Here is a 117841-nt window from a genome sequence, read left to right on the forward strand (position 1 = left end):
TGTGGCAGGGAGAAGACGATAGATCTCAATGCAAATTCTGTGTCTCCTGACAGAATGAGAAGACTATTCTTTAGGTGCGGGGTGTGGGAGGGGGCTGCTGCTGCTGTGGCTTCACTGGGGCGAAAGAGGAAGACTGGTAAACAAGAATTAAATGATGCCGAGCGCTCGCCGAGGCTGCCGGCGTGACATTTCTGCTCCGTGAGATTAATAATGAAGGAGATTACAGGCACCTCGATGGGGACGCACAAATGAGACAAAACCCAGGAAGATTATTAGAAGGCTTACAGCCCACGTTCAAATAACCCAGAGCCCCAGACAGCTGTTGTGAAATTAATATTTTATGGCCTTCCATCAAAGACCACAAGGAGAGATCTCCACTTTATATCAGCAAAATCAGGGTGCCGGTGTTTTGAGAGGGTGTGCAACTCAACTCAAACAACTTTATTAATCCCACCAGGGGCAATTGATTTCAGCAGCTTGCACAGTACAAAAACACAGTACATACAACAAATACATATAAATAATAAGGTAAATAAATAGAATAAAATGCCAAGGAATAGTGTCGTCAAGGATCAGTTGAAGTTGCACATGTTTGACCAATAGAATGTGCATGGTAAGAGGAATAAAATCATTATAAAGAATTTAAGAGGCGAATAGCAGAGGGGATAAAAGATTTGAAAATGGCAGGAAATCATGCTTATGATTTGGAAGTTTGTGACTAAGTGAAAGAGAATTAAATAATTTATGTGAATCACAAAATATCATAGTTTTTGAAAAGCTCACTGCTTAAAGCTATTGTTAGGCAACATCTGAAGTAAAGAGACAGGAAGATGTGGGAGGGGGCAATCAGAGGTCAGGAATGACTTTTATGCTAATAAAGATATTTGACTGAAATTTAAAATAACATAGCATACAATTCAAAAAAAGGGTTGGAGGCCATCTGAAATTTGGTTGCATCTTTTTGAGAAAAGTATAAAGCTCTTTGCTATTTACAGCTGACTGAAGGCAGACTAACATGAACACAGTTGGCATGCCACATTTGAAGGTCTTCAAACATGTTCTGGGGAGGAATGTTAAAGGAGGCTGTCAGTGTGACGGGATCAAACAGATGTGGATTGACGGGTGAATTTAATTTGCAAGTTTTAGCTCAATGTTGATTTTGATTTCTGACAGACACATCAGCATCAGTCATTGCCGGTCCCAACCCCCACCCACCCACCCACCCACCCTCCAAAAAAAGAAAGGAATTGGGAGGACGCTGTCGATAGACATCTCACAGACCTGTTTTATCTCCTCTCTAAAACAGACAATGCGTGTCTTTAAGCAATGCCCAGAGGGTTTCACGGCAGAGCAGGATAACATGTTTGTTTTCCCCCACCTTATGGGACAGGATGTGTATTTCACACACTGACACACACACACACACTGTTCCTTCATAACCAGCCGAGCAGTCACCACAGACAAATAATTGCCTCTTTTACAGATGTGGCAATTCCCTATGATAGGGCTTGGGCGAAATGTAAACCATTACGGTCGCACAGCATCCCTGGCATTTGAGCGCGAGGCCAAATGTAAATAAGCAGTGATGGGTGGTGATGCACGGTGATGTCAGGCTGCATCTGCGTGTAGCCGAAGGTCATTCTGCTTGGCAAGAATTGTTCATCACCCCCAGCCCGTGTTCACGTTGTTGCAGTGGCAACACAGAATTCATTGCTTTCTATTTGTCAAGTGCATTTCATTTCACCACAGTATGAACCCAATAATGCATATACAGCAATGCAGCATACTGTAGATGTGGCGGAGCAGAGTTTGAATCATTACTGCACCACAGAAGATGCTCCAAGAAGTGACAGGACATTTGCCGTTGGAAAGCGTCTGTCAAATTATGTTTACCAACAGAATGGAGGTTAACCATCCTGTATGAGATTAAAGCCCCAGTATGGAACTTATTTGGCTTTTTATTAGCAAAAATCAAATATGTCTTTCATAAATACGTATTTCACTGAAGTCGAATCACAGCCGCATACAAATGAAAGCTTTCTGGTACCTTAGAATGAGTTGTTACAAGTCGTAATACATAAGGGGCGACGCACCGAACCGAGGCGGCCATGTTGCATCGCCATTTTTTACGTTCAGTGGCAGCGTGACCGTAGGTAACCATAGAAACTCAGCGGAGCTGTCGGCTCGGGGAGAAAGTTTTCCAGGTAGCGCCTGTTAAAACTGTCACCACTGTGTAGTGTGAGGAAGGACCAGTGGTGTAGTGTGGATTTTTTTACTGGGTGGACGCCATCGAAATACCGAATCTGTGACGTCATTGAAATAAATACAATCCACTGCCACACAAGAGTTTAGTGTCACTGAACAAGACCCTAATGTTTAATTGTTATCTAGCCTAATGCCACTGTCACAATCATTCACTCCAAAGTGTTGAAAGTCCAAGCCAAAGTGTTATAATCTCTAATCAAACTACTTTTAGACCAGACCTAATAGGCTACCAAATCATAACACACGATGCATGAAACTGACACAGAATTGAAACAAATTCGCCCATTACTTTGCTACCCTCCGCCTGGCCATGTGCATTTGATCAAAAAATCAATAGATGGAGCGGTGGATAACATACTATAGCCTATATGATGTTACGACGTGTATATAATTTGTGTAGTTATAAACAAAAGAATGCAGATTACGGAGCGCGTTTGTGTCGCAGTGCTGCAGAGAGGAGAACTGGGACACCGGGGCGGTTACAAGTCATCACAATTACACCAGAGGTTATTAATTAAGGTAAAAATGTAGCATAGCCACGGGAAAATCCTGCTTAGTTCCTCTCAAAAAAAAAAAAAAAAGACTGGGGGGACGCCGCACCCTCGCGTCCAACGACCACTACACCACTGGCAAGGACAGAGGCACTGATGTTGCATTCAGGTGCAGTCAGGCAGACGGCCGTCGGCAAACCAACCGGATGTCATTTTACTCGACGAGAGAAAGACGGTAAAACGTGGGTCAGGTAAACAATACCACATCACCATGACAACATATTGTCACGTGTATTGTTTTGCCTCGTGCTGGTGGACCACTTGTTTACATAGACGCTTGTCTGCTGTTACATGCAGCGTCTGTTGTCTGTCTGACGTCTGCCCCATTTCACGTGAATGCAACATCAAGAATACGTTCCGATATGCAACCGCACCGCTAGATGGGGGGAATTCCTACATATTATACCTTTAAGAATCTCTGAATTTGTGTAAATCAAAGTAAAAGTAAGTGCACACCTGAGCTATTCCACTACTTTTGATCAAATCTCAGCTAAGTTGACAATGAAAGTAATGGTTGCAGCCCTACAATACTTCTATGATGAACTAATATAATATCATCTGAGAATTTCTCTGTGTTATTTGTTGCAGGAAAAATGGAAGTAGCTAGTGCTTTAACACAACTTTACAGCAGAGTTCAGTTAAGGTCTTTTTCTCTACAGGAATATTCTATTTCAGTGCAAAATTTAAAGTTAATCAAATTGTGAGGACTCAGACGATATGGAGTAAACTGGGCCTTGTGGGGCCTCTGCAGAGTCTGGTACAGACAACCTGTTGGGCGATATCCCCTTACATATATTAAAAAGGAATCATCATTTCTGATTGGCTAGCAGGTGTTTGTGAAAATCGTTTAACACTGCTAACAGCTAACACAGCATGGGAAGTGTATTAAAACTGCTGCATGGAAAATATATGAAACTGGAGGCACAGACACACATCACAGCCAAAGCACTTTAATTTCTCTTAGTTATTGTACATTTAGAAATTACACTTCCAGGCAACCTTGATGTGGATCCTGCCTCACTGTGACTGTACTGGAACCAAGCCATCACTAGAAAACACCTGTGTTTCTTGCTTTGAAAGGTTAATATGCCCTCTATTAGAAAAGTCTACATGTACCCAAACTACTTAATTAAGCATATCAGAGAATATGCTTCTGCTCCCACGACAGCCCACTGTTAACTTTAATTCCATATTCATATATTATATTGAAAAAAACTTAAGTAAATACATAATAAAAATCTCTAAACCTGTATTGATGTCATCTATAGACTTTGAATTTTAGATCTATAAACTGCAAACATTTGCAAATTTCTTCTATTTACATTTCATCTCTGTCATATTTTCTATTAACTTCAAAATGTTATCTGACCAAATCCATTACCGGTATCTTTATGTGCTGACATCCTTTGTGTGCACTGTTCTGCATACAAAAGTGCCAAAGAAGTAAGGTTAAACAGGATGTTCGTATTTGAAGGAAATATTAGCCCTTTGGATCATTGGTAGAATTAATGCAGTGCATTAGTCCGACAATATGACCACACATGAATGGCTATCAGGTCCCTCCGTGTTTCTGATCATCAAAAGAAATATTAGCCAAGCTATTCAGCTCTCACTGTTGAATGGAATCTAATTTACAATATGCCTACAAGACCTTTTTTATAGTAATGTGGGGTTACATGGGCATGTGTGAGGAAGAGATAGAGGACTATGCAATAGAATAGGAGAGAATATTAGAGAGGACCGCACCATTCATATGCACACTACTATACTGTGTGCGTTATTTTATCAAATAATATTATCAGGTCGACCAGTGAACAATGCCAGACTCTGCTGCACAGCCTGCAGCGCTACACCCACTTGTCTTTTGTCTTTGAGTAGCTGCATGAGTGGGGATAAATAAAGCAACTAACTTTTTTTCATGTTAAAGCAACAAAGTGTAGTATCCAGTGCAGTAGTAGATTAGGCTTTATAGTAAGTACAGTACAGCACAGGGAACTCTGGAGAGGATGATTCATCTTCATAAAAAGGAACAAAACAGGAACAAATGAAATCAGCCACAGTTCAAGTTGTTGTGAAGTTAGAAACCTGTTCTAAAATCCTAAACACTGAACACCAAAAAGGCAAACTGAAGGCAATTTTTTTTTAAATCAACCAACGATGGATGATAAAAGCTGGCAAGAAAAAGTAAGAAAATTGGTTCAATGGACAGATATAAAGGAAATCCAGATAGTGTCAAGGTGGTGAAGAACTGCATTTAAATGTGACTGATGTTGGCATTGAGCACAGCCAATTTTTTGAATTAAAGTGTTGAAAATACTACAATGAAGCCACCTGGTTCCTGATTAATTTAATTTACCACTGTGGATACTGCATACAAAAGACCAGCATGATGCTGCTGATAGTCCACTCCTGATACTTTGGGGGTTGTGTTCGTTTTGTGATAACAGCAGAGGTTAAAATCGATCAATTGTAGCACAGTTTGACATTTACAGGTCTATGAGTATAAAATGTTTGTATCTAAGACATATGCTGGCAGTATGCAATACAGCCTGTACATGCATATCCACAGAACAGAATACAAAGTCTATAGTACATCCTAGGCTCTGTTTTCTTAGTGTGGTGAGGGAGTGTCATTTAAATTGAATAATTAACCAAAAATAAACAGCACCACAGGAAAGTACGTAGGGAAAAGGAACAGAAAGATGTAAGAAAATTAAATTACTCTTTCAACTTAATACTCTGGAATCAAAAGGTACACAGGTGGTCTGCTATACTAGAGGCAGAGAAGATATGGTTCCATTCAATGACTAAACTATTTATTTGACAGATTTTAAGACAGTGAATTTTCAATTTTATTCTATCTGCCGAAATCAAAAATGGAATAATAATCATTTAAAAAAAGAACAGAGCTAACAGATCCACACTTAGCACTGCTCCAGAGCTGGGGCCTACCAGGTTATGGTCAATTGGGAATAAATAAACTCAAATAAAGAAAAAACTATTTTTCAGTACAGAAACCTAAATATTAAAAATGAAATGAAATAATTCCCCACTCACACAGTAGGCTACACTTGCACCAGTATGGAAAACGGCATACAGGCCGGCCTTATCAGCGCCACAGCAAGCCCAGAGTCCAGCAGTGGTACATCATGCAGGGCAAAATAAAGAAAACACATCAGTGAGTAAATCAGGAGCTTAACAAACCCCCGAAAATACAAAACAAGCTGCAATCAAAACAAAATTAGGTTCAGCAAAAGGAACAAACAAATCAAAACTATGCGATAAAGCATACAGAAATAAAGTCACCAGACAAAAGCATGGATGTGCCATGGGTCCTAGTGTCTCCTATTGTAGCCAGTCTTTACATGGAGAGGGACTACAAGAGGAACACCCTCTAACCAACGGTTTCAGTATGTGGATGACACATGGGTCAAAATCAAAACCCATGAAGTATGCTTTCACAGAACACATCAACTCTGGACTGCAACATCCAGTAGACCAGGGTCAGCAGGCTACCATCTCCAGACTGTGTCATACTTATTGAGGAGGACAGCAGCTTCAAAACTGAAGTACACAGAAAAACCCAGAAATGACTCCCATCATCCACTGGAACACAAACTGGGAGTCACCGGGCGGAGAGCATCCCCTTCAAAGCAGAAGGAAGGGAGAAGGAACATACGCACATGGAATCAGTCCAGCATCCAACGATTCAGCGTAGTATAAATACTCAATCAGCCTCAGATTTCTATTTTATTTTACCTACTGTTTTTAAATGTTCTTCCTCTCTGTCTTTTTCTCTCTTTTTATATTCTTTTGTCATCGTTGTTCTTGTTTTGCACAAGATTGTAAAGCACTTTGGTCACATTTGTTGCTTTTAAATGTGCTCTAGACTATAAATAAAGCTGACTTAACTTGACACATCAAGAAATCACTTGAATCATGTAGCTATCCCAACTGGGCCTTCATCAAGTCAACCAAGCAGCATAAGGAAAAACCTCAAACATCTACCAGTGGGGAACAGAACACACAGAAAACACAATGTCGTCCCATATCTGACAGGACCATCAGAAAAACTTTTTCCACTCTCACACTCTCCGGGAAAAGTGAGTTCATCCCAAGGACAAAACAGCAAAAGGTCCAAAGCAGCGAGGAGTGCTGTGTGACCTATAGGAGAAACCAAACAGCCACTCCACAAGCGCATGGCCCAGCACGGGAGAACAAGCTCTTATAAGGACAGGACTCAGCAGTGCACCTGCATTTAAAGGAGAAAGGTCACTCCTTTGAAGTTTCCAGTGTTCAAATCTTGGTCAGGGAGAGATGGACAGATGGTGAGAGAGGGTTAACGCAGTGCAACGTCAAGTCCAGCAAAGCAGCTCAAGAAAATGACATTTTCAGTAAATAAAAGCAGTAAATAAATCAAGGGCCGCAAAGCAAAATCAGGTCCACCAAAGCAAAGCACATTCACACACACAAGTAGGCTCCAGCACAGCAGAAACTAAGCAAATCAACGCAGCAGAAACAGCAGCAGCACCATGGTTACTGTACAGCCTATAGATAAGACATATAGAACCAATATAGCTAAAACAAGAGGATAAAACAGCATCCATGCTAGAGCTGGAACTCCCTGAAGCTACTGACTGACCCTCTTTATGTTGTTTTGTTTGCCGTTTTATTTTATTTTATCTGTGTATTTTATTTTTTATTCCTTGTCCCTTTTGTACCCATCTTTGGCTTATTTATTTACCTTTCCTTTAACCTGACCTATATTTTTGTAATGATCTGTTATTATAGGCCTACAATGCTTTGTTTTTTTATCTGCTTCAATGTATAGACTACCTTGTTGGTTCTGTATAACTTGTTAAATAAAATAAATAAATAAAAAAGTGTAGTGTGTACAGTATGTGTGTGCTAGCTTACCTGTGGTGGCGTGGAGACAGGTTAGCCGGGACAGGGGCGTGCCATGTGCACCGACTGCTGCAAAGGTGTAAGGCTGATGCTGCGTTCAAGGCGACTCGGAACTCGGAAGCTCGCAGTTGAAAACTCCGATTTCGGATGTTTTTTTTTGTTTGTTTTTTTCCCTTTATTGACAAGCAAGTAGAGTACAATAATGTTTTTAGACAAAAAAAATAGATATGAAACAAGGTAATAATCAGGTGAGATGGTAAAAAAAAAACAATAACAATTAGAAGAGGAGAGAAAAAAAAGAAAAAGGATACATACATTGGTCACGCATAGAATACAGAGTACACAAATAATCATTGATTTAACAAAAATCCATAATGTAAAACCAAAACAGACAGCTCCGACCTGAAGTGGCGTCCGATTTCAATAGGTCACACGGAAAAATCTGGGTTCTGAGTTGTCTTGAACGCAGCATGAGAGCTCCAAGCTGCCTCTCAGCTTTTTATATTGCGCCTCAAATGATTGGCTGTGTCAGCGAAAAGGAAACTCACAGCAACAGGGGTAAAACATGGATGTATAAGATTAGAAGGACCTATAGGCTAGTTCATAGGCTATAGCCAATACATCCTGGGGTAAACAGAGAAAAGAAAATACTCCTTCAGCTACAACGGTCAGTTTCAGCCTACATCCCTGCCCATAAGTCAAATTGTGTCAAGTGATATTCTAGTGTTGTTCTTGTGCAAATCTGTTTGTGTGGTTGGAGAGACAGTTGAGCCAGTCATCGTGGGCGGAAGCTGGTGACATGACCATCTGTAGAAGTCAGATTGTATCAAAGTGTCTCATATAGCTAGTGCCTTCAGTTTTATGTATTCTAAATCACTTCCTGTGATGTATTAAACTTTATCTATCTATTGAATACATACAATGACCTTTAGCAGGTCATGCAGTAATTGCAGATAGGCTACTGTTGTAGAGAGCCCAGCTGCTTCATAATGCGTACGTGCTCGTGTTCACCTGTTTTTCATGCATTAGTTAAATTTCTGTTTAGTATGTTTAAATAAAACACACATTTGAGAAGATTACCTATAGCAGGACTAATGACAGCAAAAGATTTCCTTGTAACACAACAAATTTAATTTAATTGAACACAGCCTTCATTTCTCTTGAAGTGTCCTTGTAGCGACTCTGCATTGTAGGCAAGTCTACTCCATCACTCTCCTTGCCTCCAGGAATTGAGCATAATCAAAGTAACCAATTTAATAAGCAAACTGTCTTTGCAAAAAAGAAAAGCCAACTGCACATCGTCTACTGCAGACTCTGTCATTTATATAAAAAAACAAACTAAAAAACCAATTCATTAGGACAAAATTAAATCTTCATCTCACAGACAGCAGCAAACCAAACACAGCGTCAGGCTGAAGAATGGAGTCGTAATGAAACCAACTCTCAGTCTAAATATGAGACTTACAAGGACAACAGATTGTTATCTGTGACTGTGTTCTTATTTGGTGAGGAAATTAGGCTATTAGTCACAGTTACAGACCAAATTACCAGTCAAAGATGGCCGAGCAGTGCCCGACTTATCCTCTCAGATGCTCATATTGGCAAATAATACATGTTTCCAGTTTCCTGAAACTGCTGTCCTAAACAAATTCACATGCACTTAAGGTAATGAAAATACCCCACTTTGTAATGGCTGTGTACACCACTCTCTTCAAAACATGACTAATACTGCTCTCCGTAAGCAATTTTAATTGATTACTCCGCAGCACAGCAGTGGCTGCTCATAACTTTACATAGTTTATGAGATGTCTTTGTTCTCTGTATGCTCATATAGCCCGGTGCCTAAAGAGGAGAGGGCACACCTGAGGAGTTATGAGCTCAAGGGTATCCTAGATAATTATTCTCTGAGAAAAGAAAAGAAAAAAAAAAACAGAACCACTGCAAAATTCACCAACAGCTATGATTCACAGATTTACATACTTAATCCAAAACTTTAAATCTCTTCACAAGGCTAACTCATTTTCATAACAACACTGTAGAATGATTACACAAAATGACAACTCAACCAAGTCCAACTTAAAAAGAAAAAAAAAACTAATCCATATAGGAGACAAAACTTTATAAAGATATTCAACAGAAAAGCACCAGGATGACAGTGATGTATAGTCTATTTGAAATTGGGAGCATCATGTTTCTTCCGATGAGTACTCCACTCTATTGCTCCACTTTTGGATTTGTACTTTGGGTACAGGGTTTGATATTAAACCCACTAACAGGCAAGGCAAGGCAAGGCAATTTTATTTGTATAGCCCGTTTTTACAAACAGTTTGTCTCAAAGGGCTTTACATGGCATCGTAACAACATCCTCTGTCCTTAGACCCTCACATCGACTGAGGAAAAACTCCATGGAAACCCTTTTAACAGGGAAAAACAGGAGAAACCTCAGGGTGAGCAACAGAGGAGGGATCCCTCACCCAGGACGGACAGACGTGCAATAGATGTTGTTACAGAACAGCAGCCTATCTGTGATGTATGTCGAGCTCTAAATGTGACCTTTGCTTAAATATAGCAGGGAATATCTTGATAGCCAGATTTTTTTTTTTTTAAAGCGGGCCAGGAGAGGACAGGGGTATAATTACAGCATGCTGTGATATGGCAGTCTGGCCCATTCTATGTGCCACTGCAAGCGAGTGGTGCTAACTAGCACAAGTCATGTCTAACTTTACTTTTTGATACCAAAGGCAATTTGAAACAAAAGCAGTCAACCTCAGTGACTATAGCCACTCCTCCGTCATAGTCTTCCTTTTTCATTAGAAAACTCAGCACTGTCAAATGGGCTGCAAAGCACTATGAAATCAGGAGCCATGAATCATAAATCCTGCACAGACTTCCGTAACCTACTGTAATAAAGTATAATGGTGCACTCCAGTCTCAAGGTCAGTGACTGTGAGAAAGTCTCCGCTGTGCAGTCAACTGCATCAGCCTCCCTTTTTTTTGCGTTCACTTAATCCCTCCGTTGTTCACCAACTTCTCTCGGACAGCAGCAGCAGCACACCTGGCCCGGCTCACTTCAAAGGCAGTGCAGCTTATCATCAACAGGGGCCGAGGCCATCCTTTCCCCTGTGTGTGCTCACCCATGATACTTCAAAGGATTGGAAATAAAAAATGATAAAATTGTAAATGCATAATGTAATGCAGGAGAAAGGTTTGTGCACTGACGGACGCTTGAAGTTGCACAACAACATTTCAGTTGTTAAAGGGAAACGCCAACATTTTTTTTCGTGTCTTGCCTCACTCCCGAGTCCATGACAAGCAGATGGACACCATCCTTTAGACTGTGTGTGCTGTAACAAGGGAGATACCACCCGTAATTAGCTTAGCTCAAACGCTGGAAGTGTAGGTAGTGTTAGCCTGCCTCCTAACCCGAGCCGAAATCAGCAGTCAGAAGCTGATTTCATTTTAGCTCTAAACTCTGTAAATATATCACTTTATCAACATTTCAAACATGTTTAGGTGAGAAAGTAGCCGTTTAGATCAGCAGTGTGTTGTTAATTTGTCTAAATACCAGCTGTTTACAATTTTGTTAGGACGAATTTGGCGCTACTCAAGCTAGCCGTTGTGACCACCGTACTTCCGGTTACTTTCACAAAATAAAACACCCGTTGCCCTTTACATACAGAAAACCATGATGATAGAATTTGTGCTTTTACTTTGAAATAGGAAGCTAACCTACCCTCCATGTAGCTAGCTTGAACCAAAATAAACCGTCTTTGCTTGAACCCTCCGTTTTGACCGATCTCGTCCCGTTACCGGCATTTGACTGCTCAAGATGCCTTACCGGAGAGTTTTGTCAGCTATGAGACGAAGATCGGCCCACCGGTTTCTGTTTAGAGTTGCTGAAGAGTGTCTCTGATGACTTTAGGTGGAGGCAGGCTAACACTACCTATACACTTCCAGCGTTTGAGCTAAGCTAATTACGGGCGATACGGGCTCTATCTCCCTTGTTACTGCACACACAGTTGAAAGGATGGTGTCTATATCTGCTTGTCATGGACTCGGGTGTGAGGTAAGACACGAAAAAAAAAGTTGGCATATCCCTTTAATTGTGAAAAGGCACCATTCAGCTATGATATGCACCATTTTCCCCAGTTCATCTCTAAAGACAGTGCCAGATGAGATGAGGCCATTATACCATTTCCACATTAGAAAATCATACAAAGGCTATCACTGACAGATTAGTGCAGGTATCTAGGAAGTAATGTTGGGCTGTAATGGCCTCCTCTGAAGACAATGTATTCTTAATCACAAAAACATTCAAATCAAGCTGCACTGGGTGTGATGTCTATTCTCTGTAGAAATTAACTCATGATCACAAATTAGGGCGACAGCAGATAAGAGCTCAACACTTCCCGTAAATGTGACAGTGAAATGATCGTAAACAAATGATCACACACTTGTTATGTTTGTAAGAATCAATGCTCTGTGTGCAATTCATCACCATCACGTTATGAGCCTGAAGGATACAAGGTTTTTTTTTCTTCCTCTTGCTGTCATTTGGGGGAGCTGTGCAACTTTAAATTAACTCATTTGCGGTGTGTCAGTGATCCAGAAGAAGCGACGTACTACATTCCACTCACTGAGGTCATTACTCACTGGCTCTCTCCCTGCAGATGCTCCGTGGATCGTTCCCCAACCCGGCTCACCTGTGGCAAGAGCTGGAAGCAGCGAGGATGCTGAGCTCTGAGCAGCCAGGCCTCCTGGCAAGATTCTCATTACTCACAGTGCAGGGGCCTCATTTATCATTGTGGATACACCTTTTTTTACGCCATTTTCCCCTCGTTTTGTGCGTACGCACTTTTCTCCGCCAAATTTGGGATCTATCAAGCCAAAACCTGCCGGGAAAAGTGCGGACATTTACACCCATTTTGACCCTGGCGTACGCCTTTTTTGAGGAACAGGAGGAATTGGCGACACCGTTGCTGAGTCAGAGAACTGCAGTGTGAGAGGGAGAGAGGAGCGGAGTACATTTAGAAGAGCACAGAGGATTTTTTAAAGTAATTGTGGTAGTGGTGGACCGTTGATGCTGGCAATCCAACCCGCTCTATAATAACACTAGGCTTTATGTTAATTGATAAACAGAGCGCATTGTGGATTTTGCTTTTTTGATTAGGCTGTGTGACGTCCGACAAGGATCAAACCATCCAAGTTTAAAAACACACCGGCAGCAGCGCACACTGATCTGCAGCCTAGACTGTTATTAATCTGTCACCTGAGTTAACGAGGTGCACGTGTGTTTGGAGCTGACGAGAGGAGAGAAAGAGTGAGACAACGCGGCCTGAGGAGGAACTGTGAAGGACTCAGCTCAGCTGACCTAAACCGAGTCCAGTAGAGCTGTAACTGTGTAGTAGAAAGGCGTGCAAAGTAATGGTAACTATCGTCCTGCTTCCTACATTGTTTTAACATCTAGGTAAAAAGAAAAAAAAATAGATTTTCTGGGATAAACGGGCAGATTACATAAGATTCTTCTTCTTTCTGCTCCCTTTTGTTGAGATTTGGGAGGTTTTTGTTTTTATTGTAGCTTATTAAAATGCAAGATCATTTTCTGACTGATTTATTGCCTGTGTATCTGCTTTCGTCTTTCCCCCGTCCTCCGCCGGTTGTCTCCGTTGTCACTTTGTTGTCACAAAAGTTGCTGCGCCACAGAGAGCACATGGCTAATTAAATATGCACGTGCTGACCATAAATAGTTGTATATAGGCGTTCCGGGGGCGGAGTAAGAGGTGTGTTCACGTGTGCACCATTCTTGAGTCCTGTGTGATTTATTGCGTAGAGTTGTGCATACGCACAGTTTGATTGATCTGAAAAAGGTGTAAATATTTAGGGTGTACGCCATTTTCGTCTTTTCGCCGTACGCAAATATTTAGTAGCAGTTTTACACCCTCTTTGATAAATGAGGCCCCAGGTGTCCCACTACCCAGAATGCAACAGAGAAGGTAAAAAAAATCTCTTGCTGCAGTGTGTCAGCCCTTCCAGTGGCAGAAGTGCAGCGATACGATACTCTACATGCTACATTTTCATTAGGATGCACACCGGGAGCCAATTAAATCAACATGACAAGACAACTGTGGGTATGAAATGACTTCATGACAGGACTGTGCTTTAAGTTTCTGCCACTTGATCAACATTTCTTCCTCCTACAGGATTTTTTCTTGCCAATGAAGTGCCTTCTCACGTTGGGAATTGTCGTGTCTCAGTGATTAATATTACATAGAGAGCTGACCTGCTCTATATGAACAGGGCTCTGAGATAACTTCTGTCGTGATTAGACACCATACAAATAAAGACTGACTAGTGTAATACATATGAATGTGAAACACCATGACTAATGGAAGAGCCCTCTCCTCAGCAGCTATGCTGACGCTGAAGCGACATGGAACAAGAGGGGGGGGAGGGGATCAATGTTTACATTGTGTAATAAATGTGAAACAGACCCTGCGCATAGACTGCCACACATTATTTATTAATTCTCCAGCCCGGCGAGGTAATCACAGACAGAATCGTACGAGTAATTTCTGTTGGATACGGACTCTGACCCACAGCTCATGAATAAGAAACAAGACCAGAAACTTTACAGGAATGATAATGGAATTCATAGAGATGATGAATGTGCAAAGGGGCAAGTTTCACATTTGTATACAACGTAGAGTTGTGCATGGTCGGCCACACATGTCAATCATATTCCTCCTTCAAAGGTTAGTGAAGGCACCAGGGTGGGTTACGTCAGACCGGGGAGGAATTGCTTGGGCAGAAGTTTTAAAAATATATATTTTGAAGCAAATATGTGCATCTAAGAACTGCTGGGTATGAGTTTTTTTTTAAAGCTATATAAGTAAAAGCAGCTTGAAGCCCGGCATCATCTCTGCTTCTAAACACTGGGGTAAACCAGTTGTATAATTTGAGTAATGATGTGAGCTGAATGTTATACCAGCCAATATTACCCGTCTAATAAAATCTGCAATATGTGTCTATGAATAATATACTAGCATATCCCCGATTAGGGCTAATGACATTACAGTATGTTTTAGGGAGTATTATACATTTTCTAATTGCAATGCAAATAGTAGATGTTTGAGACCTGTGCAGTATGCATTGCAGTTTGGTTTTATGAATAATGAATTGTAATTAGAGCTCTAATTATGCTCTGAAATATTCACAGGTTTTTTCTTAATAGGTCCCCTAATGTATTTGGTTGGGGTGAAAATGAAACAACTAATGACACATAAAACAAGGGTGTGAAAAAAAAGCAATAAAAGATCTCTGCCAATAATGACATGCACACATATCCAGCAGAGAGTTTGAATACACAGAGCTAAAATGAAGTAAATAGAACAGCAGATTAGACTTATCATCTAATCCCTAAAACTATTAACTTGTGTAACTTTGGTAATTTATTCACAGTTGGCTGCAAACATTTGGCTATAAACAAGGTTTTATGCACGCTGTTGTGATGCTGGAAATGAACTCCATGTGCAACAACTGCCTTGTTTATTTATTCAGAACGGAACATGCAGTTTGTATGAGAGTTTTTTCTGCTGTGTGCATTAGTGAATGTTTTCTACGAAGCATCCCTCTGCAGTCTGAAGTGATCAGCATGCGCCGCCACTGTCTGCTGCTCTGTCGCCCGGCGTCAGTCTCCAAAGTTCATAGTTCACGTGAAGAATATCTGCGCACAAATATCACCGCTGAGCATTTACTGTATTTAACATTTTAGTTTAAATGTCACGCCCAAGAAAAACACACCAGCAGTTTGGATTTTTATCCTTGTCCTTTCTCCCAGGTGAATAGATGGCACTGTCAGACTGCTGGTTGGTCGGTTGGCCCTCCACTGTTGTGTAGACTGATATTTCAAAAACTTAAACAACTTTTTTTTTTTATTCCCTTGGAGATAATACCTTTGTGTTTTTCACCATTTAGTGAACATGTCTGGTTTGGTGACTCACATATACAATCAAACAAAAAAGCCACATTTTTCATGACATATGGAATTCATATTCAATTCCAAGTAAGCCTGTAGGCCTACCCTTTTAATTACATTTTATTTATGTTGGTTATGCATTATTATTTGCTTCTGTTTTCTTTTTAATGTTACATATAAATATTCTCTTTTTCTTATTTTTACATACAGTATGCATAATGTATATTTTGAGTTTCTCTCTTTTTCTTTTTTTTCTTTTTTTCGCTTTTTTTCTCTCATTCTTGCCTATTTATTTCAGCTGATTATGTATCCACTTTTACTAGATGGCATGCTGTACATATTGTTTTTTGGGTTTTTGTTTTTCATTTTCCAAAGGATCAAAGTATCATTGTTTTCTTCAAGTTCAGGGTTGGGGGGAGGGAGGGAAGTTGTTTAAAGACTTGAAATATCTAACAAAATATCAATGAAGCTCAATAATCAATGAAGATATGCATAAAATAAAAAAAACTGTCTGGTTTAGTTTTATCTGGTTTGGTTGACATTCATGTGCCCCACTCAGGCTGAATGGAAATCTTTGACACTGATCTTGGCGTTCTGACATATGTCATGCCATTTCCACAGACTACATTAAAAACACCTCAGTGTGTATGTTAAGAATTTCACAGGAGGTGTTAAGTGATTTCATGCGCCATTATCCCCCATCAGCACATTCACTATTGTCCTCTGCTTGATTAAGGCATATCAATTCAGAACAGCTGGCTCAGCAGTATAGCGGTCTGTCCGTATAGCACCGGCATACACACCGCTACATCTGGCATGATAGGGCCAATTACAACAACACAGCGGTTACCATATCAAAGATCAAAGCTGCCATCGGTTTCTAGAGTGACATCGAGAGACTCGTGATCCGACGCAATTACCGGTTTGTTACACGCCTCTGAGATTAGCAGGGAGAGAGGGCACTGAAGTAGATTGCACTATCACGTGTCAAGTGGATCTGTATGTCAATAAATACCGGCCTCCTTGGATGAATAATGAGAGAGAATTTGTAGTTTTTGGTGTTGGAGGAATCCTAAAGGTTATCAGCAAACATTCATAACAGAGGTGATGGTTGTGGGAGTGAGAGAGAAAGAGAGAAATGGAGAGAGAGAGAGAGAGAGAGAGAGAAAGAGTGTAGCAGTGAGGAGATGAGCCATTGCTATCTGTTTGACATTTCTGTCAGTACTGGTATTTGAACTGCTGGGTAGCTCTGACAAATGCCATGGCTATCACAGCCTCGATTTTAATTACACCTGACTAGGTCTTTCAGGGGCTCAGGGATGAAGTTAATTAGCCGGCAAGCACTCGGGCTAGTTCTGGCATCGGTTGGTACAACCCTCACAGCTTCTTCTTCGGTGGCTTTTCATTGGCATTTTAATGGTCTTTGTCTATACAAACTGAAAAGAATGAACAAATGAGGTGAGAGCAAAATGAGCTTGAGGGGCGACAGGAGTCCTATTTTCCAATCCTAACTTTGAAGTTAATGCTTAGTTGTTATATGAGAGGACGATGACCACGGAGTACGACCTCAAGGTCCCACAGCATGGACCGCTGTGGCTTTAGAAAACACTGGGTTTAAGACGTGCATTCAGAGTGAACAATGGCCGTTTTGTTTTGTAAGGACTTGGACGCTGTTCACCACAGGCCAGTTTGCACACATCAAGTGTTTGGGAATATAGGAAACAAAAGAAAACCAGGCAGCGGAAATACAAGAAAGCGCTTGGCAACGAAAACATAGACATAATGCAGATGAACAACCACGAACCATCTCAGCTTAAAAAGAAAAAACATTTGACAAGTGATACTGCCGGGAAGAGTTTATCCTTCTTATAATTTACCAGATTCCTTTTTGAGTAAAATGGAAACACAGAAGTACAGAACAGTCTCCAGGCAGCACTGTATCTGTGACAGTCCAATTTCAGCTACAGGCGATCACACCGACTTAAGATAACACAGAGACCAGAGGATCTCAGTAGCTCTCCCCCTGCATGTGACAAGGCCAAAGAAATGATTAAGTGGTTGGTACATTTTAATGAACACAAAGCCATTCATGTGGAAGTTGATTTTAATTGAAATCTCCTTGTGTTTAATAACTTATCACTTTCACTGAGGGGAGAGAAAAGTGAGTCTCTTGAGGCATCTGAGGTTACTGGTCTTTACCTTGCTATATAGAACTGTTCCTGTTTTATTTCCACATTGTTTACTTGTCCAATATGAAATGTTTCTTCACAACACTCTCTCTGTTCTTTATCCATTGTCCCTCAGCACCAGCCTGACCAGACTGAAAGAACAGCACGCACTGTAGTTGCCCACTTTCACACAGTTCACACCAAAGCACTTCATAGGAAAGTGAAACTTAAAAATAAATGTGTAAAAAAATCACTAGCAAAAAGTAGAAAGTGCACAGGAGCCACGCTGAGTTTAGTATCACGTTGGTCCATCTGTATTCAACAGCCAAATTTCCACACTACACACTTGAAGTGCCTGGCACGATCTGCAAAGTAACAGCAGGTTTTCAATCTTACACCAGTGTTTGAGTAATAATAATAATAATTTAAAAAGAAAACATGATTCAGTGCCATATTATACCAAAAACCAATAATTTATTTTCATTTCTTTTGCAAAGTTCACCATTATCACACATTTTACCTGGCTACAAATGTGCCAACTACGCATTACTCGAAATTAGACCATCAGACATTTACTCCAAACAAATACAGGGGTCGGTTTAAAATTTAAATTTACAATATTTCAGTTAAAAATGAGGCATTTGGAATTAGTATACTGTACATGTAACTGAACTATAACGTCTGTTGATAAATGGCAACCCATTCATTTCACCAGTTTAGTTTCTCCATGACCTAGTGTGCTGTGTTCTGAGTCCTGCTCAGTGGCAATCATCCTAACACCAGTTTGTGACTGCAAACTTAATTCAGTAACAATTTTACAATATGTATAAATGCTTCCAGTTACAAAAAACAAAAAACACAATGAATGAATAAGGCTGGATAATACCTCTCTGCTGAACAGAGATATACAGAGACAGAGTGTACTGTAGAGTTTGTGTATGAATCAGGTTGACACATCAATGTGTCACTGATTCAGTTTCTGCTGTTAAGGCTGTGCTGAGTAAAGGTGGATGTAAAAACTGTGTAAAAAATACTGGTATGTAAAAGCTATTAGCAGGTCCATCTGTTGTTGAATAATAGAAAAAGTAATAATAAAAGAAAGCTGCAAACCAGACACACAAGGACACAACACTAGCAATGAGTCAGGACCTAAGGATTCTGGGATTTTGTAAAAAAAAAAAGAAAAAAAAAGAAAAAAAAGAATAGTGAATAAAATGAGAGTTGACATTTTTCCATTGACCTGTTGGTGTAGCAGCTTGATCCGTTGTTTGGGGAGGAAGCTGAGGTTCACAAACACCAGAGAGAACATATGACATATCACTGTAAAATTAGGTATCTGCTGATGTCAGAACTAATATTGGCAAAAAGATTTGGATGACAAAAACATGTTCATGGTCAGTAATGTAAAACCTCTTAGAGCTGGAATACATTTGTTGTTGCAGTATTTTGTATTTAATAGCAGTAACAGTAAGACAAATCTGTAGTTGTTGAAATACATGAACATTATCATAATTGCATGACAAGTTTGAGCATAAAACTATTTCACCAATGTAAGAGCGTTCCGAATTACACTTTATTTCAAATTCAGTATAGGATCTGGGGATTGACCATACTTGCAGTTGAGTTGCAAGTGAAACAGTTGTGTTGCTGGAATGTGTGATATTTATTCAACTCAATTAAAACACAAACAAACATTGATGCGATCATAATTGTGTGACATTTGCGTGGTTTGACTCGGGCCATGTTTGTGCACTGAGACTTATTGATTTCAGTTTTAAAAGGATCAATTGATCTGATCCATGGACTCACTGCGTCTTTCCACCTGCCAAGTGTACATAATACACAAACCCAAATACGTTTTCTTAAGATGTTCATACAACTATCTTGAGTTATATGGTTACAACATAAATATGAAAATAGACTTGAAAAGCTTGAAAAGATAAACATGTTTAGTGTGAAGTAATAAAATAATTATATAGTCATAATTTCATAGAAAAAGGTTTTTCCCGCAGAGTGATGTGAAAAAAAAAAACAATCCTGGAAAAAACGAGAAGAAAATGCCATGACACCACTGATAAATTCTTTACAAAATGCTTTTTGGGTTACAAAGTGTGAAAAATATTCCTATTGTCCTCATAAAAACGCCACATTGAACGAGGCAAGTATATTAATACCGCATGGGGTAGAATGTGTGTGGGGTTTTTGTTTTATACAGTAGTGACTGATAGGAAGGCATTGTTCACCTTGGCTCCCTCGGGGGCCTTGGTACCATGAGTCATCAGCTCCTGGATGGTCATCCAGTTGTCCAGGATCTTCTTGTTGCGCTTCTTCATCATCTTCTTGTGGCTGAGCTCTATGATGCTGACTTCCTTGCGACCCTCGCTGCTGCTCTGAGGATTCTCCTTCAGGCTCTCCAGCCGGCTCCGCTGCATGAACTCTCGTCTTTTCCTCTGTTCTTTTGCCCTGACCAGGTGCTGCTTCCTCTCCTCTTTGCTCCAGTACCTCCCCATCTTCATTTCGCTCATCGCGTCGTCATCCGTGGTCATCCCCCCGCTGCGCTCTTCCTTAATCTTCAGGGCTCGCTCCCTCAGGATCTTGTCTCTCACGGGCCTCTTAGTGATGTAGCGCGTGCCGTCGCTGCGGATCTTGACCTTCCACTCCATCTTGGGCTCGTTAATGGGGCTCTGAGGCTCTTTGCAAACACTGAGCAGGCTGAGCTGGCTCTGCGCGTACTCCACGGCCGAGCGCTGCTGGATCAGCTGCATGTAGCTCTGGTAGTGGCGGGCGTGAGCTGGGATGTTGGCCTGCCTCTGCTGGGAACTGTGGGACGGAGAGAAGTAGGGAATCTGGCAGGCGTGCGTCTTTAGCGTCCCTCTGCCCTCCTCCTCCTCGGCGTGAGGCGTCTGGTCCGACTCGGAGGGATTGCTGTGGTCGGGGCTGCTGCTTTTCCCCGGGACCGGAACGCGGCACGATGGGATGGGGCTGAGGCTGAGAGAGTGACCGTTGGCGAGGCTGCTGCAGAGGTTCCTCTGGTTGGTCAGACTCACCATCCTCTGGAGCGAGTGCTCCGGTGAGCGGTCCATCGCCAGAGGCGTGCTGCGTGAGCTCTCTGCCGTGTTATAGGCGCTGGAGCTGTCTTTGTCTGATTTCTCCAGCCTCTCGTTAATGTCCGCCAGCTTCCCCCTCATGTGCTCGCCGCCGCGCTGGAGGCTTTGGTTTTTGGTGAAGGGCGCCGAGCCGCCCGTGGACGGAGACTGCTGGCCCTTGCGGAGCTTGTGGGCCTGCATGATGTTCTGGCACTCCAGCTCGATGCTGCGCAGCTCCTCGTTGAGCATCCGCAGCTCGTGTTGCATGCCGCCCTGCTCCCCCACGCTGCACTCGATGGTGCTGCGGCGGCTGTAGAACAGGTCGTACTCGCCGCTGTTGCGGATTTGACACTTGAGCTCCAAGAGCTGCTGGAAACGATCGCCCTCCGCCTCCTCCTCGTCCTCGTGGTCTCTGTCCTCCAGCCGCGTGGAGCCGGCGGGACAGCGTGGGTCCCGACTGTCTCTCAGGCACTGGGACAGACGTCTCTGGATGTGTGCCAGGACGTTATGCTCGGAGCTTTCCATCCTGTCTTTTATAGTCAGTACCCCGTCTTTATGATGAGGGAGCGTGGAGCAGGTGGGCTTATCATCTTCTAGTCTCTGAAATGAGTCAGGCAAACAAAACCAACTTGAAACACTGGTATGTAAATACATGGCACAATTGTAAATTTAAATTTTTTATCAGCATATGAATGCGTGGCACTTACCGGGAGACTGTTCTTGATTCCTCTTTTATTATTATTCCTCATTATTAACATGAATTATGTATATGTATTTTAACTTATCTGCAGTTTGCAGCCGTGCTTGTAAATATGTTTTAGCTAGTTAATCATACAGCATTTGCAAACAGGATAATAAACAAAACTGTAGAACTGTGTGTAACGTAATGATGTGATGTATTTTTACTGTCCTCGTTATGGAATGAGGACAAAGAGGCAACAAAAAGGTTACCGCAACTATCTAAGGAAGTTCATGAAGTGCAGCCTCCTGAAGGACTACATATGCTGCTGCTCTGTTACACAGCTCTGTTACTTCAGGGATTGTTTCCTCTCCGCGGCGTCTTTGAAGTCCCATTTATATGGATTTTTGTTGTATGCTTCCTTCCAACAAAACAGAATTTTAAATTATGATTACTAATGTTTGGAATTTAAATGGTTCAACGGTCCCCCGCCATAAATATTCATAATCATCATTTTGTATTCACATTTCAAAGGGCAAAGCTTGTTTTCACTCAGTTTTCGTGAGGAAAGTCAATGAAGAGTTTGATTTCATCTCTGCCACCGGCTAGATGTGTAGTGATTTCAAGGAAAAGGCTAATATTGACTGTGAGTAATGGCCTAATACTGTCAAAGCAATTATTGGTCAGTGTGATGGTACGATGTTCACAACACAGCGGTTGGATGGATTCCTTTTGCTTTTTGACTCAGTTTTGTTTATTCTTATTAAACAGAGCATATAAAAAACTATATAAACTCACTAATTCTTTTTTGTTGTTGTTGAGTATATGTTATATTGCCGTCTGACCTGTTCGTTCTCCTGCTCCTCCTGTAAGGCAGCTAATTCCATCTCCTCCCTCTGCTGCTCCTCCAGCATTTCCATCTTCAGCTGCTCCAGGAACTCGCTGTGCTCATCATCCAGCCAGGCCTCCTCCAGCTAAGGGTGAATGAAGGAGGAGAGAGCATATAGAGGGAAAGAGGTGAGTGTTATTTGTCAGGGCCTACAGGCTTGTGGCGACACAGTGTCTGAAAATAAACAGTTGGATGTCCCTAATGGGATTTTCTGGGGGGAAAAAAATAAAAAATAAAATAAAACACCCAGCATGGTTTGGAAAACAAAAAGCAACTGCCAGCTAGCTCTTAACAAAACACCACCCCTCATCTTTAAAACATGCAGTCTAATCTCAAAATCAAGCCAATACAATTTAATGGACATAAGACTGCCACCTTTGACCTATTTACTGCACACCATCCATCATCTGTTTGTCTGCTTGATGTAAGCCAAATGGGATCCATATCTGAAGACTTCAGATTTACTACGTAGAGACACATTTAATTACAAAGAGTCCACTATCGCTCCTGGCTCATCTGCACTGCGGCAGAGTAGCTTCCGCTTATTCGCCATCGGCCCCGGGTCTGAACTCACTCCACATTAGCATGCCATTAGCTTTTATGGCTTAGTGTTGGAAGTCAATTACAGTGGAGCTACATAAAAATAAAACATGATGAGGTGTCTCTGTGGTGTCTTCCACTAGGAGTGGTTGTGGTGATAGGGAGGGGAGAGCATTGGCTACCCCTGACTTTTACTCTGAGCAAACACACTGTAAATGGTCAAACATCAAGGCTGTAATTTTGTTTTAAAGGGATACGCCAACATTTTTTTCGTGTCTTGCCTCACTCCCGAGTCCATGACAAGCAGATAGACACCATCCTTTCGACTGTGCGTGCAGTAACAAGGGAGATAGAGCCGTATCGCCCGTAATTAGCTTAGCTCAAATGCTGGAAGTGTATAGGTAGTGTTAGCCTGCCTCCTACCCCAGCCAAAATCAGCAGTCAGAAGCTGACTTCATTTTAGCTCTAAACTTTGTAAATATATCACTTTATCGACATTTCAAACATGTTTAGGTGAGAAAGTAGCCGTTTGAATCAGCAGTGTGTCGTTAAGTTGTCCATTGCCCATACCAGCTGTTGTAACCATGCTCCATTATGTAATTACTATGTATCTATGCTTTTCCTTAGTATCATGTCTATTTACTTTCTGTTTCTTTATTTATAACTTGTGCCTTGCACATGTATGTCGTGAGTGTGAATGGATTGAATGTGTGTAGTTCAGGGTATGGGTGGTTGGGTGGTTGGGTGGCTACACCTGGCCGATATGGGTAAATAAGAACTGGATCTTTAACCTGTTCTGGAACCATTGTCATTTGTAAGAACTGAGATCCTGACTGTTCTGTGAAAAAACCAATAAAGTTTGGATAAATACCAGCTGTTTACAATTTTGTTCAGATTCGGCGCTACTCAAGCTAGCCGTTGTGACCAACGGTTACTTTCACAAAATAAAACACCCGTTGCCCTTTACATACAGAAAACCATGACGATAGAATTTGTGCTTTTACTTTGAAATGGGAAGCCAACCTACCCTCGATGTAGCTAGCTTGAACCAAAATAAACCGTCTTTGTTTAAATCCTCTGTTTTGACCGACGAGTTTCTCTGATGACTTTAGGTGGAGGCAGGCTAACCCTACCTATACACTTCCAGCGTTTGAGCTAAGCTAATTACGGGCGATACAGGCTCTCCCTCGTTACTGCATGCACAGTCGAAAGGATGGTGTCTATCTGCTTGTCATGGACTCGGGAGTGAGGCAAGACACAAAAATTTTTTTTTGGCGTACCCCTTTAAACTTGTGTGCTTCCTTTAACCAAGTTAGGCCCACAGAAGATTGTTTTTAATAAGTGGTTGAAAGATATTACGTGAGTGTGAGTTAAGTGTGTGGTAGTTTCTAACCTGCAGCTCAGGTCTGGCAACCAGCAGGACAATGCTCCTACACTTGTCATTGGAGAGTGCAGCCATGGCTTCTTCTCGGTCTTGTACATCTTGGCCATTAATCTGTTGATGACAGACAAACACGATTACCAAAAACACAAACACATGCAAACATTCTCAACACATGCAAACACATAAGAGTTGGGTCAGCTTTATCTTCCTCAGTGCAAAAGCCCTTGAGAAAAACAAAGCGCTACAATAAAAGTGGAACTGCACAATAATGCTGTTTTTCAGTGGACATTGTAAACACTCTGAGCTGCTCCCTAATATGAAGCAGGACCCAGCGGTGAATATGAATGGGACAGTGGCCGTGGGCCGACCGAGCTGTTGTGTTCACCAAAGTATCCGGCAGCGTACATACATCTAGCTGTACAATTAACCGGCCACTGACAGGGGGCGTCCATCTTTTTGCGGGCAGACTAATGGCCCTGTCACTGGTGGATAATGGTGCCAGAGTACTGGTTTTCCTCACACACACACACACACACACACACACACACACACACACACACACACACACACACACACACACACACACACACACACACACACACACACACACACACACACCCTCTGCCGCTGTAAATCAGTCACACAACACATGGTCTAATTGTCTGCCGGTGTCTACCAACAGTGCTTATACATCTGCCCCCCACATCTAATAACTGTTTGCAGAGTATTTACTTGAGTTTATTCCTGGTTCCTCTCCCCCACAGTGCACTGATGTTCACACCAAACCTTGTTTTCTGCATAGAAAACAACTCTGTTTACTTTTATCTGCTATTCATGCTGTTGTGGGTAATTCATTATCAGCATTCTGTTGTTATCACAACCAATACTGTATGTGGCATCACAGTGAGCTCTTGCAGTCTCCCTGTGTCAGCTTTAAAGGGACAGTTCAACATTTTTGGCAAATTGGTCCATTACCATAATCCCTATAGTCATAGCAGTAGGTTTGTTACATTTAATTGTCGGTGCAAGCTGTTTTTAGAACGGCGGAGCAGAGCCGCGAGCTGCTGAGAGCTATGCTACGGAGGCTAATGGGATTTCTTGGTTTTCCTCATCAAATACACAATCCAACAACTCCAAAACGCTCTGGTGGACAAGTTGTGACCTGCACATTCACCACGCTATAAAATAATAACGGAACGTTACCAGACAGAGTTGTTTTCGAGGCAAATACAGAGACTGCCCCCGGGGCGGTGCGTGGCGCAGTGGTTAAGGCGGCCGCCCCATGTAGAGGCTACAGTCCTCAACGCAGTCGTCCCCGGTTCGAATCCCGCGTCGGGCAGACCTTTCCTGCATGTCATTCCCCCTCTCTCTGCCCCTCTCTCTCTCTAAACTGTGTGCTATCAAATAAAGGCAAAAAAATATACTTAAAAAAAACAAAAAAAAACTGCCCCCGACGGGAACACACATCAGCGGTTTTGCATGAATTTACCTCGAAAACAACTCTGTCTAGTAACGTTCCATTATTATCTCATAGCATGATGACAAGGTCACAACTTGTCCACCAGAGCGTTTTGGAGTTGTTGGATTGTGTATTTGATGAGTTTGATGAAATCCCATTAGCCTCCGTAGCGTAGCTCTGAGCAGCTTGTGGCTCTGCTCCCCCGTTCTAAAAACATCTTACACCGACAATTAAAGGTAACGAACCTACTCCTAAGACTATAGGGATTATGGCAATGGGCCAATTTGCCAAAATGTTGAACTATCCCTTTAAAGCTCCATTAAAAATACATTTCATATTATCAATACATTAAATGGGTGCCAACATGCCATCTGAAAGATGTTAGACCAACAAACCCCACTGTCAATACCGACGGTTTATCATGACAGTATAACAACGAGACAATGTCATTTGTCATTTTCGTTATTTTCAATGTGTTTCACTGCCTCTGTGTGGTTGAAACAAACCCATTTGTGCAGCTTTAACATTGAAAGTGGGGGCTCTAACTAACTCAATCCCACAAAAACAATAATCACCCATGTAACCCATAGGAGCAACACTGTCCAGCCCCGGGGCCTAACCAACACTGCTCCTTGTTGGGTGCAGAACTCCTCCAGAGCTCAGGGCTGGAGATGAAGCCAGGGGCCAATAACAGTCAGAGCCTTTCAGCTATGCCACAGGAGGTGCGGCACCATCCTCAACCAGAACTCTTAAAAAACCCCTATCGGTGCTGAGTCGGTAACTAAAACAGCCAGGGGGTGCACTTCTCCCCCTCTAACAGTCACAGCGGGGGCGAGTTCCCCCTTTAATGTGCTGCCATTAAAAATGAATGGGCTCTCCTGCTGGGAGACAGTGGTTGTGCGCGACAAAACAAAAGGAGACTTTTTTTTATATTGAATCAAACGAGAGAGAGAGACGGGGAAAGAGAGAGAGGGAGAGGTTGGCCCACTGTACCTGCAGAATGCGATCCCCCTCCCGGATGCGTCCGTCTCTGGCAGCGATGCTGTTCGGACAGATCTGTGAAGGTAGAGGGAGCAAAAAATAATGCCTCTATAAAACCTGACTGTAATTACAGAGAATCAAGAAGAGCCTGAAAAATGCTGTAACTCATTGTGACATCAGCCAGCAAAACATGTCTAGACTTTTATAAACAGTGTATGCAGCATACGCTAGGTGTGCAGCCATGGAACGACCATAGATGATGATTTTTTCCTTGGTTGCCCAGTCAGTTTTCAAAACCATTTGTCCTGAGAAAAAGCCAAAACAAACTGAGTTTTCACCTTTATCATTTAAGTGTCTATTGTACACACCTCAGTTGTGATATCCTGGCAGCTTGATGGAGCACAAGCCTCTGTATATAGCAACTGCAGCCTATCACTCATCCCCAACACATGATGCACCTGCTCCTCCCATAACTAATGTTTGTGAACAAGGGGGCTGAACACTCTTTCATTGGCCAATCAATCGGTGTCTTGGGCCATTCGTTTCGCTCTCTCCTATCAGGTGGGACCTCTGGAGATACTGAGATGCTGCGGCACTCCATCTTCATGATAGTCCACTCCCACACAGAGGACCGCTCATTAAACTGGGAGGGAGGTCACTAGACAGGAATGTGGGGCAGCAGGACCGGAGGGGAAACTGAGGGTAATACCTCTGCAATTATGTGGGGGTAGTGGGGGAGCACGCACACCATAAACACAAATCTACAACTGAAATTTGATATAAAGCGAACTATAGGGATCGGTTAAAGGGATAGTTCACCCAAAATTGAAATTTCACTCATTATCTACTCCCCCTCATGTGGACTAAGGGCTGGGAGAAGTTTCAGAGTCCTCCGTGGCTTCTCTGAGTTACAGGGGGTCTCGGCGTAGCAGTGCATGTCCATATAACGGTTGCAAATGGATACCAACTGTCTTCGTAACAAAAAGACACACCAAAAAACATCCAAATACCTCCATGCTGCTCGTATGTAATGTCCGTCTTGTATTGAAGCCCCAAAATGCGAAATTGTCCCCAAAAAAATTAAAGTCTATATTTCAAGCTTGTTTTGTAGCTGAAGCTTCTCGAAGCTCCTCTTCCCGGTTCGTCAAATTTGGACGAACTGGGAGGAGGACGGACCCTGGTTCGTCCAAATTTGACGAACCGGGAAGAGGAGCTTCCGCTACAAACATGCTTGAAAAATAGACTTATAGACTTAACTTAAAAGGATTTTTTGGGACAATTTCGCATTTCGGGGCTTCAATGCAAGACGGACATTACATACGAGCAGCATGGAGGTATTTGGATGTTTTTTGGTGTGTCTTTTTGTTACGAAGATAGTTGGTATCCATTTGCAACCGTTATATGGACATGCACTGCTACGCCGAGACCCCCTGTAACTCAGAGAAGCCACGGAGGACTCTGAAACTTCTCCCAGCCCTTAGTCCACATGAGGGTGAGTAGATAATGAGTGAAATTTCAATTTGGGTGAACTACCCCTTTAATTGACAAAGGCATCATTGTTAGGGGCGAAGCTGCAGTTTTGCCACAGAACACGAGGGTTTGAGTCTCACTTTCAGAATGGAGTTTGCTCCATTAATCTGTCAGGAGAAAATGGATCTGAATAAAACAAAGAGGTGGTGTGCAAACTGTAAATGAGTAGTTCTGCTACAGACTGGCAACCTGAGGTAGACCCTGCCCTATGAATAATAGGATCTGCTTCTGCCCCTGTCCACCCGAACAGAAATAACTATGCACTACTAGAAGATGAACGAGCGTAGATTTTATTCCGTTATTCATCTGAATTAGTCACACTGTACTGTGAGAGGCAATTAAAACAAAGGGAAATCAATCTATACAACACAGAATGGAAACAATGTCACTAATCAACAGGAGCTGCAAATTTCAGAAATATAGCTCATTTCAAAATGACCTTGAGTTGTTGCAAACTTCCCATTAATTTGTTCTCACTTCTTATGCAACACAGTAGAATGTTATTTGGGCACATAACAACCTGTATACAGTGACATTCAGCCCCCTCATCTACATGCAGCGTGCTCCTCTTAGCCCGACACCAGCGCCAACACTTAAGGATGCTGCCAGGAGCCACAGACCTCAGTGATTTATATTCCACTCAGCTCTCAAAGCGAGCACCTTGCAGGGTCCTAGTCAACTTCAAACGAATTGGAGAGAAAGTTGAGCAGAATGGAGAGCGATACTTTCTATGCTGCACCAACAAGTGGGTTAACATGCTTGTTGATGTCTGCTGTACTGGAAGTAGCAGGTGAACAACAAGATCTGAAATCACTCTTGTCTTTTGTTTTTTTTGTTTTTTTTCTGTCTTGGAAGTCATTCCAGGTTGGCAGCTGAAAGTGTAATCATGCAGTTAGAACATTGCCAAACTGTTCAATAATGTCATTTGTTGTTGATAAAAGAGTTTAATATTAAAATTACTACACCCAGTAGAGAAGCCTGCCTTGCTCAGATGAATACTAAAGCAAATCATGGAAAATGGAAAATTAATATTAAATGTCACAATTGATTTAGTCACAAAAATATAGTTTTCATTTTGGGGGGTATTTAACTCAGGCAAACTGATCTAGCCATGTTTCTATGGGAATGTATGATATGTAAATGGAAGACATCAAAGACTCTATAGAATATGTATTTAATGTACCTTTTGCCCCAAGAGCATTAATATTTTCCATTTCTAGCTAGTATCTGGTGGTTGGTAAAAAAAAAAATAAAAAAAGGGAACTAGCAAGAGAGGATGATAGAGCAGGATACATGTATGATGCATATTTCTTTCTGTGTCTCCAGGAGCAAGGCAGAGTGGGAAAAGATAAAAGAGAGATGATTCAATGTTTACCGAGTTCTCGACTGCAAAACTTAAGTTTCCTTAAGTTTAGAAGAAGAGGAAAGAGGAGTTAGAGGAGCAGGTTATCTTCTCACCTCACTGATGTAGATGGACACATCGTCCTCTTCATCCGTCCTGTAGCACAGAGTTAACCCCAACTTCTCTTGGCTGTTGATTCGACACAATTCCACTTCCTGTGTGGATAAAGGAGGAAAAACAGGACTAAGATTAAGAGTCCACAGTCATGCATGGTAAACACAATGCTGCTTTGAGCCTTATGCCAATATGTTGATGTGTAGCAAGTCTAACGTTAGCCAGGTTTAACATCTTAGTTTAGCATTAGGATACTAAGATTTGCTAATGTGCACCAAACATAGTGTGGCTAATGGGCATATGATTATCTGCAGGCACTGAGGGAGCAAATATGAATGAAGGAACCAATTGTTTATGATTCTAGTCCTGTACTTGTCGTTTTTACCCTTTTCTAGTTTTTGTGTTAATTGATGTTTATTGAAGCTTACTGTAGATAGTACTGTACATGCATGTTACACAGGCACTTAAAATACATACACATAGGGTGGTGTATATTATGTGATGAGTTTGGGATTGTACAAAACATTGTGTGTATTTTATGTTTTATGGACTACAGATGGAAATTAGCTTTGCGCTAAATCTAGTGCACCCATCTTTTTGTATTTTGCTTTTATTAAATGATTAATGTAAATGCACATTGTCCCTAAATAAAAATAATAATAAAATAATAATAATGTCCAACTGGATGACTTTGATCCACAAATGTCAACCTCTTGGTGGCAACCAAAATTATTGGTGTTCTAAGAACTAGGAATTTCTGCAAAAGTGTCGGCAGTTCATCCTATAGCTGGTGACGTATTTCAGTCTGGAGCGACAGACAGACATCGTCATTACTGGGATTATGGGAGGTTCAGAACATATTAATTTAATTTATTAACACTGACAAGGGTTGATGCCACAGAGCTGGGGTCTTAAGGAGATGGAGGCTGATCAGTGGATTAGTAAAAGGTCAGTTTTCCATTTTTCAGAACAAGTACAGTAAATCCGACCTGGAGGAGAAGTCCTAGACAGTGTCTAGCCTAAATGAAGTCACGGTGATAGTGTTTTGCCCACAATACGGTTTTCTGTGCCTTTGTTGACTTTGATTCAGAAACACTGTAACCTTTAAAGAAGAAAACAGACACTGATCTGAGACGCCAAATAAATTCTATAGATTTCCATAAAACTAAAGTGTTGATACATGACAATGGCTGCACAAACACAGGGATCTCCCTCATTGAAGATCAAAAAAACAAATGTTTTTTAAAGTTCCCTCACAAAAACCCAACTTGTTTTGGAGTTTGAATTGCCAGCTCTTGTGAGGTTTTTGAGTCTCAAAGTGTTTGATCATGAAAGGCATTCTCAGCCTGCACAGCCTGATCGGTGGAGCTTTGATGACTGTCAGAGGACCTCAAGTGTTTTTTCTTTCAAGTTGTTGCCAAGTTATAGAACGTTAGACTATAAATAAACTGTAATTATGCCAGTGCTACCAGATATACATGTTTGCTGCAGCACTAAAGTATTCCTCATCTTCCCGTGGGGAGAGATAAACAAACTATTGACTTACAAATCAGTGGTCGCCAAATTTCCCACGAGCCTCTCGGAATGCCGCTTAATACCCCGGTGTCTTCGCGAACTTGTCATTTAAGTTCATATTTATAAAAAACACGAGAAGTAAGATTTGATTGAGTGTCACATTCCCCCTCTCATTTAAAATCAAAATCGACCAAACACACCTTCTAATTTCCACATTTTCACATAAAACGCTCCAGCCTCCCACCACGGAGACGCAGCCAAACACCAAACAGCACAGCACAGGGCCTCCGAACGCTGAAACATATCAAGGGTGTTGGAGGGAATCAAGTGTGAAATGGCCTCTCCTCCCAAGGTCTTCATTAGAGCAGAAACACACAACTCTCAGCAGCAGGAGTGAGGTGGTTGAGTGGAGGGAAGAAATGAGGCAGCGGCGAGGGCTCTGGTGGGGCTCAGAGGGGTCTTGCACAGAAACAGATTCATTTCCTATGTGACAAGTGTGGGTTGGCTGGTTACACGTGTCAGATGTGGCGGGGCCGGGGGGAGAGGAAGGAGGAGGTGGGGTGAGGGGGGTGGGGGGATGAGGTCTGACCGCGGTGGTGGTGGGATGAGAGGAGGGGAAGAGTGGGAGGAGGAGGAGGAGGGCAATACCACCGCTGCCAGAGAGCCGCCACCTGCTGCCTCTGGCTACAGCTTCTAAACTGTTTATGACAGCACCCTCCATCCAATTTACACATACACACACCTTTAGGCTCAATTCCCTTTTTTTCCCCCTCATTCTCCTCATCCCTTCATTTCCTCTTACACTTCTCTAACTTTGCTTTTAAAAGAGAATTCCGGTCATTTTTGACCCCTAAATCGTTTTCCTGATGGTCACCCAGTGTTGGTGGGAGCAAAGTCCAAAAAAGTCCCAAAAATAAACGATCGAGCAGTGCAGTGGTAATGTCCAAAATATCTCCGACCGTTTATTTTTGTAAAGAAATCATCACAACAAGGAAAACGTGTTTGCTTCTGTGGCGGGGAGAGCAGGCGCTCTGTGATCGGATAGTAACGTCTTTCCAGGACGTTTCAGAGTTAAAGCTATAGTGCGTAACTTCTACGTGTCTGTATATATATCCGTTTCACCCAAGCCACTACAAGAGTAGATAACACAACGCTGATTAAGCCGTTCGGCTCCTCTAACTCCGGTATTTTTCAGTATTTGTTCTTTTTGTATTTGGTGACGTTGGCGACATTCCCACGCTGACACACAGGAAATAATGGCGCCTTACAGGCAACCAGTAACTTGTGTTTTTCCGGGGGCGGTGCGTGGCACAGTGGTTAAAGCGGCCGCCCCATGTAGAGGCTACAGTCCTCAACGCAGGCGTCCCCGGTTCGAATCCCGCGTTGGGCAGACCTTTCCTGTATGTCATTCCCCCTCTCTCTGCCTCCCCCTTTCCTGTCTATCTCTACTATGTGCTATAATAAAGGCAAAAAGCCCCCCCCCCCCAAAAAAAACTTGTGTTTTTCACGGATCGGAAGTTACGAGTTTGACGGCCGTTATAGTGCACTTTCACGGGTAACAGGTCGGAAAAACACGAGTTACGGGTTGCCTGGAACGCTTGTCGTGACTTGAAGTCGTAACTTATGGTTTCAAAAGCCTGGAACGCAGCAAACGCGTTCTACTCGGTTTTACCTGACAGCGAGAAGGGAGGGGGGAGGAGAGTGCTGCTAGAAGCAACATGGTGGAGAACCCGAAGAAGCGACCAAGAGGTTCAGTGGATCCTACTGAAAAGAAAAAGCCTTCCCGTTCGGCAGAAGAAAGAGAGTGACAAACAGTAGCGGTGGGGATGGGAGGGGCAGGTTGCACCAGGCCATACGCCATATTGAGGTGCCGGCCGTATCGTTGTAATAACTCTAGGGGGCCATAGAAGTTACGCACTATAGCTTTAAGCTGTCTGAGGTGAGTGGCTACATGCAAAAACACAAAGTTTATACTGTTTATACTGTACACTATATGAGTTCAGTGGTGTGTCATAAGGATTCCAGTCATGACCATAGATATTTGATTGTTTTTTGAGTGTTTGTTGTGGTTGAAAAAATTGCCCCCATAGGTTAGCATTGTCGCTAGCGCTAGCGCCGTCTAGCCATGGTGTAACTCCGGTTTACCTGCATCAAGTTCAGTCGAGTTTTCTGCTCCCCCCAACACTGGGTGACCATCAGGACAACGATTTAGGGGTCAAAAATGACCGGAATTCTCCTTTAACTCACATTGACAGACACTTTTTGGAAGTGCATCCCTGCATCCCTGCACAAACCCCATACTTAAACTCACAAGTACATCGAACAGAGCACATGTTGGCACAGATTTTCTTTTTAAACAGAGCCGAAGAGAAACGACGCCATCTGAGCTTTGTCGTTTTATCTTTCTCGACAGCCTCCACCTGACGGGGAGCTCAGATCTTTAATTGTCTGTCTCAGAAGCGATGACAACTTCAAACCCTCGACTGATATGCGAGGATGCGACGAGGAAAAAGCAGGAAGACGCTTTGGTGCCGACTACCTGAACGGAGTCGGATGCATAAATCCATCATTAACTATGTTAAAAATGTTACTAATGAGCTACTTCTGTTATTGTTGCCGGCGATGTTATTATAGCGGCACGTCTCCTGATTCAACAGAGCACTCATGGAGGTAATGGGAGCTAGGAAGACGGTGCAACATCTTGCATGCTAATATGATATGAGAAGTTGTGGGATATAAGTCACAAACAAGTGTCTTGCAGACATTTGTCTAAAAATACACCACACAAATTAATCGCTAGTGCTGAAGCAGAGCAGAGGTGTGAGCAGGTTCTACATCATCCCTATTTAGCTCTGAGAAACAAGCCTGAAGTTACTCCTGACTAATTAATAGCTAGGTATAAAGTGCAGGACACCCATGGCTAAATGATCAGAGAGAATAGATTGCTGCAATTACTGCATGTTGGATGAAATGTCAAAAACTGCATACGTGTGCGTTTGATGTGCAGTGTGTGACCCTTTTGTCCTCACTGTGTAGCTATATACTGTATCTTGGTTTCTTGTGGTGAGACACTACAGGCATAAACACTGTTTTTGGGATGGACTGATCAATTTTGAGATTTTGAGCTATTTTTCTTCCTTAACATGTATTCTCTCAGAAAAGTCAAAAGAAATGGTAGAAAATCCACATTAAGGAGGTTATTTTACTTCATTTTGTCTCTTTCGTCAGTAGATTTCTCCTAAATTCACCAAAAGTTAATATGCTACTGTGACAGACTGTGCTGACCCATGTCATGTCAGGTATCATTGTAAAGCTCTCTCTTTCCTGAACAATGATATAGGATCCAAAAACATTTCCTTTGTATCCGCAACCAATCGTAAAAGTACGATTTACATTAACAATCTATGGAATTTTACAGTACAAGTCTTTTTTTAAATTTAATTTAATTTAATTTTTTATATATTTTTTTGGGCTTTTCTTGCCTTAGTGCAGTCGAGAGAGAGACAGGAAATGGGAAGGCAGAGAGTGGGGGAATGACACGCAGGAAAGGGCTGTCCGACGCGGGACTCAAACCGGGGCCGCCTGCACCGAGGACTGAGCCTCAACATGGGGCGGCAGCTCTACCCAGTGAGCTAAACGCTGCCCCAGTACAGTACAAGGCCGTTTTCTCAAAATTAGTTTTTCCTCATACTCTGGGCCCGAAATCTCCACTTCAGCAGCACTTACAGACACCAAACCTTCCAGTCTTATTCTTGTCTATATTCTGAAGGTTTTTACAGAGGGGTTTGTTGATACATCATTCAAAGCCTGATTTATATTCCTAAAAACATGGCAAAATTTGATTTTTTAGGGCTGGTGACAGTATTTTCTCATTTACAAAGTGATAAAAAGAGATATCCAAAATCCCCTCTGTAAAAACTTCTGACTCTAATATGTCAACAAAATAAAACAAGAATTTTGAAAGGGGCTTTATCCATTTTTCAGATTTCGGTTCTGGAAATGTATGCAAAGTAGCGCATATTTCATCAGCTATTGCCTCATTTACATATTTAAACATAAAATTTGACAAAAATTGTAATACAAAAAATATTTGTCTTAATGTAAGTGATAAACTTGGGAAGTTTCATGGTGATATCTGTCATTTAAAATGTTTTACCCTATTCACCTGTAGTGTCTCCCCTTAAGACGACTGTGTCCTCTCATGGTCAGATGCCTCTGTAAAAGGACGGTGTCTCCTGATGCATCAGACACACACTCTCTGATGTCTGTCCCTCCTCTCGCCTTTTTTTGATCGTTTTTTTTCTCGATTTTCCTGGCGAGCTCTCTGCCTCTCGGGCAGGACAGTGCAGCGCGATACGAGGGACGAGATGGGCTGACAGTGAATTAATGGCGGTGATTGCGTGATTAGGAGGAAGATTGGCTCCCACCATCAAAGCGCATCGGATGCTGTCATAATTATAACACCTTTGATTACGAGTAATTGAAAAGGCAGTCACAACTGCATGGGTGGCTTCATGTCATCAGAACTCATCCCTAAACTTGTCAAAGGAATGGTTACCAACATGGTGCTGGAGACATATACACATCAAGGAATCATGGGAAATGTATGTCTTTAAGTGTGAAATTGTAGCTTTGAGGCACGGCCTGTTTGTTTCATTCATCCAAACCAGGCAGACATCAGAGGAGACGGAGACAGAGATGCTTGTGCCGAATCCAGGATTGATTAGACTCAATATTAGGAGTTGCAGAGATGTTTTCCCTCAGAATGAAACATCACAATTAATCAATCAATTCGCTGCAATAGGCCTATAACCCCCTTCCCTTCTTTGTGATGCAGTTAACTGAAAGATTTTGTGAAACTGTAGCTGAACAGAGAAGGAGATGCGATGGAAAATGTTGATTGGAATAGGTACAAACCAGAATTTATAGTTAGTGGGGGAAAAATCACAAACTGGAGAACAGGTTTTCATCAGCCGCAGTAACTCGGCCACTGTAAAACTGGCCACCAATCCCATTTCTCCACCCTCACCCCCTGAACGTATTCTCAATCAAAGCTGGTGTAAGTGTGTGAGATACTGCAGTGAGAGCCTTAAACTGAGAATGCGACTGACTTTCACAGATAGTCGAGCGTTCATCTGTGGAAATCGACCTTTACAGAAGTGTAGAAGCTACTATTCTTTATTTCAGGGTGAGTTTTCGTTTTAGTCAGACTGACTCGGCTTTAATTACTTTGGATGCAAATGTGGTGCTTTCTTTCATCCTGCTACAGATAGATAGGACTCCCTGTCTGCAGTCTTTCATGAGCATGTGCGCTTGTAAAAACCAAGATAAGTTTATACATTATATGCACACATCACAAAAATAGTGGTTTCTCCAGTATGAATCTACTGTAGCTGCATTAAGTGGGTTTCTTTAATAGGCTATTTTACTTCTAGTTACAGAAATCCTTTCTCAGTGACATTTGCTTTCAACAACCTGGTTACTCAAACATTGATCATTTTTTAGGCCAACCGGGAGAGAAAAACATATAAACCTTTACATATCTTGTTCTTTAGCTATTAAATTCCTCATTACACTCACCAAGCTACTCACTAACTTAGTCTGACATTTGGTGCTGGCCATGTAGTGAGGAGTGCGCTTTATCAGACCTGTCTCACTGAGAGCTGCTTTGGCTGGAAACAGGGTTTAATAACAGCAGCGAGACTGAATTAAAACAGACAGGCTGCATTCACACCGACTTCAGCCTCGCATGAAACATTTTCATTTGAATAAGATCAGTCCAGTGTCACAGTGGGGCTGCAGGTACCACAAAAACAACAACAAACTAACAAACAAACTGAAAAAAAAACCCCACACGTTTATCTTTTGCAACACATGTGTAACCCCCGGTTACTAGACCGATTAAATAAATAGATAAAAATTAGGCTACTAGACGTATTAAATAAATAATAATTTTATTTAGGTGACTACTATTGATATTTAGGCTACATTATTTAAATTAATAAATAATTAAATAATTAATAAATAATAATTCATTTAGGCATGTGCAGTAACCATAACAACTGTCCCTGTATAAAAAGCCTGGGCTAGCCCGGAATTCTCACTCTAGCTGCACTTGAGGGACAACTAGAGACACAGAGACAGACGAGATCAACAAAATAATAATCGATAGAGAGAAAGAATAAAAAGAGAAGAACACCAATCCTGGAGCAGTATCCATCCTGCTGCTAAAATTCAAAGAAGTACTTGGTGAGTGGAAATGTTTATTTTGTCAAAAGTAGACCAACTGTTAAAACTTTTTAGCTAACTGAAAAAACCCAGTAGCAGCAGTACCTGCCGCCATAGCAACAGAGGTTGAACATTCCAAAGCAACAGTTAGGATGGTGGCAGTTACTGGCCTTTTTGTATGGTGTGTTGTGGTGTTCATGAATGTAATAGCCTACTGTATATATATATATTTCTGTTTGTTTGAAATATTAATAATATAAATAATATTATAATCGCAAGGTAACATAATTTAGAGTTAGCGTTTTAATAATTATTTGTACTGGCTGTGTATTTTCAAGGCCAGGAGCTTGTGTGTGTGTGTGAGCCCGATCATCACCCCCCCTCATCATCATCCCATCATCATCATCATCCACCTCATCATCATCCCCCCTCATCGTCATCCCCCTCATCATCAACCCCCTCATCGTTACCCTCATCCTCCTCATCACCCCCTTCTTTATCGACAACTTCCACTACCTGATTCTTCAGTTCAGATGGTCGGACAATACAGTCTGAACTGAAGTGGCGAGCCAAACCCCACTGAACCTGGACTGTCAGAGAAGTTGATTTTTTATTTTATTTGTGATATTATTATTTTTTGTGTGCTATTCATTAGCCTACTGTTACTGTTGTAACTATTTTTATTTATCTTTGTTTATTGTTTTGATTGAGAGAGGGATAAGTTAAGGAAACCACCTGTCAGTAAGATCCGCAATAAAATAGGATTTAAAAATACAGAATTAGAAATAAATTAGACAATTAAAATAATAACTAAATTAGCACTAAACTAAGAATTAGACATCAAATTATACTTACCTGACAGGTGGATTTGTAAGGGAAAAGAGGGAATAATTTGTGTATTTCAATTTTGTCTTATGTGTTATTGTGGTTGTTATATGTGATTCTGAAAGAAAGAGATAAGAGAAAGAAAAAGAAAGAAAAGACGAAGAGAATCGATTCACATTGGAATAAATTTGATTATTTACTTTTTTTAAACATATGACAGTGACCTCTTGTTGTTTTCTTTTCTACTCACACCCATTTCTCCAGAGCGAATCTAATCTTCTGAGTACTGGTCCACATCTAAGTTTTCATTTTATTTACTTTACATTAATAACTGGTTCTTCCTTTTACCAGGTGTTACAACTTGGCGAGCCAGCCAGGAGAAATTGGGTTTTTGTCGAGTAGCTTTAGTGAGGTCACTGTATAACAAAAACAACAACAATGGAGGTTATTAAATCTGCTGAAATTAAAGTGCAGAATTCTGTTATAATTAGTGGACCCCTTGATGCAGAATCTGACAAAGAATTACTTCAACACTTGAGTCAACATGGCTCTATCTTTAGATTTGTCAGCATAGATGCTCCAAGCAGTAAATTTCATGGACATGTAGTAGTTGAATACACTGACTACACTGCAATACAGTCATTCAAGTCGCTGCTACCAGCCACTTTTCCACGCCAAGGTGAAGAAGACTACTACCATCTGAGACTGCTAGCAGATGTGTACACACATGAAGTGAGTAGCACCACCACCGAGAACTACCTTGAACAGTTGCAGGCAGTTGCACGAACGACTGGCAAGACACTAGAAGAAGTCCTTGCAACAGAACTCTCGAAGCTCAGTCCAGCCACCTCTGCTCTTTCTACCAATCAGTCAGCTGGTGATGCTCCCATGATGACCAGGCAAGTACAGACGACCGCCAACCATGAAATCTTTCGCTCTGAGCCCCAGCTTACATGTCATAACATGGACCACAATGCAGCTAGCCATGTAACTCCACCCATCTCATCTGGATCAAAGAAACACCCCACCTTCAGAGATGATGACATTAATCCACCTGAAGTGCAGAGAGTAGTGGTTGAGCACGTTGTAAGAAATGCAGACATTTCTTCCCCAGCCTACACCTCCGTCAGGCTGCGATCCTTCTCTGGAAAGTGTCCACACCCCAACAACGAGGCAGACTACGACACCTGGCGAACTAACGTCGAGCTCATGCTTAAAGACCCAGCCATATCTGATCTACACAGAGTGAGAAAGATACTCGAGAGTCTCCTGTCCCCCGCAGCTGACATAGTCAAACAGTTAGGCCCTCAAGCTTCCCCCAATGACTATGTGCAGCTACTGGATTCAGCTTTTGGCACTGTTGATGATGGTGAAGAACTCTTTGCTAAGTTCATGAACACGTTGCAAGATGCTGGAGAGAAACCCTCCCAGTACTTGAACAGACTGCAGGTGATTCTCAGCCAGGCTGTGAAAAGAGGGGGTGCAGCTTTCATCGAACAAGATGAACACCTACTGAGACAGTTTTGTAGAGGTTGCTGGGACAACACTATGCTCAGCAGCCTCCAGCTAGAGAAGAGAAAATATAATCCCCCATCCTTCCCAGTACTCCTGTTGCTCCTGCGCACAGAAGAGGACAGACAGGCTGTAAAAGCTGCCCGCATGAGACAACACCTTGGAGCCCCTAAGCAAAGAGCTACATCACATCTTCAGTGTAACTGCACCCATGAAGAATCAATGACCTGGCAACAGAATAATTCCACAGTAGATGTTCTATGTGAAAACCAGAACTTGAAGAAACAAGTGGCTGAGCTTCAAAGTCAAACGGCCAGACAAAAGACACAGAACCGCCAGACCTCCAGACCCCAGTCCCAATCCCCCCAGTTTGATCCCCATGTGCAAGACCTGAAGAGACAAATAGCAGAGCTGCAAAGTCAATTGGCAGCGTTCAGAGCCCAGATTCCCCTTTCCCCTACTCCAGCTGAAACAAATGTACGTGGTGGGGCAAGTCGTTCAGCAGTCAGAGCACAGAATGAGAGGCCAAGACCCTGGTACTGCTTCAGGTGTGGTGAAGATGGACACATTGCACCAAACTGCAATGAAGCGTCCAATCCAGCCTTGGTTGCAGTGAAGAGGAGACAGCTACAAGAAAGGCAGCTACTGTGGGAAGCCCAAGGCAGCTCTTCCAGCCCACAGCCTTTAAACTAGAATCAGCTCCGGTCGAGGGACTGATAGGAGCTGGAGAACATTGGAAACGTCCCAAAGGCAAGCAAAGAGCTAGCCTGAAGCAAGCCTCTCCTCATGGTCGGGGACACCTACCAAAGGGATTAATAGGGACCAAGTGTACTGGAAAAGTGATCATTGCTGGAGAAGAATGTAGCTGTCTATTAGACACAGGGTCACAAGTAACCACTGTCTCCCAGTCATTCTATGAAGAGAAGCTGACCTCACAGACCATTCACCCCATAGATGACCTGCTAGAGGTAGAAGGAGCTAATGGCCAGATAGTCCCCTACACTGGTTACATCCAGCTCAATGTAACATTCCCCAAGAGTTTCCTGGGTGTAGACATTGAAGTACCCACCTTAGCCCTTGTAGTTCCAGACTGTCGTGCTATGGCCCTGTCACCTGTGTTAATAGGCACCAACATCTTGGATGTAATGTACACCCTCTACAGTGAGACAGACATCGGCCCTAATCAGTCTACCCCATATGGCTACCGAGCAGTGTTGAAAACCCTCGCACTGAGACACAAACAAACATCCAACAACTACATTGGATCAGTGAGGCTGCAGGGAAACTCACCTGAAATGATTCCAGCTGGACAGAGAGTGGTGATGGAAGGAGTAGCCAATGTGCGTAGTGCATCTACAGAGAAGTGGGCAGTAGTTGAGCCTCCATCGTCCTACTCCCTTCCTGGGGGCATACTGGTCACCTGTGGTCTGCTCACCCTACCAACCAGAGCACCCTACAGAGTGCCAGTAGTGCTGACCAATGAGACACAGCATGACATACTCCTACAACCAAGAAGTGTCTTAGCTGAACTCAACGCCATACAGCGAGTGCTTCCTGGGGCAGGCGAGAACAAGACCAAAGATCCCTCAACTGATCAGCTACAACCTCCACAAGTTTCCCCACCTGTATTCAACTTTGCAGACTCCCCCATACCTGCTGAATGGAGAGAGAGAATAGAGCAGACTCTAAGAGCAATGTCAGATGTGTTCTCACAGCATGACTTGGACTTTGGAAGAACCGACAAAGTGAAACATCACATCAACCTCCACGATGAGACGGCCTTCAAGCAGCGAGCTCGCCCCATACACCCTCAAGATATCCAAGCTGTCCGAAAACATCTCCAAGAGCTGCTAGATGCAGGTATAATCCGAGAATCCGAGTCTTCCTTCTCCTCTCCCATCGTGGTGGTCAGAAAGAAAAATGGTGACGTACGACTCTGCATCGATTACCGGAAATTAAATGCCCAGACAGTGAAAGATGCCTATGCCCTGCCCAACCTAGAAGAGACCTTCACAGCGCTGCATGGATCCAAGTGGTTCTCTGTCTTGGATCTCAAGTCTGGATACTACCAGATAGAAATGGAGGAAGAGGACAAAGCCAAGACTGCTTTCGTGTGTCCATTGGGATTTTGGGAATTCCAGCGTATGCCCCAAGGGATTACCAACGCCCCCAGTACATTCCAGAGGCTCATGGAAAAGTGTATGGGTGACATGAACCTGAAAGAGGCCATTGTCTTCTTAGATGACATCATCATATTCTCAGAGACTCTAGAAGAACATGAAAGAAGATTGGTGCGAGTCCTCAACCGCCTCAGAGAGTACGGACTGAAGCTGTCAGTGGACAAGTGCAAGTTCTTTCAGAAGTCTGTGAAATACCTGGGGCACATCGTATCCGAGAATGGTGTCGAAACAGATCCCGACAAGATCAGCGCTCTAAAGACTTGGCCTAGCCCGAAGAACTTAAAAGAACTGAGATCCTTCCTAGGGTTCTCAGGATACTACCGTCGGTTTATCCAGGGGTACTCTGGGATTGTCAAACCGTTAACTGACCTAACAGTTGGCTACCCACCTCTGAGAAAGACCAAAAGACCAAGAGAGAAGAATGGGCAGTATCACAATCCAAGAGAGCCCTTTAATGACCGTTGGACTCCAGCATGCCAGCATGCTTTCGACACAATCATCGACAAGCTGACCACTGCCCCAGTGCTGGGTTTCGCTAACCCTACACTCCCCTACATCCTGCACACTGATGCAAGCACCACTGGCTTGGGAGCTGCCCTATACCAAGAGCAAGAAGGACAAATGAGACCCATCGCATTCGCCAGCAGAGGCCTGTCCCATAGTGAAGCTCGCTATCCTGCACATAAGCTGGAGTTTCTAGCCCTGAAGTGGAGTGTGACGGAAAAGTTCAGTGATTACCTGTATGGGAATCAGTTCACTGCCATCACAGACAGCAACCCACTGACCTATATACTCACCTCAGCAAAGTTGGATGCTACAAGTTACCGATGGCTGTCAGCTCTGTCCACCTTCTCATTCACACTCCAGTACCGTGCAGGGAAACAGAACTTGGATGCTGATGGTCTGTCAAGACGTCCCCATGGAAAGCTAACAAACGATCCTGCGTCACAGAAAGAACGTGAACGAGTCCAGCAGTTCATCACACGTCATTCTCTGGATGAGAACCTCATCGAAATGGAACCTGAAGTGATCCAGGCAGTCTGTGGACGTCACCTATTCCGGCATGACCCAGAGAATGAGTCACCTGAGCCCTGCATCACACTAGTTGAGTCCCTTGCTATTCATGCAGACGCCATCCCTGCCATCTACGAGCAAGAGGAAAGTGCAGAAGGAACATCCACCATCCAGCACCTGTCAAGAGAAGACCTGAAAGAAAAGCAAAGAGCTGACCCCAGCATCAGAGAAGTGATACTGCAATTAGAGACTGGGCAGAATCCTCCATCAGCGGTACGACAAGAGCTCCCTGAACTCCCATTGCTGCTAAGAGAATGGCCTCGGTTGGAGATGAGAGGAGGTGTTCTCTACAGGAAAAGGAAAGAAGGAGATAATACCAACTTCCAACTAGTGCTGCCTAAAGAGCTCAGAGTAACGGCGATGAAGAGTTTGCATGATGACATGGGTCACTTGGGGATAGAGAGAACAACAGACCTCCTGAGATCCAGATTCTACTGGCCCAAGATGGCAGCTGAAGTGGAAGCAAAGATCAAGACATGTGACCGCTGCATACGGAGAAAAACACCACCTCAAAAGGCTGCACAACTTGTAAACATTCAAGTTTCCCGTCCATTAGAACTGGTCTGCATGGACTTCCTCTCCATCGAACCCGACAGAAGCAACACGAGCAACGTCCTGGTGATAACAGATCACTACACCAAATATGCAGTCGCCGTCCCCACACCCAACCAGAAAGCTCGTACTGTGGCCAAGTGTCTCTGGGAGAACTTCATCATCCACTACGGGTTCCCAGAGCGCTTACACAGTGACCAAGGGCCCGACTTCGAATCCAAGACCATCAAAGAGCTGTGTGAATTGGCCGGAATCAAGAAAGTAAGAACAACTCCATACCACCCAAGAGGAAACCCCGTTGAGAGATTCAACCGAACACTTCTGAGCATGCTGGGAACCTTGCAAGACCAAGACAAAGTGCATTGGCGTGACTTTGTACGACCATTAGTGCACGCCTACAACTGCACTAAAAATGAAGTCACCGGATTCAGCCCATATGAGTTGATGTTCGGGAGGCAACCAAGGCTGCCTATTGACCTGGCATTTGGAGTCCCACTCAAAGAGCGTCCTCAAACATCCCACTCAGAGTATGTACGCAATTTGAGATCTCATTTGGAGGAGAGCTACAAAATAGCAACCAGCAATGCTGCCAAAAATGCTGCTAGAAACAAGGCCAGATTTGATCGACACATCACAGAATCTGCACTTGAAGTTGGAGACCGTGTGCTAGTAAGAAGCGTCCGCCTTCGTGGGAAACACAAATTGGCAGATAAGTGGGAACCGGCAATTCATGTGGTGACAAAACGTGCCGGTGAGCTTCCAGTGTACACCGTAAAGCCAGAGAACCAGAGCGGACCCCTGAGAACTTTACACAGAGACCTCCTATTGCCCTGTGGATTTCTCCCTGCAACAGAGAACCAGTCAGCCCCACCTGAAACAGCCACATGCCCCAGGACACGTCAAAGAGTTCGCTTGAATCCTGCTGAACAAGATGTAGAAGAGGATGGATATGAGTCAGACGAGGATGTGGCAGTGCACTGGAATGCAGAGTCAACACCTGTGGAAAGTAATTGGCATCCCTGCGGAGTAGAACAAATTCCTGAAAGAGAACCTGGAAGAGAAACAGAACTTGAAGAGGAGACCTTACCTGAGAGAGAACCTGGAAGAGGAATCTTACCTGAAAGCGAACCTGGAAGAGGAACCTTACCTGAAGGAAGAGGAGCCTTACCTGAAACAGAGCCTGAAGAGGAAATCTTACCTGAAGGAGAACCTGAAAGAGAAACCTTACCTGGAAGAGGACTTGAAGGAGAAACAGAATCTGAAAGAGGAAACTTACCTGAAGAGGAAACTGGAACTGGACAAGAAAGTGGTGCTGAAGCAGACGAGCCAGAAGTAACTGGAGTGCCAGCAGACGAAGATGTGCAAGATGCTCCTCAGAGACATTCCAGTAGACACAGAGCTCCACCAGACAGACTGCACTACACTCAATTGGGGAGTCCCCTTGTATCTATTGTACAGTCACTTTTTCAAGGCTTAAGTACAGCATTCACAGAGACACTACAAAGTACGTATGTCCCTCAGTCAGTTGTGGTTAAGCAGCCAAGTAGGTGTAACGGGACGTACACACCTTTGAGAGGGGAGAGTGTAACCCCCGGTTACTAGACCGATTAAATAAATAGATAAAAATTAGGCTACTAGACGTATTAAATAAATAATAATTTTATTTAGGTGACTACTATTGATATTTAGGCTACATTATTTAAATTAATAAATAATTAAATAATTAATAAATAATAATTCATTTAGGCATGTGCAGTAACCATAACAACTGTCCCTGTATAAAAAGCCTGGGCTAGCCCGGAATTCTCACTCTAGCTGCACTTGAGGGACAACTAGAGACACAGAGACAGACGAGATCAACAAAATAATAATCGATAGAGAGAAAGAATAAAAAGAGAAGAACACCAATCCTGGAGCAGTATCCATCCTGCTGCTAAAATTCAAAGAAGTACTTGGTGAGTGGAAATGTTTATTTTGTCAAAAGTAGACCAACTGTTAAAACTTTTTAGCTAACTGAAAAAACCCAGTAGCAGCAGTACCTGCCGCCATAGCAACAGAGGTTGAACATTCCAAAGCAACAGTTAGGATGGTGGCAGTTACTGGCCTTTTTGTATGGTGTGTTGTGGTGTTCATGAATGTAATAGCCTACTGTATATATATATATTTCTGTTTGTTTGAAATATTAATAATATAAATAATATTATAATCGCAAGGTAACATAATTTAGAGTTAGCGTTTTAATAATTATTTGCACTGGCTGTGTATTTTCAAGGCCAGGAGCTTGTGTGTGTGTGTGAGCCCGATCATCACCCCCCCTCATCATCATCCCATCATCATCATCATCCACCTCATCATCATCCCCCCTCATCGTCATCCCCCTCATCATCAACCCCCTCATCGTTACCCTCATCCTCCTCATCACCCCCTTCTTTATCGACAACTTCCACTACCTGATTCTTCAGTTCAGATGGTCGGACAATACAGTCTGAACTGAAGTGGCGAGCCAAACCCCACTGAACCTGGACTGTCAGAGAAGTTGATTTTTTATTTTATTTGTGATATTATTATTTTTTGTGTGCTATTCATTAGCCTACTGTTACTGTTGTAACTATTTTTATTTATCTTTGTTTATTGTTTTGATTGAGAGAGGGATAAGTTAAGGAAACCACCTGTCAGTAAGATCCGCAATAAAATAGGATTTAAAAATACAGAATTAGAAATAAATTAGACAATTAAAATAATAACTAAATTAGCACTAAACTAAGAATTAGACATCAAATTATACTTACCTGACAGGTGGATTTGTAAGGGAAAAGAGGGAATAATTTGTGTATTTCAATTTTGTCTTATGTGTTATTGTGGTTGTTATATGTGATTCTGAAAGAAAGAGATAAGAGAAAGAAAAAGAAAGAAAAGACGAAGAGAATCGATTCACATTGGAATAAATTTGATTATTTACTTTTTTTAAACATATGACAGTGACCTCTTGTTGTTTTCTTTTCTACTCACACCCATTTCTCCAGAGCGAATCTAATCTTCTGAGTACTGGTCCACATCTAAGTTTTCATTTTATTTACTTTACATTAATAACTGGTTCTTCCTTTTACCAGGTGTTACACATGCATCATCAATCAATATGCACATGTTTATATTCCATTCCTACTACTACTGCACTGTTGTGGTGGATGTGTCTTGTGCTTTCTCTGTTCACCCTGCATCTGTCTGAATGAAAAATTAAGTAATTACATCTGTCTGTGAGTCTCATAAACAGCTTTGCAGTGTTTTGGCATCAAATAGCTACGCTGCTTACTCAACCAGCCTGCTTCAGGTCTATTTCATGGCTCACATGGAGGCTAGGTGAAGTAACACACACATGCCACTGCAGGCACTTGACTTGTTTCAACACCAGGCAAAATAATGAGCAAAATTCTGCCAAAACAACAGTTGTGGGTTCATCAATACCACTGATACATTTGACAACATACTCATTTAATCCATTTTTAAAATGATGATGGCAGCTTTCTGGATGTAAATGAGCTATCAGTGATGTAAAGTGGAAGTAAATGAATGTGCAAACTCTGGAAAGAGTCTTTTGATGTTCGACTGAAAACAGGGGTGAGTCCACACAAGCTGATAACTGTGAGGCTCGGCTTGATTGGATGGAGATGAGCAGTGTGTGCTGCTGTGTGTCCTGTGGCTGTTTATCTACCAAGTCCAAAAACATGAAACTCTAAATTCAGACCGACTTCTCACATTCACCCAAACACACTCTAACAAACACAACAACATACAGTGTGAATATATCTGTATCTCAGTAGTATGCATCCTTCCTCCTCGCTGTACTCCAGGACTCTCACATGTTAAAGGGATAGTTCAACATTTTGGCAAATTGTCCCATTGCTATAATCCCTATAGTCATAGCAGTAGGTTAAGGTGCGTTCACACCAGACCTTTTATTTTTGTCGCTGTTGCTCCAAAAAAATTGCTCTGTCACTCAGCTGCAGTCGCTCGTAAGTTCAACAGATTGCTCTGATGACGTCATTCAAGCGATTCCAGTGAATTTCACCTCGCTCAGAGTGGCTCTTTTCCTCCTGTTTGTATTGGTCCAGCATGGCTGACATCTGCTGCCGCTGTTTACCTGTTGTGGAAGTCCGACAAGCGCCGTACAACGTCAAGCCGGCTTTGCTCTTCCGGACGGTGGAGTTGTATTATGTTTCCATGATTTCAGTACTTGTCATAGTTACGCATATTACGGCAGCCAATCAGAGCTGAGCGACAAGTGACTGACGGCCAGAGAGTTGGAGTCAGTACAATATGTCCCCACTAATGGAGTTAACAGGATTGCTACAAGATTTTACTACAACTACTTCAAAGACTATGTTACCACTTATTACAAGGAGAATACCAATCACAGTAAATTTCCACCACAATCTCATAGCGTGGTGAATGTGCAGGTCACAACTTGTCCACGAGAGCATTTTGGAGTTGTTGGATTGTGTATTTGATGAGTTTGATGAGGGAAACCAAAAAATGCCATTAGCCTCCGTAGCGTAGCTCTGAGCAGCTAGCGGCTCTGCTCCGCGGTTCTAAAAACAGCTTGCACCGACAGTTAAAGGTAACAAACCTACTGCTAAAACTATAGGGATTATGGCAATGGGCCAATTTGCCAAAATGTTGAACTAGCCCTTTAATTATATCAACAGAAACATCAATGTCCCGGCGTATCGGAAAGGTGAATTAGATTTAGATGGTTTCTCTGAGAGGTGATGGCGTACTGCTCCCCACTGTGCTTTTTAATCTAACAAAGGCAATTTAAAGAAACGTCTTTCCTTCTAGTTTCTATTTTTCAGCAGGGAGTGAGGGATCAGGTCGAGCCTGAAAGTGGCTTTTCAGCTTTTACCTACAACCGCCCCCCCTCACCCCCCCACATGGTTTTCAGTTGACATACAGTAAGTGGGGCTGCATTAGTGAGTATCTAACCCCCTGAGCATGAAATAAAAAAAATGCGCAGGCTACAAAGCATACAGAGTATAATAGGATTTGTTAATAGCAATGAGGCATAAAGAGAGGCTTTCATACATTATATTTATTCCGATTTGACACCGCAGCCTCCGTGATCCAAGTGGGTGCACAAATCTCTTTAGGACGTGAAGAAACGGCTAAAGCTCAGTGGGTGGAAGCAGTCAGAGCAAATTCAAATGAAACAAATAAGACAAGAGGGGAGGGGGGGGGGGGGGGGGGGGGGTTGTGAGCCATCATCGTACATCAGACCTCTCTCACAGCGCTCGCCGGCAATATGCTCGCACTTCATTGACTCAGAAATATAGAATATCGAACCAAAGCCGAGATCGGAGACAGAATCTGTTTATCTCTCCTCCTCGTCACAGTTGAATCAGTGTGTCTGTACGTATATCTGTATGTGTCAGAGATCAACAGCCTCAGAAACACCACCTCTCCAGCTGCTTACTAACACCCCAGGAGAGAAACAAAGAAATGGGTTTTTACCCTTTTTTTTTTCCTTCTTTTAACTCCACCAGAACCTGCCACACACACACACACACACACACGAACACACCTCTCTTTAATTGGGTTAGATCGAGCTTAGACTGGAGCAATTTGCTAGCGTTTTCTTCCAGAGTTGTGAAAACAATTAGCGAATATCAGGTTAACAGTGTCTGGAGCTTTTCTCTACTTTTCTCTTTTTGTCAGGAAAAACATGGAGGTGTGTCGTTGTCGTCGTCAGGGGAAGTAAAAGGGTTTTTTGTGCAATGTGGCTGATCATCTGTCAGCGCTGTCCCCCTGGGATCTGCATGTAGAGTCAATTAGTGTTTGTGCCCTTCCACCAATTGGTAAGCGTCATTAAATACAGAGTGCTGAGTGTTCAGAGTGCATCTACAGTGTTTGTTGCAGGGGTTAGGTGTGTGTTTGTGTTTGTACAGATGGGTGTCACTGTACTGCATTTTTTTTTTTTCGCAACGGAGTGTGCTGCATGCTGTATGCCCTCATTCATGCAGCAGAGGCCTTTTCATCATGATGGAGGACAATTATTTAAGCATTTAGCAGAACTACTGAGTGGCAATAATGCAGCACGGTGCCTTTCAAAAGAAGGAGTAAACCTTCTGCAGCTCCTTAGAGAAGACCACTCGTCTCTACAGCTTCATACTAACAGGTTCTGTCACAAAGAACCACCGACATCATCACCTCTGACTCACAGACCAGCAACAGTCTGAATTCACTGTCACATACAGACCAATTAGTGTTGAATTCAGCTCCATGGCGCATTGTTTGTTTTTATACAAGATAGAAAATATATAGGACTGAGAATGATTAGAGTGACCTTCCTCTTCCCAAACCCAAATAGAAAGAAACTCACGGTTGCTAATCAATATGAACCCAAGAAACGGCCTATTGTCATGGCCTAAAAGAGGTTTTACCTGAAAAAAAATACACTGTTCCATTGTTCGCTATAATATCATTATTTCCAGCCCTTCAAAGTGCAGGAAAAACGCAGTTTTTATTTGGACCTAACCAACTGCTGATCGGCGGGCGCTAACCCTGGGCGGAGGGATACATGAGTTGGTTAGGTCCAAATAAAAACTTTTTCCTGCACTTTGAGGGGCTGGAAAAAATTATATTATAGCGAACAATGGAACAGTGTATTTTTTTTTCAGGTAAAACCTCTTTTAGGCCGCGAAAATAGGCCGTTTCTTTGGGTCCATTCACAACACTGTATGTTGTAAATCTCTGGGCAGGGCTATGGGCTGCCGTTGCTAACGGGAGGAGTGCAGAGAGTCTTCTACTGCAATTAAAGTACTTAGGGGCTATTTGTAAATCATACAACCCCACTTTAAAAAAAATGCTACTATCCCTTTAAACTAAACTAAATTCAAATTCTTAGCAAAACAACGTCTAACTTGGTAAGGCACGACATGGCACGACAGGGTCAAAAAATTGTGTGCCTCATTCAGCAACACCTGTTCTTGCTCATCCCTTTGTTTAAATAACCTCCAAAATTACAACAAAACAAACACAAGTAAAGATAAATGCAATATTGGCTCTTACAAACATATTTATATATATATTTTTGGAGGGCATTTTTCTTTTATACTGATAGGACAGAGACAGGAAAGTCAGGGTGATGACACACAGCAATGGGCCGCAGGTTGGATTCAAACCCATGCCCACTACACTTGGATCTAAGCCGTCATGGTGCATGTTCTACTAGATGAGCCATCGCAGCGCCCTCAGATTCCAATTGTTTAACTTTGGTGAAAAAAAGTTAGATAGTAAATGTTTAAAACAGGGGCATTTTAGTATTTTATGGATTTTTTCTGGACTTGGGAAACCAAACTTGAAACCAGGACAATCGTCGCTGCTTCCTTACTGCAGTAAAGACTTAAAGCAGAAGTAAGCGATCCGGTGGTTTTGGCTAACTTCTTGTCAGCAGATGCAGTTAGCAGTCCCTGCCCTCGTCCCTATCACATTCACGCGCATCCCTTGGCTGCACACACAACCCTTCATGCCGTTCTGTCTCCTCATTGGATAAAGATTGTAGGATACAAGGAAAGTTTTCTCCTCGGCTTACAGCAGAGCAGAGCAGAGAGACCAAACACTCTATAGAAGTGATTGCTGTCGGATGATATAACTATTCAAGACTTATATTAACACAAACATTCCGCTTACTTCTGCTTTAAAGGTCCAGTGTGTAAAATGGGGGTAAAACCGTGATATCTAGCGTTCAGATTCTAGATTGCAGTGCTTAAGGTGCGTTCACACCGGACCTTTTATTTTTGTCGCTGTCGCTCGTATCGCTCCAAAAGAAACGCTCCGTCACACAGCTGCATTCGCTCGTCAATTTGGCACAGAGCCACAGACTCGCATTTTTGCTTTGGGCGATTAAACGCTCAATCGTTTGCATTGACTTAACATGTAAACTCGTCGCTCGTTCGAAAAACAAAAGGTCCGGTGTGAACGCAGCTTTACTCGCTCACACTCACCCCTCCCGTCGGCAAAGTGACGGTGGCCCCCGAGGACAAAAAAACTTGTTTACCACGACTGGGACGACTGGGAGTCTGTCAGGAGCATGGAGCGATGAGGTGAAGATTGAAACCATTTTACGATACGTCTGCTGTTTCCTACTGCTTCTTTCCTTCCGCCTTCTTCTTTGTTGGTTTATTTGTGCACGCAAAACTCACAAAACGTGCTACAGTATCTTTGCTGGTTGGATTTTCTGTCCGGGCTGCCGTACAAACATGGCAGTACTATAGATGGCGACACTCTCTAAAGCAAGACCCTTGCTTTTTCTTCACCTTTATTGTGTTTCTGTTGTTTATTGTTGTTGTTGTTAATGTTGTTATTGCTACTGTGTTTGTGGTTGATGTTGCTGCTTTTTTTTCTTATTTTTTGTCCTTCTTTATGGTTTGGTTTATATCGTGTTGTGTTTATTTGTTTGCAGTTGTGGATTTGTAGCAATGATTTTGATTTTGTGAAAATAAAAAAAATATTGAAAAAAAAAAAAGACCCTTGCTATATATATATATACTGTATAAAAGAAGAATTATAAGGCTACGAAAACCAGCGATTATATACTTATACAAATATAGTCATGGGTAGTATATTCAGATTTTGCCCTTGCCAATTATTACACACTGGACCTTTAAACATTGAGAGTTTTCTGCTGACATCTTTCATTCTCATAGTGACATCAGAACTCCCAGAAGTCACTGCTTGGTCCAAAGTTACATCTGTACCTCCTCATATGAACAAACGTGACTCAGCATTCAAGCCTTTAACCTAAACAGAGCTCATTATCTCTCACTTGATGCTTAATGGACAGATGTCAATTTACTCCACTAACTCTCTGCATGCCATCACTTTTCTCTGGCAGCTACACACTTGATTGCTGCTATGGCGACACTAAATATTTTCTATCGTTAGTGCTTGTGTACTGCAATTTCTCCTCACATGTCTGCCAACATACGCACTAATACAATATGTCAGCAATTAACTAAAATGTGTCAATAATAATACATCTGTCAGGCTGAGAAGTCATCACTGATGTCATGTGACTCTTACCTCGTACTCAAACTCCTCCGTCCTTTCTCCCTCGGCGGGAAGAGGGGAGGGGTAGTCTGTCCCCTCGTAGTAATCCTGCTCCATTGTATGGAGAGAATGACAGCTGTCAGGAGAGACAGAGAGAGAGGAGGAGGACAGACAGGGAGGGAGAGGAGGAGGACAGACAGGGAGGGAGGCAGAGAAGCAGGGAGAGGTGGAGAACTGGGCGTGAGCAAGATCCTTCTCCTTCATTTTCTTCTAAACGTGTTCAATACTTCGAAGTGACAGGATTCCCTCGCCTTTGTCTTTGTGGGAATCTGAAGAATAAAGGATTTGTCAAGGGCTTCCGCTCCCTGCTGGAGTGTGTGTGATAAAAGTACAGCCCCCTTTTTAAAAAACAGCATATCCACATAATTTGCTTCCTGCTCTTGACAGACAAAACCCCCCACACTGTACAGTGTAATTCTACTATGCTTCCCTCAGTCACTGAACAAAACGGCATTGTGAGGGTCTAACAAGATGAGCAGCTTTGGTGCCACACAAGATAATCACTGTGGACAAAAACTTCAAAAAGATGCTCTGTTAAACATGTTGAGTGATGTGTTCAGGGGCTGTCTGACTCTTAAGATTACCCAGCACTGTAAAAACTGTCTCCAAACAATATTCCAGTCACAAAACCAGACAAGTAAATGTCACAATGCTTTATACGTTGATGCCTTAATGTTACACATAAAGCAACATTTGGCAGTGGGTGCAAAGAACACAATTACAGATTTTTACAGTCTAGCAGTCAAAAGTATGAGCGACAAACTTGTGTTATATCTATAAAATCGGTTGTATATTGGATTGTGCACCTGATCTCAGATGAAGAGGAGAAAATGGGAGTTTTATTGGACACATTGATCACATTTGGCTTGGGCCTGGGGTTGTAAGTAGCCTGAAAACACACGTTGTACTGTGTTGCCGAGTTTTTTTTATGGGCCTATTTGCTTTAATCACCTTGTAAACCTTCCATGAGCCAAAATGGATAAACCAAGCAGCTCCAATTATGGCAAGAAGGCCCCGTGGGGAATCGTACGGTGATACTGTGAGATATATATACATGCGGTAATGATTTAGATCAGGTTATGTACAGCATTTTACACCACTGACAATAATCCACATTTTCAATGATGTTTGTAATGATGAGCAATTCGAGGGAAATTCCATCCCTGAATGACTAAAGAAGTCTCCAGTGACACATGACAACAGATAATCAAACAACACAGGATGTTTATCATTGTTTGAATGAATTATCTACACTTAGTTCACCAACATAGTCCTGACTTCCCAGCTCCGCTCTCTGCTATTGTTTCATTCCCTAGAGGAGAAATCCTGATCTTCCTTTATGATAAACTTTTCTTCTTCACAGTTTACTTCTCCTTTGAGATCAACGGAATAGAAATGAAAACGGCAGAGGAGAAAATAATGAATCCCGTTTCTTTTGTTGTTTTCCAGAAAAAAAACCTCTTGTTGATACTTGAAGCTCTCAATATTTTGTTGTATATATTAGTTTTTTTACCATGTCTCTGAGATGCTTTTTCTACCCACCATCGATTCGAGATGGGATTAGAGTAGCGGTTGTACCACATGTGTTGTTTTGCGCTATTTTGCATATAAGTAATCTCTTCCAAATTTATAGACCTGTGAACTCAACAAACACATTTTATCTTGCATCTGAGTTATGTTTCTGTGCATGTCTATCTCAGCATATAGGAGGCATGTGAGAGATACACTCAATCGTTCATATTGATTTATTTGTACAGTATTTTTTTTTTTTTTTTTTACATCTGCCACTCAGCCATAAACTCTCTCCCATGTGGCTCCGTCTGTGCTGCGTTCAAGTGATGGAGGAATAACAATTGCTGTGACCCGACACATCTGAATGTTTGTGTATTCAAAGTCACTTGAGAGTGTGACTTTTATTAATTGCATAAATGCATCCTCTGATTCTTCATAATTAGTGATAAATTAAAACGAATGCTCAGTGCTGCATATTAAGATGCAAAGTGCAGTCGCTCTGTATTAATGGTCGGCGTCCTTTCCATTCTTCGATCGTTCATTTCTATTTTACAGGCGTCTTGCATACTTGTAATGCTAATGCTAATTCTGCAAACACTGATATTTCTGCTTCATAGCTCAATAACACCTCCCACTCATTTTTTTTCTCCCTCTCTCCTTCGTAATTACCATCAGTCGCAGCCAAAGTCAAAACAAAGACACAACAACAAACTCTGCGACACGCTTTGTGGCAGCGAACTGAAATAATTTGTAATGATTTCAAATGAAATGAAAATTGATTAAATTACAATCAGTCCTGTTTAAAAAGATCTTTCCTAGTCTTACACACTGTTTGTGGCACTGTAGAAAAGTACAGCAGTTTTGGTGGGTCATTGGGCAGGAAATTAATAAGATTTTACTCATTAACAGAAATATCAACCCCTTACATCTACTACTTGGTATATCTGACCTGTCCATCGCTGACAAATTTAAAAGAAAACTTTATCAGACACTTGCCTTTTGTGCTAGAAAATGTATTCTTTTAAACTGGATAATTGATAAAGCTCCATCTAAGGTTCAATGGCAAAGGGTGGTACTGGAATATGTTGCTTTAGACTATCTGACATATAAACTGCATAGCAAAGATGATGTTTTTCGTAAAACATGGGAACCCTTTTTGTCATACCTTGGTTTGAATATCTCTACCATTTTTGCAAGAGGGTTTGTATCGTAACTGAAAATGCTCTGCGTGGCAGAGAGAGGACATACCATTTAAATTTTTTGGTTTGTTTGTTTATTTCTGTGTACCTCTCTGAACATGAACATGTGAATGTATTATGCACGCACGGCAGTGTATACCTTATCTTTCGTCCGTAACTTATTTTATGGGATGACTACAGAATCTCTCGCCTGTACAAATTTGAATCTGAGTTGGTATGTGAGCCAAATGTATGTTATGTTTGTTTTTGTTATGTATGTTCTGTCTTATTTCTTGAAAATTTGAATAAACATATTCAAACAAACATATCCTGTAGTGAGTGGTGTTTACTGGAGCCTTACAGGTAGAGTTTCTGTCCCTCTGTACTCACCTGTCAGAGAGCAGGAAGGGACAGACGTCAGGCACGGGAGGGGTCGAAGGCCGCAGCTTTGCCAGCGCCATGATGTGTTCAAAGGTGATGTCGGTCTGAGTGCACACATCCACCACATGGATTTCCTGAGGGGGGCCATGGGGGCGGCCGCTGGGGGTCCGCCTGATGACCTGCACCACGACGGGGTCCCTGGCAGCGCGAAAGGCCTCCACAGTCTCCTCATGGCTGGACTTGGACAACTCCTTTCCATTCACCTGAGGAGGAACAGGGAAACATAGTTTGTATGAGGAAATCTACTTGTTTTAGTAATGATTCATGTAGGCAGAGCTGCTGTGGGGACCGACATAACCTGAGCGAATCAGATAAACCAGAGTTAAATATGATTACTCTTTAAATAACAGACTAAAAGCCAACAAAAAAGCCGCAGGGAAACCGAGATACAGCCAATATTACATTTACTCTTACTAAATACCAGAAGATGTTCTGGGTCTGTGATATGCATGTGAATCTCTGCAACCTAAATACTTTAAACTTAAGTGAAATTAATTCCATCTCTTAGTGCTGCAGAAAACATTTAAATCCTCATAGACTCCAAGGCCATTTCCCACAACATTACAGCTCTGCAGTCGTGCTTAGGGTAGATGCATTCAGATAGAAATTTAAATTGTACATTATCATCCCATGAATTTCTTCTGATGATCAAAAAGAATATTTTATGAATACAACACTGGAAAACATAAACACAAAATTAGAGAGAGAGAGTTTGATGCAACATTATCAGAATGTTACATCAAAGCCCAGGCGGCCCCTCTTCACTCAGTCCATCTTCAATTTCATCTCCACAAAATGAACTGGGTTTTCAGGCAGATTGAAAACCACTTACACTACAGCTGGCACATATGAAGAAAATCATTGCTTCATTTAGCACCATTACTCTCTCTGGAAGTGAAACCATGGCTGAGGAATACCTCAGAATGTGCTTCAGTATAGAGGCTGAAACTGCAGATTATAATTTAGATAACTGTAGAAAGAAAGAAAGAGAGAAAGGAAGAAAGAAGAGACATACGCAGCATAATTACACTTGCAGTTTTATTTAAAAAATGGCTTTTCTCACATGGCAAACTGAAACGAGTTAAAATGATAACTGGAAGAGCAAAAGGGAGCATTTATAATCACATGTCTCTCAGCTGTGGAAAAATAAGGCAAATGAAACTGGGAAACAGCAGTGTCTCAGGGCTTGAATCATAACCTTTTTAAAATGCAACAGAGGTAGAAATAAAAAATAAATAAAACATAGCCTGCTTCTGACTAACAAAATGACCTAAATTCATGAGCAGTTGACAGTCTCAAGTAACTCTGTGTCTGCAGAGCCTCTAAATGAACATTAAAGACAGAACTTATATCCACCCCAGATGTTTCATCACTGATTCTTCATTGCTGCATGTTCCCTCTCACATAACAGACAGTGTGACACTGTGTATTTGGAGAAAATGACTCATGACTCATGACATATCTTGAGCTGCAGTAAACTACAGAGAGGCCCCAATGGCATAAAGTAGGCTCAGCATGAATGTAAACATGTCTATGTAACACTCCTAACTGCCAAACTGTACACAACTGGTGTGTGATGTCTGCCCATGCTGACATAAAGCTCTCATAAAGACTTATTTTGTCACTGATTCAATGTCCCGTCATCACAGGATCCCTGGAAGTTGTGAGCGCTTTGGTTATTTCACACACTCCTTCTACGAGTTTCCACGAGTTGCCGCACGAGTTTACCCGAGTAAGGAAAACAAATTTAATTGGTCGTTATCGAACGGGCGGGATATTCAATGTTTGGGGCGAGACCAAGCTCGGTGTGTGTGTCTCAGACGTTTGATTGACGGATGACGGATCCAATATCAGTGGCTGATGAATCGTGAGCAATGTGACGTATAATTTGTGCGCCTGCATTATCCAATGCGGAAAAACCTACCCGAAAGTAGAATTTTGCACAAAGTTTAGGCTACATCGTCTGATAGATGAGTTATTACACTAATTTTATGACCCAGAGTTTTCTGTACAGCTGTATTTGATGTCTATCTCTATAATGCATTATAACCATACTTATGAGTTATAATGCAGTTATAGCACTGTATAACTATAGTTATAAACACTCATAAATGATCATAATGCTTTATAACAATATATTGTTATAAAGTCTTATGATCATTTATGAGTGTTTATAATGGTAGTTATACAAGTTTATAAGCCAATTATAACACATTATAACTACTGTTTATTTATGTTGCATTATTGATGTGGGCATTGCCAGTGAGTTGCTAACAATTATAATATATGACCTTATAAGTCATAATAAAGTGCCATATAGTGTGTTATGATTACTGTTATAACGCATTATGATAATTTATGAGTGTTAATAACTATAGTTATACAGTGCTATAACGGCATTATTACTCATTATAGTGTGTTATAGGCGTCAAATAAAGTGTTACCAAAAAAAGTCAGAAAATTATAATTTCTTATAGTTTATTTTCCTTTCAATTGACCTTGTAACACAGCCTGACCTTCAGGTTGGGACCTTCTGCATCATGTAGAGAAATGAAAGATGAAGACAAGAACATGAATGGGCCTGCATATTGGTTTAACAGCAGGTGCTCACTTCTGTACTACTGTACTATGTTTGCTTTCTCACAAGGAGCAGAGGCAGAGAATAGATTCCAAATTCCAAAAATACTGGAGCTTAGACTTTCCTGTAATAGCCTCTTAGATACCCCCTACCCATCCTGATGACATCATCAGAGAGGGTTATTTTCTATCTGTGTAAAGCTCCCCCAAGAAGTGCCACAGAAGACACTGAACGACTATTAAGTAAATTGATTTGACATCTGTGGATGGCCCTTTTAATTTATTCTTCTAATATAAGAAATTTCCACCTAGATAACATCATTAGCCGCTACAGGAAAATATTACAAATTTATAATCTAATCATGTTATTGCCCAGTAATAGTGTGTTATTCTCATTTATGCTTCATTCCTCTGTGTGTGTGTGTATATGTGTGTCTCCAGAGACTGAGTGATGCCCTACAAAACAACAAACTACTTATTTTCTCAGCCATAACAGTAGCCATATATAACTCCCTGAGCTCCTGTTGTTCTCTGGCCCTGCTCCCCTGCCTCCTGATGTGACCTTTGTTTGTAGTGATGGTGCATTAATCACCTGAGTGGGAGATAAACTGGGTCAACACCACTCCTGTGGAACTGCGGGGCAATTTGCAGCTTCCCTCATCCCTCCTTCCCTCACACCTGCTTTCATTGTTTTTTTTTGGCCAGTCAGCAGTTATTCTACACCGCAGCGTGTATATTAGACTTTAAGCAGTGAATTAAAGAAACATGGAGCAGTGTAATAATTAGCGCATATAGGACCTTTAACTCTTTCTTTGTATCCCCCAATACAACCTCTTTCTCTGTTATTTCCCTGCCTGTCTAATCCTGGAGCAGGGAGCCTGGTGGAGACAAAGGAGTTGCAGCAGACAAATGAGGCAGCCTATGGTGTATGACAGTCCTGGAGAAAAATGATCAAATTTCCCAGCTCTCCCTCTGGTACAGCCTTGTCCAGCACCAGCTCCTCCTCCTCCTCCTCTGAGCCTCAGCGCTTTGCGGTAGCAATGCTCCACCATGACCATAATGAAACAAGAGGAGAGACGTCAGGAAAAGAGGAGGGAGTGTTGTTTTTTCCATTCTCATCACCAGTTTTCATGAGAGCCAGATGGAACAATTAATTCCCAATCAACACAGGAATATTAAGTAGCCTTAGCTCCCACATGGGGGACTTTGCCATCCCTTTTGTGTCCCTTTGGCTGATGCCTATCCAGCTAAACACACTGCTTCAGCTACTTGTGTGGTCTGACAGATGGGAAGGGTTTCCGTAAGCCTGGCTGAAGCTTCCTCTGAAGATCTGCCTTCAGCCCAGTCCTTGAGATGTCTTGCAACAGCTTTACACTCAGCAAAGTGCATTATAAACTGGCGTGATGGCGACTTTACAGTGAAATTTTAATGAGTTTTTATTTTTTAATTGGCGAGCTTCCTAAGTAGCCTTAAACCTGACAAAATTAAACATAATTTCCCTGCCTCGACTCAGAACAAGCTGTGGCCTCTCAAAGTTTGATCGCACATATTTCAGTGTAGTTCTCCTAGCATAAACTATCCTCTTCAAGTGTGCATGCAAAGTATGCAAATACATATTCACTCATAAACACATGCTGGTAAACAAAATCTGTTTGCAACAAATTATTTAGCAGCTGTAGTGTTTGCCGAGTCCAAGGCAGCTCGGCACACACTTCATGGCCAAAACGGCTCCATATGCACTGAGTCAACATGAATTATCTTATTGGTCTGGAACTAAACAATGCTGATTATTCATGAGAGATCATTTGTTAGACAATTGGGCCAGGAGACGATCAGGTAAATGTGAAGTTGGAAGGAAATTGGGCGCTGGTATGGAGTAGCTGGACCAAGACGCATCTGCTGACTGTTTGCACATGGATATGCTGCAGCTGTAGCCAGAGGAGAAATGTGTTTTCATTCAAAGCCCCTGTGACAACCACCAGCTTTCTCACAACAAACGCAGTAAACCTGCTTAGTGGAGTGTAACGAAAGGATGAAACCTCCTCCTTTTTTCCCCCCTTCATTTTCTCTGTGGCAGAATCCCGTATTGACAAAGACATTCAGAAATTGTGTTCTTGTGATGCAGCTGAGTGCATTAACTCTCCACTTCGGTAAATATCTCACGTCACTTTAAGCTGTTGTGAGCCATTTCCAGCAAACAAACAGACTTAACTTGAAAACTTGTGCGAGAAGTCGCTGCTTTTTACAACTCGCGAGCCTACGGCAAAAAAAAGCACAATCTCAAAAGTTCTCTCATCTGTGTCCCATCTTATCGTTTATCCTCCAGGTATATGAGGACAAGCAAAGAAAGTGCGAACATGCGGCGGCTTAGCCGGACTCCTCAGGCGTCTCCTCTGTCACTGCTTTTGTCTCATCGACTGCTGCCTCCCATCAATATCTCCACGGACCGAGGGCAGAGTGTAGTGACAGTGGTAGTAAAGTGGGGCCAGTTTATCTGTTAAGATGTCAGCTACAGCCACATGTGATGCTGCGTCCGCTGAGGGAGCGCGTCTGTGGCAGGAGGCAAAGACACTGCTGGCAGCTTGCAGGGGGATTACTGATAGTGATTGATGCACCTCTTCTGCAAAGAGAAAAGACAGCCTCAGGCAAGTAGACTCTAATAGTCCATTAGATTCTTTTTATGCTTTTTAACTGCACACATTGCTTTATGACTTGCATGCAGCAGTTTGAATCTTAATGAAATGTTGTTGTTTTTGATTTCATTCAGTTTATGCTGCTGCACAAGGATAGAGCACTGGGTGTTTACTCACATCCTAAGTGAGCTGGGATGCGAATGAAGCGAGGTCATCGTTTCTACTTCAGCTACGGTGACAAGTAAACAAGGCTTTCAGCAGAGGGAGCAGCAGAAAGAGCATCAGTGATGATATTTAACCAGTGTGTGCCTAACCTTGGGTTGTTGTGCTTAACATCTGCACCTCTGTACCAGTCAAGCCTTCTGTGGCACACCGTCTACGTCTCCTGTGTGTCGTCACCTGCTGCTTTGAGTGGCAGCCTGTGGGGTGTAAAGTGTATGCAGGCAGATGGAGAAGGTGCAACATGTAGGTCACCTAGCCTCAGGAGTGGAGCGCTCACAGCCGTCCATTACACGCCTGCTCCATCCTCTCATCTTTTTTTGGGGAAAAAAAAAGCAGCGATAGGATCCAGTCAGCTCAAACAGAGACTGGAGGAGACTGAAGATGATGACAGGGCTGGACTAGGTGGAGGAATCATGGCTACAAGAGCTGTGAGCTGTCTGTTAGATAGAGAAGGGATCATTGCTACTGAACTGTCACTGAGTGCACACAGAACTGAAAATATTTTTCTAACACGATGAGACATAATCAGGCTTTGCGTGAAGAGGAAAGTAGTATTTTACCATTCTAAAGTTTCTCTCTCCAATAAATCATCAATGTTTCATCATAAAGAAGTTGCACTGTAAAGCTACAATTTATACACTGATTCAACAAGGTTTGAGAGAGTCTGGATTTTGCTTCAAAATCTTTCCAAGAATATTTGTCTTATTTCTTGGCAAAATGTCTCATTTCTAGTCAAAACTAAACTCTTTTCACTTAAAATAAGACTCATCACCTAAAAATGAACTTGTTTTGAGATAATTTTCATTTGTTTCAAACACATTTTCACTTGAAATAATTAGAAAAATCTGCCAGTGAAAGCAAGATTTTTGTACTTGTAATAAGAAAGAAAAACTTGCCCCACTATCAGATTTTTCTACTTATTCAAAGTGAAAGTATGCTTGAAAGAAGTAAAACGTGTCAAAAACAAGCTACTTTTTAAACGTGACGAGTCTTATTTTAAGGATATTGAGATTTGTTTTGACTGGAAATTACATTTTGACTAGAAATAAGACAAATATTCTTGGTAAGATGTTGAGTTTTTGCGGTGTACCCTTAAAGAGGCACCAGTTTCTAATCTTTATTCTGAGCCATAGTGCTGTCATTGACAGCCTGCTGTACCTTCAAGTTTAGTGTATAGTGAGGATAGTGGTGCCAAAACTGTCATCTAATTCCTGACAATGAAGAAAATGATTCTAAAATGTCTCAATTTTTCCAATGATTTCGCTGCAGATGATGTTTCAGACCAAAAAATGCTTCTGGGAAGTTTTAGGTTTTGGCAGAAATGTCTGTTTTTATCAGTATGACAGAGATACAGCACAGAGATAAGAGGATGATTTGGTCCCTGACTGGCTACACTGCATTTCATGTTCCATAGGCCACCAAAGCACCATTGGGAATCGTATGCTTCATTCCTTAAGCCTTAATCCGGACTGTTGTTCACACAAAGAATGAACTTGACTTTGACATCCAGGACCCAGAGACAGTAGCAACAGCAGAGCGACTGACAGTGAGACAGGAGCGCTGCTGCACTCTGCCTGCTCTACAGCTCCACGGGAATGATCGGCAGCCGCCACGCTGCAGCTCCAACATCATCTACGCGCTGCGATTCCGTCTTTCAACATGTGAAATTCAATTTGCATTTTCATAAATAAAAAACCATATACAAGTGAGAAGGCAAACATTCAGTGGAGAAGTGGAATTAAACACTCCCTGAGGTAATTCCAAACGCTGGTAGGATATGGGTTCCTTTTAACGCCCCAAATGTCTCATTTCAATAATAAGTGACAGGATAAAATACGGGCCAAGGTCCGCTACACTACAGCCCTTATGACTGCATAAATCACTCCCAGACAGTCAGCGCTACTGTCTGAGCGACTCAAGCAATACTCCGGTGACAGGATACCGAGAGAGAGAGCAGGAGGGTGAGAGAGAGAGAGCGGATGCCACTGGGGAAATCTGACAATCCCTTCAACATCTCTACATGAACCCATGTATAGGCCTCCTTTAACCCCTCCAACCACATAAAACACACCGCGCAAGGCCCCTGGGCTATTTTTCACATTAAAGGCCCTACACACCGCTGCAGAGGTTTTATGCCTGCGGAACATTTGATGAATTCTGCCTATTTTCCTCTCTGAGCACCAATCTTGTGTGGAGTACTCCCTTTATTGCGCAACTCCTTCAAAGTGTATCACCTCTTTTTCAGTCCGCCCCTAAAATTCATCGTCTGCCTTGTTACATGCATTTATTATCCAATCTCTCGGCATAATCGCTCAGCGCAAGGACAACTGTTATAAAAAGGGACACGGGGAGAGAAGAGCTTCACCCAGAGCTCAATGTCAAACCTGTGAAGTAGCAGTAGTAGGTGGAGGGGCATCCAGCTCATGCAGGGCTTTTGTAGTGTCACCATTTATATCCATTGTCCCTGCCACTTCCCCCTTTACTGTCCCTTCCTGCTGTGGTGTGGGCACTAAATAAGACTTACACTTATATAATAACCGCTGTCAGATACATGTAGCTATACGGTGTACAGTAACAGCATTGAATGACAGAACCACGTTCAGAACTCTCTACAACTTTCTGGTCTCATTTTCTTGGGTGAATTCAAGGCTCTTATAAAACATAGATTAAGAGAAATGGGTAACACTTTATAATAAGTACACACTATTAAGCATTAGTTAAGCCTTAAATACTAAACTCATCATTTATAACACATTAATACTCATTAGTATGTAGTTTATAAACACAGTTACAAATGTTTTACTCATTGATAAGCACTAACTGTAATTATAAAATACATACTATTGAGTATTCATACGTTATTTAAGAATTCAGTATTTATTACGGCTTAAAGGGACAATGAGGAGTTTGTATTTGGTTATAAAAAAGTCTCACGTTAATGTGGATGAATCTACGTTACCACTTGTTAATGGGCCCATTTTCGATAAATATATCGTTTTGTCTCTATGGTTATTTTGTTATTATTAGTGGCGGTGGAAATGCTGGACGAGCCGACCAGCGTTTCTTTACTTTCGGTTTCGTGGCGATTCATGAGAATAACGCCGCCGAATCTCCGTTTATGGTTGGAACTACGACGGTATGTGATCGTCTTCCAACCTCTGACTTTAATTCTTGATGAATGAAAACATGAGTCTGTCTTGCGCCGGTCAAAGAATTTCACGGTGCGCTGAGGCTCATAAATGTAGTGTGAAAACACTTTGCTTTTCCAAAACTCCTCGTTGTCCCTTTAACTAATGCTTAATAGTGTGTACTTATTATAAAGTGTTACTGAGAAATGTGCACCTGCTATTCTTGAATGATGTAATGTTTGTATAGATATGTTCAATTGCTTTTATAATTGTCATCGCACCAGTTCAGCCTCTTGGCCAGATCTCCCTCGCAAAAGAGATCCAATCTCAAGGGACAACCTGCTAAGATAAAGGTGAAACAAAAACAAAATAAAAATGTTAGCTCAACAGTTTGGACAGACTTTGCTGTTTGGTTTCAGTGTGTTTACTGAAGAGAGCTGTTTGGAACATGCAGACCCAAGAGCAGAAATGCAACTCCCGGTAACCCCACAGCTGTTGCATTTACATGTTTTCCTCATTAACTGGTTTGTTAAGTTAGCCTGCACTCAGGATAGGAACAACCTGGTTCAGTGTTGGATGGTGTGCTGAGCAGCTCTGCGCTGTGACTGGAATTCTACATGAAGCTGTCACCAGTCAGTAGATACGTCCAAAACGTAGGTGGCTGCCTGTTAAATTATGATGCGTCATTTTCTATTTCTACACATGTGAAATGCAGAACCTGTGACAGGCAGGAGATGTGTGTGTGTGTGTGTGTGTGTGTGTGTGTGTGTATGTGTGTAGGGTGGGGGTGGGGTGCAGCCCTTTAATGTTTGCTGAGTTGAGTAATGAAAGGGAGGTAACGAGCAATGTTACTAATTACTTTTACCGTTCAGTTGTTACTAATGTGATGTAATTAGTTTTTCAATGAGTAATTGATCGCGTTTTATCAAGTAACTTTCCCCAACACCCATTGTGGGTCACTGTTGTTGTATTAATGAAATGCTGCTGCTGCTGCTGCTGCAGCTGCTGCTGCTGCAACCTGAAACAGCTTTCCCAAGTTCAGCGATAAATGGGCAATCAACCACTACACAGATAAGGTGGGTATAGAAACACACATGCATGCACAGTTCTTACAGTGCTGCATATGAATGATTGTTGAGTAAACGTTTCATGTGATTTCTCACTGGGCTCGTCCCTGTTTGTCAGATGTGGGGGTAATAATATCCACGCCATCCTCTTGTTCTGCTTATGATCACTTTCCCATGAAATTAGATCAATATGGCATTCCATCTTCATCACTAACACATTACAGCTGAACACCAGATAATTGTACTATTCTATTTTGGCTGGATTATGAAATTCTGCGGTGGATTCTAAATACAATTTGGGACTGGTGAGAGAAGCGCAGAGCAAAGTTAATCAGCTTGTTCAAGGTTAATGGTACATGCAGGGTATATTTGTTAAAGAGATTTAGAGATGCTCAGTTAATCTCTGTGCTTAACTTTAAGATCTTTCCATCTTGGAGTGAGTTTTAATGTAAAATGGTGGCAGAAATCGAATTAGAGTAAAAGCGGCACTTGGGTGGATGAATAACTAATGGATGAACGGCCTCCTCCTTGGTGATAACTGGTAATTGGTTTGGGGGGAGACGGCAGAGGAGCGGGAGAAGGGGGGAGAGGTAGCTGGATGATGCTACGTGCTGCGCAGATCAGCAAAATGGCCTGGCTGGCGTGAAAAGAGGTTGTAAGGAGTAATGGTGCCATCCATATGCTGACTGAAGAAAATAAAGTGGGTGCTGTCATGGAACACCTCTTTATGTGCTGACAGTGAGCCAGAAAGGAGGGATGACACATGAAGGTGTCTAGAAGGAGGAATTTTGACATTAAAAATGCACAAAATACCCAGCAAAACACAGAAAATATACAACCACGGCCCTTCCCTCACTTTGTCTGCTTGTCTGCTGCCCATGTCTTTTGTCTTCTTGTGTGACAATAAAAAATACTCAGGCCGGTTGTAAACAAGCTATTTTGAGAAAACATGGCGATTGCCTTTGAGAATATTGATATTATCATTTCTCATATGAAGCTATTTATGGCAAGTGCCTGGTAGTTCAGCCACCTGCATACTATTGTTTTTACACTGCTTTCTGCACAGACATGTTAATAGGTGAGCTATAGAGAAGCTAGTAGGGCTATTACAGTACATTTGCTTCAGTAGAGCCAGACAGTTTCCTTCTGTATCAAGTCTTAATGCTAAGCTAAGCTACTTGCTTGCTACTGCTGTTAGCTGTAGTTGACTGTTTACTTTTACTGTAGACATAAATATTTCTATTACTATCATTATTTTCTTACTCATCTTGCTGCTATGAACATTCTGCACTTTACGTAGGCTACCTCAAATAAGAAAACCAGCACATTATCCAAGAAAACTAGCACTTTAATCATGTAGGCTACATCGATGAGCACTCTGCACTTTATCTACTAGAAAACCAGCACAAGAAAACTAGCACTTTAATCATATTCTTGTCTCGCACTTTATGCCAAAAGCCGCTACTGGCCCACCTTCTAGTGTTTTGTGTATTCTTCCATTTTAAATGAAGAAATGTATGTCTGTATTATCAGTATTGTCTCCATGTGACCACCTGCGCTACTCATTGTGTACTGCCTCTATGCTGTCCATGTGTTCACCTACGTCGTCTTATGTTCAAAGCTCCTCCTGTATTTTATTGTGATCTGTATTTGTGAATTTTATGTTGGGACTACAGATGGAAATTAACTGTTGAAGCTAAACCATCTTGTCGGTGCTCTATCAATGTACACTGTCCTGTACAACTAAATAAACTAAACTAAGCAAGGAAGCCTGTGCTTTTTCCAAAATGTGTGACTTGATTGTCCTTTGACCATGTAATTCTGAGATGAAACAGAACGTGGTAGGACCTGACATCATGCCAGTAATGATCCCTTAGTACACAGACACAGACTGTGTGTGCTTACAACTATCGACACATTCCCAGATCCCGGCAGTAAACTTGAAAGTACAATATTCTCATTATAGAGACAAATAACAGAAAGACTAGAAAAATAACACCCAAGCTGTGATGAACCACATGTATCCTTTATTATCTGCTATTTCCCATAAAGTTTTAGAGTTGCAGATGAGATGACACAGGAAGCAGATGGCACCAGTGATGCCACTGAAAACCAGGCTCGGTCTTATTCACGGTGGCCTGGGGAGACTTTGAAAGTGGCAAATTGTTTCCTTCACATTAATATGCTCATCCTGGCTGCAGAGGCAATTAACACCGGATAAGCACTATTTACATAATTCTAGACACACTCGTGATCACAACAAAGGCGTCATGCCCGACTCTCCGACTGGCTCTTTGTCTGCGAGTCTGTTGCATGGTCAGTGGTTTGGGGAATGAGAGTGGAGGTCACACAGTGGCACGTGGAGGTTTGACAGTCCAAATAATGAACTAGGAGGGTTTGAAAGGTCGGTGAGGACCCCTGCGGTTGGCCACTGATCTGCCTGTTAGGCCATTAACTCTGAGCCAGTTCAGGTGGGGTGTCAAGGAGAGAAGGGAGGGACGAAAAGGGCAAGGAAAGAAAGTGAGACGAGAATGGAGGGCAAATAAAAAGCTACAGTTTTGCACGTAATGTGCCTGCTTGCAGGTATCTTGCGCCTGAGGCGGCTGTTTTTAACACTTTCCTCCGAGGCAGAGTCATTAGTGTTCCATCACAAACGGCAACCATCACAAAGGGACATGACAAGAGAGCAGACGGGTGAAATCAAGGCTGCCTCAGCGAGCAGGTTTGGTCAATTCTGCAGACGTCAAAGCGAACAAAAGGCCCAGTGTTACTGATGATAGCCCGAGGCTGAGAGGGCTGGGCTCTTATTAAAGCTTCTATGCAGCATACTCATCTTCAAATCCTAACTCAAACATGCAAAACGTTTCAGAGGAATCATTGCTGAGTGGCGATGTGGGATGTGGAAGGTAAACTTTTTTTCTTTTGTGTGTGTGTGTAGGCCTATGTGATGAAATGTCAGCTTTATGAAGTCACAGGATTACAAGGTCTCTCCCTCTCCAGTGAACAATGAGTAAATATTGAGGTTATTGACTCCAGAGCACTCTGCAAAGCTCAACACCGCAGGGATCAGGCTAACATACTGCAAATACTGACAACTCTGTGATTTTACAAAGAGCACTTTTAGAAGTGGAGGAGGCTAATTATATTCATGTGGCTGCTGAATCTACATTCCAACTGTATAAAAAAAAACAAAAGAAGCAAAAAGCACAGTGACACAGTGAAGACGACACATTTGACTTCTCTGTGTGAAAGGGATGACAGCTCTCCAGACCAGACGACAGATAAAAAGAAAAAAAAAAAGGCAGAGGATCCCTGAAGTGCCAGCAGCTGAAGGACATGCAGCAGTAAATAAGATCAAAACTTCCAATGAAAGGCAGAGCTGTCCAATTAGGGCAGCATTTACGATGAGACAGTGATGAAGTTGCTGATGATAATCTTATCCTTGTAAAGAGCAGAGGCACAATGCATGATTAAAAGGAAGGACATTATCTTCGAAGAGTGATCACAAGTGTAATCAATCTCCTCCAAGGCTCCCCACGGTGCCGTTCATGGCACAGCAAAAGTGCCAGCGAGAGGCTAGGAGAGTGGATCTATGTGGTTTTTTTCTCTCATCCCACTCGAGTCTCACTCCTCGTCAGGTCCCCGAGTCAATAAACAAAGGGAAGTGAGAGGAAATTGGATGAGATCCGGTGCTTCACACTGTGTCCTGATTACACAGTTGGAACAGAAATGACACTCAGAAGAGCTACTGTATGCTTAATGAAAAATACAGTGCATGTACTGTATACATCAACAGGATGGGAAGGAAGGACCTGAAACCCTGAGACTGGCCTAGTTAATACTTTGCAGAAGATTAAGATTCAAATTTATGGCTCACTGGAGAAAAGTTGCATAAGATGTTGCAGTTTGTTTATGGTTATTTTCAAAAATTTATACATGTTTGGATGAGGACACTTCAGGATTTAATTTTCAGCTTCCATCATCACATAAAAAAATTATGAGCTCCAACCCGGCTCTAGCCTGATGGGACCCCCTCAGGCTCACATTCACATATACTGTTCATTCTAGTTAGGTGCATGTAAATGTAATGTATTATAATGCATAATTATTATAATGCTTTTTTTTCCTTTTGCACGACATGACTTTCTGCAAAATCAGTGTTCACCCTCCTGCTATACAAGCGCAACAGGTCATGGCAAGCAAGTCAGATCGTTGTGTTAGCTAAAAGCCATGGTTACAATACATACTTTTTTTTTGTCATTCACCATAGTCAGATTAGATGATCCTAGTGCTGTGAATTCTTGCTGTGTCTTGGTTCGGAGAGTGACCACACTACAAGTTCCATCCCGACCAGTCATCGTGTGTGGTCATCATGACACACATGAGTTTAGAGGTCGTCGGGGAGGCGGAAGAAGCGGTTGTCAATCCTTTTTCACACCGGTTCTCAACGGCAATAGTTAAATTGAAATGAATAGGCTACTCGGCATCCTGGAAACCTGCCTGATAAGTTTTGGAGACATGCAGTGTTTGTTTGCCATACATTCATTATGCCCCTCCCCCGGCCGTCGAAGATTCGATTTTGATCGATTTTATGTCTGCAAATATTCGATTATCTAAGTATGGTAGTCGGGACAGCCTTAGTGGGCATAGAGGCATGTGATCTTCGCCGTTGCACGGTGTAGGATATGTCACACTGGGCGTAAAATGTAGAAAAAATTCTAACATGCCAGATTTTCAGTTTTATCACCTGACCGCCGATCTTTGATTATGTCACACTACAGTACACGAGGTAAAGACACACGTTCGTTGGTCCCGGCCCTCAACGACAGTGAATGTTTGTCCGACGTGACGTGTCTGTCGGGCGAAAATCTGGCTGAATTCGTGTAGTGTAACAAACTACAACATTTGGCAGTGGAAGAGGTGTCAAATTGCAGAAATCTGACTAGTAGAGATTTGGAGAACATTTGATTTTGGTTACTTTGGTGGGAAGAAAAGCTGTAGCTCTGTTTTGTTTTATCAATCAATTCTAGACTTGCTGATTGGGTGCATAGTTCCTCATCACCACGGTTACTCCATCATGATACCAACCTTATCATTTTATAGCTTTCCTAAGGTTTGATATAAAGCTTACAGAGTCTCTACCTCTCTATTTTTTGGAATCAATTTTTTGGAGCTGGGTCGGCCAAGTTCACTACATTTCAGCTGCCGTTAGGAAACAGCGCATGTAAACACACAGAAAGCTTCAGCTCCAAGAGACAAGTGCTAATCAGTATTTATAATCAATTAAACGGCGCTGCGGGACAACTGCTGTCCACACCTTTTTCAGTGCCACAGGAGAAAGCAAAAGACGGCCCAGCGAGACCCTGCGCTGTGTATCAGCGGGGATTAGGTAACCCCTGATAGAAATACCAACAGTGTCAGCCAGTCTGTTGTGAGAGTAATGAAACACCTGTCAAAACATGTTTATATGACCTGAAGCTTTGCACAGTAAATGAGCTGTAACATTACGTTGCACTTGATGGAGAATACATTAATGGAAAAGTAGCCCACCTGGCAATTGTAATGTATGCAAAAAACAAGCAAACAAACCAATCTTGATTAAGGACACCTGGTGCTGCTGTTGTTCAAAGAGCGCATCCAGGAATGAGCGGAATGATTTACAGGCGATACACAGCAAACTTCCTGATTAATTAATCTTTTTCTTCTATTGAGTTTCTCCGGAAAAAGAAGAAAAAAAAATGTGTTGATGAACATATTGAGCTGGTGGAGGCACTCCAGAGCCACGCTTATTAGCTGGCACTTCAGAAATATTTTGACATTACAAGGAGTTTGCAGATGCCTGTTGCATCCACTGATTGTGTAAAAAAAAAAAAAAGGAGACCGAGGGGAGGCCGGTAATGTGGTAATGGTATGCGTGCGAGGTGGTGGTGATGGTGGGGGCCGGAGGAGAGGCGGGGGGCCCTCGCGGTGTCACGGGAACCATAAGTAGGCCACGTATGTGACGACCGCGTGGCGTGTTTGGTGTCCCCGGTTTCATAAGGCTGGCGCTCCTCTGGCTAATGGCTGTAATAAAGGATTGTTCATGCCAGCGTCCGCTCATTTATTCTCATTCCTTAGAGTGCGAGGGGACCGCTACAGCAATCAGCCTCTGCTCACTGGTTAATTCCGAGGCAGATTTATAGCCTGACAGTGTAACCGATGCTCTGTGCTCTCACACACACAAAGCAGCAACCAACGCATCCTACCTTCCATTTTTTACGAGGCTTTATCGCCACAACTGTGAGGCTAAGATTAAAATTTAATTGGCTATTAAGTGCAATCACAGCCATGGTTTGGATCCCAGTGAAGATTAGACCCAGAGCCCACACCTGGACCAAACAGGCTGCAGCGGAGCTGTCATCTGTCCTGGCTTGGAAGCAGGAACAGGTCACTTGTGGCTGTGGTGGAGAGGACAGACACTCCTGCCAGACAGAAATGACAGCTGCTCTGCCTCCCCAGCACAGAGTATACGTGGTATGAGGGGTAATGAAGCCAGGGGAAGCATGTGAACACTGGACAGTGTGGTGTCCAAAAATCACACTTTTCCACCACAGGAACTTGGTGAATGGCATCATGGAGCCATCTTTGTGGGTTCTGCTTTTATTTCTATTGTTCTATTGTTCTCTGCAAAACCTCAATGGACCTGGAAGCCAATTCTGGCTCCACTTTAAAGTTCATACTTGTCGATGGTCCAGGTACATGGAGGCAGTGCTATAGCGCCGCTGCTCATCATGAATGTTTGAACAAATGTGCAAACTACAACAGATGACAACCGTGTCAAATTAATTTGGCAGGAGAGGCGAGATGGAATCAGTTCTAAATAAAATGGTCAATTCTTGAATACACTCAAATATCACTTAAAGCAGAAGTAAGCAGAATATTTGTGTTAATATAAGTCTTAAATAGTTATATCATCCGACAGCAATCACTTATATAAAGTGTTTGGTCTGTCAGTCACTCTGCTCTGCTGTAAGCCGAGGAGAAAACTTTCCTTGTATCCTACAACCTTTATCCAATGAGGAGAGAGAACGGCATAAAGGGGCGGTCCTCTCTGTGTGTGCAGCCAAGGGATGCGCGTGAATGTGGTGACGTAGGGACGAGGGCGGGGACTGCTGACAGGAAGTTAGCCAAAACCACCGGATCGCTTACTTCTGCTTTAAGCCACATAACAAAACAATGCAGGCAAAAGATTATTCAAATTAAATGTGATCATAGGAAATTCAATAACCATATCAAAGGACGAGGCCACTTGAAGCACTGGAGGCTGTTTCTGGCAAGGTTTACTTCAACATCCAGGTCACAGGTTTCTACATTAACGGGTAAATGCCTCTCCCCCCCCTCCTCTCCTCCCCATTGTCTATGCTCCTTATCTTTCTCCCTCCTCTAACAGATGCCTAATTGTGGCGAAGCCCTGCCAAGTGTAAGGTGCAAGGACACTGAAGCTATTAGTCATGAGAAGGTGATGGCACATCCTCCGACACCATCGCCACTAATCGCAGACTCAGACTCTGAAGCCGCGCGACCGGAGCGGAGGAAAGGCAGGCAGAGACGCCAGGCTCACACAGCGGGGTGCGGCACTCCGCTTTAGCTGAAGTGGAAGTTCTTCTTTTGTTCTCATCCACCGGACGGTGTGTGGAGTTGGCGAGCGATTAGGTTCATTTATACCATGGCAGCCGTTTGGCAAGGATCGTCACTCCATGTGGAGCCAATGTAACACTAGAATGAGACCAAATGGCTCTCTCAATTGGAAGGCAGCAAGAGGGAAGGGGCGGGTGGAGGGGGGGGGGAGTATTGGCGGAGGGCATCTGCTCAACATTTACCTAGTGTTTTATAATTAGATGAGTGCAACTGCTTGGGAGCAAAGCGTCTGTTCCGCTGTGATTTTCTGATAACAATTCTATGACTTGGAAACAGGCGGAGGAAGCCTGTGGATGGAGACAATTAGTGGAGCTAATAAAATATGAACCATATTGCAGATGAAAGCAAAATCTGTGTTCAAAACATAGGAACTGGTGGCGATGAGAAAGTTGGTCCTGACAAATGCTAATTGGTCCCAAGCAGCAGTAGGGCAACCTGTTAAAGCCTGCGCACATCTGGCACTTTGGGGTTTCCCATCTCACTGGCTCACGCATTTAATTTTCTGCTAAGCAGCAACATTTAGCGCAGGAGGGGAGCAGCTCAGCGGGTGCTGAAATAGGGTCCATGCCCCCCCACCCCCGCCTCCTACCCCTGCTCCTACTGTTTAAAACACTTTAAATCACACAAAATGTTGGGGATAAGCAGGTCATTTGACTTGCAGGAAAACATAGACATTAAAGGGACAACCAGGAGTTTGTATTTGGTTATAAGAGAGTCTAATATTAATGTGGATGAATCTATGTTACCCACACATGTTAATGTGTCCATTTTTGATAAATACATCGTTTTATCTTTATTGTTATTTTGTTATTATTATTTAGTGGTGGGCTCACCAGGCATTTCCTACTTTCGGTTTCGTGGCGAGTCATGGGAATAACGCCGCCGAATCGCCGTTTATGGTCGGAACTACAACGGTATCTGATCGTCTTCGAACCTCTGACTTTCATTCTTGATCAATGAAAACATTCTTGGCAAATGTTTTTGAGGCTCATGGGAAATGTAGTGTGAAAACACTTTGCTTTCCGAAACTCCTCGTTGTCCCTTTAAACATTAACATGCATTTATTATGTTCTGTTTATTTCTAGAGTCAGTAAACTCTAAACCAGGACCACAACACCTAAATTGAGTATGGCCATGTTTTGTGTGTTATGGATCTGTTTTTCATTAATCCGTCTGTTGTAAATGTGGTCAACTGCACTGACTTGCACACACAGTGGATTAGGTTTGTACTTGAAAACAAGTACACATTGTATCTATAAAGATAGTAACAATTTTACAAGCAACACCAACTCCCCGCAGAGAGTTGACCCATATGAGAGTTGTGTAAACCTGCTGCCTCCATAGTTGAGCTGTGGCTGAAATTATGCTCTCTACTCACATAAAGTAGCTACCTCAAAGATTGTTGTCACAGTTTAAACAATCCTTGATATCAGTCAAAATGTGAAGCCCAGCTTGAGACAGATACCAACCCAACTTTTGTTTGCTGTACAAACATCAAATAGCTTTTTTTTCAACAATTTATTTTTGGCTTATCTACAGTATCATGTGTAAACTCATGATCTGTGGCTCTTATTTAATAGTAGAGACCGGTATTGTAGCTCTAATCTAACATATTTTGGCAAAAAAGGAACTGTCCTGGATTAACATGCAGCTTGCTAACTAATGGAAAACAGCAAAGAGCCACTTACGGTCTGTCTTTCAGATAATGTTTTTTAGAACATACGAGTTAATATATTAAACAGAGGAAGTGACTGTAATTGACTTGCAAATGAACCCACCTGTTTAAGCAGCAGATACAGTATTCATTAGCAAATATGCTGCTTTAGCAAGTTTGCTAAGACATGCTACATCCAGGATTTGCAGAGCTCCCCAGTCCTCATCCTCTCCCTCTCTAAAGTCACCTCGAGTACGAGCAACGTGTTACAGTTATACAGATGGTTGGCCATCACAATTCATCCCAGGCTTGTTCAGTTAAACATGAACACAGGCCCCACCGCCGGCTTTTATTTACAGCCAGAGTGACCTGCATGTTGAGCATAAATTCCAGCTTTATCCCAGACACCGCACTGTGTATTAATATTAAAGCCTGTGTTCAGTATAAATATATTTTTGTTGCTTTGATCGCTCTCGGTAAATCACATCTGTATTCAGTGAGGTTTTATGTACAAAACAAAAGGACTTGGCTGCAGGCTTCAGCTTTGAGTGGCCATTTTCAGGCATGAGAAGAACCTATATATTTTAGATTCACCTGGGGCTGTCACTGAGGTGTGGGCTGCAGACTTGTCAGACAAAGACAGAGAGGAAAATGGAACTCCCTCAGTTGTGTGACTGCCAAATTCATTCCTGCACAAAGAACAAGTAAGTGTGATAGATTTTCCCCAAGCAACTGGGATATTTCCAGACTCTGTGTTTCCTGAAATACAACTCCCTCCCGAGAGCAGGGAAATCTAGTGGAGAGCGGAAAAAAGAATGATATGATGTTTTGCTGTGCAAAGACGCACACACACACACTTGCATAAGACTATACAACACACAAACACACACAAATGTCAAGTGGGAGCTGTCTCTTTGCTCCTTGTCCTGTTTTTTAAACAGCAGTCTGTCAGTTCCCTGATGAACAGAAGCCCTCAGGTGGAGGAGGTTACCCATCTCAAAACAGATTCTGCTATTGATTAATTCACAAACAGTCTAAAAAGCACTCAGTGTCTAAAAACAGACATTCCTGTATTGATTACTTGTGCGCTATTCCCTCAGGCTGCCTCAGTTCTGGGGCACGCCTCTGAGGAAAACACCGTTTTCAAATCAAATTCGCTTTGTTTAACTGTTACTACGAATAAAGTGGAAGTCAATATCGAGACCTTTTGTGGAACTGCGTTTACACTGTATATAATTGCATACTATCGCCAACCTTGTTTATGGTTACAGTAAATAAAGCATCATCTGCTGCTGAGCTTGAAGCTTTGAGAATTCAGAGCGCTCTCTGAACAGTCGCTGTCTGTTATATATTCATTTAGTTTTTAGGGAGCGCATCTCAGCCCGTCTGTGTGATGACAGCAGCCACTCCCACTTCACATTTGACAAGTGACGGGGAGAAACTGACATGGACCGATGACACTCACGAGCTGGTGATGAGCCACTGACACTAATGGACAACCACTCTGCTCTCCCCTGACATTATACTGTCTCTCTCTCACTCTCTCTCTCTCACACACACACACACACACACACACACAAGTCTACACTGTATAGTAAAGTAAAGTACTATGTCATCTCAGTGTTGGGCACGTTACTTTTAAAAAGTAATTAGTAATAGTTACTAGTTACTTTCTCCCAAAAAGTAACTGAAAAAGTAACTATTGCATTACTTTAGAAATATATCAAATTACTTGGACTTGCCCCCCTAATTTCCCGTTTATCTGGAACTGACCAACTCAGTATTCCTGTGCGGAGGAATACTGAGTGAGTTGGTTAGTTCCAAATAGTTGATTAACTGAAAAAAATGTGTATATATAACATAGACTTTATCCCAGTGTTTTTCAACCTTGGGGTCGGGACCCCACGTGGGGTCGCCTGGAATTCATAAGGGGTCGCCTGAAATGTCTAATTGAAAAAAAAAAGTTACTGTTAAAAATATTTTTAACTAATTATTATTCTTTTTAAAATTATGATTAAAAACACCACACACGAGGCGGTGCGTGGCGCAGTGGTTAAGGCGGCCGCCCCATGTAGAGGCTACAGTCCTCAACGCAGGCGTCCCCGGTTCGAATCCCGTGTCGGGCAGACCTTTCCTGCATGTCATTCCCCCTCTCTCTGCCTCCCCCTTTCCTGTCTATCTCGCTATGAGCTATCAAATAAAGGCAAAAAAACCTAAAAATATACTTTAGAAAAAAAAAATATATATATATATTTTTTTTAACTAACAATTATTCTTTTTAAAATTATGATTAAAAACAAAACACCACACACAATCTTAGATAACTGTGTTCTATACTAATAAAAATTGAGTTCAAATAAAATGCAGCATATAAAAATATCTGAGCTCGTGCATCTTGATTGACGGCCGTGATCGTGGGGTCGCCAGAAATTTGTGATGTCAAAATGGGGTCACGAGCCAAAAAAGGTTGGGAACCGCTGCTTTAACCAGTGTATTTTATTTTGTGACGGGACTTCTTGAGTCAAGTAACGGCAGATTTTATTGTCAGTAACAGTAACAGTGTTATAACGGGGGAAACAGTTACTTTTTTGATTAATCGTTTCTGAAAAAAGTAGTGCCGTTGTTTTGTAACTCTGTTATTCCCATCACTGGTCAGCATGTAGGCCTACATGCATCCAGTCTCCACTGCTCCCCGGTCTGCGTCACGGTGAGGGGACATCTGTCTGGTCCTGTAGCTCCAGAGCTCAAAGTGTTACACAGGATATAAACAACTTGTAACATGTTCCAAGCGCGGCCGCTGTCCCCCACCCAGATGGACGTGCCTGGAATACTTCCACAGAAACAGCTTTCAGGGGGCGTCCGGGTCACATGCCTAAACCACCGTAACCAGTTCCTAGTTCCATGCAAGTGAGCTGGGGGGCCTTTTGAAGCCCAGTTTGGAAATCCAAATTCCTTATCCAGTCACTATGGTGGAGCCAGACCACCCTCAGAGGAATTCAGCCAAATTGAATTTCACTTTTCAGTTTTCTCTTCACTTCAACAGTCCAGTGCAGTCGACCTCATCCTAGACTCACTTCTAAACAGACCCAACATCACTCCTCACTTGAGACAGGATGTGCACTATGAACTTCGTCCTATGGGTACACTGCAAGGCCAAATGAACAACAAATCAATTATTTGGTTGCCTTAGATTGGAGTGTCTAGGAGGAGTTGGATCCGTCAGCAGCTCATCCCTCAGTTTTGCCCAAAGACAAAAACAGTATCACCACAGTGTGGGGTCTGTAAAACTGCTACCGAGTCAAACCCATCTGGTTCGAGAGTAAGAAATATTCTCCAAGTATTAACCTTGAGACTTCAGCCCAAATTGTAAATTTGGATTTACACACAAGCGCAGAACAAGACTTCATGGTGAAAGTAAAAAATCCCTCATAATGAGTCAAGTGCAACACAAGCTTTTACCCACTAAATCTCAGAATGTAACTGTGTGTTTGTGCAGAGCAGGGAGCTGAATAAGGCAGGTGGCCCCCTCCTCAGTGTGTCAATCTGCCTGCGAGTGTTGCGGCTGCGAGGAAGGAGGCCTGACTGTGAGGATCTGGGTTGTGTAGGAGGTGCCGGGTTGACTGCAGTGCTGCGGGGGAGAAAGCACGGTCGCCGTTCCAACCTCGCCAAGATCGCATCTACTTCCTACTGTGAACTTCTGCTGCTTGCTGCTGTTTCACAACAATGTGTTGTGTTGCAAAATATTTTTTTTCCCATTCTCTCACGTACTCGTACTGATACGTACAAAAAAAAAGAGAGAGATGTGGTTGAATTTTTTTCTGCTGCAACAAACACAACTGGTACACACTGGCTCCTCCGAGAAATGAAAAAAAAAACATTCCTTGCAAATCAATTAACCCATCGCCCGTTTACTTGGATTTCTAAATGCGACCAGACTTTTAAATAGACTTTATAATCCAATTAAATTACATTTACACTCATGTGTCAAATGGATCCCGCCGTACATTGATGAGGCATTGATTTCATGCACAGAGTTTTTTTTTAAAGCCATTGTGAGGCTCTCATTGCGGATGCAGCTCATTAAAAGCAAGGCCTTTGAAACTGTGTCAGTGTGTCAGTGTGACAGCGGCAGCAACAACAAAGCCACAGGCTCCGCTAGCCAGAAGTGGACTTAAACACTTAGCTGAATATCTGAAATAATAATAATAATCTGAAAACACACACCCAAACTTTATTTAAAGGGACATTGTGTAACTTCTCCTGTTATCTATTCACGAAAATCGATTATTTTTCATTCATCAGTAATCCCCCCCATCAACAAACTGAAGTGTTCCGGTTAACTGAAGTGTTCCTTTCAGCTCTGAATTAGCCGTTCATATCATTCATATCTCCATGGAGCGGGTAAGCTCGGTGCTGCTGCCATGTGGTGTCTCCATGTTTTTACGTTCAGTGGCAGCGTGACGGTAGGAAACCACGGAAACTCAGCGGAGACACCGGAGCTGTCGGCTCAGGTCGAGGTGGCGTCTGTGAAAAAGTCACCGTGGTAACGCAGTGAGGAGGAATGGAGCGTTACACTGATGCTGCATTCACCTGCAGTCGGGCAGACGGCCGTCGCTAACAAACCAGATGTCATTTTAGTCACAGAAGTCCAGAGAAAGCCGGTAAAACGTGGGTCAGGTAAACAATACCACATCGCCATGACAACATATTGTCAGGTGTATTGTTTTGCCTGGTGCTGACGGACCACTTGTTTACATAGAGGCTTGTTTATGCCGTTACCTGCAGCGGCTGTCGTCCGTCTGCCTTCTGCCCAATTTCACATGAATGCAGCATGAAAAATACGATTGAGTTGCTTGCGATATACAACCGCAACGCTAGATGGGAGTAATTCCTACACAATGTACCTTTAAAGGTGTTCAGAAATGGCCGTTTGTCCTGTTCGTCACGTCGAGTTGTCACGAGTTGCCGCACGAGTTTACCAGAGTAAGGAAAACAAATTTGATTGGTCGCTATCGAGCGGGCGGGATATTCAATTAGGGCTGAAACGATTCCTCGAGTAATTCGAGTACCTCGATTACAAAAAATGGTCCGAGGATTTTTTTTTGCCTCGAGGAATCGTTAATTTAATTGTAGTTCAAGCGGCCGCATGGACTACTTTCAATGTGGCACAACGTGCGCCGTAACGTAACCGTGCGGGGCCCCCCCGCGGCCGTCCGCCGCGGATGGCGGCGGAGATGGGGAGGGGGGGGGGGGGGGGGCATCTCCGCACAAAACATTTTTGATATCTTGAAAGTTATTTCATTTCATTTATTTTTGATATCTTGAAAGTAATTTCATTTCATTTATTTTTATTTGTGTTTTATTTATTCTTATTTATGTTAGCAGTCCCCTCTTTGGTAATGTTTCAAGACCAGAAAATACTTGCTTGTGAATTTAAGAAATAAAAACAGTTGATTCTACAAAAGGAAACCAATTGGTCATTCATTATTAAGTGAAATATGTTATTTTATCTTGTGTATTCATAATTGCTCTTTAACCAAGCAAAAATACGTTTTATCCGATTACTCGATTAATCGATGTAATTTTCAGTAGAGTACTCGATTACTAAAATATTCGATAGCTGCAGCCCTATATTCAATGTTTGGGGCGAGACCGAGCTCCGTGCGTGTCTCAGACGTTTGACGGATCCAATATCAGTGGCTGGTGAATCGTGAGCAGGCTGACATATAATTTGTGTGCCTGCATTATCCAATGCGATAAAAAAATACCACACTTTCATCCAGGATTTACTTGAAAATAGAATTTTGCACAAACTTTGGGCTACATAGTCTGATAGGTGAGTTATTACACTAATGTTAGGACCCACAGTGGGCTCAAATTCAATTTTCTTTTCTGTACAGCTTTAAAGGAAAAACTAACCCACAGCTATTAGGCTGAACTATGGCTACCGATAAATGTTTCCTTGTGTTTTGAGTTTGGATCCGAGCCCTCAGATAGTGACTGTAACTGCAGCGGGGCATTCATGGAGCCTCTTATGGCTTCCCTCCCCAGGGCCCGGCCATGTGGGCTACGGAGCAGGGAGGTGTGAGCGCGTGTCGCCCTCCCCATCAAACGGCTGTCAGGCTCGGCTTATTATGGGAGCTGCAGGGGGTCGGCCGCTGACCTGTGGAGTGACGCCCAGCGTGGTGGCTTCACCCGGGGGGGGCTTTGTGTCACCCTCACACCCACCCTCCCTCTCTCCTCCCCCCTCCCAAAAGACACACACACACACACTGATCTCCTGACCTATTGCCAGCATCATTCATCCTCTCACACAAGTCGTGCATTACATCCATGCACACACACACCTGTCAAAGACTATCCACACCTTCCGAGGGGCCCAGGCAGAGGTTAAAGTATAAAAGTGAGAGCGACATAAGAGGAAGGAGAGCGGGAGAGTAACAGACAGACAAAGAGTAAGGGGGGGGGGGGTCAGTGAAAGCATCTTCCAGCAGACCTCCAGGCTTTGTCACCTGTTTTTATCAGCTATGGATCACGCAGGCAGCCCCTGCCCTGACACCATCCTATTTCTCCAAATGTCAGCGGCGATGTCAGAGCTGATATCTCACGGCTGAGGGAGGGGTGGTGGTGTGTGTGTGTGGGGGGGACTGGACGGTGAACACATTGTGTGGTACTGATAAGAAGGAGCTTGTGTATTCTGTCAGGTCCTCTCTCATTTCACCAGCAGCGAGGAGAGGGAGCTTGTTTTTGTCACCATCCTGCAGCAGCGTGTGAAAACACACATCCCTACATCTCTGATTCATGAATAAATGAAGACGATGTATATTGTCTCTGCCACTCAGAAGTGAGAAATAGGATTTCTTTTTGTTGATCTTTTCAGGTTGTTTGGTGAAGCTGGCTTGGACTTGGGCTTTATTCAATAATGCAATATTTGATCACAGTGGGATGATAAGAACATAGTATTTTCCCATTCTACACAATGTCGTCCAAATGAACCAGTAATTAAAATCTAAATGGGTCACTGAGGCTTTTGTTTCACGCATCATAAATAACAGTGGGACACTGCACTGAATGTCAGTGTGATGTTGTACATGATATTTTGCTTATATTGTCATATATTCATTCATATGGGGAGAAACTAATATTGTGATACTGATATCACACAGATACCTTAAGCCAAGCTGTCAATATTTGAGAACTGAGCACTTTCTGACACATTAAAGAAAATATCTGATTTTTTTCACTGTAACTTTAAACATTCATGACTAAAAGAGCTACAATTTAAAGGTGAAGTATGAAAACATCTGCTGTACTTGGACAGTGTCTTTGGTCGGCAGCGCCTCCCTGAAGGTTAACCATTTGTTCAGTTGTTGGGCTGTAGCATCGCATAAGCTACATTTTGTAGCGGTAACATTGCTGTTTCCTGAATCCAATAGATTTTCAGAGGAAAAGATCTTTTATTGTGTTGAAGCATCCAGACAAGATGCATTTTCCCAAGTGTCTGTGAAGCTCAAGTACTTTTTGCTGGGATCTGAATAAATCCAACTAAGAATCAGTAGGTGGTGGTAAGTAATAGATGAACATCCACACACTTGTAGCTGAAACTCTAGGATTTTTCTTGTGGCCAAAAATTTGTGGCAGTAAGCTGAACAACAACTGTTATCTAATAAACAATACTGTGTGACTGACAGATATTGATCACTGAGACAGCACTGACTTAGCATGAGGTCCAGCTTAGGTTAGCGCATTTCTCTGGGGGTTGCAGCTTCATTTAATGAAGGGTAACTGGTAGCTTAGCGCAGTACTCTTTTCATGTATCTCACTCAACGCTGCCTCTTAATTGGTTGTCGAATGCCAAGGGGGAGGGTCTTATCTAATATGAGCCCGTCAGAAAATAATTGAAGGAAGTCAGCAAGCTGCACAGAGATAAGACAGACTTTTGGGACATCGGCAAACGAAAAATAATCCCACAACTGTCAAAATACTGTTTTTAATTCATGGCTCGTTATAATTTCTAATTTATTTCCCCCCCATCAGTGCCCTGACCCTCCTCAAATCACCGAGATGAACAACAAACACAGAAATCCCCAATCTGACATAACCAGAACAGTTCTAGCGTCACTCAGGATCACATTAGCCAGTAAAAGCTTCCTGGGAAAAATAAGTTTTCAAGGTCTTTGAATTACACAGGTCCATTATTTTTCCATAATTGTTATATTTTTCCTCACAAAAATCCCCTCCCTCCCTCCTTTCCTCCTTCCTTCCTTCCTACCGTTCTTTCCCCACTAACTGGGAGTAGAGGGGAAGATGCGTTCTCATGAATGCCAATAAATTAATGAGGGCCCTTCTGTCTGCTTAAACACAGATAATCAGCTAAGAGGCGCCCTGGATGCAGATGCACAGCCTCATGTGTGTATCCCATAGTTCTTTGTTTTCATCAGTGTTTGTAGAGAAAAGCACAAGCTGTTGGGACTGTTTGCACTCCACACATGACACACACATACACAGACACACACACACATGCAGAAATCAGGCACAGAGACAAAGCAATTTAGACAAGGACACAAATAATTCTGTGCACACGCGCATATTTCCATAAACAGTCGTGCAGACTCACACCAGAGTTGCATGTGTGTAAAGGGGGTCAGAACTGCTTTCAAATGCATAAAGTCATGTTTTAAGTTACACTGAGGACAACAAGTCACGGCTAATGATAATAGAGCAGAAAAATATGCCTCCTTTGTCCTTAGTTAACTTGCAGATATGGTAACAAACAAAAAGTCGAGGACATTTCATATCCCACAAGATGAAGTAATGTTGTTGGCTAGCTCTTCACACACAAACACAAACATACAAGTCATCCAACACGTTCAATTCATTAAATAGATGCTCAGGTTCACTAGGGATTGGCGGTGAGATACTCAGCCATGTAGTTCATTTCCTCCGTGGTTCCTCCGGTCTGATTGAAGTTGACGGCCTTTGATCTCGACGAGCACGCCGAAGTAAAACATGCACTGAGACGAGGCTCAGTATTACTCATGGATGACACCACGCTGATGTCATCCTCATTCACCACAGTGAGACTTATACCCACACTGAGATTACTTTTATCCCAATGAATTAATGAGGCGGTACAAGTGAGAAAAAAAGGAAGGTGAAGGAGTATAATGACCTCCAGGACTTTGTTTGCTTCTATAATTGGTTTCTTGTTGTTTCTGTGCACGTAGTACATAAGACCATCACCTCCTATCACATAGAACAGCAAACAGCCAAACAAGTTTACTTCCCCCGTCTGACACCTATAGCAGTGAGCTCTGGAGAAATTTGTTCTGTGATGAACAAGCTTCGGTTCCTTAGGGAAAACGGTATATGTCATGGTTTGTTTGTGCGGCTCCTCCTTGCTGATAGCTGAGCTGAGAGAAATCAGCACAGACGGAAACACATACGGGAGATAAAAGTAATTTTGAAGAGCTCTGCTCAGGTTGGGTTGGGAAGGTGTAAGGAAACGAGGAGGGTGGTGGGGGGGCTGTTCAATTGATATGTGGCTGAAAAGGTCAGCCGGGTTCTTACTGAGATAAGAAACAGATGAAAAGGAAAAGGTCAATTCATCAGCTCCCTCTTAAATCCCCTCTTCTCCTCCATGGTGAGATTTAGTGAACTGGCTGATAAAAACCCATTGACTTCATGTCTTGTGGCAAATGTGGCATCATTTGTATCCGTGGAGAACAGTACACGTCTGGGCCAAAACGTATGATCCCATCTTTACTTCCTTCTTTGTTTTTGCCTTATCTAAAACAACAGCATTTAAATACAAACCACTGCAATCCATTACAGAAGCAGTCAAGTGCCTGAATGTGCAAATTTCACTATGAAATCTCCAATTATACGGTCAGAGTGCAGCGGTTATGCAACAACCTGCACCTCCAACCTGAGGAGTATAGAGTGCCTCAGATGAGAGAGATGGGAGCTATAGAGTAAACAGGAATACACAGCTTCTTGTAAACAGTCAAAATTGAAAAAGATCATCTCAGCAAACTCAGATCTCAATTTCAGCCACTGGAAATCCAGAGACAGGCAGCAGCCAAGCTCACAGACGTCCATTTGTACTGTAATCAAACATGGTTGGCTGACAGATCAGGCGTCTGCTTAGAAGCAGAGAAAGAGCATTGGAAATGATGATGGGAACGGAGCTGACTCAGAAATATGGTTCTTTCGATTACAGTGGCACAGAGAGAATTTGTGAGTGTATGTATTTATCCATCTGTCTGTCCACGTACCTAATGAGAGCTTTCTGCAGTCTGGACCTTTGTGTTGCTTGGAGAAAAAAAAGCAGTGCAGAAAACCAGGATTATATTTCATACTAATCTTTCCTGGGTGGACACGAGATCAATCAAACTGCGTGTTTTTTTCCCCCCACCCTCTCTCCTCCACCTTTTTCTTTACTGCTATCAATTTCAATGGTTGAGGGACATCCTTCAAAAAAAACATAATGGGACAAGAAGATGGATGAGAACATTTGTAGGTGGCTGTCTGGACGTGGCGCTGAAGATGTGTGTCCAGATTTTTACCGAGCTATCTCTTCTCTAGTAAACTCCCCTCTGGAAGGGTATAGCCAGGACAGTACGGCGGAAACAACTCGAGTCTCTTTTCTTTCTTCTTTTATTTATTTCACACACAGTATCGATGGTTAGCCTGCCTGCTACAGCTAACTTTTCACCGTGGGTTTAGCTTGACTAGCTTTCTTAGCTCTTGACTAGGTTTGACTAGCAGTCCGACTAGTAAATAGGTTCGACTAGTTTTGACTAGGTTGTAAACCTAAAAGGTAAACACAAACACAAGATGTACTGTAAACATTATACAGATATTCATATTAAATGATTTCTCGTCCACAGTTACATTGAACATTACTCACCGACAAGGCGTACCGGTCCTGACAATAACTCACTCAGAAATGAGGTAGAGAAAAAAAGGTCTATGCCTTGTGGCACACTGCGCATGCTCCTACGCACGCGGTCTGGGAGTGCACTTAACACGTATCACGCGTGACAATGAATTAACAGCAACGGCTGCTGGAAAGTTCTACAATGTGGTGGGGGCTGAGAGTACGGTTCAGCAGCCTTAATGTACCATCAAAGCCATGAATACATGAAGTGGGAGGTCTGATGGTCTCAAAAGTATTTCCTCTGATGTAATTTTCCATTTAGGCCTGCAACTCATTCTCATTACTAAGGAGTGTGCAGAATATCTTCAAATTAGTCAATGTATCACTTATTTTGCAGGAGTCCTTTGACACCAGAGAAATTAGGCAAAAGTTCATGATCAACTTTTTGACAGTGGACTAATAAGTCCCAGAAGACGACCATTAGGGCTATATGTGAACTTCTAGGGTGTAGGGTTAGTATCAAAAACATTAAATCTATATGCGAACTGATATTAACTGCTGAATTTGTATTTTAATAATCCGAATAATAGTTCACACAATAGCAACTTAAATGCAAAGATACAGCCCAAAGTGTTTCACAAAACAATTTTGAGAGGAAAACTTTACAAATGAAAGCAAAACAAGTCAAGTCATTTTTATCTATAAAGCGCCAGCTCACATCTCAAGGCCCAGAATGCTTCCTTGAGGAACTCCATCATCAGTTTCATAGGCTTTTGTGTCTCACACTTTTTATTCTAGTGAAATAAACTTCCCGATGAGTCAGAATGAAACCACAAAAAGTAACCTTTTGTCAGTAGCCTAAAATCCATATTTTCAACACTGTCATGTACTTGTTCTGGTCCAACCAAGAGTCAAATAACATCTTCTGAGCAGAAAATAAACTTTAACTTCCAAAGCTCTGGTGGACTAAAATAGTTCTTCTCCCACTTTGCAACTCTACACGCTACATGCAAGACTAATGCCTCTGCTTACACAAATGTGGCCTGGAATGTGGCGCAGGCTTTCTGCATGTGATGATCCATGAAGCCCGGTGCACTGCAGTTTGCCAGCTCTTTTCTCAGAGCGCCTGCTCCTTGTGATAGCTGCTCAACCTTTTTATTGAATGCGTATCCATTACACACATGGCCAGTGGTGTCCCAGAAACGGCAGCAAGTCAGCTGTGTCCTCCCTGGACCGTCTGCTGGTCCACAGGTTTTCACATCTGGTGCTCCAACACAGAAAAGACCACAGCAGGACGACAAAAACTCCTGGGAATCTCCCTCACTCCGGGAACAAATGAATTCCAGATTCACTTCATTTCACATGTGTCTGTCCCATCCTGTCAACCTGCTGACACATGCTCAACATGACATGGCTAAACTCCCAGCTTCCATTACAGGTGGCCTCATGAGCTCCGTCACACCCCAGAATTCATGAACACAGCTTTCTGGTTTTTCTAGTTAGCATATTCACTATGTTTTTGTTTCCTGTAGACATATACTGTATGTGTGTGTGTGTGTGTGTGTGTGTGTGTGTGTGTGTGTGTGTGTGTGTGTGTGTGTGTGTGTGTGTGTGTGTGTGTGTGTGTGTGTGTGTGTGTGCATGAGCTGTGTGGGTGCTTCATTCTCATTCATATGCATCAGCAAGTTATCAGGGAGTGCTGTGCCTCATTGAGCCAAGAAGCCGCTTTCCATTTATTTCTCAAATGCAGCAGAGAGACAGAGAGAGAGAGAGTCTGCTTCTGTCTAATAAAACTTATAAAAATGGCTATGCCACTTTAAAAACTTCTGGCTACAAAAAAGAAAGCCTGGTTCATTGGAAAATTACGAAACAGGATAATGAAATATGGAGGCTCTATACACTCTGCACTGTTAAGGATGAAATTCATTACCCAGCAACATTTAGAGCGGCTGTCTGCTACCGTTAGCCGAGCGGCGGCGGCTTAAGGTCGTCGCTAACTGCCGAGCGCTGACAAGCTTTTGCTGCGATTGTAATTTGAATACAAAAACCATTGTATCAGAAGACATCGCTGCATGGCCATCAATGCATCGGCACACTTGCTGGCTGCAAAAATCTCATCCTACCCGCATGACTCTGAGCTATACGCTGCGTCGCTTCCCTCATCAACATCTGCCATCCCTGCTAATTAGCCCAAAAAAGCCACACATCACTGGGTTTCAGCGGTGCACAAACAATGTTTGACACTCACGAGGGGGCTCGCGGACACAATGGGAATTAAAAAGCGCTGCCAGATCACAGAATGAATCAACTACAGTCTGTTATTGTCTACACAAAAAAAAAAAAAAAAAAATCACTTGCAGAGCCTGGTGGAGAAGCTGTAAAGACTCTGGCTGACCGCGGTGTGAGAGCTGCTGAACTTCAGGTCAGAAGGTTCAACGAGGTTTCATCCTTGTTGACCACGGATTAGGTAAAGATACTACTACTACTACTGCTTCTCCTTAGCACAGAGGACAATCATTGCAAGGTTAACCAGAGTGGGAATCCAGCAGAGAGCAGCCTGGAGCAAAGACTGAAACAAGTGTAATCATGGATGATGAGAGATCAGAGGAATCAAGAAAAGAGAGAGAAAGACAAAGAAATGAAAAGGGGGGAAAAGTACCACAAGCGATGTCACAGATTTTTACTAAATCAGACAACTGTGGGACAATGACAAGGAGCATGAGCAAGCAAAACTGTAAAATTTGAAGATGCAGGACAACATTCGGTCAATCATCCCTTTCAGTGCTGGGTACACACCTATGGAATACTTTACCACCAGAAATCAAATCCCAAACAGAATTAAAGATGTTTAGTGCTAGAGCTAAACATTGGCTGCTTTGGCAGCAGCAGAAATGTGAACATTAACTTATCTCAAGTCACTGTCAATACAGCATTTTACTAATGTTTAATGTATTTAATTTGTGCAATTTCCTAATCTAAATTTTGTAGCTGTGTTTATTTATTCATGATACCTATTCACTGTATTTGTATTATTACACTTATTGTATCCTTCTTTAGCCTGACCAGGGACAAAGACTGCAAATTAGCTGAAGCTAGACGTCTTGTATGCATCACATTTTTCATTCTTTGTGGCAATGTGTATCGTCCCTGTTAAATAAACATTAAAATAAAATAAATAAAGTAGGACTTTGGAAAGTGAGGAAAAATAGCACGGCTGCAGTGTGATGTGCTTGTGCGTGTCTGTCCTCTTGTCCGGGCAAGAAAGCTGATTCAATAAATTTAAAAAAAATGTCAGGCCTTTGCGACGAGCTTCGCAGGTCAGCTGAGAAAGGGTGGCCACATTTCCATACAGAACACCCGCAGCCGTGAGAACAGAGAGGAAGGGGGAGCCAGCTATAGTCATAAATCTCCCACAGCTACCGGGGTCAGCCAGAGGGACAGAGTGTCAAAATTGTTTCTGGGTGTGAAGGGAAGGGGAGGAAGGTGTCTAACCCACCACTGTGACTGACTCCTGCTCCCCGAATCAACCTGCTGCAAGGCCGCTCAGTCACGCTGTGGCACTACTTCTGCCTCATTTGCATACACACACACACACACACACACTCATCGACTCTGCATAATCAGCGGCGGGCGTGTGTGTAATATGTCGAGGCGTGTGCGTTTCAGACGGGCAGGACAAAAAAGACAAAATAAAGAACTGAGAGAGGAGGAGCTGAGCGAGCAGACAGATGAGACGATATGTGTGTGTGTGTGTGAGAGAGAGAGAGAGAGAGAGGATTAAGCTGGTGGTGTTCTGAGCGGTGAGCGGTCCCGCTGTCACAGCACACTTCTACCTGACCACAAAGACACGGTGACACACTTGTGTAGCTGCAGGGAGAAAAGCGCCACTTTCTGGAGGAGACTCTCTTTTTTTCCCCCTCCTTCTGTCTGTCTGTCTCCCTCTCTCCACCAGCAGTGTTGTTTTTACATATTTACTGCGCTGTTGAGGGTGTGCTGCTTTTCTTTGGTCTCGGAGGACGTGTGTGAGAGTCTGCATGGATGTCTGTGAGATGAGGTGGTAGTTTTTTTTTCACTACCTGTCAAAGCCAAAAAATCCCATGTCTCCTTTCCCTCTCTTGTCCTCTGCTTGTATTAACCCTCCTGTTGTCCTCCTGGGTCAAAGAGGGAAGGACGAAGGAAGGAAGGAAGGAAGGAAGGAAGGAAGGAAGGAAGGAAGGAAGGAAGGAAGGAAGGAAGGAAGGAAGGAAGGAAGGAAGGAAGGAAGGAAGGAAGGAAGGAAGGAAGGAAGGAAGGGAAAAAAGGAAGGAAGGAAGGGAAAGAAGGAAGTCAAGGAAGGAAGCAGAAGGATGGGCAAAGGGAAAGAAGGAAGGAAGGAATGGAATTCTTTTTGTGGAAAGAAGGAAAGGAGAAAGGAAGGAAAGAAGGAAGGATGGAGGAAGGGAACAGAAGGACAACAAGAGGGTTAATGCTGCTGTCCTTCCCTTAATTCCCCTCTCGACCCCCCCTTCTCTTTCCTTTCCAAGCACTTTCTCCACCAACTGCATCTTTAACAGCTTACTCTCTATTCCCATCCCGGTCTTTATCCTCTATGCTCTATATCCTCCCGACTCGCCTCCCACAGCGGTGATCAGGAACTAGGTGCTGATGTTGCATCTCCTGCCTGAACCGGCTCACAGTATCAGTGGGTGGACACTACAGACGAGGCAGAGAGCTGCTGTCAACGGGGTGAGTGTGCCCTGGAGACCACGTAGCCCACATGGTGGATGCTGATCCCCTCTGCTGCACCACACGGAAAAAAAGGAAGTCTACGCTGTTTCTTAACAACTGGTGCGAAGAAGAGAGCCACGAGCCGAGATAAGCACCGAGACAGCACTATTTTTATGGTCCTCCCGAGGCTGCAGCGGCTACCTACTCATCCGTCATGGGCTCTTAACAACCCCTGTTTGTTTGCTAATATTAAAACAGACCATTAGTGGATGCAGCCTGAGCCATGCAGCTGCAGCACAGCTCTCTCTCTCTCTGTCTCTCTCTGTGGTCATTCAAGCAGTTTTTAAAATCGGACCAGCACCAGAGTTTCAGAGAGAGCGTCTCAAGTGAAGTGAGTAGCTCACGGGGCTGAAGATTAACCCCGGCAGGTTTACCTCCCCCCGTCGCTTCACATGGGCAGAGAGAGACATTCCACGTCTAATTAATGCACAGGATGGTTGTATAAAACAGCTAATGAGGCTGTGATCACAGTGGTGTGAAGACAGGCGCTATCCGAAGTGTGTGTGTGTATACGTGTGTGTGTGTATGTGGGGGTTGAGCACTACTCCACTTCCACGAGACACTGAGCCTCACAAGTCATTAGCCTGTCACAGGAAGAGAGCGGATAGGGAGACTGGAGGTGCTTAGGTGAATACTTGTTTATCTCAGTCTATTGTTGTTAACCAAGACCCCGTGTTCACCTGCTAAACATCCAATGAATTGACTCCATGTATAAAAAAAGAAGCAGGTCATGGATCTCTCATGAAAACAACATTTCCCTGCAGTTGCGTCAGCGGTCTCGCAAAGCATGACTGAGTCTGGAGCTGTAGGAGCTGCAGAAACTAAAAATTGTGTTTGAGTGCCGAGATCAATATCATTAAGTGTTTCCGTGAAGGGAAGAAAAAAAAAAAAAGAATCCACCAACACACCGCTGAAGTCTGTCAAAGTCACAGCACAGAGACAGAAAACTTTTAATGACCACGGTGTGTTCGACGACACGTTTTGATCATCATTCAAGGACACACAACGAATTAGCACAGATCCAGACTACAGTACCATGTGTCCATGTGGCTACCATGCTTGTCATCTGCTCAGAGGCTTGTTTTCTATTAAAAAGAAAAAAAAACTTGCTCCCTCAGCACAGTCCCTTCAGCAGGATGAATGGGCTGCACGCAAGATGCTCTCTAAGCAACTGCTCATTACTCAAAACACATCTGCTGGCGAGTTTCTCCAATTTGTCGCCTCACTTTCATTTTGTGTCTTAATTCACTCACTCATATCTTCTCCCATCTCCTCCATAAAACACCCCGCAACAACGCTCCTGTCTTGTTTTGGAACATCTTTCCAAAAACAGGCAACAACAGCAGCAGCAGCAGCAGCCTCAGCACAACACGCATAATCAATCACACACATGCACACAACTGCTCACCTGTGCAATCTCATACAGCAGCTTGTAGTGTTCCTCTCGCTTCTGTAAAGTGCACAGATTGCAGCCCATTATAGTAGTCGTGGAAACGCCAGGCGTCCAATTCTCCCCGAGTAGTGGTGGTGGTGGCAGTACGGACACAGGGGGTCAACCCTCCACACCGCTGCTCCGCTTCTCATCAGTCACTCCATATGGCAAGCATCTCTTTTCATGGCATCCCATTCACACATTTCAGACAGTCAGAGGAACAAGAACACAAGAGCTCCAGCTGACTCTCACTGATGAAGGTTTCAGATGTGAACGCTGTGGCAGCAGTGGTTCAACTGGCAGCCGCTGTTTCAGCATCAGCCCGTGTTGTCTCCTCTCCTCTCTCTCCACCGCTCTCTCTATTTCACAGACTCACACACATGCACACACACTGGCACGCCGGAGTTGAGACTCACTGGCTCACTGAGACACTCCCCCCTTTCTTTTCTTCCCCTCCTCAAGCCCTGCATGGCGCACATGACTATACGCTGATACCAGATCATGAATAATGAGGAGAGAGAGCAACTGTGATATTCATGAGTGAGGCGGAGGAAGGGGAGGGGACTGGAGGAGAGGGAGGAGTGTGACAGAGCGGGAGCGCTGCTTCATTAAAAGTGAGCCACAGTTATACAATAGGCTTCTTTGTGCGAGCAGCTCCTGTTCCTGTGATGAGCTTGGGCAGGGCTGACTGCTGCGGACCGAGGGCTTCTACGGCCAATGGGTAAAACTACTGTACCTGCATCTGAGGCTGTTCACTGACACTGAGGGGTTCTGCTTCATGGCTGGAGGTTGTTGTTGCCATGTGCTGCTTATTTCTGATCAACATCATCAGTCAAACTGGTTAAGCTGGAACTATTAAAATCACCCACTGAAGTAATGAATAAATCAATTAGTCAATCTAAGATAATTAAAAAAATACCAATTAGTATGTCTAACTGCCACATTTTCTGGTCCCAAAGACAAATTCCTGCTTTTCTATATCACTGTATAAGAAATACCTTTGAGTTCAGGACCACTACACAGACAAAACAAGCAACTTAAAGATTTCAACTTTGGCATTTATCACTATTTTTTGAAAATTTTATTAACTAAACTTTATTTTTATATTTTAAAAAGGTTGATGGGTTATGGGGGTACTATGATAGTATGATATCTATTATGATATCTATGTTTTGACCTTGATAAACAGTTTGGCATCTTTCTTGTTTCCTGTTTTTTTTTTGGCACCATAATTGAAATGTAAATAGTTAAGGCTTAATATGTGATTAGGATTAAAGGGTAGGCAGGTACAAGTTTAGTTTCAGCCTACTCTTTTTCAGCATACGCAATATGTCCTCACAAGTTTGATTGAATATAGTCTGGAAGGAAGATTAATGATGATTGTATGACTGAAATATACTACTAAGTAATTCAGATTATTAAGAAGTTTATTAAGTTACTGCTCTGTTTCATCATTTCTTAACCAATATTACTATAATTGATGTTTTTTGGTTTATTGTCTAGTTTGGTACACTGTAAAAAAAAAAAAACTCAAAATCTTTCCAAGAATATTTGTCGTATTTCTTGTCAAAATGTCTAATTTCTAGTCAAAAGTAAACTCTTTTCACTTAAAATAAGACTCATCACCTAAAAATGAACTTGTTTTGAGATAATTTTCATTTGTTTCAAACAGATTTTCACTTGAAATAAGTAGAAAAATCTGCCAGTGAAAGCAGGTTTTTTGTGCTTGTAATAAGGAATAAGAAAAACTTGATCCACTATCAGATTTTTCTACTTATTTCAAGTGAAAATATGCTCGAAAGAAGTAAAAAGTGTCAAAAACAAGCTACTTTTTCATGAGATTTGTTTTGAGTAGAAATTACATTTTGACTAGAAATAAGACAAATATTCTTGGTGAGTTTTTGCAGTGTAGTTTTTAAGCATCTGGTCTAATGCTCTTCTCTGTTGTGTTTTATTGAACCAAATATCTTTAGTTTGATGTTGGACAAGAGTATATTTGATGACATCATCCTTGGCATTGTTTCAGGCATTTTTCATTTTCTTCTTACAATTCATTAACTAAATGATAAATCAATCACCACTGAAAAAATAACCTGCAGTTCAAGTGGTAACGATCATTAGCTGCAGTTCTACTCACTTATTATGAAGAGATGAGAGTGAGCTCGTCTTTCTACATCAACCTAATACAAATCTATAGCATTTCAGGAGCACATAATGGACCTCCACTCTGCAGTGTCTAACTATCTTAAAGGTGAAATATGAACTGACTGCTTGGGATGAGAAGTGGTTTAATACAAGAGAAAAAAAAAAACAATTACATTTTTATAACTCAGCAGGCACTACAGGTGTCACTGGTAATGGGCCGTCTTCACAGCAAATTGGCAATCAACAAAGCCAGGGACTTCAGAGACGATATATCAACCACTGCCTTTCCTCAAACTGCGATAATTACAACACAATAGACCTTGGCTATTGTCTCAGTCAAGAAGCCCCCTTTCGCTAGCAGGAAGCCACACTAACGAGCAATAATTGTTAATAAATTGGCCTTGGAGCCAACAGCGGGGCTCTCTGCGCAGAATACAGCTAAGAGTAGATGAGCGCTCATCAGCTGGCTACTGGGCATCCCACCCCCGGGGACTCCATAATCCGATTTTGTGGGCTTTAATTTTGCTCCGCTGCCTGGAGGCAAGCCAAACAGAGACCTACATCATACAGCACCATTATGGTTAATACATCCTCCATCCTTCCCCTTCGTCTCCAGCACCCAAAACCGTCCTCGCTGTCATCCGCTGCTCCTCCCGAGGAAAGCCAAGAGGAGTGGGTTTTTTTCTGCAGTTGCCAGGCAATATCAAATCCATGAAGTGCTGTTCACTAAAGTGTCAATTTGACATCAAAGGGTCTTGTTGGGAGACTAGGGAGTGGGGTTATAATACTGCATTTGATGAACAGGGGTGCTATGTTTGCTTGCGGTAAAATGGACTGTGAAAAAAATGTGAGTCAGGCAGTCCTCTGAAATTGTATATCAAGGACTGAAAGCTATGAAGTGCTTGGACGCGAGGCGAGCGGCGCTGCCTGTCTGTCTCTAGTCAGCACAGATGCGAAATGTAAAACACTCAGGGTCAACACGCAACGTCCCCTCGGCACAGACAGACAAATATTAAATTGAGAATCTGCTGACAGTATCCAATATTAGAACACCTAAAGAATATACCCAGGGTTCAGGTCTGAGGGACCATCGCTCTGTGATGTTGCGCTCGCTGACCCCTAAAGGTTAAGATGTTCATCGGTCACCCAAATGGTCTTTCTCATCATCTGTGAAGCGAGACTGATACAGTAGCCTCTGCCTGCGGTCAAGCAGTAGCTCTCGGTGGGACATGCAGAGTGAAGGATGCTCTTTGAAGAGAGCATTAAGGCTGATAAAAGCTCTCCCGAGGTGCTTTATGGCCACCGGTTTTACTTTGTGACGGGGTGAATTTACCTGAGACTGCATTTCAGATGCGACCTGAGGGCGACATCGGCACATTATAGTTAACAGTTAGTGAAACCATTCACTTTGTGACAAGGTGAAGCTTCACTGGACGTACAATTCGTCTCTCTGCCCCGTCCCTGCTGGATGCTTTATGTAAAAGTTATGACCAGTGTTAAAGGGATAGTTCACCCAAAATTGAAATTTCACTCATACTCACCCTCATGTCGACTAAGGGCTGGGAGAAGTTTCAGAGTCCTCCGTGGCTTCTCTGAGTTACAGGGGGTCTCGGCGTAGCAGTGCATGTCCATATAACAGTTGCAAATGGATACCAACTGTCTTCGTAACAAAAAGACACACCAAAAAACATCCAAATACCTCCATGCTGCTCGTATGTAATGTCCGTCTTGTATTGAAGCCCCGAAATGCGAAATTGTCCCGAAAAAAAATTAAATAAGTTTATATTTCAAGCTTGTTTTGTAGCAGAAGCTTCTCGAAGCTCCTCTTCCCGGTCCGTCAAATTTGGACAAACTGGGAAGAGGACGGACCCTGGTTCGTCCAAATTTGACGAACCGGGAAGAGGAGCTTCCGCTACAAACAAGCTTGAAATATAGACTTATTTAATTTTTTTCGGGACAATTTCGCATTTCGGGGCTTCAATACAAGATGGACATTACATACGAGCAGCATGGAAGTATTTGGATGTTTTTTGGTGTCTTTTTGTTACGAAGACAGTTGGTATCCATTTGCAACCGTTTGGGTGAACTATCCCTTTAAGAATAAGTGCAACTTGCTCAATGTGATTTACTGTTTTAACATTTACTGTATATGGAAAATGAAAGTAGCCATTGTGTATCAAGTCTGTATTTCATGTTGACGACCACTGATTCTCCGTCCTCCTCTTGTCCTTTCGACTTCCCCGCCGTCCTTTCCTTCTGTCCAGCGGTTGTTTATCATCCAGTCTGCCCTTTGCCTGCTCGGGTAGAAACGCGGGCCCCTCCATCGCCTTCGTTCTCTCAGTTAATGGGCCTCGCATGGCCGGGGCATAGAGAAGCGATTTGTCCTCACCATGATGGGTGTATTTTGAGCTTTCTTCAATTGCATTTCTGACAAACTGATATTTGAGCTCACCTCAAACCGGGAGCTATAACCTTCAGCCAAGTGTGTAATGCAGCAGCGGCAGCCCAGTCCACACATGTCCACATAATGCTCCGGCACACACAGAGTTTATCTCTGTCTGCCTGGTCACATATACTATACACACAGAGAACAGGTTCAGATGAAACTGCAAAACGAGCAATAAAATCAAAACTGATCTGAATGCAGCCACTGTAGAATGTGAAATAACACTCAGTACCCACAAACTGATTTGGATCGATTTCTTGCCCAGGGATAAACACCGCCAACTGTCACTCACCACAGCACAAAAGTTGGATCACTTCAATATTTCACTGCTACTGGGTCAACAGACTGATATGCTTTGCCACTGAATGCCTTCGACTTTGTGTGTTTTTCCTTCTTCCATTCTGGCAGCAACTTTTCCAGACATTTGCGGCTGCCTGTCACTGCTATTGTCAGGAGGAAGAGCCTTTATTAGCAGCTCCGGTGACGGGGTCGATATTTAAACATTTTTGCAAATACGAGATGAAATCTAATCGACAGAAAGCTTCGGTCTGGACGGAGCAGCGTACAGTAGATCATCCCGGACTAGTGAGAGATGTATTTTAACAGCTTATGGTAACCTTGACAACAAACAAGAGCGCATCTTAAAAAAGAGCTGCAGATTTAATAAGAAGCGGTTATTGCTGTGATTACTCGTCTGTGGCGGTGTCTGTCAGGAATATCAAGTGTCCCCGCAGTGTTTAATACATAAACAGGTTTATTAGGCCGGCCCCGACGCACCAGGTGGATGCAAATCTCTTTGGTGTGAGCGCTTGAAGCTTGTAAAGATTGAAATCCTGTTCACGTGAATGGAGAGCCGTGGGGATTGAAGAGTGGTTTGTGATGGGACGGCCGCCGTAGAGCAGCCGCTCCCTCCTGGGTATCCATGTGGCCTTATTTGGGAGTAATTAAATGAGGCCCTTTTATGAATGAATCATCATCACACAGCCAGCTCCTGAGATGACAGCTTTGACGGGGACTCGGTGTATTGCACACACATGCGAACACACAGGTGGGCGCTTGAGAGCCGACGTGGCCGGACTGTGGGGGGGCCGACCAAAACATCTCTTTCAATGACAATAAATTATTAAAAAGGCCTGAATCTTTAATTCATGTGGGAACATGACCATGGATAAAAATAACACAGCATGATAACACTTGTAAGGCTGCCAACATACTGGCCAGTCTCAACAGCTGTTCAAATTCATATTTCTGGGTGTCTATTTCTTAGTCAACAGTGTGAATGTATTAAGATACAGTATCTACCTCACTAAAATCTGTTAGGTAATATTAGTAACTTAAAGGGATAGTTTAAGATATTGGCAAATTGGCCCATTGTCCTAATCCCTAAAGTTTTAGGAGTAGGTTTGTTACCTTTAATCGTCAGTGCAAGCTATTTTTAGAACGGCGGAGCAGAGCTGCTAGCTTCTCAGAGCTACGCTACGGAGGCTAATGGGATTTCTTGGTTTCCCTCATCAAACTCATCAAATACACAATCCAACAACTCCAAAACGCTCTTGTGGACAAGTTGTGACCTGCACATTCACCACGCTATGAGATAACGGAATGTTTCGAGACAAAGTTGTTTTCGAGGTAAAAACCGCTGATGCACGTTCCCATCATGAGGCAGTTTGAAAGACAGCCTTCATCCCGCCCTCTGGATTGAGCCGAGGTCTAGACTTTACATTTTAATGATATAGTCTGGCTTGTCAGGCTATAAAAGGTGATGTTTGACAAAGTTTTTTAAAAAGAAAGAAAGAAAGAAAGAAAGAAAGAAAGAAAGAAAGAAAGAAAGAAAGAAAGAAAGAAAGAAAGAAAGAAAGAAAGAAAGAAAACGTCATGGTATGTTTTGACATTTTGCTTGACACTCTTCCAAAGTGAATGTTTGCTCCGTTGCTAATGAGCCTCTTCACTGGGACGTCACATCAGCCCTGGTGAGTTTCCCCCTCCACTTCTACAGAAAGCAGCAGCTGACACGAACACGCCACAACACAGACGTCCTACATGAAGCCTGGTTAACCCTGATGGCCCCCTGTGTGCCTGAAGATTAAACAAAGTGCACATCAGACAGGAAGCTGCTGCTTCTTTTCTCTACCTGACCTGGGAACTGCTGAGACGGTGACATGTGCCGAGCGTTCGGTTAAGACTGTTGAAGAAAGCTGAATAGTAAAATCAAAGAGTGAGTAGGATCAAGGTGTGATATCTGTCTGTGTGGAGCTGCTGCGCTGCCACTGCTGCCCAAACCTACTGTATCTGAGATGGGAGATTTTTTTTAAATCTTGGTTTAATACGCGTGACTCAAATTTGGATGAGGCAATATGATGACACACCATGATTACCATGCCCTTAATCTCCTGGGTGTTATTGGACAATGTTTCAGATCAATAAGCAGAACTGTTACATTGTAACATGGGTTTACAGTGTTCTTACATCAGTGTGATAAAGCACATTTGAGGATTTGATATCATCCATCAAGAGATTCTTAAAACGTACTGCAACACTTCTGCATTACACTTTCATTAAGTTTCACAAGGAACATGTTTTAGAGAAAAAATGATAAAAGCCAAATCATCACAGGGCAAGATATCCCATAATGCAGCATATACGCATCTCATACGATCACAATCTTTCAACATTAAATCTTTATCATCTAACACTCAGTGTATGACTTCACCTCAGTCTTGTGAATCCCAGGTTGAGCCAATTAATTACTTTAATAATTACACACTAAATGATTTACAATATTTACATAATGAAACTCAGCTATATTAATTTCCTTTCAGTCACTGGAGCGCAATCAAATCCTCAACTCCCTGAGTGATGTCCTCAATATAGTCATGTTGGCAGTAAATATAACACGACATAATGAATATGGTAGACTACATTTGAGATATCACACAAAAAGAGGAACCATCACATCGCCGAGTAGCGGGGGCATATTCATTTTGGCGTCTGGTCTGACTCAAAAATTGTAACTGTGTAGTGGAAAGGGGTGCAAAGTACCTAATGGTAACTGGTTGTGGAAACCCTGCTTTACATTGTTTTAACATAAAAAAAATAAAATAAAAAAAAACATCATTCTGAAGGTGTGGGGGCTTTTATTTTGCCGTGGCGGTGCGCCACGATCAATTACATGTAGAGGAAACTCTGCACTCTATATAAGTGATTGCTGTCGGAAGATATAACTATTTAAGACTTATATTAAAGCAGATATCAGTGGAATGTTTTTGTTAATATAAGTCCTAAATATTCCTATTTTCCGTCAGCAATCACTTACATGAAGTATTTCAGCCTAAACACGAGTCTCTCCGTCACTCTGCTCTGCTGTAACCCGAGGAGAAAATTTTCCTTGTGGGATACAAGTGTTATCCAATGAGGAGAGAGAACGGCATGAAGGGCTGTGTGTGCAGCCAAGGGATGCGCGTGAATGTGGTGACGTAGCACGAGGACCAATTGATGCCTGACAAGGGCAGGGGCTGCTAACTCATGGTGCGTTCAAAGAAACTCGTACTTTGTGTTTTTCCTTCCTGTGAAGTCATACCAGTTCGATCTGGTACGAGTTCACGGGTCGGAAGTTACGAGTGGCCGTTATAGGGAACTTTCACAGACAACAGGATGGTAAAAACACGAGCTACGGGTTACCTGGAACGCTACCAAGTCGTAGTTGTGACTTGAAGCTGTAACTTACGGTTTCAAAAGCCTGCCTTGAACGCAGCATTAGCCGAAACGGCCGTGAAGCTGATATCTGCTTTAACACAAACATTCTGCTTACTTCTGCTTTAACAATAAAATAAAATATATGAACAAACAAAAGATTACTGTATTTCTTCCCTTTTTGCCAATGCATCTATACATGCCATATAAAGCACCATACATCATTCATTTTATTGGCTGCTCTCTGCCAGGAAAGTTCATGTGCAGTGTGCTAGTCCCAGTTCCTCCAGCACGTCAAAATGTCCATCATGTGTGAACCTGCTGCAAAATGAGTAAAAAAAAAACAAAAGTGCTACAGCACTTTAACACGTGTAAGACTAGTGACCTTTTCAGAGAGGAAACAGTCAGTTTGACGCTTTAAGCTGCAGGAGGAGATGGGGTGATGGGATGGAGGGGGGGAGAGAGGCAGCGGGTGAGTGAAAGGCAAACTCCCTCTACCTTCTCTGCTGGATGCTCCTGTCTGCTTTCATATTCACTCAACACAAAGCTGCAGAGTGTGTGGCCTGCCGCTAACTGCCGCTTGGAAAACACTCACAACCCCATGACAGCATGACCCCGACACCAGCCGGGCAGCTGGTGACACAACGCCCTCAGGACTTCCTGCACTTACTGCTGCACCGGTCTCCCTGCAGCTCTGGAGGAACAGGGGTGAAAACGTTAGATATGTAGTAAAGTTTCCCCCTCCACTCTTGTCATCAAGTGATATGGAGCATAAACAAAGCTCAGCTGTGAAGCCTGCGTGGTGTTATCTGTAGATCTATCAGAGACATGTCTTGAGGTCCACAGCGCTGCCTGCTCTTGTTTGCCCGGGGTGTTAAATGATGTTTGTGGCCAGATACAAGCTCTCTGTGTGCTGGGCCCAACCCATTTTTATTATAGTATCTGACATAATGATCAAGGACATATTGTGATAAATGTATAGTTCCCAGGTGCTTCTGAGTCTCAGATAGACCTGCCACGATAGGAAATGTAATATTGTATTTCTATGTTTCAAGGAGGGCAGCAGTGTAGCAGAAGCTGGGTGCATGGTGTCAGAGAAAAATGTTTTTGGTCTCGTCAATGAACAAGTATTCCATCAAATCACGTGATGCAGATTTGAGATAACCTCAGCTGATTGTCTTTTCTGTATCCACGAGTTTCAATAATCAAAAGCGGAATTGGCGACATATAATAGTTTTAATATTTTATGTTTTTATATTCGAGACATGCATTTTAAAAAGAAAACAAATGTGTTTAAATCAATTCGTCACAGAAGCTCAAGGTGGCAAATTGCACTGACAACAAGCAGCAAACATGTACAACAGGCAGGTCATTGATTTAAGACTCTGCCCACTGCCGCCTGAGTACTTGTCGATACGCAGTCAATACACTTTTGATTGTGGATGAGAGTTTTGTGCTCCTGAAGAGAGGAAGTAAATCTATAGAGACAATCAGCTCAGAGGGCAAACAGGTTAGACTCCGCGCCTCAACCTGTTCTGCTCCGTCTATTCAAGTCTTATGCTGATTCTAGCATAAACAAAACCTGTAACCTCTCATTGTGTCCCATCCCAGGCCTTTTGAGGCTATGTCAGCCACACAGGTCACCTCATTCCAGCAGCACAATGGCTGCGTCCTCGAGGTTTTTCCCCAATATCACATTGAGACAAAGTCACGACTTGCATGTGTTGATGAAAGTGTCCTGCCCATGGGAAAATACTGCACAAGAGAGTAAGCAAACATGTTCATTGTGCATCAGTACAGAAGCACTAATCACTATTTTTAATGATAACAAATCAAATATTTGAGATGTTATTGGGATGCACTGCACTTACACCTGTTCAACACACAATTACACAGATATATAATCGGCCAATCATATGATCGTATTTCATGTAGACATGTAGACATGGTCAAGATGATGTGCTGAAGTTCAAACTGAGAACCAGAATGAATCATTTCTCACACTTATGTCTACAGTTCACAGGGAGTTGTGCAAAAAAGAGAAAATATCCAGTGAACTGGTCTCTGGGTGCCTTGTTGAGTCCAGAGGTCAGACTGGAGCTGATAGAAAGACAACAGATAACAACTCAACAACTCAAATAACCACTCATTTCAACTGAAGTCTGCAGAAAAAGATCTCTGAAGGCTCAAGATGTGGGACCTTGATACAGATGAGCTACAGCTGCAGAAGATCACACCAGCTGCCACAGATTCACCAAAATTTGGTGTTACATAAAACAATGTCAAATGAGCATCATTCAAACACCAAAGCCAAGCTGAGCGTTGACTGTGTTCACCATCTTCTGAGTGGCTACTTCCAGCGAGACAAAGCTCCATCTAGCAAAGCTTAATCTTAAAGCTTTTTATTAGCAAAAATCAAATATGTCTTTCATAAATACGTATTTCACTGAAGTCGAATCACACCCGCATACAAATGAAAGCTCTGGTACCTTAGAATGAGTTGTTAGAAATGTTACAAATACATAAGTGGGCGACGCACCGAACCGAGGCGGCCATGTTGCATCGCCATTTTTTACGTTGAGTGGCAGCGTGACCGTAGGTAACCACGGAAACTCAGCGGAGCTGTTGGCTCGGGGAGAAAGTTTTCCAGGTAGCGCCTGTTAAAGCTGTCACCACTGTGTAGTGTGAGGAAGGACGGAGGCACTGGTGTTGCATTCAGGTGCAGTCAGGCAGACGGCCGTCGACAAACCAACCAGATGTCATTTTACTCGACGAGAGAAAGACGGTAAAACGTGGGTCAGGTAAACAATACGATATCACCATGACAACATATTGTCACGCCTGTATTGTTTTGCCTCGTGCTGGTGGACCACTTGTTTATAGACGCTTGTTTATCCTGTTACATGCAGCGTCTGTTGTCTGTCTGACGTCTGCCCCATTTCACTGAATGCAACATCAAGAACACATTCCGGTTTGCAAATGCACCGCTAGATGGGGGGAATTCCTACATATTATACCTTTAAAGTGGACTCTTGAACATGATGATGAGTTCACTGGACTCAAACAGTCTCCACAGACACTGGATCTCAGTCCAGTCCTTTTGGAGGTGGTGGAACAGAGATTCACGTCTGGGATGTGCAGCTGACAGATCTGCAGCAGCTGGATGACGCTCTCAGGTCAATATATGGACCAAACTTGTGAGGAACATTTTCAGCACCTTAAAGTTCTTGAACTGATGCTGTTCTGAGCTCAAAAGGAAATCCAACCCGGTACTAGTAAGGTGTACCCAATACAGGGGCTAGTACTGTAGGTGCATGGTGCTTTTCTAGTCTCGACTACTTGAAGCACTTTACAATGGAAGCCACATTTGTCCATTCACACACACACATTCATGGAGCACTTTTCAATCGAACACATTCACTTGCACACCCATGACATTTTGAGGGCAAAATGAGGTTCAGTACAAAGACACATCAAGATGTGGACCAGGGGAGCCAGGAATCCTACACTGACCCTCTGATTGGTGGATGACCGGCTCTGCCCCATGGAAGTGGTCGCCAGACTCCAGAGAGAGAAACTTGACACACTTAACAACTCTGAGGGGTTCTTCCGAGCATTTATCTTCTTTTTGCTTGTTGTTTTGATTTTTTTCTGGGCAGTAAAAGTTCTTCCTTCTTTCCATTCAGGGCTCAGACAGCTTTTTAAGGCTGGTAATGAGAAACCAACTGTGTGGCACCTGCTTGTAAAAGAAGTTTGAAATATGCAAGAAGTCGTGTTTGTCCTTTGCCTCCAAGTGGGAGAAATACTATAAATGCAAACCTCCAAGTAGATACGTGTGTGTGGTGCATTTAATTTCAATCTGCAGGTCACTGAGGACTCGTGTCCATGTCTGCCTCTCGAGTACCTCTACAGCTCGATTTCTACATTGACTACATTTTCATGGCAACTATCAAAGTGCAAATAAATAAATATATACGTATGTGTGAGCTTCTGGCAGCAAGATTGAATCATAAAAAGCTGATGGAAAAGATTTAACACAGGAAAATGATACAGGTTTTTTTTCTTCTGAACTCTTTGCCAATTTATTGTCAATCTGTAGTTTTTAAATGACAGCACAATCTTTCGTTGCACCTGTAGTGTGACCTTGGCATTGAGGTTGCGTAAAAAATCAGCTGATGTAATTTTCCCTGTTGTTCCAAAGCAGCGAGGCAAAGATAATGAGATTTAGAAACATTGGAAAACAAAGTATATTTCAATCTAGTTAGACTTTGGCAGCAGCATAGTAATTTGTGTTTGCTCTACATCAGTGCAGCAGCAGCAGGCCTTCACCAGCACCTTCATGTGCTCTATAATTTGTGCCGTGATGGGCTTGTTCATTGTGCTCTTCCAAGCGCTTCAGCTGGACTAGTGAGTGCACAAACACACCTCCATTTCCTATATTCCTTTTTCTTTTCTTTTTTTTTATCCCATTTCTTTTCCAGTGACTTCTATTCCTTGCCGTGCCGGTTGGAAGAAAGTCTTTGGTTCGCCCGAGGATCAGCTTAAAACCGTCCCCTAAACTGCAATGCTCCAGAATGAGAATGGCTACAGATCCGGTGGTAATAACAGACCTGCAGATGGATCACACGCTTGTTTTTCAGCGCACAGATTAGTCTGGAATTATGATGATACCCAGGGGGCAGGAATCTTATTTTCTTCCCTTCCTGATAAGAAAACAAGAGCAGACGACAACCAAAAGGAAAGAGAGGGGAGAGAGGGAGATGTGTGTGTGTGATTTAACATGCTGTGCTGCATGCTGGTGTGTTGGCACTCCAATTTAGGGGACTGGATCAGATAGTGTCCGACTGGAATTGTTTCAGTGTTGGCTATGACAAATACAGCTTCATGTCCCACAGAACAATAGAGTTTACATCCGTTCTGCACCACAAAAACCACCTTTAATTACACGTGTGGTTATCACAGAAGCTCTTCTCATACATAACCTGTGGATAATGTGAGTGTGGAGTTTCTGTAGCAAAGAGGCGAATAAGGAATGTAGAAATATCACCTGGAGAAAACATGCAAGTGCTCTAATAACCATTCAGTCAGCGGCAGACCATCATGCTTCCAGCTGAATATGGAATCAAGAAAAATAAAATGATTATTTGATGAACAGAAATGATAACTTCAGCTACAGCCATGCTGATTATTAGAGAATATCATTTTTACAGCAAAATATACTGTATCATTTGCTTATTATCGCAAAACAAAAGCAAAAATGCAGCTGAAGTGAATTGAGACTGCTGGTATTTTCAGGTATTTGGTTATAAACCAAAGCACTGAAGAAAATACAATTTCGATGAAGATTTTTAGGGACCATAATCATTAGGATTCGTCCTCTGGGCACCAGGAATGTCAACACAACATTTCATAGCTCTGTAAAAGCTGTTGTAATATTGCAGACTGAAAAACAGAGCTGAACCAACAAAGCATTTTGACTATTTTAGTGGCTTAAATTGCCAAATATCTTTTGGTTTTATTGTCTGAGTTAAGCTGCTTTACTCTGTTTAACACCTCATAAACTGTGGACCTCCATTTATACAATGTTTTTTCACTGACTAAACGCTTCATGGATAAACAGAAAATGAATCAATACAAAAGAGATGTACTTTCCCCGACCCTGTCATTTTATATGCTAACAGACAGTGAGCACGCAGACACACACTCCTGGATGTTGCCCTCCATTGTAGTGACTCATTGGGATCCATGTGTTTGAGGACAATGATGTTGATTATTAGATGCATTTACCAGATACTAAAATAAGGAAAATCACAACAGAGCAATGTCTGAAAGTCTTAAAGGGATAGTTCAACATTTTGGCAAATTGGCCCATTGCCATAATCATTATAGTCATAGCAGTAGGTTTGTTACCTTTAATTGTCAGTGTAAGCTATTTTTAGAACGGCGGAACGGAGCAGCAGGTTGCTCAGAGCTATGCTATGGAGGCTAAAGGAATTTCTTGGTTTCCCTCATCAAATACACAATCCAACAACTCAACAACAAGTTGTGAGCTGCACAATCACCACGCTATGAGATAGTAACGGAACGTTACGAATTCCTTTAGCCTCCATAGCATAGCTCTGAGCAGCCTGCTGCTCCGCTCCGCCGTTCTAAAAATAGCTTACACCGACAATTAAAGGTAACGAACCTACTGCTATGACTATAGCGATTATGGCAATGGGCCAATTTGCCAAAATGTTGAACTATCCCTTTAAGTCTAATTAGATCAAATGAAACCAAATATGTCACACAGCTATAAGATTCACAATGAGATCATCAAGTTGAAACTTTTGGCATTTGCAGTGGAAGGTAAAAAGCAGAACATGAACATCCCTGTTGGTTTGAACACTTGAACGCACAACACAGGAACAAATTAAATATCACAGCTGACTCCTCACTGTCTCCGACTGTCGTTCTCCGCCGCTTCATATCCCCGGGGACGGCCATTGATTTTCCAGTTATAATCAACACCAAATTATTGAATGTCAGATGATAAAGTGTTGGGGTCCGCAGGCATTTCCCCCCACGATGGGTTTTTTTCTGAACCTGGTCACGTCACCATGGCAACCCGGGCTGTTTGACAGAGCTTATGACAAAGAACACTTCTGCAGAGATCCATCGTGAAAATGGGGTCCTTTCTATTTCTACAGAGGGTACAGCCAGGTAAACCCCCCCTCCCCTCCCTTTCCCCCAGATCACACACACACACACACACACACACAAAATGGACTTCAGCATTCAACTGCACTGCTCTGAGACCAGTTTTAAAAAATGTTTAAAAGATCATTTAACTGCTGTTTTGTAATGTATTGTCTATGTTGGTATTTTGATATCATATTATTCTCATTATCATTGTTGTTGTTGCTCATGAGTTACTAATGGACACATGTACACACGTCCACACACACATATTTTCTGTTATTTTTTTAAATATTTATTATTGTTGTCAGTCATTATTATTCTATTTTTTTTAAATTAATGTTTTCATGTTATTTTGTGTTTTTTCACATTATTACTATAAAATAAGGTGGAGGCTTAAAAATAAGCCACTTGTGGCTTTTTGCCTCTCCCTGCACTGTCCTATTGTTACCTACCATGTTTTATGTTGTATTCTTTTAACTTTGTGCAAAAATAGAAATTCAAAATTCAAATTCAAAATGACAAAGCTGGACATTTCCAGGAGTTTCATATCTAAACAAAATCTATGGAGATGATTTGCCGTTACACATTTGGTTACAACAGCTGAAACATCAGAACAGCGTGCAGACACAAAGCATCGATCAGGACACGCAAACTCACGGCCAACAAGCAATAAAATCACGGCTCTAAATCTACACCGCAGGAAAAAAACCTACTGCATAAACATATGAGGCTGTATTTCTTTGTAGCAGCCATCTAATGAAATTATACATCTTGGATGTGGTGTTTTATTGATTTGTCTTTTGTTATGCTTGATGGACCTCGAGCTGCTGCAGGGCGTCCTCCTCACCAACCTAACAAATCTGCTGTGATCCTGAATGTGAAGCCGGTGGCGCACAGCCCGTAGGAACCGGCTCAGCGCGTTCTCAGATCTGATCTAGCTGTGTTCAACCTACAAGGCTGACCCCATCAGCGCACGCCTGCAGCGACACATAAGGGGATATAAGTGACTGTATCACTACACAACACGTCTTTCTGGGCCAAGGAAATGTGTGGAGAGGGTACTCATAAAAAAAACAGAACAAGAAAAAAAGCCAAACATGCCCTCAGAGCCTGGCTCGTCATTTAATGGAGACAGTTTCAAGGTTTTGGGTCAACACAGGTCAACATTCCCCCTGTTTACTTTGGTGAGGAGAGTGTCGGGGGTCGCTCTCCTGCCAAGACGGTGTTAATACACCGGAGATAAATTAACAACCCCTCCTGGAAGCCTTGTGGGAATAGTTTCCGCCTCACAGCACACGGCAGATTAAACTAAAGGGGGGCAATATTCACAAATCAGCCAATGGTTATGAGGAAAGAGGCAACACTATTTGTCAGCGAGATCTCCGTCCCCTCCTCTAACCCCCTCCTCAATAAGCTCTCACACAGCAAACCATGCGATTCTTAGAAACCACCACCATCTTAGATTTTGCCCTGTGAATGTCCTGAGAGACCCCTGAGTCCTTCGAAGGGACATTATGCATTTCCACTCCATTTCCAGTCAAGGGTTCCTGTGGCAATACACTGTTCCTATATATAGACAGTATATAGTGTATATGCAGCATGTTGATCATTAGTGCATGATTTGAATTTCAAAATTTTTACTTCATATTTTATTCAAGAACTGTACATTAACATATTACAGAGGGCAGAGAGTTCATTTAAATTAAGCGGTGCAGAATTAGACTGTCTCATTGAGGTCATGATTTGTTTTGTAACATAAATGTTACTCATCAGTCCATCCATATGCGCTGGTAGAACCTCATAAATGCCAATACGCCCTGTTGAACTCACTGGAGTTTTCTGTTGGTTCATGTTTGGGCTGTTGGATCTACCAACTACTCTCTGCAGACAGAGATGAGCAGAGAACAACATAGAACTATGATCACTGAATAATGTTAGAAAGAACTGAAATAGTCAGAAAACCTCCTGACAGTGTCCAAGTGATTGACAGCAGAGTGACTGTGACTGTAACAAGAGACAGAATCTGAGAGTTCTTGTTATATGTGCCACTCAAACTGTGTTCGAGCTTTTTTTTTTTTTAAGATTAGGTAAGATTTATTTCCTATTGGAAGCTCCATAACATTGATTGTATGCATTGTATTGCTTTGTTTTGTATCTATACTTTTATATTTGTCTGTTGTACTTGTTTTTACAAGACCGAAACACACTAAACTAAACAAAACTAAAAACTAATTATATCCTCACCTCTAAAAAGAAATCCACACCAAATCTGCAGCATTACGCATACTGAGAGTCATGAGTGGGGTTGGCTTAAAGCTCCAGGAGTTTCCACAGAACCAAGTCTGTCTGATCAGTAAAGCTGATTCTGTTTGAACCCAAGTGAAACTGATACTGGATGTACTCACAAAGCAAGTCAACTTCATTCAAAATCCCACTGATATAAATAACTAAAAATGATCTTGTGATGTGGTTCACCCCTGTTTGGTTTAAACTTTAGATAAGAATGGTGATGGTGAACAAATATCTGAGACTGTGTGTATTCAATATTTCTGGCCTCTTGCAGGATTTTTATCTTAACTATGCTACATTTGTACAGCTTCAGAGTAATTGTGATGGCTAAATAAATGACTTGTAACTTGTTACAGAGAGAATAGAGGCTCTTTGCCTTCCACCGAGCATCTCTGGGCTGAAAACCAACCAAGATCAGAGCCTCCGACCTGGTGTCCCAGCTCTTGTCACGCCCCCATAACCTGTAATCTCTTGTTTATGACAGTTGAGACAACACAAATATACGCGTCGTATATCCTAAATAACATTATCTACCGCCCCATGGATTGCTTTCTCACCAGCTGATGATAAAAACAAATGCACATGGCCGGGAGGAGGGTAAGCAAAACAGCAACAACAAAAAAAGGGACCAAACTTGCATATTTCCCCTATAACAAACAACATCTCCCATTTGCCCCCAAATCATCAGTGGGTTAAAGGGATAGTTCACCCAAAATTGCCTTTTTGGAGTTACAGGGGGGCTCGGTGCAGCACTGCATGTCCATATGACGGTGGTGAACGGCTCTGCCGAGACACTGGGAGCTTCCGCTACAAACAAGCTTACAATATAGACTTATTTAATTTTTTTTGGAACAATTTCTCATGTCGGGGCTTCAATACAAGAGGGACATTACAGACGAGCACTATGGAGGTATTTGGATGTTTTTTTGGTGTGTCTTTTTGGACAAAGAAAAGTGAGGCCCATTCGCTACCGTGCAGTGCTGCGCCGAGCCCCCCTGTAACTCCAAGAAGGCACGGAGGACTCTGAAACTTCTCCCAACCCTTAGTCGACATGAGGTTGAGTAGATAATGAGTGAAATTTGAATTTTGGGTGAACTATCCCTTTAAACATCACCTCCCAACAGAAAACTGACAGTGATAAAAGTGGGACAGATGATGCTGATGTTTGAGGCAGCAGAAATTTCAGCTATTAAAAATGTGTTAATATTAAAGTTTGTATCAGTCAATATAATGCTATTAAGTTTCATAGGCGCTGTAGTTTTTTACAAAGTACAAGAAGCTGAAACAATCCTGACCTTCAAGTTTGAACTTCTAACTGCCGGTTCTGTAGTGGGTGTATTTGTGTCTTTCTTTTAAGAAAGATAAGAAGAACTGCAGAATGAGGCCTGCACTGAGTTAGAGAAGTGAATTACATCAGGACTTTGGCTCTGTATATTTGAAGAAGTTCTTTTAACAACTCTTTTGTTGCAATGTGGCAATAAAAAAATCATCTTGCACGATATTAAATATCTTATTCTCGCCTAGCTCACTTGAATCAAAGCACTGAAAACAAATGTGGGTGTTATCTCTTTATCTTACTACACTACAGTGAATAACCTCAATGATCCTGTTTGTGTGTGTGTGCAGGGCCGTTGCTAGGAATTCTTATCATTTTTTATTTAGCCTACTGTGTTTTGATGCTAATGCAGCATTACTATGAGTCATTAGTTGTCTTATGCAGAATAAATCAGTACAGAGATTAGATTTATTGGGTTTTTTGTGGGCCCTACTGGGTGCTGGGCCCCTAGAATTATCATCACCTTTCTCCCCTATACAACGGCCCTGTGTGTGTGTCTGTGTAAAGTGAAATAAACTTAGATGTTGTCAGATGTAATATCCATTCCACACTGTATTTTCACATTAAATCTAAATACTTCATGTGTTTTTTTAGTTTTTTTTTTACCTGTGTTATCTCACCTTGGCTCTGTAAATCTCACCCAGCTCTGTGCCGTGTGATGAACCTCATTACAGTCTCTGTTTACAACACAGAGACCCTGATCCTGAGGGACACCACCACGGCAGCACATTAAACGGCTCCAACACCCTGACTGTGTGGAGGCGCATCCTTGCCCCCTTCCTCACCCTGTTCGGCTCCTCACATCATAAAACTGCTGTTAGCTAATACTTGTGTGTTTAATTCCTCGTTGTGGACCTCACCTCGGAGTGGCCCTGCCAAACCCCTTTCCCCGCAGGAGATTTACAGTCAGCCATTTTGTGGACTAATTGCCCAGTCCTAGTGCAGGGAGGTCAGCCATAGAAAACACAGGGAGTCGATCCACAACCCAGACAGAGGACGAACTCCTCAAAACAGCAGGAGACACCACACAACACACAACACACACCGCACCAGGAGTCTCCTTGAAAAGTCAGCGAGACTGAGACGTCATCACTCACACTGTGGTCCATTGTTGGGAGATAAACTAGTGCCAAATCTTTTTTTTTTTTTTTTTTTCACCACTGACTGTATGTTTCAACAACTAAACATGAATCAAAGTCAGATAAGAGCAGCTGTGTGATAGTGGAGATAGCTGCACTGCATGCTCTCCATGATACCGATCTAATCTCTTCACCTTGGATCATATTTGTGATTCATCTCCATCCTGTATCATCAGCCTCCTGTCTTTCTGCATAACCTCCTACCAATCTTCCTTTTGATTGGATGAATTAGACCGCCTGCCTGCCTGCCCCATGCATGAAAACACCGGCAACCGTTGTCTGTCTGAGCTGAGCTGAACATCACATCAGTCAGTGGTGCTGCTTTCTCCTCCTCTCACATTAACATTTCCAACACATCACATAGGTATTATTAGATGTAGTTGTCCACTTCATTGACTCCTCTTATTGGCGCTGAGGAGTTGACGGATCGGTCGGCTCCTCAGCGTTCACTATAAGGGCCATGAGTGGTTTTTGTTTAACTGACAGCTAGGCACAGTTTTGCCTTTGTCTGGATATTTTTAATAGCTCCTAATGACCATCTATTAAAGGCTACTACTCCGTGCTATTCTGAGCACTCTCCTTTTATTAGCATCAGCTGACACCCCCATCACTCAGTGGTTCCCTTGACTTTTTCACTGCTGGTGACCCCTTCCATCCATCTAATTAACCACAATTTACTAATCACACAGGCCACTTTCCCAGAGCCGCGCGCCTCTCCATCACTGAGCAGGGACAAAGGCTTGTTAACGGGGACCTCCCTTCCCACCATTACGCCTGAGAGGGAGAAAATAGAGATTCCTCAGGTCAATTTGGGATCAAGGGGCCATAAGATATGCAGCGTTAGTGCCAGCGCGCAATCTTAGGCAGGTAGAATGGCAGCGAGCCAAAGATACAACATAAAAACAAGAAGGCACAGTGAAAATAGACCCTCTGTTTTCCCAAGGCGCGAAAAGAGAAGCATTATATAAATCACAGGCTGCGAAGTTTGTCGAAAGCTACAACCTGCAAAGTGAGAAAGGAAGGAATGGGAGGGGGGGGGGGGGGGGGGGCTATTTCAGGTTTCATATTACAAGAGGAGGTGGAAAAAAATCGATACGCTGAATGTTGGCTTATTGCCAACTTGCTGAGGGAAAAATGAGAAGATAACCAAAAGCAGCAGGTTGTTTTTTCCCCCCTCCCTCTAACACACCGCACTCGCAGCCCAGGATATTACATCACAAACACAACAACGCGGTACGGTGGAGCAGCACCGCGCAACACACACACACACACACATTTATAACCAGTGGAGAGAGAGAGGCTCATATCAGAGATGCGAGATCCAGCAAATAGCATTTTTTTTTCTCTTTGTGTTTTAGAGAATCGTCTGCCGTATCACAGGTGTTAGTTCCAATCATCCTGCAATATCCTCCGCTGCTCTTCTCAAGGTGCAGAGCGATCCAATTCCCAAAGGAACCTCTGCTTTTGAACACGATCAAGAAAGTTCAAGCTTTGATTAATTAGTCATCAAAAGAAAGGTATTCACTGCTTTAAGCTTTTCAAATTTGAGGATTTTCTGCTTTTCAGTGTTATTTTAACTTGAATATTGCAGCTTTGGGTGTCTACGAAAGAGCACGTGCCACAAATGTTAAATGCCATGCTGAATTTGTTGATTTAAATGATGTTTGGAAACAAAACACTACTGACCATACTGAATGTGGAATAAATGCAAAACCTGTATTAGAGATGCAGTAGATAATCAATAACAACAATGGCGCCGTTTCCCAGATTCAATCGTTCTTAAGGACTTAAGAAGGTTCTTAATAGGGGTTCGGCTAAGAAGGAGCTTCTTAATGAATCTGGGAAACGCGGCCAATTCCATTCAAAATCAACTGGTCACATGAAAAACTCAAATCAATTGAATAAAAAAAAACATCTACTGAATATGCAGGTTTTGTACTTTTGGTCAAACAAGAAGCATTCAGTGACGTCACCTTCAGCTCAGGATTACACCTGTAAACACAATTATACTGGCGTATCAACACCAGGCTTTCCCAAAATGCACAAAGGTCAATTTGGGTTCATTTTTAATCACTTGATCTTTATAGATCGCACTCTTGCCATATCTAAGAATTTGCTTTGTTTTATGGTACTAATCATCCCCAGGTATGTTTATTTTATAGAATTAAATTGACACTTCTTAAATAACCTTATAATGACTAATGAATAACCTTGTTCAAATTACTGCCTAGAAAACAAAAACAAATACTGACTCATCTACTGTTATCACTTTTTAATGATTCCATATTGATTTTGTTATTGTCCTCACACATCCAGTAATGTCTGGTTTTACAACATTTTGAACTTTCATTTGTAAACTGTGTGTCCATTTTACAAAAGCATTTGGAAACAGAATCCAAATCAATGAGTCACACAGGATGCATACGCCTGTTTTCCTTTTTAATGTGCGTTTCCATAGTTCAGTGGGTCTGACACACTGCGGCTCACATTAGTGAGTGAGACCGTAACCCTGTGCAGCTGCTCATGTCAGTGATGGGCATCAATAACTGGCGCCAGGCCTGTGGTTCGTAATTGTGTTGGAGGGGTCAGTGTTGGGTCAACAGGGCATTCCCCCGGCCCGTCTAATGAAGGGAACACAACTCCCTCACACCAATACTCTGCACAGCCATCTCCAATCCCAGGCCCCATTGCCCGTGTCAATCACACCATCAGTAATAGATATGCGACCCAGCCCATCTCTGCCGGCAGGCCTACAAGCCATCACAAGCCATCATGATGTACAGTGCTCTGGCCTGTTAAATAATGATTCAGCTAATGTACTGCACCCGGTTTGTTTACTTGGCTATCACACTACTGATATTAGTCTTGATATCACAAAGTGGTGGTCGACTGTAAACAGAATTCATCCAAATACACTGTCACTTCTTGTTATACACTACAACAAACAAATAGGAACGGCTACCAAAACCAAAAATGCAGAGATCCATCCTACCAGTCAGGCAAAGGTCATATTAAAATAACTTCAGCAGACACAGATGTAATGTGATGTTTACGTTGTTCACCGTTTTAGTTTAGCATGCTAACATTTCCAAACCCAGAGTCAACATCCAAGGATGAAAATGAGGGCAACACCAAAGCACCAACAAAACAGCTACTTGACTGCCCATAGACTGCCAGGTCAAAACGTTGGTCAGTTTTGGTTGCTATAGCCATTTCCCCCCATTTATCACAAGTGCACAGGGTGCCCACCCCTCCTCTTGGCCCATGGGACCTTTACAGCCACTATGAAAATAGTGAAGCAGCAATGTAGGTATAGACAATGCAACACGTGCTATGCCCCTGAAAAAATAAATGGTCATATGCGACTGATTAGGATGTTTCATAAATATTGGTGCGGACCAATTGGGTGCACACCAAATGCGAAAATGTTACATTGTTTCATTTTTCAGCTAGTAGCCTACACACGTTTGTTTTCACTCTGGTCCAAACACCGCACCAATGGTGGAGTGTCATGTTTCCATGACAACTGACCGGAAAAAGACACAAGGTACTTCATGTTTACATGACTCCCGACTGTACACCGTACAGTTGGAGCGGACTGTTCACATAACAAATGGACCAGGGGCGGTCTGGTCTCAGTGCAGCCACTTTGGTGCGCACCTGAGTTGTGTTCATGCTGACCCAAACGCACCGCACTCTGGCCCAAAGTTCAACTGGGCCGAACTTAACACTACCTGAGAGAATGGAAGACACTTCACATCCCTGGTGGTAAGGCTTATATCAAGTTGGATTCCACTTTTGAGTTTGCAAGATAAATGATGTTGTAGTCATTTCAGCACCATCATGGACTAACAGCTCCTCTCCTGCTGTCTGATGTGATTCTGACTGGTTTGTGTTTGTTTGTTTTTTTGGGCTTTTGCCTTTAATTGATAGGATAGTTGAGAGAGACAGAAAATGCTGAGGCAAAGAGCGGGTGAATGACATGCATTAAAGGGCTGCCCGATTTGGGATTCGAACCGGGGCCGACTGCAGCAAGGACTGTAGCGTCTGCATATGGGGCGCCTGCTCAACCCACTGCCCCACACGACGCCCCGTGATTCTGATTGTTACGCACAACATCGACCTGCAGGCTGTTGTTCACATGCAAGTCACAGCTGTGGTCTTGACTAGTGTTCTTGATCTCTTTACTTTTTCCATACAAAAGGCCAAGTCATTTATCTGATTAAATAAAATCCACAACACTGTTGTTAAATCTATATAGACCTCATACCGTGTGCACGCGCAAGTAAAATGTGTGTAGGGTCCATCATTATATCTGTCTATCTCAGCTTCAAAACAACTATTCAGAAACCTATGGCAACATCACAGAGTCAATGTCTGTCTTCATTTACCATTAATCCAGTTATAAAATTAATCTCATGAATGTTCTTATAGCTAAAGTTCAGTAGCTTTAGGTTGATGCATCAGTGCTCATTTCTTTAAAACTCCCATTTTACTTTGCCGTGTGAACAGGCGACTTCCTGAAAGCAGCACTTGACAATCAGGTCCACCACCCAGGCACAATGAGGTCCACCAGCCCATACATCACTGCACCTCCAGCTCCAGTGATGTATCACAAGTCATCCATCACCATTGGCTGGTATGAGGCAGGGGAGGGCCCGATACACCCACGTGTCAGACGTACGCCAAGGGCAGGCGAGGGTCCTCTTTGAAATCTTAAGTGGAGCTAACTGAGCTCATATTGGCATGATTGGATTAGACTTGAAATGCCTTGAGGAGTTTGCACGCATGGGAAATGAAGTTAAAAAAGCTTATTTTGTTGAAAGCACATCTGAGTCTGCCTCATTAAGACCCGAGAGATAATGAGATGAAGAGAAACAAGAGGAACATTGGGATGCTGAGATATTCCCAGTAATGAGTTTGTCTGATGGCGAATTAATTGCAAGACAAGTAAACTATAATCCAAGGAAAAGTTGCATTACACCCATGTCCAGATTCAATTTTGTTTTGCCTCCCATTGAAGTACCAATAGATCAGGGCGGGAGTCTAGCTGGAATTGAATTAGCACAAAGTGAATGGCTTTGGTTACATGGAGAACAAGCCGTGTCCAATCAGTGTCTCTTTTCAGAGGAAGATGCTCCAAAACATCAGTCAATTACGCTTTGTTTGAATAGCTCCAGAATAAAAAAAAAAAACGCTGCCGAGGAGAAACAATAGATGAGGGTGAACCAAAGGGAAGACGGAGAGAGAGTAAAAGTAAATGAAAGAGAGTGTGTAGGGATGAATGGGGGGGGGGGGGGGGGATGGAGATGCAGGGAGGGCAGAGAGCGTGCGAGGAAAGGGAGATGGAGGTGGCGAGGAGAGACATTGAAAGAGAATTAGAGGGAATATTTGAGAGAAATATGGCTACACGTGTCAGCAAGCAGCCCAAGACGTCAGCATTGTGTAAAAATAACCTGTCCAATTATGAAGAGAGACTGCTCGCCTTTCTATCGAGGATGCTTTACTGTGGAATGACCGCCACCACCCCCCTCCTCCCTATCTGATCCCCCCCATCTCTCCCTCTCTCCTCAGATATACATCTCCTGTATATATTTAGATGCCGTCATATATTGCTTCTGATAATGTGATTCCAGAAAATAGATTGGAATTGTTCACTGTCTTTTATAAAGATGGATCGTTCTGTCAATATCCTATGGCTGGCTAGCGTTAGCTCGCCACGCAGCGCACCACTTTCCATTCCACGGCAAAAAAATGGTGTTTAATGCTTCCCTGAGAATGTATGGCTGCAGCTGTTTCCATTATCCATTTAACAGCCTCTAAAAGGAGGATTTATATCTGTAAATTAGCTCCTGTATAACATGACAGTATCATGGATCATAAACTTTAAGTCAATACAGCATGGGAACACCGTGGTTAGAGGGAGAAAACACCTAAGTGACCCAATCTTCTCCACCATGTACAGTACAGAGCAGGGCCCAGCTGGGACGGTGGCAGCTGCTCCCACTAGAACTTTATCTTATTCTTCCTTCCTCTACAAGACCCCCCCCACCCACCCCCCCCTACCCGCCGACGTCCCACAGTAGCCA

General features: G+C 42.6%; 1 protein-coding gene across 1 annotated transcript; it reads right to left on the reverse strand.

The window, feature by feature from the left end:
- Nucleotides 1–20023: 20023 nt before the first annotated feature.
- On the reverse strand, nt 20024–92071 carry LOC310987840 (PDZ domain-containing RING finger protein 4-like; the record flags this gene model as incomplete). Its single annotated transcript, XM_083974294.1, has 8 exons — nt 20024–21550; nt 22475–22603; nt 24452–24553; nt 26895–26957; nt 29871–29969; nt 52830–52932; nt 55937–56190; nt 92003–92071. 8 exons carry the CDS (start codon nt 92069–92071, stop codon nt 20072–20074), a joined length of 2298 nt encoding a protein of 765 aa, XP_083830420.1. The 3' UTR covers nt 20024–20071.
- Nucleotides 92072–117841: the final 25770 nt, after the last annotated feature.

The sequence above is a fragment of the Trachurus trachurus genome (genome assembly GCF_905171665.1).
Source record: "Trachurus trachurus genome assembly, chromosome: 6".
NCBI classification, from domain to species: domain Eukaryota; kingdom Metazoa; phylum Chordata; class Actinopteri; order Carangiformes; family Carangidae; genus Trachurus; species Trachurus trachurus.